This window comes from Macaca thibetana, chromosome 8 (genome assembly GCF_024542745.1).
Source record: "Macaca thibetana thibetana isolate TM-01 chromosome 8, ASM2454274v1, whole genome shotgun sequence".
Lineage (NCBI taxonomy): Eukaryota > Metazoa > Chordata > Mammalia > Primates > Cercopithecidae > Macaca > Macaca thibetana.
In genome coordinates this window covers 74,065,911-74,203,070 of record NC_065585.1, presented here as the reverse complement: position 1 = coordinate 74,203,070, position 137,160 = coordinate 74,065,911, and the positions used below count along the sequence as shown (strand labels likewise).

The window sequence follows — 137,160 nt, the reverse complement described above, 5'->3', positions numbered from 1 at the left end:
ATGCACCAAGCAAACTGAGGAACTCAGATGATTAGAAATTATACTGTAGTTCCCACCGATGCCCCATGTATTTCAGTTTCTTAATTCTCCTTGAGTTCAGACAAAATGGCTCACACTTGTAATCCTAGCCCTAAAGGAGGCTGAGGTGGGAGGATCATTTGAGGATAAGAGTTCAAGTCTGCAGTGAGCTATGGTTCTGCCACTGAACTCCAGCCTAAACAACAGAGCAAGACCCTGTCTGTCTCTAAAAAAAAAAAAAAAAAAAAACAACAACAACAATCCTTAGAAGCAACTCTTTAGAATCTCAACCTAAAGTAAGAGGCTTTACTGGAGTTCCCTTTAGTGGACCTTAAATTCCTTTCCCTATTTTCTCTGCCCCAAGAGACTGTGAAAGCACAGATCAGCCTCCTTGTCACTCAGCAGCCCCTTTGGAATGACCAACACTATCCTGGTTTACCTCCCTGGGCCACTGTACTTCCCTAGATCATGGCCCAAGAATTCTTCACTTTCATGTTAGCTGTCCTCTATCTTAGAGTAGAGGATCATTATATTTTGTTTAGTTTGTCTAGTTGCCTTCAGGAGAGTGTTTATCTGAGACACTTAGTCTGCCATTATCCTCTCTTACTGGAAGTAGAAGTCTCTGATATGTTTAGTTGTTGGTTGTCTCTTTCCTTATAACTCCTAGTTTTCTAATTTTTAAAAAAGAGTCTTCATAGTTTATACTTAAAGACAAATGTTTAGTTACCTTATCAATTTAAAAATTTTAATTAGCAATGTGACTAGACTTACATGAAATCCAGAAATTAACTTGAGACGAATTGATCATTTTACAGCTTTTACATTCAGAAGCATGATGCGTCTCTCAATGTATTCACATTTTTAAAACAATCCTATTAACTGAATATTCACATTTTAATGTCTTCATATGATTTTAGAATTCCTTTGTATAGTCCCTGCACATTTTAAAATATATAATTCTATTTTTATTGTTTTACTGTTATAAATGGGATCTTTTCTCCATTTTGCTTTTAACAGTTTAATAGTGATTTAAAGGAAAGTTATTAATGTTTACATCTTAATTTTATAAGTAGTGATTTTATTAGTTTATCTTCTTTTCTTGATCATCAAAGCATTTAAGGCCAGAAGTTCACCTCTAAGTATAGCTTTATGGAATTTTATTTTTAGGATAGGAAAAGATTAATTTTTTTCTAATGTGAATTTTTATTAGTGTTTAATACAGTTTCAATTTGTGTCCCCACCCAAGTCTCATGTCGAATTGTAACCACTAATGTTGGAGGATTGGATCATGAGGGCAGATTTCTCCCTTGCTGTTCTCGGGATAGTGAGTGAGTTGTCATGAGGTCTGGTTATTTAAAAGTGTGTAGCACTTTCCCTTTCACTCTAGTTCTCCTTCTCTGACCACGTAAGATGTGCCTGCTTCCCCTTAGCCTTCTGCCATGACTGTGAGTTTCCTGAGGCCTGCCAAGCTATGCTTCCTGTACAGCTTATGGAACTGTGAGTCAATTAAACCTCTTTTCTTTGTAAATTACCCAGTCTTAGGTAGTTCTTTATAGCAATGTGAGAGATGACAGAAACAGAAAATTGGTATCAGGAAGTAGGGTATTGCTATAAAGATACCTGAAAATGTGGAAGCAACTTTGGAACTGGATAATGGACAGATATTGAAAGGGTTTGAAGAGCTCAGAAGAATACAGGAAAATGAAGGAAAGTTTGGAACTTCCTAGAGACTTGTTCATTGTTGTGACCAAAATGCTGATAGTGATACAGACAGTGAAGTTCAGCCTGAGGAGGTCTCAGATGGGGATGAGAAACTTATTGAGAACTGGAGCCAAGCTCACTTTTGTTATGCATGAACAAAGAAATAATCTGAAACTGAAACTTATATTTATATTTAAAAAGGAAGCAGAGCATAACAGTTTGGAAAGTTTGCAGCTTGACCATGTAGTAGAAAACACAAACCCATTTTCTGGGGAGGAATTCAAGCTGCCTGCAGACATTTGCGTAAGTAAAGAAGAGTGGAATGTTAGTAACCAAGACATTGGGGGAAATGCCTTGAAAACACTTCAGAAACCTTCATGGCAGCTCCCTTCATCACATGCCTGGAAGCCTAGGAGGGAAGAATGGTTTTGTAGGAGAGGCCCAGGGCCCTGCTGCCCTGTGCAACCTCAGGACACTGCTACTTGTGTCCCAGCTGCTCCTGCTCCAGCTGTGGCTAACAGGGCCCCAGATATGTCTCAGGCAGCTACTCCAGTGGTACAAGCCATAAGCCTTAGTGGCTTCCATGTGATGTTAAGCCTGAGGGTGCACAGAGTGCAAGACTTGAGGTTGGGGAGCCTCTGCCTAGATTTCAGAGGATGTATGGAGATACCTGGATGTCCAGGCAGAAGTCTGCTGTAGGACCAGACCCCTCATGGAGACCCTCTACTAGGGCAGTTCAGAGGGGAAATGTAGGGTTGGAGCCCCCACACAGAGTCCACACTGAGGCACTGCTTATTGGAGCTGTGAGAAGAGGGCAACCATCCTCCAGACCCTAGAATGGTAGATCCACCGACAGCTTGCACCATGCACTTGGAAAAGCTGCAGGCACTCAATGCCAGCCCATGAAAGCAGCCAAGGGGGCTGTACATGGCAGAGACACAGGGGTGGAGAAGCTCAAGGTCTTGGGAGCCCACCCCTTTCATCAGTGTTGCCTGGATGTGAGGCACGGAGTCAAAGAAGATTTTTTTGGAGCTTTAAGATTTAATGACTGCCCTACTGGGCTTTGGACTTGCATGGGGCCTGTAGTCTCTTTGTTTTGGGTGATTTCTCCATTTTGGAATGGTCATATTTAGCCAGTGCCTGTATCCCCATTGTATCTTGGAAGTAACTGACTGGTTTTGATTTTATAGGCTCATGGGTGGAAGAGGCATACCTTATCTCAGATGATACATTTCAGTTAATGCTGAAATGAGTTAAGACTTTGGGGGACTGTTGGGAAGGGATGATTGTATTTTGAAATGTGAGAAGGACATGAAATTTTGGAGGTCCCAAGGGTGGAATAATATGGTTTGGATATGTGTCCTCAGCTAAATCTCTTGTCAAATTGTAATCCCCAGTGTTGGAGGAGGGCCCTGGTGGGAGGTGATTGGATCATGGGGGCAGACTTTTCCCTTGCTGTTCTTGAGATAATGAGTGAGTTCTCATAAAGTGTGCTTGTTTAAAAGTGTGTAGCACTTCCCTCTTCACTCTAATCCCCCTTCTCTGGCTATGTAAGATGTGCCTGCTTTTCCTTAGCCTTCTGCCATGATTGTAAGTTTCCTGAGGCCTCCCCAGCCATGCTTCCTGTACAGCCTATGGAACTGTGAGTCAAATAAACCTTTTCTTTTTTTTAAATAAATTACCCACTCTCCAGTAGTGCTGTATAGCAATGTGAGAATGAAAACAGGCTAAAACAGTGTTGTTGTAAATTAAATGTGTTTTATGAATTTTTAATTTTATTCTCTTTAATCAGATAATGTGGCCTTTTCAATTACTGCTGTTTTGATTTATTTCTTTTAGATTTTCTTTGCTCTAATAACTGATTATTTTTCAAAAAGAGGTTCTTTGGACACATGTAAAGAAAGTATATGGCTCAAATTTCCTTGACCTTCCTTATCTTTGTCTAGTGTATTTGGTACAGAGCTTGTGAAGGGGCTGTTATTATGTTACATGTCAATTGCATTTCTGTAAATCCTTATTTTTATCACCAAAGTTATTGCTTTATGTATCTTTGGTACTGTATCATCTGATAAATAAATGCTTAATACTATTATGAGTTATCTATTGATTGTATCTATTAGAAATATAAATAATTTGTACCTTATTGTATAAAGCAAATTGTTGGAAAAGTAAACAAAATAATATAAGAGAAACACTTGGGGCTGGGTGTGGTGGTTCATGCCTATAACGCCAGCACTTTGGGAGGCAGAGGTGGGCAGAATGCTTGAGCCCAGGAGTTTGAGACCAGTCTGGGGAATGTGGTGAAGCCCCATCTCTGCAAAAAATACAAAAATTATCCAGGCATGGTCATGAACACCTGTTGTCTCAGCTGCTTGAGAAGCTGAGGTAGGAGGATCACCTGAGCCCAGGAGGTCAAAGCAGCAGTGAGCCATGATTTTGCCACTTTACTCCAGCCTGAGTGACAGAGTGAGACTGTGTCTCAAAAATTAAAAAAGCCAATATATTTTCTAATTCTTTTACTTTTAGTTTTTTTTTTTTCATTTTGTGCAAGTTGTGTTCTCTTGTACACAGAAAGTCACTGAATGTTGTTTTTAAAATGTATTTTTATTAAAATAATATACATCCAGGAAAGTACAGATGTAAGTGTCCAGTTGAATGATTTTTCACAAAGTGAACTAAGCTGTGAGCCATCATTCGAATCAAGAATATCCTGGAAACTCTTCTCTTACTTCCTTCCAGTCACTAGCCTTTACAAGGGTAGCTACTTGTAAGAGCACAGATTAATTTTAAATGATTTTTAATTTTAGATGAATGGATTCATTCATATGCCTTAGTGTCTATGTTCTTTTGTGCAACATTGTTCTTGAAAGATTCATCCACACAGGTGGATGTAGCTGTAGTTTGCTCATTGTTATTGCTGAATAATATTCTACTTATTATTGATGCTCTTTTGGGTATTGTCCAGTTTAGGACTATCTCAAATGGGGCTGCCATGAACACTCATTGCATGCATTTTGGCTAGCTTATATATGCATTTTTGTTCAGAATATACTTTGGGGTGGAATTACTAGGTCACAGAATATGCATATTTTTAGTTTTAGAAGATACTGTTAAACAACTTTACAAAGTGATTGTACCAATTTGCATTCCCACAAATCTTGCCTTTTAATAAGAGTTTTAAATTGTCATAATTGTTTTGACCACTGTCATGTGATTTTGTGGTTTTGTTTTGTTCCTTTGCTGTTTTAAAATTCAGTTCTCTTTTCAGTATACAGAACTTTGTTTTCACTTGCCTTTTGCAATAATTTGGAGGGTAGAAAATCTGGTTTTAGTTTTACTAATGGTTACTGTAAAGTGATTTGCAACCATTTTCATAAGTCTGTTTAATTATCAAAATCACAGTAAATACAATTACTTTAACTCACTTTTCATGAAAGGCAAAGATTGCAGTACTTTTACTTTTGCTCCCTTCCCTGATTCCTGTCTTCATAAAATTAATGTTGTGTTGTAAATCCATCACTCAAAATTTAGCCTATCAGAGAGGGGGTAACATGTAGCTGTTGATACTGACTCATATTAAATTGATTAAATGGAATGACACCATTGACTTTAAATGCTATTGTAAGAAAAGCTAAATGAAATATTGGTTGTGATTACTATGAGGATCTTGTTCATTGCATTACCAAGTCCTCCCAATAAGACATCATTTTCAGTTCTCAGAATTAGAAATCATGCTTTTCATGAGCATGTGGTTTGTTTTTATCTCATGAGCATGGATCATTTCCCTTTTTATCACATTAACTCCTAGGAAATTTACAATATATTTTTTTCTATGTTGTTAATATGTTTGAAAACAGTCTTAGGCTGGGCGCAGTGGCTCACGCCTGTAATCCCAGCAACTCTGGAAGGCCAAGGCGGGCGGATCACAAAGTCAGAAGATCGAGACCATCCTGGCTAACATGGAGATACCCCGTCTCTACTAAAAAATACCAAAAATTAGCCGGGCATGGTGGTGTGCACCTGTAGTCCCAGCTACTTGGGAGGCTGAGGCAGGAGAATAGCATGAACCCGAGAGGTGGAGCTTGCAGTGAGCTGAGATCACGCCACTACACTCCAGCCTGGGTGACAGAGCAAGATTCCGTTTAAAAAAAAAAACAAAACAAAAAGAAAACAGTCTTAAACCCTTTTGGAAAATGAGATAAAGTATGAATCCATGTGATAAGGCAAAAATGTCTTCCATACCAATGGAAGTTATCTCCTGGGAAAAAATTTAAATTATGATTTTGGTGGAATATCCATTAATGGAAAGCCAAGCATCTAATAAGAAAAAATGGTAGCTCTCTCTATACTGACCTGAAAAGATGTCCACAATTTATTATTAAGTGAAAAAAGCAAGTTGCAGATATGATCCAAGTTTTGGTAACAACCCCAACCCGCTGCGCACACCCCCACCCCCCATGGCAAAAAATAATCTGCATATAGTATGGATGTGTCTATACAAGCAGAGAATAGCTTTGGGAAGGAAACAGAATGGGGTACAGTGGTTTTCCATGTCAGGAGGACTTGGGGGGAAGAGTGGGAATGTTCTCTTTTCATTCCTTTATCATTCTGTATCATTTATTTGTCAAATGTGAGCATCTGTTCAGCTGTTACTTTCTTCAATGTGTTTTTCAGTAACCCTCAACCCTCACTGGCCTCACGATCATTAAAGTAGACAGACGGTTACTTTTTAGTGTTAGCAACCTCTTCCATTCTGGATCTGCTTCCAAATCCCCAACTGTGAATGAGGTGGAGCACAAGTCCTTGGCCAGGAAGATGTTAGAGAGCTGTAGCCTTTTCCTAGAAAGAAGACAGATGTTTGCTTCTGACATTAAGGGCAAGGTTTAATGCTAGGGTGCAATCTAAACCAATCATGGTCTATGTTGTTGGGTACCCTTCATTCTCCACTTCTTGCTGCAAATAGTCAGATAGCTAAGAGGGAGGGGTTGTTCTGGGAGGCAAATGAAGAAAGTTTCTGAAAGACTTGGGAAAGCATCATGTATCTCGCCTAGACATTCCCTGCACCCTCACATACACCTATTAATGAGAAACATGATATTGTGCAAGCAACTGGGTCCCACTTTAGCAGAAATTAGAGTTGCATGTTCATTTTTTTCTAGCTGTCCTTCTTTTGGTTTTTCTATCACTTTCTGTTTTTTGATTTTAAAAAAACATAATCCTTTCTCTGATTACTAAGAGAAATTCCTGTACAACCTATGTCATTCCACAACAGATAATTAAGTTCTGATTTCAAGATGAATTGTTGAATCAAATTCTGCGCACTAATGAAGTATTCTACAAGCTTCTGCTGATAGCAGATATACTACAATTGTGCTACAAAACACACTTCTCAGAAAACCAAACAAAGGCAATAGGAAGGAATAGGCAAAGTTCATTTCTTCTTTGTTGTTGTTGTTGTTGTTTTTTCTTCCCTATTGCCCAGTTCTCAGTATTCATAAGGCCATTTGAGAAAGGGCATAATTCTGGAGATTTGTGTTCTGCTTATTTGGATATCTCTTTTATGGTTCCCTTCCCTCACTTTATCTTTTCTACTACGGCTTGTGCTCACTCATGATATGAACAGTAATGTTGGCAACCGGCACTGCGAGAGCATCACCAAATATGTAAGTTATCCTTTCTGGAACAAGTTATAACAAGATTCTAAAACACAACTGTAATTCTCAAAGGATTTAGTTAGTGCAGGTGCAATCTTACCAGGTGAGATACTTGGGATATTTGTCTTCTCCAAATCTCATGTTGAAATTTGATCCCCAGTGTTGAGGAGGGGCCCGGAGGGAGGTGTTTGTGTCATGGGGGAACGATCCCTCATGAAAGCCTTGGTGCCTTTCTCATGGGACTGAGTGAGTTCTCACTCTTAGTTTCCAAAAGGGTTAGTTGTTAAAAAGAACGTGGTACCTCCTCGTTTTTCTCTCTTGCCCTCTCTCATGCCATGTGACACACCGGCTCCCCCTGCCTTCCAACAGGAGTAAAAGCTTCCGGAGGCCCTCGCCAGAAGCTGAGCAGGTACCAGCACCACGTTGTACAGCCTGCAGAAGCGTGAGCCAAATATACCTCTTTCTTTAAAAATTACCCCATCTCAGGTGTTTTTTATGGCAACACAAAACAGACTAATACACCTGGGAAGACTGAGACGCTGCATTCGAAGAGTTCTGGGTCTTTCTCCAAGGAACCGTTGGACTCCACTTGCTAAGTTTGTAGGGATACTAACAGCGGCAATGGGGTAACATTGCTAAAAATGGGACCCTAAATTCAGAACCTAACCTAATCAACCCTCAATCAAACAAGTTTCCTTCTTTTCTCTATGAGAAGGGAAGTGAATTTGGCTAAGCAAAGATTGGGGTGGGATGGGTGGAGGCAGGAGAGAAGGAGACGAAGGGATGATGAGTGAATGGAATGAAATTTCTATGCCCTCAGAACTGCCAGGTCTCGATGAAATGGAGCTGTGTCTGCAGTGGTGGCTGCAGTTTGCTCCCACAGTCTGCGCTTTTCTCTCTTCCACTCTCTCTCCTTTGGCGTGGTCATCCCCCTCTTTTTCCCTCTAGATTCATAGCTGGGGAGAAGGGCTTGCTAGTGAAATATTGTGACTGAGTTTTGCTGCTACAAGAAAGAATACATTTAGTTTCCAACTGAGACTTTCTGGATATTTTTCAAGAAATTCAAGGAAAAAAGGAAAGAAAGAAAAGAGAATGTAAAAGAACAAGGGCTTCAGGTCTTAGTTTCTTAATACCCCATAAAGAAATCTAATCAACTGAGGCTTCCTCAACTGGGATAGTAGCTTGGATTTTGCCTGAGCTAATTACCTATTGACATGTATGTGCCAAGATCTATGGGTGAGCATAATATCAGAGCACAGGAGATTCAAATCAACTATATTTTGTATTATTTTTCTGTGGTCTTTAATATCTAAAGGTTTAAATCAAATTCATGGATCCTTGAACAAAAGAGTAAATCAGCAACGAAAATAAATGCACTTCAAAAGTGCAAAATAAAAAGGAACATGCTGTTTGCTTTACATCATTTTATTAATTTGAGTAGTCAACATTTACTGAAAACCCACTGGGTACAGGATGTAACAGACATGTAGAAAAATAAGAAAAGATACAGGAAGTATTTTTTTCTGACTGCAAAAATCCAACTAATTTAGTCTAAGGAAGACACTAACTAAAGACATATGAGAACAGCTAAGAATATAAATAATGGAAACATGACAATGTCCACTAAGGACACTAAGGACACGTCAGTTTCAGTCAGAGTGTGGAAGGGCGGGCTCACTGAGTGTACCCTCAGACCTTGGGAAGCCTGTGTGTCATGATGAAGTATTCTACCTGGGGATGTTGTGGCATCTCTCTGGAAAAATCAGGCCAACAGCAGACCTCCCATCTCTTAGTCACTGTAGGAATACCCAAGCAGATAAATGTGGTAACTTTGGAGGGTTGGCTCCTTACCAAAAATACCTGCTTTTATTTTATTTTATTTTATTTTTGAGACAGGGTCTCACTCTGTTGCCAGGCTGGAGTGCAGTGGCATAATCAGAGCTCATGGCAGCCTCGACCTCCCAGGCTCAAGTGATCCTCCTGCCGCAGCCTCTCGAGTAGCTGGGACGACAGGGGTGTCCCACCATGCCTGGCTAGTTACTAAATTTTTTTGTAGAATGAAGTTTCGCTGTGTGCCCAGGCTTGTCTTAAACTCCTGGGCTCAAGCAATCCTCCTGCCTTGGCCTCCCAAAATGCTGGGATTACAGGTGTGATTCACTGCACCTGCCCCTGATATTATTTAATCAGAGATGGCCATTTGGAGATTTATGCCACATGATTTGTGTCTATATAAGCTCAGGATTCTTTATCTCCCTTAAAGTTAGAAGAAGCAGGCATGGCACATGGCCGTGAAGACATCATAGGTAGCACTCAGGCCGTCCGTTTGGCCAGCTTACCACTTTGTGGATTTCATGTGAAAGCAAGTCTCCACTCTGGAACACGGGTTTATTGCCTGACTTTCCAGGGGAGTGTACTCTGCTTTCCGCAGCCTCCTTTTCTGTGCTTCCTGCTCACAGAAATCGAGAGCACTGCTCAAGAATCTGCTCAAGAACTGTGTCTCTGGCCAGGCATGGTGTGGCTCATGACTATAATTCCAGCACTTTGGGAGACCAGGGCGGGCAGATTACTTGAGCTCATGAGTTCAAGACCATCCTAGGCAACATGGCAAAACCCCATCTACAAAAAAAAAAAAAAAAAAAAAAAAAAAGTTAGCCAGGTGGGATGGCATGTGCCTGTAGTCCCAGCTACTTGGGAGGCTGAGGTGGGAGGTTGGCTTGAGCCCAGGAGGCGAGGTTGCAGTGCCACTGCACTTCAGCCTGGGCGACAGAGATAGACAGAGAACTCTGTGTTTTGCATGGGCAACGCTGCTGGGTGGCACCAAACTCCCTTCTGTCTTGTTGGGAGTATTCCTAGGCTCCTCAGGAAACTGTCGGGTTTAGCCACTGTGCTTGTGAGTGATGTGCTTCAAAGCCCACTTACTGGCTCAGAACGGTGCATCCCAGACCACCTGTGGGGAGGGACTATTTTGTCTTCAGTCCATCATGGATCCATATTTTTAAAAATATAATAAAATAAACTACTAAAAAATGAAATAAAAAGCAATGGCATATAAATCACAAGCTCAATTCTTTTTACTAGATTCAAGAGACAAAAACTTACTCTGTCCAATTGCCATAAAAGTTGTAATTGCTTATTTTGTTCTGTACTTATCTCATTGTAGAATTTCTACAGTTTGTAGAATGGAGCAGGAACTGGTCTCCTGACTATAGTTTAAGCACTGGCCTAAAAGATGATGGGCTGTGCATTAGTTTCAAAGTGGAAGCCCATCACCCAGATTGTTGGAGGGTTGAGGAGTAGATCCTCTTTCATTGATTCCATGTCGTCATTTGTTCTGACTCAAGTCAGAGCTAGACAATTTGCAATCAGTATTTGTCCCTGGAAGCCAGTTGCCACTCCTCTTTGACTCCCAGCTGAGATACAAGTTCCTCCTGCCCACTCCTATAGAACTATTTATGCATCCTCTTATCTCTTTTGCCAAGCTTCAAGGTCTCACTCAATACTGCTTAATACACGTGGGGAGGAGGAATGAAGGAACACTAGTTACATGTGCTGGAAAATAAGCAGACACTTTACCCACTAGATTTACAAGCATTTCTGGGAATGTCCGAAGGAATTTTGGTTTCACCATTGTCTTACCAGGAGAAAGAACTGCTGAGAAAATACGAGAGAGGAAAAGATAAATATACTTGTATTAGTTCATTTTCACACTGCTGATAAAGACATACCTGAGACTGGGTAATTTGTAAAGAAAAAGAGGTTTAATGGACTCACAATTCCACATAGCTGGGGAGGCGTCACTACATGGCAGAAGGTGAGAAGGAGGAATGGCACGTCTTACATGGCAGCAGGTAAGAGTTGTGTGCAGGAAAACTGCCCTTTATAAAACCATTAGATCTCGTGAGACTTTTTCACCACCATGAGAATAGTATGGGGGAAACCTCCCCCACGATTCAATTATCTCCCCCTTCGTCCCTCCCACAACATATGGGAATTATGGGAGCTACAATTCAAGATGAGATTTGGGTGGGCCAAACCATATCAATACTTTTTCTTCACTAGATCCGGCACAGTAAAGGCCTGTAGGGCATGCTCATGATGGAAAGAAACTGTGAGATGAGGAGGATCTGGAGATCCTGCCATCAGGGAAGGGGCGCCAACTGAAGTCCCAGGCCTGGCTCTGAGCTTTGTCCTGGAGATCCTGTCTGCCTGCTTACTCTGCCCAATCACACTTTTATCATGGGTGGATAAAAGTGCCTCCCTTCTCCACCTGTCCAAGTTGTGTTTACCCAGGCCTTCTCTGTTTATATGCCACTTTCCCAGAATGGCCTGACGTCCCGTTCATCCTGCTCTCTCATAAGCACTCTGCCTTTTCCTGCGATGGCACTTATAAGTTGTCTTAATATTTTTATACATGGTCACTTTTCTTTTACACCATTCTTTAAGCTTCGTGAGAGCAGGGATCGTGCCTGTCTTATTCATTCCTATATAGTCCATGCCTTGGCACAGTGTCTGGAATAAAGGCAGTACATAGCTGTATTGGTGACAGTACTTGCCATCGTCTTTTGTTTTGCTTTTTTCTTCTTCCAGTTCTTGCCTGTAACCTTTGTACTGAGTGAATTGGGTTTGACAGGGTGGGATCAAAGCCACTTTAGTTTCATTGTCCCTCCCAACCTTCTCTGTGGGCTACATCTTTTCCTTCCTGAGGATATAATTTCAGGCACGTCCTATCGCTTGCAAGGACAGTTGTAGGCCATAAAAAGTCACTTTCAATGGCAAGAACTGACTTATATTAGTAACTAAGGCATGGCCAGTGAAACAATCAAAACTCCTGGGTCAGGCGCACAGGTTGTGGCAGTCTCCAGGTGCAGCAGCCGCTGCACTCAGCATGGGCCCACCCTGCCGGGCAGTAGGAGGAAAGGGCACCCTGTCTGGGGTCCTCTTTTCTCAGGTGCCCTGCTGCGGGCATTCCTGAGCTGTAGGCCTTTGTGAGCACATCCAGCCACTGGGGATTCATCACCCCTTCTCCTGTGTGGCAGATTTGTGTGAAACTCTGTCCTCAAAACTCATGCCTGTAGTGACGCCTGAAAGGTCCTGACTCAGCTCCCAGTGAGGAGGAAGCAGTCCCTCCCCATCCCAGTGAGGGAAGTGCTGGGCATGTCCCAGTAACCCAGCGACCCTCCCCACACTTTACCCATCCAGGTCTTCTACAGGCCAGAGTTGGTGTTCGTCAGTGCCAGGAAAACACTCAGTCTCTTCCCATGTGCTCGGAGGAGTCCAGCATATTCTGCCCAGGGAGGACCAGGCCAGACAAAGATCCACCCTAACCCTGAATCTTCTTGACCTTAGGTGCATGAGAAAAATGTGGGAAAGTGAGGCAGAGGGAACCCCTTGGTGTCACCGGTTGCTCTTTTTACTGAGGGCACCAATGGCTTTCTAGGAAACACATTTGATGAACTTTTTTTAGGCTTTGCATTTTTTCTTCTTTGCAACTTTTGGCACTGCCAACCATTCCTTCCCTGAAGCCCTCTTGCTTAGTTTCTGTGGCTTCTATCGTTTCTTTCTTTCTTTTTTTTTGAAATGTAGTCTCACTCTTGTTGCCCAGGCTGGAGTACAGTGGCATGATCCCAGCTCACTGCAACCTCTGCCTCCCGGGTTCGAGTGATTCTCCTGCCTCAGCCTCCTGAGTAGCTGAGATTACAGGTGCCTGCCACCACACCTGGCTAATTTTTGTAGTTTTAGTGGAGACAGGGTTTCACAATGTTGGCCAGGCTGGTCTCGAACTCCCGACCTCAGGTGATCTGCCCGCCTCGGCTTCCCAAAGTGCTGGGATTACAGGTGTGAGCCACCGTACCCAGCCACTTCTATCATTTCTTCACTGTCCTCATCCCCATCTCTTACCACTCCCCTGTCAGGCCCCTCAAAGCCCTGTCTTCTACTAACTGCTCCTTATGTCAGCATCCTAAGTGGTGGGCTCAGTCTCTTTCACTCCATAATTAATAATCTCTTTCATGCATTGATTGATTCACTCATTTGTTCATCATCTGGCTGTGTACATGAAGCCCTGAAGCAAATTCTTTGAATTCAAAACTCAGCTTTGAGGTCATTTCCTAAGTGGAGCCTTCTCTCAGCTCCAGAGTCCAGCTCAGTTTAGCCTTATCCTTGCGGTCACTAATACTCAGTGATCCTGGGACTTATCACCGCCCTGGAACTTTCCTCACTGTTGTAGTTATTTTCTGAGACTTCCACACTAGACTCTGAGCCGTTGGAGACAGTGACTGTGTTCCAGCAATTTTTGTAGCCCCATAATACCCAGAAAAATAGTCTATTGGTATTTATTGGATAAATTAAAATACTTTGGCCAGGCACGGTGGCTCACGCTTGTAATCCCAGCACTTTGGGAGGCTGAGCTAGGAGGATTGCTTGAGGCCAGGATTTCAAGACCAGCCTGGGCGACATAGTAAGACTCTGGCTCTAGAAAAGAAAAAAGAAAAAAATGCAATACTTTGTAAGCTATTTTACTGAGCATGATTAATATTCTATAATTATATATAACCTTATCTCTAAATTGCAAAACTGCTTGGAAGAAAGAACACTGAAGATCTAATAAATGCTCCTCTCCTAAGGACAGGCTTGCGTGGATGGAGAGGAGGGTCCCTTTTCTTTGTGCATCTTCTTTTTTTTTTCTTTTGAGATGGAGTCTCGCTTCGTTGCCCAGGCAGGAGTGCAGTGGCACGATCTCAGCTCACTGCAACTTCCACCTCCCAGGTTCAAGAGATTCTCCTGTCTCAGCCTCCCGAGTAGCTGGGATTACAGACACCCACCACAATGCCTGGCTAAATTTGCATTTTTTTAGTAGAGTCAGGGTTTCGCCAAGTTGGCCAGGATGGTCTCAAACTCCTCATCTCAGGTTATCCAGCTTGGGATTACAGGCATGAGCCACCATGCTTGGCCTCTTTGTGCATCTTTTTTTTTTTTTTTTTGAGTTGGAGTCTCACTTTGTCATCCAAGCTGGAGTGCAATGGCATAATCTCGGCTCACTGAAACTTCCACCACCTGGGATCAAGTGACTCTCCTGTCTCAGCTTCCCAAGTAGTTGGGGTTACAGGCACCCACCACCATGCCCAGCTAATTTTTGTATTTTTAGTAGAGACAGGGCTTCACCATGTTGGCCAGGCTGGTCTTGAACTCCGAACTCAGGTGATCTGCCCACCTTGCCCTCCCAAAGTGCTGGGATTACAGGCGTGAGCCACCAGGCCTGGCTTTTTCTTTTTTTGAGACAGACTCTTGCTCCGTTGCCCAGGCTGGAGTGCAGTGGCACAATCTCGGCTCACTGCAACTTGTGCCTCCCGGGTTCAAGCAATTCTCCTGTCTCAGCCTCCCAAGTAGCTGGGATTACAGGCACCCACCACCACCGGCTAATTTTTGTACTTTTAGTAGAGATAGGGTTTCACCATGTTGGCCAGGCTGGTCTTGAACTCTGGACCTCGTGATCCACCTGCCTTGGCCTCCCAAAGTGCTGGGATTACAGATGTGAGTCATCGCGTCTGGCCTTTGTACATCTTCTAAGCAGCCTTGTCCTTGTTTTGCCAGACTGTGTGGTAGGACACATGGAAGAACAGAGATTCCACCACAGACATGTGTGCAAAACCTGGCTTTGCCACTTACTAAGTCACTTGACCCCTCTGAGATTCAATTTCTATAAAACAATGTTAAGAATTATCCCCAGCTATTCAAGGTATACTTGTGGAGTTTATAAATGATGGGGGTAAAGCACTTAAATTCCAACTAGGACTTATCCATCGATAAATATTAGCAATTTATACTGAATTTCATGCAATCTAAGAATTCATCAGTGTCTTAGTCTACTTTGTGAAGCTGTAACAGAATACCGCAGGCTGGATAATTTATAATAGACAGAAATGTATTGGCTTATGGTTCTGGAGGCTGGAAAGTCCAAAATTGAAGGTTCAGCGTCTGGCAGGGCATTCTTGCTGTATAACTCCATGGCATAAAGGCAAAGGGAGGAAGAGAGAGAGAGAGACAAAGAGAGAGGGAGAGAGAAATAGAGGTGTTTAACTTGTCATTTTATTTATTTGTTTTGAGACAGGGTCTCACTCTGTCACCCAGGCTGGAGTGCAGTGGTACAACCATGGGTCACCGAAGCCTCAACTTCCTGGGCTCAAGTCATCCTCCTGCTTCAGCCTCCTGAGTAGCTGGGACCACGAGCATGTGCCACCATACCCTATTAATGTTTTTAATCTGTTGTAGAGGTGGGGTTTCACCATGTTGCCCAGGCTAGTCTTGAACTCTGGGGCTCAAGCAGTCCTCCCACCTTGGCCTCCCAAAGTGCTGGGATTACAGGCATGAGCCACCATGCATGACCTAACTTGTCCTTTCATCAGAAACCCACTCCCACATTAACATTAATCTATTTATATGGGCAGAGACTTCATGGCCTAATCACCTCTTAAAGGTTCCACCTCTTAATACTATGACAAAGGAAATTAAATAACATGAGTTTAGGTAAGAGACAAACATTTAAACCCTAACAATCAGGTTAAAAAAAATTCTTTATGCTGTAGGCCACTAAGAGAAATTTGTTACTGAAAGACCCGTTTTTATTTCGGAAATGCTAAAGTATGAAGAGAGCACATTTAGAAAAAAGAAAATACAGTATCCTTGTTGTGACGGTCTGAATGTTTACATCACCATGCCCCCCAAATATATATGGTGAAATCCTACGCTGCTAAGGTGATGGTGTTAGGAGTGGGAACTTTGGGAGGTGATCAGGTCACGAAGGCTCTGATATCATGATTGGGATTAGTGTTTTTATAAAAGAGGTCCAGAGAGCTGCCTTGTCCTTTCTGCCATGTCTTTGCTGTCACAGCAAGAAGGCACCATTTATAGCCAGGCGTCCTGACGTGTGCCTGTAGTTCCAGCTCCTCAGGAGGTTGAGGTGGGAGGATCGCTTGAACCCAGGAGGCAGCGTTTGCAGTAAGCCTTGGTCACACCACTGCGCCCCCGCCTGAAGGACAGAGTAAGATCCTGCCTCAAAATAAATAAATAAGATTGAGGAGGATAAAGACTGGGCCGTGGGAGGTTATTATGGGGACTCTAAGGTAGGAGAGGACCTGTGCTATATATAGTATTAGGATGTATGAAAGGCAAGCATCCTTTCCTCATTTCGTTCATTCCAGAAGCAAGGTGCTGAACCCTGCTGCATGAAGGGGAAGATGAAGAGACACTGTAATTAATGTGAACCATCCTCTCAGGAACAGATATTTGCAGAACTAAAGGGGAGCCAGAGCATTTCTGGGTAGGAACTCATTAAGACTAAGCTTCTCTAAATGAGAATCACTAAGTACAAAACATCCCATGCAGCCGGGCGCGGTGGCTCAAGCCTGTAATCCCAGCACTTTGGGAGGCCAAGATGGGCGGATCACGAGGTCAGGAGATCGAGACCATCCTGGCTAACACGGTGAAACCCCGTCTCTACCAAAAAAATTTAAAAAAAAACTAGCCGGGCGAGGTGGTGGGCGCCTGTAGTCCCAGCTACTCGGGAGGCTGAGGCAGGAGAATGGCGTAAACCCGGGAGGCGGAGCTTGCAGTGAGCCGAGATCCGGCCACTGCACTCCAGCCTGGGCAACAGAGCAAGACTCCGTCTCAAAAAACAAAGCAAAACAAAACAAAACAAAACCCATGCAACTGGTAACTTCTGGTTTTTTTAGGCAATTAAAAATATCAAGAAGAAATTAATTTCCAATACTTTTATTAATCCAATATTTTTAAGGCCAAACTTTCATATAAACAAGCAAAGTTCTGGACCCATTTTTAACTTGCCTCCCCACTTGGGCCATTCCATCAGAGCAAACCATAGCAGTGTGAGGGTCTCCTCTTTGGAACTGGAAACTGTGATATGTAAGAACATAATTTTAGATGGAAGTGCAAATCCTGCAGAAGGATCAGCTGATAGAAAGATCACCTGAAGTAACCAACTGAAAAAAAATCACAGGGCAAAAATATGTCTTTTAATAGAGAAGTGGGGACGTTAGGTGAAAAAAAAAAAAAAAAGGAACAAATGTCAAGGGCAGCTGGGTTGATGAGTATAGCAAATATAGCTGCTCTTACCTTTGGAGCCTGAAGTGCATACGTGGATGGAGCGTGAGTGGAAAATTAGGCTGGTGAGTATTTACTGCTGAGTATTTACTCCACAGCAATATATAATAGGGTATGATTGACATTGCCTATTAAGAGATGCTGGACTGTGATCAGAATGTCGATGCTCATCAAAATACAGTAAAACAAGGAGAGCAGTGATTACTTAAACCTGAAGTTACATTCTACAAGATGGCATTGCTTTTTAAAGTTCTTTATTCTGGCCTGGCGCAGGGGCTCAAACCTGTAATCCCAGCACTTTGGGAGGCAGAGGCAGGAGGATCACTCGCGTCCAGAAGTTCGAGACTAGCCTGGGCAACATAGGGAAATCTACAAATTACTTGTATCTCTACAAATAGTTAAAAAATCAGCCAGGTGTGGTGGTGTGCACCTGTGGTCACAGCTACTTGGGAGGCTGGGCAAGAGGATCACCTAAGCCCAGGAGGTTGAGACTGCAGTGAGCTGTGATCACACCACTGCACTCCAGCCTGGGAAACAGAGTGAGACCTGGTCTCAGAACAAACAAACAAACAAACAAAAATTCCTTATTCTGTTTGATCCTTCATAAAAACAAACAACAAAAAAACCCACCACCACAGGTCATGCAAAATTAAGTTGCTATATAATAGCGGAACAAGCCTGACTTACTGTATAAAGGCCAATATTTAGAGATTTTTGTAAATCTCTGCAGAATATTATCTCTTCAGAAAGATATTTCTTTTTGCTAATGATTATCTGCCCTTCTCCATGTCATTCCTTCGAACCAGTGTTTCTGCACTGAGACAGAGTTGACTCACCATATCAACAAAGAAATGACTTCTAGGTTTCAACTAGGGCTTTCTGTTCCCAGAGAATGATTGATGATTCTGCAGTTATGGAATTTCTCTTTGAAGGTGAAGTTGAACCCACCCTCACATCTCTTTTGAATTTTTCAAAGCTTCCTACATGTATTAGGGTGTAGGTAAGCCACTGATATAGTTTTGATATTTGTCCCCTCCAAATCTTACATTGAAATGTGATCTCCAACGTTGAGGGTGGGGCCTACTGGGAGGTGTTTGAGTCATGGGGGTCGATCCCTTGTGAATGACTTTATGCCCTGCCCAAAGTAATGAATTCATGTGAAAACTCATTACAAAGTAATGAGTTCGTGTGAGATGTGGTTGTTACAGAGACTGGAACTTTCCTCCTCCTTTGTTCCCCTTCTCACCATGTGACACATCTGCTCCCCCTTCACCTTCCACCAGGAGTAAAAGCTTCCTAAGGCCTATGAGAAGCTGAGCAGATGATGATGCTATGCTTCTTGTATAGCCTGCAGAACCATGCAGAACCATGAGCCAAATAAACCTGTTATCTTGACAAATTACCCAGCCCCAGGTGTTCCTTTATAGCAATGCAAAACAAATGAATACAACCACCAATCATTGTAACATATTCCTGGTAGTCTTCAAGGCCTTAATTCTACAAAATTGAATTTACTTTTTAAAAACCATACTTAATTTTTCATTTACTTAGTATGTATAGTATACATATTTTCCCTTCAGGCCTAAGTGACAAATAACCTGTGTCACATTGTTTGTATGCTGTCATTCCTTTGAAATGGAAAAGGACCACTATAGGTGGTCCTGAAGTCCCACTAGTGACTTAGATGAGGTTGATTAAATTGCATTACAAATTAAATTATAGGCCAGGTGCTGTGGCTCACACCTGTAATTCCAGCACTTTGGGAGGCTGAGGTGGGTGGATTGCTTGAGCGCAGGAGTTTGAGACCAGCCTGGACAATGTGGTGAAACCCCATCTTTATAAAAAATACAAAAATTAACTGGGCATGGTGCTGTGCACTTGTAGTCCCAGCTACTCTGGAGGCCGACGTGGAAGGGTTGCTTGAGCCCAGGAGGTGGAGGTTGCAGTGTGCTGAGATGGCGCCACTGCACTCCAGCCTGGGTGACAGAGCTAGGTAAATTATAATTGTTCTCATAAGTGACTTTACTGTATTTTCTTATATTTCATATAAGAAGAAAAAAAGGATTAGTTCAGAAGTCAATCAGCAAGGACACAACAGAGTACGGAACACAGTCTTCAGATTTCACTCTGTTTCACACATGACCCACACTTACATGTAGATGCCCCATGTATGTCACATCCAGGCCTTCTAGCCCACTTGGAGAAATGTGAATTCTAGGACACTTTATGATATCAGTTCAAACTTCATGATAAACACTGTGTTGTAACGTTCTCATTTACCCAGTGAAGTATGATTCTTTACACTGGAAGGTTAGGCAATTCCAAGCAGCCAAAAATTCTCTAGTAGTTATATACATCAGCGAAATGGAAATGTGGCTTCACAAACCACAGATATCTGACTTTTAAAAAGTCATTCCTTAGAAACCATACCTACAACTTGCTTTTATAATTGTTGTATCACATAGGTATAAATGATTCAGTACAGACTTGGATGTTTGATTTATGAATATTTGTGTTGGTGAAGCATGCCTGCACAGTCATCCAATGATTCAGTGTAACTTTGCTGACTGTAATGTTGGCTTGAACATTTCATGCAGCTTTATTGGCCCATCTGCTCCAGAGTAGAGTCGTGGAACACTGTGCTTGCATTGCATGGCATGAATGCTCAACAGTGTTGTAAAACTTCAACATAAAACAGAAAAGTAGTAAAAGCAGTGACAAATACTTCTGTGTTTGTCACAACCTTATGAGCTAGCAACGAGCTTTTAATAAACATCAGGCATAGGGCTATGCACAGTTCATGTACATACCTACATGAAAAGTCTTGGGGGCTTTTTATGGCCCTGCACATCACCTAAGAAACCAGGATACTTACCCTGGCCAACTTAGGGCAAGATTATATCTCCCTACTACTACTGAAGCTGGTGCTCTCTAGACAGTGCCACATACTGGCTAAGGCCAACCAACTCAGGCCATTACAGCAACTCATGACAGAATAACCCTGCTCCCAGGGAGCAGGGAGAAAACAACAGCTAATTGTGCTGTAACATCCTGGCTAACCAGGTGTCCTGAGTCTGTCCATGTGACAGCTTCACTGCTAGCATAACCAGCATTTGAGAAAGTCAGCATACTAAACATATCTACAACCAAAGACTCTCAGAGTCTTCTTCACTCCCCTGCCACCTCCATCAGAGCAAGCGCTGGTATTCACAGCTGAAAGACCCAAAGATGGATCATATCACAGGACTCTTTGCAGACACTCCCCAGCACCAGCCTGGAGCCTGGTAGCCCTGCTGGGTGGCTAGACCCAGAAGAGCAATAACGATTACTGCAGTCAGGCTCTCAGGAAGCCCCATTCCTAGGGGATGGGGGAGAGCATCAGGGGATAACCCTATGGGACAAAATAATCTGAAGTAGGCCTTGAGTTCCAGAGCTTCCCACTAATATTTTAGTGGAATATTTAGTAGACAATAGACTATTGTCTACCCAAATGAGAAGGAACCAGAAAAGTAATTCTGGTAATATGACAAAACAGGGTTCTATAACATCCCCAAAAGATCACACTAACTCATCAGCAATGGATCCAAACCAGGAAGAAATCTCAGAATTGCCAGATAAAGAATTCAGAAGGTTGATTATTAAGCTACTCAAGGTGATACCAGAGAAAAGTGAAAACTAAAAGAAATGTAAAAAACAATATAGGATATGGATGAAAAAGTCTCCAGAGAAATAGATTTCATGAAGAAAATACAATCACAGCTTCTGGAAATGAAAGCCACACTTACAGAAATATAAAATGCACTGGAAAGTTTCAACACTTGACTAGAACAAGTAGAAGAAAGAATTTCAGAGCTTGAAGACAAGGTTTTCAAATTAACCCAATCAGACAAAGACAAAGAAAAAAGAATCTAAAAAAATGAATCAAGCCTCCAAGATATTTGGGATTATGTTAAATGGCCAAACCTAAGAATAATTGGTGTTCCTGAGAAGAAGAGAAATCTAAAAGTTTGGAAAACTTATTTGAGGCATTAATTGTGGGAAACTTCCCTGACCTTGCTAGAGATCTAGACATCCAAATACAAGAAGTTCAAAGAACACCTGAGAAGTTCATCACAAAAAGATCATCACCTAGGCACGTAGTCATCAGGTTATCTAAAGTCAAGACGAAGGCAAAAATCTTAAGAGCTGTGAGACAAACGTATCAGGTAATCTATAAAGTTATAGGAAAACTTTAACAGCAGGTTTCTCAGCAGAAACCTTATAAGCTAGAAGGGATTGGGGTCTATCTTTAGCCTCCTGAAACAGAATAATTGTCAGTCAAGAACTTTGTATCCAGCAAAAATAAGTTTCATAAGTCAAGAAAAGATAGAGTCTTTTTCAGACAAACAAATGCTGAGAGGACTTGCCACTACCAAGTCAGCACTACAATAAATGCTAAAAGGAGTTACAAATCTTGAAACAAAACCTTGAAATACACCAAAATAGAACCTCATTAAAGCATAAATGCCAGAGGGCCTATAAAACAATAACACAATGAAAGAAAACCAAGATACTTAGGCAACAAATAGAGTAGTACCTCACATCTCAATATTAACATTGAATGTAAAAGGCCTAAATGCTCTAGTTAAAAGATACAGTATGGTGGAATGGATAAAATTCACCAACCAAGTATCTGCTGTCTTCGAGAGACTCATCTAACAAATAAGGACTCACATAAACTTAAGTAAAGGGGTAGAAAAAGATATTCCAGGCAAATGCAAACCAAAAGCAATCAGGAGTAGCTATTTTTTTATCAGACAAAAGGCTTTAAAGGAACAACAGTTTAAAAGGACAAAGAGGGACATTATATAATGATAAAAGGGTTAGTCCAACAGAAAAATATCATAATCCTACATGTATATGTACCAATACTAGAGCTCCCAAATTTATAAAACAATTACTACTAGACCTAAGAAATGAGATAGACAGCAACACAATAATAGTGGGGGACTTTAGCACTCCACTGACAGCACGAGACAGGTCATCAAGATAGAAGTCAACAAAGAAACAATGAACTTAAAGTATACCCCAGAATGGACTTAACTGATACTTACAGAACATTCTATCCAATAACTGCAGACTATACATACATTCATCAGCACATGTTCTTTTCATGAGCACATGGAACATTCTCCAAGATAGACCATTTGATAGGCCACAAAACAAGTCTCAGTAAATTTAAGAAAATCAAAATTATATCAAGTATCTTTTCAGACTACAGTGGAATAAAACTGGAAGTTAACTCCAAAAAGAGCACTCAAAACTATACAAATACATGGAAATTAAATAATCTGCTCTTGAATGATCTTTGGGCCAACAATGAAATCAAGATGGAAATTAAAAATTTATTTGAACTGAAAAATAACAGTGTTACAACTTATCAAAACCTCTAGGATACAGCCAAAGCAATGCTAAGAGCAAAGTTCAGAGCCCAAAATGCCGACATCAAAAAGTCTGAAAGAGCACAAACAGACAATCTAAGTCACACCTCAGGGAACTAGAGAAACAAGAAAAAACTAAACCCAAGCCTAGCAGAAGAAAATAAACACCAAAAATTGGAGCAGAAGTAAATAAAATGGAAACAACAACAACAAAAAACATAAATGCAACAAAAGCTGTTTTCTGGAAAAGATAAACATCAACAGACCATTAGGGAGATTAACCAAGAAAAGAATATCCAAATAGGCTCAATTAGAAATGAAACAGGAGTTATTAAAACTGATATCACAGAAATACAAACGATCACTCAAGGCTACTATTAACATCTTTATGCACACAAACTAGAACATCTAGAGGAGATGGATAAATTCCTGGAAATATACAACCCTCCTAGATTAAATCAGGAAGAAATAGAAATTCTGAATAGACCAATAACAAGTAGTGAGATTGAAACAGTAGTAAAATAAATTGCCAACAAAAAAAGTCCAGGAACAGATGGATTCACAGCTGAATCCTATCAGACATTCCAAGAAGAATTGGTACCAATCTTACTGAAACTATTCTAAAAGATAGTGAAAGAGGGAATCCTCTCTAAATCACTCTATGAAGCCAGTATCAGCCTAATACGAAAACTAGTAAAGGACGTAACAAAAAAAGAAAACTACAGACCAATATCTTTGATGAACATACATGGAAAAATCCTCAACAAAATACTAGCTAACTGAATCCAACAGCATATCAAAAAGATAATACACCATGATCAGGTGGGTTTCATACCAGGGATGCAGGGATGGTTTAACATACACAAATCAATAATTTTGACATATCACATAAACAATTAAAAACAAAAATCCTATGATCATCTCAATGGATGCAGAAAAGCATTTGACAAAATCCAGTATCCTTTTATGATTAAAACTCTCAGCAAGATTGACATAGAAGGGACATACGTCAAGGTAATAATGACAATCTATGACAGACCCACAGCCAACATTATACTGAATAGGGAAAAGTTGAAAGCATTTCCCCTGAGAACTAGACCAAGACAAGGATGCCCACTTTCATCATTACTATTCAATATAGTACTGGAAGTCTATCCAGAGCAATCTGACAAAAGAAAGAAATAAAGGGTATCCAAGGCAGTAAAGAGGAATTAAAACTGTTGTTGTTTAACGGTGATATGATCATGTGCCTAGAAAACCCTAAAGACTCATCCAAAAAGCTCCTAGATCTGATAATGAATTCAGTAAAATCTCAGGATACAAAACCAACTGCACAAACCAGTAGTACTGCTATACACCAACAATGACCAAGCTGAGAATCAAATCAAGAACTGAATCCCTTTTTATGACAGCTGCAAAACAAACAAACAAACCCCCAAAACTTAGGAATATACCTAACCAAGGAGGTAAAAGACCTCTATAAGGAAAACTACAAAACGTTGCTGAAAGAAATTATGGATGACACAAACAAATGGAAACACATTTCATGTTCACGGATGGGTAGAATCAATATTGGGAAAATGACCAAACTGCCAAAAGCAATCTACAGATTCAACGCAATTCCCATCAAAATACCATCATCATTCTTCACAGAACTAGAAAAAACAATCCTAAAATTCATATGGATCCATAAAAAGAGCTCACATAGCCAATGCAAGACTAAGCAAAAAGAACAAATCTGGAGGTATCACATTACCCAACTTCAAACTAAGCTATAGTTACCAAAACAGCAAGGTCATGGTATAAAAATAGGCACACAGACCAGTGGAACAGAATAGAGAACCCAGAAATAAAGCCAGATACTTACAGCCAACTGATCTTAAACAAAGCAAACAAAAACATAAAGTAGGGAAAGGACACCCTATTCAACAAATGGTGCTGGGATGATTGGCAAGTCACATGTAGAATGAAACTGGATCCCCATCTCTCACTTTATACAAAAATCAACTCAAGATGGATCAAAGACTGAAATCTAAGACCTGAAACCATAAAAATTCTAGAAGATAACATCAGAAAAACTCTTCTAGACATTGGCTTAGGCAAAGAGTTCATGACCAAGAACCCAAAAGCGAATGCAACAAAGAAAAAACAAGTAGATGGGACCTAATTAAACTAAAAAGCTTCTTCACAGCAAAAGAAATAATCAGAATAAACAGACAACCCACAGAGTAGGAGAAAATATTCACAAACTATGTATCCAACAAAGGACTAATAACCAGATCTACAAGGAATTCAAACAAATCAGTAAGAAAAAAAACAAATAATCCCATCAAAAATTGCGCAAAGGACATGAATAGAAAATTCTCAAAAGAAGATATATGAATAGCCAATGATGAAAAAATCCCCAACATCACTGATTGTCAGGAAAATATAAATTAAAACCACAATGAGATACCACCTCACTCCTGCAAGAATGGCCATCATTAAAAAAAAAAAAAAAAAAAAAAGATATTAACATGGATGTTGTCAAAGGGAATTTTTAAACTGCTGGTGTGAATGTAAACCAGTACAACCACTATAGAAAACAGTATGGAGATTCCTTAAAAAACTAAAAGTAAAACTACCATTTGATTCAGCAGTCCTTCTACTTGGTATCTGCCCAGAGGAAAAGAAGTCATTACATGAAAAAGATACTTGCACACGCATGTTTATAGCAACACAATTTGCAATTGCAAAAATATGGAACCAGCCTAAATGCCCATCAACCAACACCTTGATAAGGAAAATGTGGTATATTTATACCGTGGACTACTACTCAGCCACAAAAAGGAATAAAATAATGGCATTTGCAGCAATGTGGATGGAGCTGGAGACCATTTTTCTAAGTGAAGTAACTCAGGAATGGAAAACCAAATATCATATGTTTTCACTTACAAGTGGGAACTAAGCTATGAGGATGTAAAGGCATAAGAACGATACAATGGATTTTGGGGACTCAGGGAAGGATAGGAGGGGATTGAGGGATAAAAAACTACACATTGGGTACACTGTACACTGCTCACGTGGGAAGCGCACCAGAATTTCAGAAATCACCACCAAATAACTTATCCATGTAACCCAAACCATCTGTTCCCCAAAAACTATTGAAAAAAAATGTTAGTAATCACACTTGTAATCCCAGCACTTTGGGATACTGAGGCAGGAGCATTGTTCAAGGCCAGGAGTTTGACACCAGCTTGGGCAATATAGTGAGACCCCTGGCTCCCTGTGTATATATTTTAAAAAACAAAGGTATACATGGTACTTGCAAGACAAACAAAAACAAAATGTAACAAAAAAATGAAAACACCAAGTACATATGAAACAGAACAGAGAGCCCATAAATGAACCCAGGTATGCACATGGTCAACTGCTTTTCCACAAAGATGCCAAGAATATACAATGGGAAAAGAATAGTCTCTTCAATAAATGGTGATAGGAAAACTAGATACTCACATGCAGAATGAAATTGGACCTTTGTCTTACCTATATGCAAAAATCAACTCAAAAATAGATTAAGGCCTTAAATGTAAGACCAAAAACTGTAACACTACTAAAGGAAACATAATGGAAAAACTGCCAATTGAAACCACAATATGATGTCATCTTACACCTGTCACAATGGCTATCATAACAAAGACAAAAGATAACAGATGTGGGCAAGGATATGGAGAAAAGGGAACCCATATACACTGTTAAGAATGTAAATTAGCGGCCGGGCGCGGTGGCTCAAGCCTGTAATCCCAGCACTTTGGGAGGCCGAGACGGGCGGATCACGAGGTCGGGAGATCGATCGAGACCATCCTGGCTAACACGGTGAAACCCCGTCTCTACTAAAAAAATACAAAAAACTAGCCGGGCGAGGTGGCAGGCGCCTGTAGTCCCAGCTACTCGGGAGGCTGAGGCAGGAGAATGGCGTGAACCCGGGAGGCGGAGCTTGCAGTGAGCTGAGATCCGGCCACTGCACTCCAGCCTGGGCGACAGAGCGAGACTCCGTCTCAAAAAAAAAAAAAAAAAAAAAAAAATGTAAATTAGCACAGCCATTAAGGAAAACTGAAGTTCTTCAAAAAACTAAATATAGAATTACCATATGATCCAGCAATCCCACTTCTAGGAATTCAACCCAAAGATTTGAAATCAGTGTGTCGAAGAGATGTTTGCAGCCCCAAGTTCAGCGTAGCACTATATTCACAATAGCCAAGTTACGGAATCAACCTAAGGTCTGCTCTATCAGCAGATGAATGGCTAAAGAAAATGTGGAAAATGGGGTATATACATACAATGGAATACTATTCAGCCTTTAAAAAAGACATTCTGTCATTTGTGACAACATGGATGAAACTGAAGGACATTTTGCTAAGTAAACCAGGCACAGAAAGACAAATACGGCACATTATTTACTTGTATGTGGAATCTAAAACAAACTCACAGAATCAGAGTGTAGAACGATGGTTACAAAGGCTGAGAGCTGAGGGGTATGGGAAGATGATGGTCAAAGGGTATGAAATATGGCAGAAGGAATTTCTTTTTAGTTCTATTGCACAGCATGGTAAATATAGTTAATAATAGTATTATACATTTCAAAACTAAATTTCAATGTTCTAATCACAAAAAATGTTAAGTATTTGAGGTGATGGATGTTAACTAGCTTAATTACTCCATATTATACTCACAAATCATAACACCACTTTGGACCCCACATACAATGATAAATTGTCAATTTAGAGTTAAAAAAAACGCAGCAAAGAGGCATTTTGTGGAGGGAAAGACAAACCCCGGAGCAGCAAAGCAACTAATTCATGGTTCCCCAGGGTTTAAGACAGAGTCATGAGCCTTGTCCAGGTGTAGGTCTCTACAGGATTCCCATCATGCTTCCAAGCTCGACTTGAGTCTGGGTGATAATGACAGGCTCTGCAGGATCTGGAAGCCAGTACAGACTTTCCTCAGCACATTTGAGAGCAGGGTGTAGGGCTCATAATTTATAATCATACTTGTGTGTATACGTGCTTGTGTGTATACGTAAGCCCTTGGTAACTACATATCAAGGGCTTTTTTCTTTGCGTAAACACAGTGTATGCTGTAGAAAACAAAGTGCTGTAGTAATTTGATGAACAGAAAATTCTACAGGCAAATAAGGTGGGAAATACTGCATATTATACCCACACTGCCAACATTCTTGGTGCACCAGGGAACACATTTGCATATTAAGGACTGAATGGTCCCATAATAAAGAGACACCTTTAGGTTAGTTCAATCTAGTGATTCCCAGATTTATTTGGTTATGACCATCTATTCCCCCAGTAGTCCTCACCAATATTCTGTGGAACGAATCTGTTTATTTGCAGAACACACTTTTGAAAAGGGTTATTCTGAATATCTATAAAGTGTTTTAAATATGGTACATTTTAATGAGGTTATATACCAAAATAGCATAAACACCAACAATGACAGAAACATCCAGGATGCAACTTGTGAAAGTAAAAATTTTTATTTTGATTGATTTCTCAATGTATAGTTCAGTATAATGCCAGTTTTTAATGGCAAAGATTTGGTTCCACTGAAACTCCATAATGCTACAGAGAGCTACTACTTTTTCCAGGAAGTAGGTAAACAGCTGGAAAGAAAAAAGACAACTTCCTAGCAGCATGGCAACTTAAACTGCAGATCTAATAGGTCTGCAACTTTTACACTAAAAATGGCACAAACAGCCGGTGACACAAGTGAGAAATGGGGAACAAGATGTGAACACTGAAAGGAACAATATATATACTGCAAATACAATGAATAAACCAAATGTAGCTATACGGATCTTAAAGGATAATTATAGAAAAGGGAACCAAATATTTTCCTCAAATGCTTTTTAGAGCCTTTCTGTAGAGATACAAATATATATATATATATTTATCCAAAAATATGTTTTATACAGATAAATGTTTCTCAATGAAAGATGGGACCAAAGCTATAGGTATAACATAAAGCACATCGTCTTTTGTAAGACTATTTATCCACCTGAATTTTCAATTTCTTTAAAGTTAGTGCATTAAATGTTTTCCAAATATAATTACCTGACATTCTTTTTATAGATATAAATCAAGTAGGCATTATGTTTTAAAAGGGTTTGCAGGTTAAACTTTTCTAAGATGCTGTGCATATTAAACTTATTATGAGCCCCATTAAGAATCATTATTAATAAACATATCAAAAAGGGCTATATAAGTCCGATTTTCCTGTTCATAGTAAATATTTTCTGATTTCCAGGTTACAAGTATTGAAAATGCACAAGAAAGATTTTACTTCACAAGCACTTTTAAGAATATACTTTGATTTAATATGTATGTCAATAAAACTCCACATGTTGTAACCATTATGTTTTTGTTTTTAAAATGGGGATGTAATACTAATAACCACTACCCATAAAATGAAGCACACAATTGTTTTGGCGATTTTACAAATCTTTTTTTCCAGGTGTAAAGGTTACAAAAATTCCTAAAAATTAGAGAACACTGAAAACATATTAAAGTTTGACATCCATCTTTATAGTAGTTCCATTTTACCCTGAAAGATAACTTAAAAAATATGGCCTTCTTAGAACAGGCCACTCTGCTATTATAAAAAATTGGTGACAGCAAGAAATTGTATCACTGATATGTGGAATTTTTGTAAATAGTTTTCTCTCCAAATCATTAGAAAAATGTTCAAAAATAAAAACAAAATAAAATATGGTGGTGGTCCCTAAACTATTTTGAAGGCAGGTAGCTTAGTCTAAGCTAAAATATTTTTTTCATTCATAGCAATAATCCTCCCCTCAAATGCCCATTAAAAAAATGCATGAAACAGTACAATAGCAAAAATCAAAGAGCACAGACTGTATTTTCAAGAACAGAAAAATCTCTAATGCTGAAAGATATAGTAGAAAGCAGATTTCTTTGGGGACATTAATCAATTAGTTTATAATTCATTATGAAGATTTTTCTTTTCTATTCCGGGGAGAGTCTGCTACATTTGAAGTTAATGTTCCATTTATGCCATTTTCTGCAAAAAGAAAAGAATCTGTGTTACTTTTATAAATAAATGCAAGTAATAATCTTTATATGTAAACATACCTTCAGAAAAGAAAATGTAAAATCCAATATATACTCAGGTGAAATTTATTTACCAGTATTTAACCAATCACAAAACCTGGTTAACATGTTTAACACAATGAACTGAAAGTAGCAAATTCAAAGAAAACTACTATTAAAAGCAGAAAAAAGTGACAGGACAGAAAACTATTTAAAAAGTTACAAGAATTTAAAAATAGTAATCAAGAGAAATACCTTCTGTAGAAATAAACTTTTCACATCTGACGGCAAAGTCCTTGGGGATATTTGTTTACAACATGCTAAAGTTGGCGTTTAGGATAATTCCCATGTGGACGGGTGTATTACGGCCTTTTTTTTATTTATTTATGTTACTGTTGTTTTTTCAGACAGGGTCTCACTCTGTCACCAAGGCTGGAGTGCAGTGGCATGATCATGGCTCAATGTAGTCTTGAACTCCTGGGGACAAGTGATGCTCCCACCTCAGCTTCCCAAATAGCTGGGACTACAGACATGTGCCACCACATCTGGCTAATGTAATGGCCTTCTTCAAGCTACGATGGAGTAACAAATGTCTCACTGACTCTCTCCAAAAATGTAAGAGTTGCATACAGAAATGGATGTTTGAGGCAGGGATAATGGCTTGCACCTATAATCACAGCACAAGTGGAATCCAAGCACAGATATCATTGAACTGAATAACAATGAAAAAGACATAATGAAACCTGTGAAATACAGACTGGGCACAGTAGATCACGCCTGTAATCCCAGCACTTTGGGAGGTTGAGGTGGGCGGCACCTGAGGTCAGGAGTTCAAGATCAGCCTGGCCAACGTGGTGAAACGCCATCTCTACTAAAAATACAAAAATTAGCTGGGTGTGGTGGTGGGTGCCTGTAATCCTGGCTACCTGGGAGGCAGGAGAATCACTTGAGCCCAGGAGGCGAAGGCTGCAGTGAGCTGAGATCCCGTCACTGCACTCCAGCCTGGCAATAGAGCTAGACTCCATCTCAAAAAAACAAAACAAAACAAAACAAAACAAAACAAAAAACTTGTGAAATACTGTTAAAGTGGTGTTGAAAAGTTTACCCTTAACTGAATGTAATTGATAAGAGATACAAATTAGTGCTCCAAAGATCCAGCTCAAGAAGGTAAATCACAAACAAAACTGCAAATTAAACCCAATGAAAAGGAAAGAAGAATAGAAATCAATGATCCAGAAAAGACACAACTAGGAAAATCAACACAAAAAGACAAATGTTGGTTTTGCCTGATGGAAGAAAAGATAAAAGGCTTACGTTACTAACACAAGAAATGAAAAACAGGAATCACTCCTCATTTACAGGCGTTAACAGGATAATTAAGTTCATATGAATAATTTTATGCCAATGTATTTGCAAATTTATTATGAACTAGACAAATTCCTTGAAAAACACTATTTACCAAAAGAGAAACAACTAAGAAACAGAAAATGTGAATAATAGTATCATCTTTTTTTTTTTTTTTTTCTGAGACAGGGTCTCACTCTGTTATCCCAGCTGGAGTCCAGCAACATCATCTCCACCCACTGCAACCTCCACCTCTCAGTGATGGCAGCAGCAGCCCGTATGGAGTGGCTATTGCCATGACATTGGCTGTAGGGTGGGAGGTGCAGCCAGGGCTGCATGCTTCACATAGCTAGCAGGAGACCCATCCCTTTCAGAGTTGGAGGGGTGGGAGCCCTGCACTCCTGGGCGCAGCTGCAGCCACCCAGCCGTAGCCGTTGGGGGCCCGGGAAGCCCCACTGCCTCTGCAGGCTTGGAAGTGCCTGCTCCCGCTGCCTGGCCACTCTGCAACTCCTGGCATCCACTACTATTTTGGAGTGAAGGTGAGACTGACCATGGGATTAGAGCAGCACTGATATGCCAGCTCCCTGCTCCCTTGGCCATCGTGACGGTGAGTGCTGACAAGCATGAGAGGGAGGCCGAGGGGGGCTGAGGGCAGCTTGGTGTGGGCCTGCAGGCATCTCTTGGAATGACCAGCCTAGGCACCATGGATGGTAGGTTGATGGCAGCAGGAGGCAGAGAGCTTCCTTGGCAGAAAGGCGTGGGCCCCTGGTGAAGCCCCCCTCTTCAAGCCAGGGACGGCCTGAAACCTGGGGGCCTGGCCGCCAGTTCCATGGACTGGAGTGAGAACTTATAGTGCTTTTTCTGGGCCTGCCCATGGACCAATCATTATGCACTTCCTTCTCCCTGAAGCTTGTAAAAATCCTGGACTCAGCCAGACTTGGGCAGATGATGAGACTGTGGATAGGAGCTAACCATGAGGGCTGCACAGATGATGAGATGACCTGCCTGTGGAAAGGAGCTAACCAGATCTCCTAAGAACTGTTTCGCCTCTCAATGAACCTCCTCTCTGCCTTGCTCACCTTCCAGTTGCCTGCGTACCTCATTCTTCCTGGATGTAGGACAAGAACTTGGGACCTGCTGAATGGCGGGACTAAAAGGGCTGTAGCACAAACAAGGCTGAAACATGCCCCCCTGCTCACCACACTGAGCATGACAAGAAACAGAGAAGAGCTGTGGTCCTTTGGGAAGCCCAGATCTAGGGGCTCCCTGAGGCAGTGCTGTGACATCCTCTTTGGGGTTCTGTGGTTCTGGCCACCTCCAAACTCTGGGGATACCACCGCGTTCCTCTTGTCCAGTCATGGATGCCTGCAGTGGAAGCCACATGCAGTACATCTGGTCCAGCTGCAGCCTCACACAGAGCCAGCACCTGTGCTGGTGCCTAGAGCTGCCTGCCCCGCAGCAGAAGCCTGTGTGCCTGGCTGTGCGCAGTGCTTGCCCACACACTCCCTCTTGCTCCGCCCCTGGCTCATGCTTGGCAGGTGTGGGATCTGGGCCGGCAGCTCAAGTCAAGCACAGCCTGTCAGGCTGAGTGGGTGGAATGAGCCCAGCGGGTGTAAGCAATACTCAGGCAGAAGGCACCACCAGTCATAGAGGTTTCCAGCTGCTGAAGTGACACCTCAAGGGTGACATTAGGATCAAGGGATCCTCCCACCTCAGCCTCCCAAGTACTGGGACTACAGGCGTGCACCACCATTCCTGGTTCATTTTTGTATTTTTTTGTAAAGATGGAGTTTTGCCATGTTGCCCAGGTTGGTCTTGAACTCCTGGGCTCAAGCGATCCACCCACCTCAGCCTCCCAAAGTGCTGGGTGCCCAGCCAATTGGTTGAGTCTGGTGGGCAGATCACTTCGGTATAGGAGTTTGAGACTATCCTGGGTGACATGGTGAAATCCCATCTCTACAAAAAACACAAAAACTAGTGGTGTGGTGACATGTGCCTGTAGCCCCAGCTACTCAGGAGGTTGAGGTGGGAGGATTGCTTAAGCCCACAAAGTTGAGGCTGCAGTGAGCCAAGATCATGCCACTGCACTCCAGTCTGGGTGACAGAGCAAGGCCCTGTTTCGGAAAAAAAGACGACTCTAGGTCAGAGGGCTTAGTTGGTGAACACTTCCAAACACTTAGATGCAAAAATCCTAATGAAATAATGAAAAAGGGAATTCTGCAAAAGTGATGTACAATGGTCTCCCCTTATTTGCAGTGTTGCTTTCCATGTTTCAGTTACCCACAGTCAACCATGGTCTGAAAATAGGTGAGTACTATATAATATTTTGAGAGAGAAAAATACCACATTCAATTAACTTTTGCTACAATATGCTGTTATATGTGACTAATTTATAAATAAAACTTTATCATAGCTGTATTAGGAGAAAACATAGTATATAGAGTCATACACCACTTAACAGGCTATGTTTTAAGAAATGTGTCAGGCAATTTCATCATTGTGTGAACATCACAGAATGTACTTCCACAAATCTAGATGGTAGAGCCTACCACACACCCAGGCTATATGTTATAGCCTATTGCTCCAAGGCTAAAAACCTGCACAGCATGTTCCTGTGTGGAATATTGTAGGCAACTGTAATACAGTGGTAACTATGTATGCATCTAAACATATCTAAACATAGAAATGGTGTAGGAGAAATACAGTATAATTTTATAGGACCAGTGTCATAAATGAGTCATGTATGCACATATATTGTATAGCTGTTGACTGAAATGTCATTATTTAGCACATGACTATATAGAGTTTGATACCACCCCTGGATTCAGGCATCCATTGGAGGTTTTGGAATGTATTCCCCCAGGGAGACTACTGTATTATCACCAACTTGGATGCATGTCAGAAATGCAAAATTATTTTAACATTGATAGTCAATGCAATTCACAACATTAACAGAATAAAGAAAAACTCTATGACTAAATGTTGCAGAAAAAGCATTTCTTAACATTCTACAAGTCATGGACACAAACTCTTAGTAAAAAATATAATACAAGAGAACTGAGTAAAGGGCATCTACAAAACATTCTTAATAATGAACTACCGAAAGGTCTCCCTCTTATATGAGGAATAAGAGTATTCATTTCTTGTATTCAATATTATGGTATAGTCCTAGCTAGTGTAATACAGGAAGAAAATGAAAAGGTATAATATTTATAGATGATATAACTGTATATTTTAGTGTAAACTTTAAGTGAATTAGGAAGATTTTTTCAGTACATGGATAGTATCTTAAAGAAAACAAATGGCATTACTACGTAACAAATAGTTAAAATTGTTTTTTAAAAAAAGCATGTACATTAGCTTAAAAAAGAAAATATCTGAGAATGAGTTTAATGAAAAATGTATGAGATTCCTATACAGACACCTATAAAATATCTCCTTCAACAACTCTTCCACTGTTTCTTGGCATTTTGGCTAAGATCAAGTGAAGACCTCTTCCAAAAAACAGAAAAGGAAAAAACACTGCCCAGTTCGTTCTATGAAGCCAGTATTATCTTGATACTAAAACCAGACAAGGATGTTACAAGAAAAATACACACCAGTATCTTTTATGAATACAGACACAAAAAAACCTCAACAAAATACTTGCATACCAAATCCATCAAGAGATAAAAAGGATCATACACCATAACCAAGTGAAATTTATCCCAGGAATGTAACATTTGTTTAACATCTGAAAAGCAATGTAATCTATAATACCAACAGAAAAAATTAAGAAAACCCCACGAGGTTATCTTAATAGATGCAGGAAAAAAAGCAGCTGACAAAATCTAACAACCTTCCATGACAAAAATAAACAAACCAGGAATCAGAGGGGAACTTCCTCAACCTGATAAAGGTCATTTATGAAAAACCCATAGTTAACATCATACTTAATGGTAAAAGACTGGACGGATGTCTACCCCTAAGATCAAAAACAAGACAAGGATGTCTGCTCTATTTCTGTTCAACACGTGAGGTTCTAGACAGGGCAATTTGGCAAGAAAATGCAACAGAAAACATCCAGACTGCCCACCAAAAAACAAAAAACAAAAACCTATTTGAATAAATAAATTCAGCAAGGTTGCAGGATACAAGATCAATATACAAAAGTGAATTGTATTTCATATACACTGGCAATGAAGAATCTGAAAATGGAATTAAGAAGATGGTTCTATTTTACAACAGCATCCAAAAGAATAGGGTTAAATTTAACGAACTGCAAGATGTATACACTGATAACTATAATTGAAAGAGATTAAAGATCTAAATAAACAGACATTCATGTTCATACTCTGCATATCAACCTACAGATTGAAGGTAATCCATACCAAAACCCCAGCTGGCTTTTTTGCAGAAACTGACAAGCTCATTATAAAATTCATATTAAAATGGCTGGGTAAGGTGGCATGTGCCTATAGTCCCAGCAACTTGGGAGGCTGAGATGGGAGAATCCCTTGAGCCTAAGCGTTCAAGTCTAGCCTGGGCAACACAGCAAGATCTTGTCACTTAAATAAAAACTCATATGGAAATGTAAGAAACCCAGAATAACCAAAACATCGTGAAAAAGAACAACATTGGGGACTCACATTACCTGCTTTCAAAACTTACTACAAAGCTACAGTAATCAAGAGAGTGTGGTATTGGCATAAGAATCGATCTACCAATAAATGCAATAGAATTCATGATCCAGAAATAAACTTTTTTTAATAATGATTTTTGAAAAGGGTATCAAGACAGTTCAATAGTGAAGGAGTCTTTTTAACAAATGGCACAAGGACAACTGAATATCAGGATGTTAAACTGAGTGTAAAAATAGTATAGCCACTTCAAAGAACAGTTTGGCAGTTCCCTCAAAATGTTAAACATAGTTACAGCATGACTTGGAAATTCCATTCCTATGCATGTACCCAAGAGAATGAAAACACATGTTCGAACAAAAACTTGCACCTAAATGTTCACAGCATCATTATTAATAATAGCCAAAAAGTAAAAGGCACTCAAATGTCCATCAAATGATGAATGGATAAACAAAACATGGTATATATCCATACAATAAGGTTCCACACAATGGAATATTATTTGGCTGTAAAAACAAATGAAGGCTTTATATATGCTATGACATGAATGAACCTCAAAACATTATCTAATTGCAAAAGACCACATATCACATGGTTCTGTTTACATGAAATGTCCAGAAAAGGCCAATCCTTAGAGACAGAAAATAGATTAGAGAGTACCGCAGCAGAACGAAGGGGGAAATGTGAAGTGATGCTAATGGGCATGGGGTTTTTTTTTGCAGTGATAAAAATATTCTGGAATTAGATAGTGGTTTGTACAATTTTGTGAACATCTGTTAAAAATGACTGAAATGTATACTTTAAAGGGTAAACCTTATTGTATGTGAATTACATCCCATTAAAGCTATTAAAAATATTACTTGGAGAAATGAAAGACAACCTAAATAAACAGAGGTATATATCAGGTTGAAATAGTCAGTTATCCCTAAATTGATCTATAGATGTGATGTTATTTCAACTCTATCCCAGCAATTTTTGTGGAAATTGACCAGGTTGTACAATTTTTTTTTTTTTTTTCTAAAGAGGCACTATGTTGCCCAGGCTGGAGTGCAGTAGCTCTTCACAGGCACGATCATTGTGCACTGCAACCCTGAACTCTGGGTTCGAGTGATCCTCCTGCCTCAGCCTCCTGAACAGCTGGACTACAGGCACCCCCCACTGCACCCAGCTCAAATTGTACTAAAATGTATTAAGAAAATGCAAAGGGCCAAGACTTGCTGGGACAAACGTGAAAAAAAAAAAAAAAACCAGGCTGGAGGATGTAAATTATCAGGTATTAATACTTAGAAAAGAGTAAACCAGAGTGGACGTATTCTAAAAACTGGAACTTCCTGTGTTACAGCTCTAAGCATAATACCATATACACACTGAAAAAATTAACTGTAGTATCAATGCATTTTCAATTTTTGCAAAAGCCATAAAGAGAAAACAGGTTAAATGAAGGCTTAAAGACAAAGAATCAAGCAATCAGAAGTTATAAAAAAAAAAAAAAAAAGCTATTCCACTTGGGACAAATGGGCAGATGGGAAGAGGTTGTGAACAGCTTTTTAAAATGTGAATAAGATGCTTGAAAACAAACGACCATCCTCTAGTTTAGTTATTCACTAAACCTGTCCATAAAGTTTGGTCTAAAGTGGCTCAAAGGTAACCAAGAAGGGAAAACTTGTCAAAGAGAAATTTAGTGGACAGTTTTTGAGGGGAGTAACTGAGTTTCCTCATCCAAGGGATCACCCAATTGTGGAATGCAGTAAGATTACTTTGCCTCTAATTTTGTTAAAAAGCAGAATAATATTTTCTTTATAAGACCTTCAAACTAATAAATAAGATCCCACAACAAATTTTTAAAAAGTTTTCTACTTCTATGAGTTTTTCATTGCTTACTAAATACAAACCTGTTCCTTTTTTAGAAGATCTGCCTTTAGTTACTGTTGGTTTCTTCTTCACAGCTGGTGCCTGAAAAGCAGAATGTTCCCTCCACCTCCGAAGCTGAAAATTAATGAACTTCCACATCATGAATGCTTGAGTAATGCAAATGGATGCCAGAACAGCAATTCTAAGAAATATTAAGAAATCAAAAGTTACAGTGTATAAAAAACAATGCCACTGAATACATTCTATCTTCTTTAATAGTATTTAGTAATAATTTTGAGAAAATTGTATTATCAGTGCATTAATAATTTATCCTAAAAGTTAAGTGCTTTAGTACTTCACTTTAGACATGTAAAATAGCAAAAGGTATGAAATAAAATCAAACGAGTATTTTCCCCAACCTCATATTCATCCTTTTTTTAGATGATTCAACATAGAGAAACTGATAATATATATTATCTAGCTGTATAAAGTGAAAAAAAAGTTAAATTGATTATACCTAACAGCCAACACATTGAAGTTTCCAGTACTGAAATCCAGCTTCTGATTCTCTGCTCTTGCAAGGCCAAAACCAACAGTCAGTACTGAAAGAATTAAAGTCAGAAGTCTTCCAAAAACAAAAAGAACTGCCCACAGAGAAAATCTGCAAGAAAAAGACTGTAAGTCAAATTCCTGAAATCTCAAAAACAAGATTCTATTAGAAATTAGATTCCTAAGTCAGGCGTGGTGGCAGACGCCTGTAATCCCAGCTACTTGGGGGGCTGAGGCAGGAGAATCGCTTGAAACCGGAAGGTGGAAGTTGCAGTGAGCCGAGATCGTGCAACTGCACTCCAGCCTGGGCAACAACAGCGAAACTCCCTCTCAAAATAAATAAATAAATAAAAAGAAACTAGATTCCTATTAAGTAACGGCATATTAAAATAGCATTTCTTATTCTGCAAAAAAGAATTTTGTGTCAAATATCTGGGAAAGCCTATATACCACACTCAAAGAGATATAACACATACTAGCCTATTTAAATTTCTAAAAAAATCCAGTAAATAAATGTTTAATTTTCTGTTTAGCTTATCTCTTTTCTTGTATAAGAACTATTAATGTTCCTCAGAACTACTAGTATTCAGAATAATTTTGGAAAATGTTGGACAAAACAAACCAAAAAAGCTGTGTTATAAAGAACAGGATGCCTAATTCTCAATTAAGAGTCCCAGTTTTACTTTTTTTAAGACAACTTTGCACTAATTACAAGTTATACCTCTCCAATTCTGTTTTCAGTTCAATTTCCCCATCAATATATTTTAGTTATCTATAAGGCTAATTATCTATTGTTTCATTTTCTTCTGAGAGTTCACTTCTCTATCACTCCTCCAAAAGAAAAACGATTCAATAAACAAAGTAGAAGTTATAACAGAAAAGTAAACCCACAAAGTCTTCAAAATTGCAAGATATAATTCAGTATCTCTCTAGCTGAGAAAGGCTCCATTTTAGAGAGTAAAATACAAAGTCTGAATAGAGAAATAATTTCATTTTATTTAAAGTGGCTACTAATCGCTTAAAAAGTAATATAATGGCCAAAAGCCATGGATCTTGGCAATGTCAGGCAATGACTTTAAATACTTACTACACGAGAAATAGAATGGCTAAACAACTTACCCTTTCTGATACTTTTCATTGCTAAAATAAAACAGGCGAGAAATGTGGAAAAGAAATTCAACAAAATAATGTAGCACCAGAAGAACAAGTCCTAGATGATTCAAGCTGTTAAAAGAGGAAATTGAAAATGCGAAGATTAATTACCAATTAAGACAGGTCAGCATACTATCTGCCCAGCCTACTTACACACCCATGAAATATCCCAACTCACTTCAAAAGGTAAGCTCCAGCAATGTGGAAGAGGTAAAGACCAATGTAGACAAGCTGACGAGGAATATCCTCCTGTAAAAAAATACATTATAGATTAAAACATGCTAAAACATTCCTTTCCTTTTTTTAAGAGGTGGGGTCTTGCTACGTTGCCCAGGCTGGTCTCAAACCCTTGGACTCAAGAGATCTCCCAACTTTGGCCTTCCAAAGGGTTAGGATTTCAGGTGTGACCCACTGTGCTTGGCTCATTTCTGCTCTTTAAGAATAAGTGAAAAATGCAGAAGTAGGAGATCTGAAAGCTATTCTGCCCTCACCCCACCCCAATCTCTCATCCTCAATTAGGTATATAGCATTAGTAAGTCACTTAACCTCTGCTGGCTTCAGTTATTTCATCCATAAAATGTGAATACTTAGATTTGCTTCAATCAGATAAACTCAAAATCCCCTTTAGAGCTAAGATCTACGGCTCTTGTTTCTAATGAACATGTATTAAATGACACAATATTAACCATAGTTACATGCTGACAATTTGATGTTCCTCTAATATTAAAATTGTTATGTTTATAGTAGTAGAGACACTTTTGTCTACCTAAAACAGCATTCACATTTTCAGCTCATGCTTTAGTCCCTTGTCAGTCAACACAAGTTTAACATTTTTTATTCTCATTTATACTACTCCTTAATTGTATATTATTTTTCCTCAATTACTTCGTAAGCCCAAGTACCTAGATTTTATTTTTACTTCTTTTTTTCTCCCACAGTTTTCTAGCTGAGCTGGTTATCTCAGAAACAGTATTTTTAGAAAACACAAGTCAAGACCCACTAGTGGGGCCAGGTGTGATGGTTCATGCCCGTAATCCCAGCACTCTGGGAGGCGGAGGTGCGAGGATCACTTGAGACCAGGAGTTTGAGATCAACCTGGGCAGTACAGCAAGACCCCGTCTCTACAAAAACTACAATTAGCTGGGTGTGATGGTCCCAGCTACTCAGGAGGCAGACATGGGAGGAGCATCACTTGAACACAGGAGTTCAAGGTACAGTAAGCTATGATCATGTCACTATACTCCAGCTTGGGTGACAGAGCAAGATTCTGTCTCTTAAAAAAAGACCTACTAGTGGATCATGAAATCAATTTTGGGGTCACACCAGCATCTTTTAAAACATGAAATAAAATAGAAAATGTGACCAGGCACCGTGACTCACACTTCTCATCCCAGCACTTTGGGAGGCTGAGACAGGAGGATTGTTTGAAGCTGGGAGTTTGAGTCTAGCCTGGGCAACATAGAGAGACCCCACCTCTACAATTTTTTTTTTTTTAATTAGCCAGGCATGGTGGCATGTGCCTGTAGTCCTAGCTACTTGGGGAGCTGAGGCAGAAAGATTGCTTGAGCCCAGGAGTTCAAGGATGCAGTGAGTTAGGATTGCATGACTGCGCTCCAGCCTGGGTGGCAGAGCGAGACCCTGTCTCAAAAAAAAAAAAAAAAAAAAAAAAAAAAAAAAAGAAAGAAAAAGAAAATGCTAGAGTATATAGCACATTGTATTATGAAAATTCTATTCCACATTTTACACACACACACACATACACACACACACACAAAATGAATTATGATGTAAAAAGCTTTTCATCTTTGGTTGCAGTAAAAATGTTTACAAAACACTGACAGTGATAAGCTCAACAGGCCAGCCTACTGACTGATGAAACACCTATACCTCATTTCTAATTTCCTTTGTTTTCTTCGTATATATATTTACAAGGATTGTATTAGTCTAGTGAGTACTATTCATGTTCTACAGTTACTAATTAGAACGACGGAAATGCTGGGTTGCTGCTGGCAGGCTGAACCGTGTTCTTCTGCAGCCTCACTAAACTTATCTCTTGCATTTAGCATAGTTAGGTTCAGGTCCATTGGTCCTCCATTTCTCTGTGTTTCAGTATAGACAGCGACTTCACCAAATCTTCTGAGGAGGAGAGATTTTTTAAAGTCTACTTTTGAAATGGAAAATTCTTCTCTAGTAAGAATGGCGCAAAGATCAAGCGTTAGGTAGAACATAAGACAGTCTGAATATTACTATTTACAGTACTGTATTTTGGGACTCTTAGCAAAATTGATACCAAGTTTACTGTCATTCTTCCAACTGAAGAGAGACGTATCTCTGAAAGTAGACAGTCTTAAGATCCTCTCTACATAATTTGTAAATTTCCAATGAAATATTTCAGCTTACAAAAGGAAGGAGAAAGGGTGTTGAGATAACACGCAACCACAAGGGAACCTCTTCTCTCCCATTATAATAATTTCAGAAAAGCTCACTTGTAGTATTATCAATGCAATTTGACGTACAATGCATGTAGAAATGCCACTATATATATGCCACTGTTTCCCAGTGTGGTGTGTACATTAGTACTGAACAAAATGATTGTACACAGTACACAATGAAATACTTTTATTTAACTGTAACTAAAATTTTAAATAAAGTGTTTTACGCCGAGCATGGTGGATCATGCCGGTAATAACAGCCCTTTGGGAGGCTGATGAAGGTGGATTGCTTGAGCCCAGGAGTTCAAAAACCAGCCTTGGCAACATGGCGAAACCCCATCTCTAAAAAAATACAAAAATTAGCCAAGCATGGTGGTTCATGCCTGTACTTCCAGCCACTCGGGAGGCTGAAGTAGCAGGATTGCTTAAGCCTGGCAGGTTGAGGCTGCAGCTGCAGTGAGCTGTGACTGTGGCCACTGCACTCCAGCATGGGTGACGGAGCAAGACCTTGTCTCAAAACAAAACAAAAACCCAAAATATTTTGTTATTTAATATACCTTAATAATTAAAATGTCAAAAGTATGAATTAGTAGTATGTGAATATGGCAAAGCAGGAAGGTAGCCACATAAATGACTAGGTATGAGAAATATTGCCACATTCTTTCGTATGTGTTACTCAATGCTCCAAATTTCAGAGGAGAAAACAGACCAAGAAAACCCTTAAAACTTATGAGGGGAGCTTTTTAGTTTTTAACTGTTGATTAAACTCATTTCATGGCATAAAAACTTGAGTAAGGCAATGTAAAAAAAAAACAAAAAAAACCTAATTTGCTGGAAAAACCATAATGCAATGTAACTACTTAGGAGGATTTTTTTTTTAATAATTTAAAAGAAATCCAACTAAGTTTTTAAAATTGACACTGGTCAATTAGCAGAAAACCTAAGCTGCCTACTCCTTTCTTCTCTGACAAGACTAAAAACAGTATTACAAATTACAAACAAACTAAGTTTCAAAAAGCCATTCCATTTCTGATCTTTTATCTTTAAATTTCAACCCAATTAGATGAAGCACAGTTGTGCTTGACATTAGCTAAGGACAAATCCATAGAGTTTCTTTCCTAAGTTCAGGTTCAACTTTGTATCTTAGCACTGTACCTTCTTTTTAAAAAATAGAAACATGGTCTCACCATGTTACTCAGGCTGGAGTGCAGTGGCTATTCACAGGTGAATTTATGGTGCACTGTAGCCTCCAACTCCAGGGCTCAAGTGATCCAGCTATTTCAGCCTCCTAACTGGGACTACAGGCACCCACCACTGTGCCTAGGAGCCTTACCTTTCCGATAGCCAACTGAGTCAGTAATAACAGAGGGTAAAATGCCATCACTAGGTTCCATCTTCACAACCATCAAATGCCTATGCAAAAGTTTTAAAAATAGTATCTATTGCTTTCAAAAAGATAGGATTATCAAGAAACCTTTTTCTAAGTAATGGTCCATTCAGCTTTGCACCAACTGACCAGTGTCTCTAAAACAGTGTTTGTACACTCAAAGCCTACCACAGAAAAAGTAAAAATGAGTAAGAGAATGGGTAGTTAAATACTTGTGTCACTTACTAGCCGAGGGACCTTAGGCAAGCTAATTAATCTCTCTGTATAATGGGGATAACAACAACAATAATACCAAAAAAAAAAAAAAAAAAAAAAAAAAAAAAAAAGATGAGTAGAATACCTCAAGGGGTGGTAGGAATTGTGGCTAACTTAACACACACCCTAGATAAAGGTATTCCCAAATGATTACAAAAAATACATGGAAGTAGGGGTAATGTACCGTGAGTTTTATTTTATTTTTTAGAGACGAGTCTCATTACATTGCCCAGGCTGGTCTCAAACTCCTGGAATCAAGCCATCCCCTTGCCTCAGCCTCCCCAGTAGCCAGGACTACAGGTGTGTGCCACTATGTCTGGCTTACCATGATTTTTAAAATGAGAAATTTTATCTAGAAAATGGCTACTTTTTAGCATCCCTGTGGTAGGCCAGCCTCCTGCAATGTTCTCCATTTCCTCTGGGGTTACAGCCCTGATGGCACGGTGTTCACATGTCTGAGGCCAACAACAAAGCCTTGCCTAGCACCAGCAGCATGGTCTCTGGATGTACACATTTACACGGGTTCTGGGGAAAGGGAGAGAACAGAGAAGGCTGGGAGAAATCATAGCAAATTCTAAAATCGTAAATAACTTCAAGTGCCATTTTCAGTTGTTATTCCAATATCTTTTTATTAAAAAATATAACATACTTTAAAAAATTTATTAAAAAAAAACACATTTCTTGACTACACTATACTGAAAAATAAACAAAGCTGAATATCACATATATGCCCCAAATATAAGGCAAAGATTTCCCCCCAAACCTCAGATGGTACACCTTGTAATTAAATCTTTACAAAGCTCTTGCATTATAGAGCTCTGTATTAATTATCTTGAACAAATGTTTGTGTAAGACACATACAGCTGAAAACTTCAATCAATGTCATTTTTAAAGGTTTATAAGGTCTAATAAAGGAACCAGTGAGACAGAAGATGATGTTATGATGTGGAAAAAATGTCATCAGATTAAAAAAAGTGGTTCTAGTGATGATGAATGACAGATACTAACATCAAAGTTGCATATGAAAAGTGTAATGCAACTTTCATGAAGTAGGAAGGGGGAAAATACTATTTCTAATACTTTATACGATATGCAATTATATGTACAAATAATTATACGTATGTATAATTAAACTAAAATTGAATATTAGAAACATTTGGCTATTTCATGACTTCCCTAAAAGCTCATATATTCAAGATGTCTAAGAAATATTTTGAATCTTCTCATCGGCAAAAGGGATAACTGTTTATATACACAGTATACATAGGTTTTCTCCTTGAAAGAAACTAAGTTTTTTGTGACTAACACACCTCTTGAACTGCTACTAACAGCGTTCCTTTCTTTCCTATTTGTCTGTACGATTGGTTCAAAACAATCACTGTACTAGTTTCTTCCAGTAAAGAGTTCCAAAAATAATTTTCATAGAGTAAATTTTAAGAAACTGTTTAACACATATGCAGCTGCTACTTTCAAATTATGTTAATTACTTGAAACAGTTACTTTCAACTGTCATATGCAGGTGTTAAAAATAGTTTCAGTTAAGTTCTAAGTTATGCAAATTATTCCATAAAAATTAGATTGCATTTCTGGAGAAGTGCCATCTGGCAGGAACTGATAAGAAAAGAGTTTCAGGAACTAAAATGAACAATTACTTTGAAATGTCCCTCCTTACTTACCATAGTCAGTGAACAAGATATAGACATGGATTAATAATGAAATCCAGAGGTATCTGTTCCTAAGTATACAAATACCTGAAGAAGGCGTTAAATATCTGAGCCATGCTACTAAGACATCAAGAAACTATGATACTCTCAGTAGCGCTGTCCAACGGAACTTTCTGCAATCATGGAAATGTTCCGTATCTCCTCTGTTCAAAATGGTACATACTAGCCACAGTAGCTAATAAGCACTTGAAATGTGGCTAGTGGAGACAAAAAGGTCAGTTTCACTTTTTTTTTTTTAAGTTCACGTAGATGTGACTAGTAGTTACCATTCTGGACAGTACAGCTCCACAATACCTACGATTCACATTAGGAGCTTACTAAACATGGAAGGGCTACTGGAATCTGGGTCTAACAATTTTATCTGAAGACAGTTCTAAGTGAAGCGTTTAAAAATAGATCTTCATCCTATTCCTTATGATCAATATAGCTGGAGAAACAATCTACTTTATAAAAGAAATCAGCATAAAAAGAACTTAAGTGCCATAGCATATGGCCTCTAATTTGGTGCTGTTTTCTAATCCTAGCAGACAACACGAATGACGAATGACGACAGATACACAGAACACAGACAAGAAACAGTAGCAAATCAAGTGCCTAGTCCATGAATTAACTATTTGTAGCACACATAAAAATAGTGTTTTATGGCTTTTGAGTAGGCAAAGATAAACTAGTCACCAGACTGGCTGTCACACTTTTACTCCAGAAGATTTGTCAAAGGGGATTTAAAAAAACAAAAAAACATTTTAAATGCGGGAAAATGTAAACATATATACAACAGACAGAAAAGATTCTGACACACCCATAACTCAATCATTATTAATAAACGACCAAACTTGTTTCATCTGTATCCCTCTTTACTTTCCTTCACCTGGTATTATTTTGAAGTAAAATCCCACAAAGGATTTCATATATGAGAATTAAAAAAAAAAAAAACCAAAAAAAACCTCCCAGAAAAAAGGGAAATGAAAGTACTTGATTAATTTATCCGAGGGAAGAGGTATTTCAGGAAAAAGAAGTGATGTGCTGGGATTACAAAACTAGAGACTATCAGTGTGCACGAAGCATAAGGAGCGAGCAGAGGAAGAGGTCCCCGGAAGACAGTGGCGATGGGAGAAACTCTCAGGGCACAGTTGAGCAGCATTACTCTAGTTTAAAATAATAGGGAGCCAATACTGGCTTCAGAGGAGACAGGGTAAAGAAAATGACTTTTGTGATAGCATGGAAACCTGACTTCAGAAGCACTGAGGGTAAAACTAGGCAGGAGGATTTTGCAGTGCTCCAGCAGTTTACGTATTTGTTCAAATAAAACAAACAAATATCCTTTCAACATGCTAAAAAGGGAATGCTCTACCCATTTCAGGAGAAGCTTTGCTGGTGAATATTTAAATATATTTTACTTTTTTTTCCAATACTGAATTTTGCTTTAGGACTTACACACAGAACTGTTAGTTGTAATGTGACCAATCCTTTTTAGCTCACTTGTGAAATAATTTGCTAAGAATATCAGTAAGATAAAACAAATATTACATTTAAAAATTTGTTTAAATTTTAATTTACATTACCACTAATATAATTTTAAGACAAGACATTAACATATCAAATGTAAAAAAATCTAAGCTAAAGTACTGACTGAAGGTTTTTTTTTTTTTTTTCCAAAAAATGCTTAAGGATTTTAGGCTTTGTAGAAAGGGGGTTGGTGGGAGAATGATGGGGTAAGAGTTTAGGTAAGAAGAATGGAGGAAGGGCAAACATGTAAGGAAATACTTAATTTTAGAAAAATTTTTCCAAAAAAAAAAGACAAGACATTTTTTAACACTACAAAATCCCAGCTTACTTTTTTGGTTTTCTGGAAGTAGAGTTCAGGAAAAGCATGAAGCCAGTAAGCCAGCTGTGATATGTAGAAAAACTTCATTTGAAACCTGTACAACACAAGAAAATGAAGAGAATCTTTTAAAGCATAATTTTTTTAAAAAAACAGTAAACAAATACTGGAAATCAGGATATACTAAGTAACTATCTTTGTGTTATCATTCCATACAGTATCTGTGCACCTTTAAACAACTCTTCAACAACTGCTTTCCCCATTTCCTTGTGACAGTCCCACCATTGGACAAGATCCCTGGATTAAACAGCAGGCAAAGATATTATCTGCAGAAAGCTATTGACATGTAAGCCAGCAGAGAGGAGTCAGAGCCCCTATTAGTTCATTAATACTGACTAGTATGTCATGTTAGCTACTGAAAACATAACCCACACGTCTACACAGTTTCATCAAGACAAGAAGGGGAAAAAGACTGACACAAAAGCAAAGGCTCATAGGTTAATAATCACCTGAAACTGAAATAATCCCAATTTCAAATACCCTCTTTTTTTTTTTTCTTAGGCAAATGTGGTAACTGTACCTGGTTGGAACATGGAAAAAGCCCCAAATAAATGGAGGCAGAGCTAGGATTAAAGAGAGTCAGAATAAGGCATACCAGGGCTCTCCAGGAGCTATATCATAATCAGTCTAGAACTAGTACTCTTCTCTTGACATTATATTCCTCTAGCCCTTCTGCTTCCTCTTTACTCTCCCCTCTCCCTCTCCTCCAGAAGTCTAAAACAGAAAACACAAAGCCAATCTAATTTCTCGGCAGTGGGGGTGGAGGGAATACAGTCCCACATAAATACAATATTTACAAAGTTCATTGAACTAATAAAACTTTAGAAATCAGAGTATGATTCAGTAGAGTGGGTATTACTGCTGGACTTAAAATATCCACAGTCACGTTATTCTCTTCTTTCCTTCATATCTTCTCCCTTCTCCAATTCTCACATCACAATGTATTTACTAAATACTGTCTAGGTGACAAGCACCTGCACCGTATCCGGCACAATGAAGTACATAAAATAATTTTTACTGCTACCAAGGCACATATAGTCTCAGTGGCTATGGGCACAATGCAAGACTTACAAAAATGAGACAATTATAGAACAATCAAAACAATATATGGACACTACATAAAACATCTACCAAAATGACAAATTTGGGGATACGAAAGACCAATACAGGCTAAAGTAGCAAGGAAAATTAATATAGAATAGTTGTACTAGAGCTGGGCTCCAAAAATGAATTATTCAGACGTCTTTGTAACCACTGAGCACTTTAACCTAGCAGCACTGTACAAACTAGAGAAATAAACAAAGAAACAATCCCTAACCTCAAGAAGTTTATAATAGAAGAGAGTAAGAAGGGAAGATGTCAAAAGAGACAGAGGGTGTGGAAAAACAAAAGGAGCAAAAGTATAGAGAAGATGGAGTCATAAAAAGGAGAAAGGATAAGTGAAAAGAAAGGAAAAGAAGCGAGTACCAAATTAAGATTATGTTAAAATCAGTTGTCTCAAGTTTACAAAGAAGTTGAAAAGATTAGAATAGAAACATTAAAAAAAGGTACACAGCGTTTTTTTTTTCTTATGGCAGTGGGACTGTCAAAGACATATTTTCATCTATTTTATGCATTTGCCTAAGGTCCTAACGAGAATAACAATGAATTCTGATTAATAGCAACATGACCATGGTTCTTAACAAAGAAAGGGCTGCTAAAAATTACTTACGTCATCAGGTTATGGGGATAAGCCCTCCATAAGATAGTTGGGTCTGAGATGTAGTTTTCCTAAGAAAGAAGATACAAAAATTAACCTGTGAGCATAATGCAAACTTCTTGGAAAATAAGACATTACTTTCATTTCTCAAACATTTACAGTTCCCCACAGTAGGTTGCAAAGAGTCCACTGACGTCAAACTCCTTAGTTGTTTTAGTTATTTTCAATCCAATTTGAGTTGGTTACTTGAGCAAAGTGAAAATCAATGATATAAATGAGATATGGAATCAAGTAAGAAACAATTCCTGGCCCTAAAAAATCTTTCAATCCCGTAGAATAAAAATACACATAGACAAACATAAAACCACCAATAAGAGGCAGAATAGCGACCAGGAGAGAAGAATTTTGTCTTGGGTAATCCAAAGATTTCAGGAAAAGTTTGTAGCATCTGACAGGAGACAAAGGATCAGGGCACTACCGAGTTTTATGGAATTACATCAATAAAATACTGCCCCAATTTTTTTCTTAGATAATCAGATAGAATTACTGTATACGTAAAAAAAAAAAAAAGATTAAAAAATAAAATCTAAAGTGATTTTTGTAAGAGTATTTTCCCACAGAAGTATAACTTTTAAATTATATTTTTTAAAAAATATTTTTAAAAAAAAATTTATAATAGTTTTCAAACTAAAATTTACATATTACCTATAAAGTATTATTAAAGCAGTAGAGTAAAATCGAATGAGCAATGGAATAAAAAGCTGAATTTTAATCTACCTCCAACATGAAGTGCTTTACCCTGGAAAACTCCTGTTATTCATCTCTAATACAGTGATTAAAAAGAATTATGTGTCTGACAAACTCAAAAGTATGTAAAGTATGGAACACCATATAAATTTAAGGGATTATTATCACTAACATTAAAGCAAATACTGCCTTTTTCTCATTAGTAATAGTGACATAAGTAAAGGTTTTGATTGCCATAACTGAAAAGTTATAGAACATTTAAGAAGCTTGGAAAACACTGGGGCTGTTTCTAAAGGAGGAAATGACTGTGAACATTACAACTCATGTAACCTAGTAGGAGTATCACTCACATCTTAACGCTTTTTGCTGATACAGAGGTATCTGTAAATCACAACAAGTTATAAAAGTCAGGCTGGGCATGGTGGCTCAGGTCTGTAATCCCAGCACTTTGGGAGGCGGAGGCGGGTGGATCACTAGGTCAGTTCGAGACCATCCTGGCTAACATGGTGAAACCCTGTCTCTACTAAAAATACAAAAATTAGCTGGGCGTGGTGGTGTGTATCTGTAGTCCCAGCTACTTGGGAAGCTGAGGCAGAAGAATCGCTTGAACCCGGGAGGTAGAGGTTGCAGGGAGCCGAGATTGTGCCACTGCACTCCAGCCTGGCGACAGAGCAAGACTCTGTCTCAAAAAAAAAAAAAAAAAAAAAAAAAAAAAGATATAAAAGTAACATTCAGAGTGACTAAAAATGAATAAGCCTTTCTGAAACAGTAAACATAGATTTTTTTCTGTATAAAAAATACCTAAAAGAGATTTATCACTGAAACTCTTAACTTATGCCAATTCATTAGCAGAGTTCCTAATCTTAGATAAGGAAGGAGAACAACAGCCTAAGACGACATACTTAAAAGAGATGAGAATGAATGACATACTTACAGAGATTAGAATGAATGTGCCCCAAACACAGGCAAAAAGGTAGAATGCACTAAGCTGACCAGATTCATTAAACTTGCTGTGTTTCGTTTTGGAGAAGTGCATTCGCCTGTTAATTTTCTAAAAATAAAAACAGCCATTAGTAATTAAGAATAAATTATAAATTATATTTAATATATGACTATCAGATTATGGAGAGCTAGTACTTTATAAGGTATAGATTTCCAAGACTGCATACTTACATCCAACATATACTCTTGAATAACAGCATGAATAATTATTGCCACTAGCATGTAGAAGAAAACTGTAGCCAAATCTTTGATACCATAGTAATAAAGGGACGCTGATTCAGTAGCTTGTTCTTCTGAAGACCAAAAAGGACACAAATACACAAAAATATATATAAGGTTATAAAAACAGCATTAAGTACAAGTTATAGAAACAAAGAAGAATAACCTAATAAAAAAGTTCTATATAAACATCATAAATAACGTGGTCTTGGACATCTTGAGTCTTAGGGGGGCAATGAAAATCAAGACTATCTAGAAATCTAAAGCTTTAGAAATTACTTACAAAGATTTGACACATTAGTCACAGCCACCAAAGACCAAAAAAGAGGGAAGAGGAGGCCACACTCAATAAACTGATACTATCACAGGGGTATAAATTAGATTGATAAAGTTATACTTAGCCTATTGACCTATTTTTTGCAAAGGGCTTTTGAAACTTTCTACTTCTACTTTCAAACTACACACTAAATTATGATTCTGATGGAAAAGCTGATTTGACCTGTATTTGATTTAGTTTTGATCTATAAGCAGCAGAGATAAAGGCAACTACTAAAGTTGTTTTTAATCCTTACAATTGCTATAATTTTTCAAAAACAAATCTTTATCAAATACTTGTGAACTGATGACACTTATTCTCAAACTTTACGTTTATGGGGAACATATATGTAAAAGAGCTTTATTCTTCTCTCGCAAATTCAAATTTCAAAACAGTATTGTAGTTTTGAGTAACCTGATAACTAAATCACTAAATTAAATATTTTCAAAACTATACATAACTGAACAAAAACCCAACTCAGGGGCTAGGTGCAGTGGCTCAACCGTGTAATCCCCACACTTAGGGAGGCAAGGATTGCTGGAGGCCCAAATTCAAGACTGACCTAGGTAGTACAGTGAGACTCCATCTCTACAGTAAATTGAAAAATTAGCTGGGTATGGTGGTGTGCCCTTGTAGTCCCAGCTCCTGGGGAGGCTGACTCAGGAGGATCATTTCAGCCCAGAAGCCAGAGGCTGCAGTGAGCTATGATCACGCCACAGCACTCCTGCTTAGGCAAATTTGGCAAGCCCCTATCGTCTCTTAAAAATACACACATAAACCACCACCACAACAAAAAAACCCCAGCTAAATGGGGTATACTACATTATCTTACATTTTAAACAAAAAACTGTGCAGGTTTACTGCCTAAACCAAAGAATACCCCATCCCTCGCCCATGCTAGTTAATTATATCACTGTATTAAATTACAATCAACTTCTAAGAAACACCTAATTTTTACATAGATTAAGAAATAACATTTTAGAAATAAAACCTAATAGTTTGGATGCTGTTACCAGATAATTCCTAGAGTTTACAAACACATTTTCTGGAATCAAAATAATTGTTAAAAGTAGAGCACAAGAAAAAGTGAAAATAATCTTAGAAGGATTGCTATTACAGGTCCAAAATGTAACTTGCAGAAAAACTAAATCTGCCATTGTGCTTTTAGAAGCCTTGAATGAACAATGACATTTAAACAAATTTTAAAAATATCTTTTCTTATAATTTTCTTAGGAAAAAATCAGAAGGCAGAGAAAGCAAAACAAAATTCTTTTATGGAATTTCAAGTCCATTCACAAAAATATATAGTAAACAGAAAACATATATAGGGTAAAGTTAATCAAAAACATCAGATCTTGTATTACAAAATGATCAAAATAACATTCAGTCACATCATGGATGAGATCTCTGATGATTACTTAATGCAGGACCTAGTATTCATGAAAATTTCCAAGTTTGTTCAACTGAATTTCTATTTACGTAGAAAATTATTAGTGTAAATTACCTACCTGTTGCGGGGAGGGTGACATTGTACTGAAGAGTAACGAAAATGATAGAAGCTTTTGCCGTTATCTAGAAAGAAGGAAAAAAAGATCAAGTCAATTTGTGACCCTCTCCCAAATAACAGATCGGGGCAAAAACTTTACAAAATCTGTCCCTAAATCGAAGCACCAACGGCCCTCTAGTTCCTGTGGAACCCTGACAGACACAATGGAAATTACTGATTACCAAGGAGTTAATGTAATTCACCAGAATACTCTTCTGTGGTTTAGGTAAGATTGTGTAATTCATCCTTAACTTTAAGATTTCAAAAGACATTCTCTGCAGTTCCAGAAAACAGTTATTTGACAAATAATGATTCTCTACTCTAGCCCTATACAATGAATAAAAAGTTCCTATTAAGACAAATTTTAAGTATAAATTAATAAAATAAAAGGATGCACGAGAAAAGCAGATCAGTTAGCATGAGAAAAGCAGATCAAATATAGTGTCTGTGGTGTGGGTGTGTTAGTATCCCACACACCTAGCATAGTTAAGTGGTCAGTAACTGTTTAACTGACCTGACTGGTAAAAGTAAATTGGTCAGAACAGAAAAATGGAATGCTTACCCAATCTTTACAGGCACCAGGCAAAGTGCTAGACAAAAAAGGAGGAGATGAAGATGGATAAAATAATCCCTAATGACAAGGAGCTCCATTGTGTGAAGAGTATAGGTAAACAAACTGTTATAATACTGTAGAATAAGCGCTAATAGCTTGCACTGTGGGTACTTGGGATAAACAATGAGCTTTGTTGGTTTTTTTTTCTGGGGTAGAATGAAATGAAGGAGTTATGCTTTGCTGGAAAATAGGCGTTCCCTAGGTTCACAAGGGGGGATGAAGAGGACAGTACAGATAGAAGAAACAGAGCATGGCAAGGTCAAGTAGCAGTGAACACGAGGCCAGGCATAGGATGCACATCAGGAAGTGTTAGAAAAGACTAGAAACATTATTGAGTGCTAGAAAGGACGCTGTTTTTTGAGTTAAGTAGTTTAGATTTCATTTTTGCACAACTGGAGAATTTTGAGGATGGGAAAGTTCATTTATGCCTTTCAGAAGGATTGCTGTCTGTGACCTGCTAAGTGGTCTCCCAGGCCCCTTCAGATCCATTCTCCACACTGCAACTAGAATGATTTTCTGATCACGTTATCACATCCCCCTTCCTACCTGTTAAAAATCCTTCACTAGATTCCCATCTTTCTAGGAGAATGTGACCACAGGACTCCATGGTCTGACTCCTCCCTCTGCCTCTGCAGCCTCAATCTCAGACCACTTCCTCCTGCTCCCTTGCCTCCTGCAGCACCTTCTACCACAGGGTCTCTGCACATGCTGTTCTATCTAAAATACGGTTGGAAAATCTTTCCCATCAGATCTCAGCTGCATCACACCTTTTCAAGGAAGTCTCCCTGCCTTCCTAGAGTAGGTAATTTCCTTTGTTAGATTATCTCAGAGAACTGTGTTCCTTTCCTTCAAAACCATACTCTGGCTTGATTATATTAATAATTTCTGTCTCGCCCATTAGAATGTAAGCTCCAATAGAACTGGGACCATGCCTGTTTCCACTCATCACTAGATTTTCAGAGCCCAGCAAGGGGCCTGGTACATATTAGGTAATTAATCAATATCGCTGAATAAATATCAGTTAAAGTACAAACCGGAGTGAGCATGCACCCAAGACTGAAACTTCTGCAAGAGACCACATGAAAGATAATGAGGCCTGAACTAAGACAGTGACTGTGGGATAGAGAGGCACTCAGAAGACAAAATAAGGTTTGGTAAGCTAGAAGAAAGAGTACAAGGTTATTTATTGATACCTACAGCTGAGATTTCTGCGAGATGTGCAGTAAGGCAGCTAAAACCTAAGTCTAGAATTCAGTAGGGAGGATCCAGCTTAAATAAAGATTTGGGAGTCTCTTTTTACAGATAATAGCTAAAGCTGTGAAAATACATAAATCATATATGGGGAGTGCACAGTATTTGTAGAGAAGTAGGACAACATCAGACCTATGGAGAGAACAGGGAAAAAAGCAAAATCTTCAAGTCCCTGAAACTAAGAAAAAATGGTCAGAGAGACAGAAAAAGAAATAAAGAGAGCTTGGAGTCCCAAAAGCCAAAGGGGAAACATTTCTAAAAGGTGTGGTTAATAAAGTCAAAGTTTCAAAACAGACGTGGGAGGAAAGAGAACAACAGACCGGACAATTAAAGAAGTCATCAGTGGTCACGGCTTGAGTGATTCCAACTAAGTAGTGAGAGCAGGAGCTGCATCGCAGTAGATTGAAGAACACAGAGGCACAAAGTGGTATCCAGTAGATGCCAGGTCAAAATTTATGTTGTTTTTAGGATAGGAGAGATTGAGCTTGTGGGGGGGCAACAGTGAAGGCACCAGGGAAAAGGGAGAAGTTGAACATACAGGCTAGAAAGAGAACAATGGATGGAGGCATATGGTAGGGAACAGAATCGTAAGGACTGAGTATTGCACTCTTGAACAACTTTTCCTCTTAGATGGGAAGAAGGCAGTAATGGACGGGACAGATAAGTTCAAAAGACAAGAAAATAAGGAAAACCGCACTTGATAAACTTTTATTTTCCCTGTATGGGAAAAAAGCAATGCCACATATTAAGCATAATGGGGATGTGAATGATGACTATTTAAATAGTTCCCATAGGGAAAGGAGATGGCCAGGGAAAGTAAAAAGATCCCGGATGCGAACGTCTGAGGTTAGAAACCTTTGATTTGCAATATTATCTACCAGCATTAAGTATGACTTTCTCTGGGAATTGAGAGGCATAGAAAAGGCCAATAGTGGAGTAAAGACTGCAGGAAGAAAGGCAAAACAATGACGGGGCTAATCTACTGGAGAAAGGGAAAGGGGGCTACGGTACCACAACAGCTTGGACTAGGTAGAGAACCCACTTATGACTAGAACCAGGGAGGTGAACAAAACGTAGGTTGTAGCTAAACTCTGCTATCCTGGAATTCAGGAAGTGGAAGAAGTCAGGCTTGCATGACAAAGTGCAGGATACGGCCAGTAAAGTGAGTTGCTCAACTGGGTTAGATATGAAGGTCTCTTGAGTTGAAAAGGCTACTGAGGCTACTCTATTAAAATTTGGGTCATTAACAAGGACTCATTAGAGCAGAATGATGACATGAGTCTCCAGGGCAACACTACTTTCTTGTGATTATTTTTAGTAAAGTTGAGTGGTCACTACATTTCATTTAGTTTTGCTATCTTTGTTTAGACTATATATACACACACATAGTCTAAACAATATATATATACACACATTATATATATATATAAAAAACTATATATATACACACACACTCTTATCTCTTTTACACACAAATACTCCACATACCTGTTTCCAGTTTGTAATATGAAGTCACCACTGTCACACCTAAGAACACTTTGTTAAAGAGTCCCTTACAGGCCAGGTGTGGTGGCTCACGCCTGTAATCCCGGCACTTTGGGAGGCTGAGGTGCATGGATCACCTGAGGTCAGGAGTTCAAGACCAGCCTGACCAACATGGTGAAACCTCGTCTCTACTAAAAATACAAATACAAAAATTAGCTAAAATACAAAAATTAGCTGGGTGTCATGGCGGGTGCCTGTAATCCCTGCCACTCGGGAGGCTGAGGCAGGAGAATTGCTTGAACCCAGGAGGCAGAGGGTGCAGCAAGCCGAGATCACGCCATTGCACTCCAGCCTGGGTGACAGAGCGAGGCTCCCTCTCAAAAAGAGTCCTTTACAAACAACAAATGAGATTCTTCAAAGATAAATTTAGCATCAAATTCTAAAAGCAGCAAAAATTAGATTATCCTTTTAGCCAGGCTTCCAAATAAAATTAGAATTTGGCCTCCAGCTGGTTTAGTATGTGACTTTAAGTAGAAGAAGAGGAAAAAATGTAAACTACACACTCCAAAAAGTTTCAAGTTTAAGCCAGCAGTCATGCTCCCAGCCATTTCCAGGCCTCCTAAGCCTCACACCCTGCTAGCACTGCTTCAGTTAAACTCACACCACAATTAATTAGTAGTAAGATAAGTTAGTTTAGAATATAAATAGGCTACAGAGATATATAATGCACTCAAAAGTAAAAATACCTGAGTTTATGACAGTTTTGAACATTTACAGTACTGCTCTCCAGTTACAAAAATGGAAAAATGAAAAAAGAAATGAGACTTATTCAGATGCATTTTAAATAGGTTACCAGAAACTGAAATGAATTACCTAATTCTATGCTGTACACAATGTCATGAATACAATAACATTTCTTTAATTAAGTGTCACTAGTTGGGGTTTGGTATCTTTGCTTGTTATATAGAGATGTTAACTATTTTGCCCTTGTTTTAGAGGAAGATGTGACTACTACATGGAGTAGATCCCTGAAAAGTAAAGACAATTCTGAATATCAAATTCCACTTTCAGTGGGGCTCAGTGGCACGTGCCTGTACTCTCAGCCATTCAGGTGGCTGAGAGGGGAGGATCACTTGAGCCCAGGAGGTCAAGTTCCAGCCAAGGCAACACAGCGAGACCCTGTCTCAAAAAAAAAAAAAAAAAAAAAAAAAAAAAAAGAGAGAGACCCTTTTGTAGGTCACAAATGTGACGATTGGGGTTTCACACTTATATGTGAGATGTGTCTCTCCCTCAAACTTTGTTATGACCTGAAAACCTTACCTGACATGAAAAAAAAGAAAAAAAGGAAAGAAAAAGAAAAAAATCCCCCAAACCTCGAAAACTGTTTCAAGATGGCTGAAACTGTAAACATCCCCAAAATCTGTATGGCATAAAGAACTTGCAGATTTTGAATATCTTTCCTTTTGAATATATTTCCTTTATACGCTCCTTAAAAGAAATACGTCTCTTGTGAACCCCTAATTTTTCACCCCTCCTCCACATCCTCACTTTCAGAAAGCTTCCCAAGCATCCCTAACATTTTTTGACCATTCAATTTTTCCTAACTCAAATATGAAGCCATTCATTGTATACTATGATTTGAATTATGTGGACAGATACTGACTGTAATAAAACTATGATTCTAAAATTTACACGCAATTTTTGATTAATGTGAAGTTCCCTGGAAATTAAACTCTTACATTACCACCAAACAGACTACTTTGTTAGCCTTTTCAGTATGTATAATCTCTTTAGATGCTAACTAAAGAGATTCCAGGCCCTTCTCTCACATAAAAATGTTTTCTACTTCCCAATTTTGGTGAGTTTTTAAAGAATAATAATAGCTACCACTTATTGCATGCCTCTTGCAAGCCAAGCATTGAACTAGGCTTAATACATATTGGTTAATTTAATTATCAGACTAACCCAATAAGCCCCATTTTGCAGATGAGGAAACTTCAGTTCTGAGCTGCCTTAGGTCACCCAGTTAGCAAGCTGCAGAGCCCTAACTTGAACATGAATCCCTTCAGCTCCAGAATCCATGCTTTTACAGTGTATCTGCATTGCTTCTTCATTTTGGCTAGTAATACAGTATTTCTTTCTTTGTTAATTTCTTTGTCGATTTCACCATAAATCCTCTGACATTTCCTTAATGTATCTGCACAACAGGCTTAACAGTTCTGCAAAAAAAAAAATCAATTTCTCTATTATTCTAGCACAAGTACTGTAATTCTATAATTACGTTAATTTTGAGATTCAGCAGCAATTGTTTTAAAAGTCGAATAGCAAAACTAACCTAGTCTACACATTCCTATATATAGATAACATGCTTTGAAATTCTAACACCTTAACATATGGTAAGAAAAAGGAACAACTCGCAGACACTTCACTTTTGTGTATCACTTTAACGCTCACTTTTGAATTGACTTAAAAAACCTCTAGTATTTTTGTCTATTTAGATTTTCAAATTTTACAAATTTATATAAAGGTGAAAATCCACTGTTAAAAAAGAATCACTAACATGTGAGGCAAGGTATAGGTGGTGGACTTCCCTAGAAATATAGTAAGAGAATGTAAAATAGTTTATATAAAATCAAAGTTATACTATGTGTCAGAATTTCTGATTTATATTTCATTTCATTCAAAGCACTGCAAATGTACCTTGCAGGTCACGGTACCCCTAAAATATGTTTTTAAAGTCAGGAAATCTTAACATGTGGAGATGGTTTATGACAAGTTACATAAAATTGAATATACTACATATATTAAAGTATCACTTTAAGATCAAAGTAGAAAGTATATATAAGTATCAAATTCAGAAAGTGAATACAAATGTTTAGCGTTGGGTTTTTTTTTTGTTTTGTTTTGTTTTTGGAGACAGGGTCTTGCTCTGTCCTTCAGGCTGGAATGCAGTGGTGAAACCTTGGCTCACTACAGCCTCCACCTCCTGGGCTCAAGTAACTATCCCACCTCAGCCTCCCAGTTGCCACCACAGGTGCGTGCTATCACTCCTGGCTAATTTTTTAAAAATCATTTGTAGAGACAAGCTCTCCCTATGTTGCCTAGGCTGGTCTCGAACTCCTGTACTCCAGTGATTCTCCCACCTTGGCCTCCCAAAGTGTTGGGACTTACAGGCGTGAGCCAGCGCACCAGGCCTAGCACTGTATTTACCTTCACACCATATTATCTGAACCTTGCAAAAAATGGCTGTGAGGAGAACAGTACAGGTGATATTATTTCCTTATAAAGAGCAGAAAAATTGAGACTCAGACTTGGGGCACCCAGGAAGTAGGTGGCACAGCCCAGACTTAAAGCTTGAGAATGTTAGTTCCCTTCTACCTACCCTTTACTATACCCGCTACATCCTTAGCAGTGGTTTCAAACATGCACGACACCATCAGGAGTAAATGATATCTGTATCTAGATCCAGAAAAGCCCATTTGATGAGAGGCGAAAATAAGGTTAAAATATTATGTAATTTTAAAATTAAAAAAAAAAGGCTCCATGAAAAAAAATGTATTCACTTTTTGGTCACTGGTAATGTCACTGCATTAGGTTTTCTCAAGGATTCTTAACGTCGCTCATATTTTTTTAAGCACTCCTATGTCCCAGGCACTATCCTAGACTCTGGAAATACAGACTCTTAAAAATACTCCAAAATCTCTACTCTCACTTGTTACATGCAGGAGAGAGGAGACAAAACAAGGCAGGAGCAAAATAATTTGTATATTTACTGAGACATAAGGGCTCCAGAGAAAAATTAAGGGGAAAAAGCAAAGGAATGAGCGCGTGTATTGACAAGCGAGGGGAAAAACGTAGGATGTTACTCGTTCACCTTGCAAAGTTTATCATCCACATTCAACAGCTGTTAAATAAGCCATCAAAATACTAGATACGTGGGAAGAGAATTTACACACTCCTGACATTCCTATCCTCTCCTACTTCAAGAAACAAAATGACTCGACTCCTTGGCACCGCTGTTCAGAACCTCGATTTATCCATCAGACCTTGTTTCTTTAAAGCATCAGGGCAAAAAGTTCGTTAACTGGTAATAATACCAGTTGAAAAGACAGAAATTAAAACAATCCGGCGTGCCTCCACTGTGCCGGTGCCCGGCGGCCACCGCCCTTCAAGTCGAAAGCAGATGCCCGACTCCAGTTTCTCGCTCACCCCAATCTCGGAGCTACCGGGGGGCCCCCCTGTCACTCGGGCCTGTGGCCTCCAGGCCGGCACTCCTCAGACCCTGGGGCCGGGCCTCCGCCTTCCTCGGCCCTCGCGGGGCTGACGCTTCAGCGGCAGATGCTGGCAGTACCCCCAAGTCCGCCCACCCGCCCCGAGCCAGCTGGGCAGCGCAGGGGCCGCCCCCGCCCGCCCGCCGGCCCCTCGCCTGCTGCCACGTAACCCTTCGCGGGAACCAGGAACTGCGCCGCGCAGCCGGAGGGAGGGGGCGGCGGCGGGTCAGGAAGGGGGCGACGCGGCCGTCCCCACCCCCCTGCGGGCCGCGATGAGGCCCACCGGGACTTTGCATCCCCGGGCCGGCCGCTGGGGAGCTGCCGCCGGCGTGGGGCGGGACAGGGCAGGCCTGCACCTCGGGGACTGGGGGGTCCGCACCTACCCCGGACCCGAGCCCCCCGCGGTCCTGGGCGGAGAAGCCGGGGCTGGCAGCTGGAGCCCGGGCCTGGGCAGGGGGTGGCGGGGCAGGCGGTTGGGGCTCGGGGCGGGCTCACCTCAAACATGAGCCCCAGCAGGAAGACCATCGCCACACAGGAGACGATGTCCGCGTGATTCTGCAGGACGAATTCGTGGCTCAGCACCGGGGGGCTCTTGGTGCTCTTCTTGCGAATCGCCATGGTGGGGCCGCCGCCCGTGCCTGCAGGTGCTCCGCCCCGGCTCTGCTCTTCCCAGCTGCTCACCGACTCGCCGCCGCCGCCGCCTCCCCCTGGCTGCTCCTCACGGCCCCGCTGCAGCCGCTCGCTGGGGCTTCACTTCCCATCCCACAGCCAGTACGCAGCCGCCGGGCCGCCCGGGAGGAAAAAAAAAAAAAAAAAAAAAAAAAAAAAAAACAAAAAAAACAGCCAGCCCGCAGCGGCGGCGAGCATGCGCACCAGGGAGATGACGCTCGCTAGTGCCGCGGCCTCCTCCGCGAGGCCACAGCGCCACCTGGGGACCGGAGGCCGCTGGCTCGCGGCCGGGCGAGTTTGCTGGAACGTGAGCGGCGCGCCCCTGCTACGCACCGGGCCCGGGTTTGGGAGTCGTTTGAGGCGCGAGCTTCCTCCGCTTGCTCAGCAGCCTGAGACCGCGACCGGGTGCTCTCCCGCCCTCCTGGCCACCCAGGGATTGGGTGTCAGTGGCCTGTTGCACACTGCCACTTCTACAAGTGACTGCCACCGTCAGGATAATATAAAACTACAAATACTACCTGACTCCACAGGGGTACGGTGTATTCTCCAGTTTTAGCATCTGCCTTAAAAAATTAACCTTAGAGTTAAGCACTCCCGGGGACTTATTTCTACCCTTTGTAAGTTTGGACTAACTTTAAAAAAAAGCTGACCCTATTCTGGTCTGCCTGTCCATCCCCACCCCCATCCCTGTCCCCGTCACCGTCCCCATCCCTACCCCCATCCCCCACTGGCCTCAGACTGAAGACGAAGGGATCAGTTTGGGTTTACTGGCTTCACGTATATTTAAATTAACAACATGTTTTAGTAATCAAAAAGTTGAAAAGGATCGTGGAAAAGGCACGTCCTCCTCTTATCGTTTTGCCCAAACCAGGAGTCCTTTGTATTCTTTTTCCTGAAGAATTGCTCTCCTGTTTACCCATGAGCCAAATGTAGAAACCAAAGTCATGCTAGATTGAGCCCTTTCAGGGCCCTTCCGCATCCGGTCATCACCAACCCGGGGCAGTCCTATCACCCCGCTTCTCCACTACCACAGTCCGAGGGGACTTGCCTCTTGCCTACAATATTACAACTCTGGTGTAACCACTTAGTGGTTTAAGAATGTGGCTTGTTAAATCAGAATTCTGCCACTTATTACTTGTATGATCAAGGACAAGTTACTTAATCTCTATGGGACCCCATTTCCTCATTTTTAAAAACGTATTCATTTATGTACTTACTGAGGGTTGACTATGCCCTGGGCACTGGGGATATAGAACTGAAATACAAATTAATTTATTCTTATGGGGGAGAGAATCTTTAAACAAGATTTCAGAAGTGAAACAGATGTTAAATTGAGTTGAGCATCCAGGAGAAAAATAAAGCAAGGGGAATAGGAAAGTGTGAGGCACTTACTCTTGCCTGAAGACCTGCAGGAGGTGAGGGAGCAAGCCCTGTGGATATCATCTGTAAAGTGGGGATCACTATAGTGCTCATTTTAGCAATTAAGTGAGATGATTAAAGGAAACTGCTTAGCTGGGAGTTAGGGCTTTATAAATTTAGTCAGTGATTATTATTTTCCTCCTTCTGGGCAATCACTAGTTTCATTTCCCTTCAGATCACCTTTCAACGTTTATGCTAGAATGATGCTTCTAACTGACAGAAAGTTTTTCCTTTTCCTTCATGGAAAGCTAGCATGATGAAGTAGCCCTTTCTGATCTGGTCCTTGCCTACCCCGACAGACTGGAGCCCTGCATCTGCAGGCCATAATCTCTGTACCAGCATTATTGACTACACACACTATACAGTTGCCTCTCTGTATCTGTGGGTGCCGCATACACTGTGGATTCAACCAACCTGGAGTAAAAAATATTCAAGAAAAAAACTGTATTTGTACTGAACATCTACAGACTTCCACTCCATGATTATTCCCTAAACAATATAGTACAGCCAACTATTTATGTAGCAGTTATATTGTGTTCAATATTATAAGTAATCTAGAAATGATTGGAGGTCTATGGGAGGATTTAGGATATTTCTCATCAGACTATTACATCATCTTATATAAGGCATCTGAGCATGGGTGGATTTTGGTATCTGCGTGGGTCCTGGAACCAATCCCCTGTGAAGACTGAGGGACGACTGTACATGCCATGGCATGCTCTCTTCCCATGCCCTCCCCTGCCTTTGCGTGTGCTGCTGTCTCTGGAATGTTTTCTCCTCTCCTCTCATAGACACCGCAGGCTCCTGCTGTTCCTTCATGTCTCATTTACATATAACCTCTTCAAAACCTTCACTGAATTCTGTGACCTAAGCAATTTATCTTTTATGATTCAATTGCATTTTTGAAATAGTTTTATTGCAGTACAATTTATGTCATATAGTTCAGCTATTTGAGATATTCAATTCTGTGGTTTTTAGTATATTTACAAAGTTGTGCAACAATCACCATAATATAACTTTAGAACATTCTTGTAACCTCTAAAAGAAACCTTGTACACATTACCAGTAACTCTCCATTTCCCCTCATAGTCTTGGCAGCCCTTGGCAACAACAACTGATCTATTTTCTACCTCTCTATATTTGCTTATTGTGGGCATTTCTTTTTGTTCTTTCTTTGTTTCTTTTCTTTCTTTTTTCGAGATGGGGTCTTGCTCTGTTGCCTAGGCTGGTGTACAGTGTTGTGATCATAGCTCACTGCAACCTTGGACTCCTGGCCTCAAGAAATTCTCCCACCTCCCGAAGTACTGGGATTACAGGTGTGAGCCACCACGGCCAGCTTGGACATTACATGTAAATGGAATCATGGTCTTTTGTGACTGACTGCTTTCACTGAAGATAATGTTTCCAAGGTTCATCCATGTTATAACATGTATCAGTGCTTCATTCCTTTTTATGGCCAAATAATATTCCATTGTATGGATATAGCATATCTTAGTCATCAGTTGAACATTTGTGTACAAGTTTTTGTCTGAACTCAATTCTTTTGGGTATATACCTAGCAGTGGAATTGCTGATCATAAGGCAACTTTATGTTTGACCTTTTGAGGAACTCTCACACTGATTTCCATAGTGAATGCATCATTTCCCACCCTATTAGCAACGTGTAGGGGTTCCAACTTCTTCCCATCCTTGCCAGTACTTGTTATTTTCTGTCTTTTAATCTTATCTATCTTAGTGGGTATGAAGTAGTATCTCATTGTGATTTTGCTTTGCATTTCCCTGAGCACTAATGATGTTGACTACTAGCCTTGTCAGGTGCTCGGGAGCCATTGTATATCTTTTTTTTGAAGAAATGTCTATTCAAATCCTTTACCATTTCTAAGTTGGATTAATTTTTTAAAGTTTATTGAGTTGTAAGGGTTTAAAAATATCTATTCTATATGTCCATGTTGTTCTGTATTTTAAAAAATAAAAATAGATTCTAGATCTTAGCAGATATATGATTTGAAAATATTTTTTCAGTCTGTCTTTTTACTTTCTTGATGGTTTTCTTTGAAGCACAAAAGTTGTTAATTCAGTCAAGTCCAACTTATCTGTTTTCTCTTTAATCACTTGCTATTGTTGTCCTATATAAGAAATCAGTGCCTAACCCAAGATTCCAAAGATTTACTCCTGTGTTTTCTTCTAAGAGTTTTATAGTTTTAGCTCTTACACTTGGGTCTATGAGGACTCACTTGTATTTTGTACATAATTTCATTTTAGCAGTAATCATAGTATCTTCTATTGTTTGCAAGTCTGTCTTCCTACTAGACTGGTGCTCCTCAGGAACTGGGAGTCGTTTCATTTTTCCAGCTCCTACTACCTGGTGCTATACTGTCAAATATTTAGTTGTCAATATTTATTGAGGGAATGAAAAGAAAAAATACCACACATAAACGAGAATAAAACCTTAAGATAGTTTAACTAAGAAACAAATATAAAAATGATATATGACTAGGCCGGGCGCGGTGGCTCAAGCCTGTAATCCCAGCACTTTGGGAGGCCGAGACGGGCGGATCACGAGGTCAGGAGATCAAGACCATCCTGGCTAACACAGTGAAACCCCGTCTCTACTAAAAAATACAAAAATCTAGCCGGGCGAGGTAGCGGGCGCCTGTAGTCCCAGCTACTCGGGAGGCTGAGGCAGGAGAATGGCGTGAACCCGGGAGGTGGAGCTTGCAGTGAGCTGAGATCCGGCCACTGCACGCCAGCCTGGGCCACAGAGCGAGACTCCGCCAAAAAAAAAAAAAAAAAAAAAAAAAGATATATGACTCTACAAAGTTACTCATTTTAAATATATTTTAAGAAGACTTGTAATGCACCAAGCAAGTCCTGAGTTGTAGTATATAATTATTAACAAGACAGACTTAGTCTTTGTTCTTGAAACTCATGCCTGAATAGAAGACAGACAATAAACAATGACCAATGTGGTGGATATTTACAAAGAGACAGTGCAAGGTGCAATAGAAGTGTTCTAGGTAATTTGGAAATGAATTGCTCTACTAATGTCAGTTTTTAAACTGAAATTGGTCCTTTCAAACCTTAAAATCTAGTGATTTTTCAATCCTTTGTGAGAAGATCACATTGGTCTTCTTCCAACTGCTTAAACATATCATACTCTCGCCAGCCATAGGACTTGAGATGACCATTGGGTTTTTTGTTCGTTTGTTTATTTGTTTTTGAGATGGAGTCTTGCTCTGTCGCCCAGGCTGGAATGCAGTGGCATGATCTCAGCTCACTGCAACCTCCACCTCCCAGGTTCAAGTGATTCTCCTGCCTCAGCCTCCTGAGTGGCTGGGATTACAGGCAGGCGCCACCAGGCCTGGCTAATTTTTGTATTTTTAGTAGAAACAGAGTGTCACCATGTTGGTCAGACTGGTCTCGAACTTCTGACCTCGTGATCCACCTGCCTCAGCCTCCCAAAGTGCTGGGACATCTAGCATTACAGGCGTGAGCCACTGTGCCCAGCAATCGCTGGGTTTGGTAAGATGGAGGTTGTTTGGTTATGTTAGTTTGGGTTGTCCAGGAAATAGATGCCAAGACAGAGTTAGAAGCATAAGAGACTTATTGGCAATAACATTTGTGAAAATTAAAGGGGAGGAGAGTCAACAGGGAAAGCCTTCAGACTGTAATGTAGATCTGATCCCTGTGAAAGGAAGGAAGAAGGATCAGGCAGGAAGAGCCTCAGACTGAAGTGCCGCTGAGAAAGTTTTGGCCAGCCTTGTGTGTGGAGCTCCAGCACAGAGACTACCCATTGAGGATTTCCACATTGGATGGAGATGATGAGTCCTTGGACTGCGACAGTGCTGCCATGCACTGTGGGCTCCTACCCTGCACTCTTGCCATCTTCTGCAGAAGGTCCTTGCTTCTGTCAGGAGACCCTCTCTCCACAAATCTCTCTTGAGCTTTGGTAATTATCCTTCTTGCTCCTTCAGGGACCCTATTGTTTATAACGTTGGGGTACTGCACTATCATTCATCGTTTTCTTACCTGTGCCCACATACCCACACTCTTGAAGGGAGTGCCTTTATACAAATTTCCCCAGATCACCCAATTTAAACGTGCCATTTGCTTCTGCTAGGACCCTAACTCTTATGGAGTCACTAGTGACCTTGAAGAGAGTGTTTTCTGTGGAAATGGTGAAACAAATGGCTGACTGGAGTGGGTTGAAGAGAGAATGAGAAATGGCAAGATGGAGGCATAAGTATAAGCAACTCATCTCAGGGGATTTCCCTGCAAGGGAAGGCAGAGTAATGGGCACATGGTGAAGAGAGGTCTAGGGAAGGGTTTTGCTTTTCTTTTTGGATGAGCTACATTATGATGTATTTGCATGCAGGTGAGAATGAACTATAAGAAAGATTTATTCTACAGGAGTTCCTTGCAGAAGCAAAGTCCTTGAGCAGCTCAGAGTTGATGGCATCTAGTGCACAGCTGACCACAGTGACAAGATAGGGTGCCCAGAGCAACCAGAGAGAAGGCAGAATTTAGGGGTAGGCTGATAATGGCAAGATGAAGTTGTCTGCTTCTGATTGTTTCTACTTTCTCAGTAAAGTAGGAAACAAAATCATCAGGAGTGGAGATAGTGTGATGGTATTTGAAAAGAGAATGGAGTAAAACTGTGGAGGGTGGGTGGATTAAAGGGATGTAATCAGATAGCAGGGCCCACTTGAGATTTGGGGCCATACATTTAAAGTGAGACTGGTAATCAGAGCCACATAATTTCCTCTAGGCATATCTCCCTGTTTGGATGCAGGTATGGAGAAGGCAGAGTTGGGCTTTGCCTGGCCAGTATGACAAAGGATGTGGAGGATGTGCAAGGGTGAGGGCAGGGGTAATGAAGTGAAGGCCAATGAGGTGGTGGTCATGCTTGTTATACTGTCACCCTCTGCCCTGAGAGTCCACCCATTTCTGCTGTGAAAGGCAAATGTCTGCAGACTGCAATACGGGGGCTCCCTTGCCCTTGACTTCCCATTGGAATGGGACTGGAAGTCTGTGGAAGACACTAGCCAAAAATCAGTGGGTTTGGGGATTTCTTTATACTCCCATCATCCCTCCTTGCCTTACTATGTTTCCAACAGTGACTATGTTTGTTCTCGTGTGGTCCCTGCCTCTGTCAGGTAGCTTTTCTGTTACTGTTTCAGCTCTAAGTGGGCTCCAGGGACCTCATTCTCTCCCCCGCCACTTCAGGCTGTTGGTTGTAATAGCTTCCCATGCTCTTACTCCCCAGATACTTCACCATCCCTTGTTGGTTCATTCAACCTGCTACTCTTCTGTGAGTAAGCCCTTCATTAAACTCTCTCCAGCTAAATTCTTTTGAATGGGCTATCTATTCCTTGCCAGTTCTCTGACAGAGACAGAGGACAGAGAAATAGTGCTAGGGCCTCTGAATTGGAGGCACCTATGGGGCTGAAGAAGTGTTGTGGAGGCTAGCTGGCTGAGGAGGAAGTGGTGAGAGAGTGGGATGCTGGAAATGATTTCAGAGGTTGTGCAGTCACTGGCAATGAGATGCACAGTGTAGAAAGGTGGCAGTGGTAGCTGAGGTGGATGGAGAAGGAGAGCTTTGAGAGTGAGAAGTCAAGGCAGTAGGAGGCTAAGGTGCTCAGCACACACTTCACATGGATGCTAAATCACCAAGAATGACTGAAGGAGAAGAGTGGAAAGGGAGCCAGTGAGGGAGCTGGGCACTAACATCTGCTGCAAATGAGGAAGAGCCTGAGAAACTGGCAGATGATTGCCACAGGAGGGTAGTGGGTAGTATAGTTTCAGGGCATGGACTTCCAGAAAAGCTGGGGTTTTTGAGCAAGGGAGGAGAATTGTCTGTCAGCAGCATTGAGGACTATGAAAGACACCCACTCCACCCCTAGGCTCTATGGTATGTGGTGCGTGGGAGGGAAGAAACAGCCGCCTCTTGAGAAGGCTGGGGAAGCAGGTTTCAGTTTTCAGTTAGAGCTGCCTCCAGGTTTCTGAGCAAGAAGGTGAAGAAAACATTCAGAAAGAGGCAGAGGGTGTTGGGGATTTGGTAGATGGCACACCTGGAGTTTGGGGACTGGGAAGGGGCTTTTGGCTTAAGCAAAATAAGGGGATGAACAGAGCCTTGTGGGGAGGAGATTGTGGTGATGATGGATAACAATGGAAATTTGACTCTGGAGATCACTAAAGTGGAAAGAGTTTTGAAATTGTGGAATTTCAAATTGTGGAATTGTGATCATTGTGGAATGATCCTGAGGTCTTTTAGGGGAAAGTGAAGGTTTAATAATAATTTTCGTTTCTTTTTTAGGATTGGCCTTTTAAGTTTATAGTGAAAGGCGGCTGCCATTACCTTCTCCAAGGGTGGATCATGGTGGTGGGGAAAGTGGTCCTACCAAGACACATGGACTCTGGAGGCCTCCCTCAAGCAGACTTTTTGTTTTGTTTTCTTTTAGAGATGGGGGCCAGGCTGGTCTGAAAATCCTGGCCTCAGGCAATCCTCTTGCCTCAGCATCCCAAAGTGCTGGGATTACAGGTGAACCACCCCACCAGGGACCCCTCAAGCAGATTGATTGCTTATGTGTGTTCAGCTCTGGAGGCCACATTCTAAGTAAGTGAGACTTTGGCAAACATGATTGTAGGACAGAAGGCAGTTTATTTGGGATTAGGTCTGTCCAGGAAAATTTGTGGGTACAAGGTTGCTGTAATTATGAGAAATATAAAAGAACAGAAATATGATCTTTGCCCTCAATGAGGTTGTGTTTAGTTGGCCTTACAAGACATGTATAAGAATGAAAAACCTGTTCTGAGATGATGTGAAAGTAGGTACAAGAAATTACCTAATAGAAATAAGTTAGAACTAAAATGGGACTGTTTGATTTCAACCTCTCCTTGGGGACAAATTGATGAAAAGTAAGAAACAAATGTTTGTTACATGCTTATTAAATTCCAGGCATTTTGCTTTTTACATATATCATTTGGTTTTCACATAAATCTTATAAAATAGGTGTTATCTTTATTTAAAGATAGAGAAGCTGAGGCTTAGAGATGTTAAGTAATTTGCCCAAGGTCATAGGTGCAGGTTTCTGTGTGCCTGCCAAACCCATTCTTTTTAATGTTTTTTTGAGACAGGGCCTTGCTATGTTGTCTAGGCTGGACTTAAACCCTTGGATTCAAGAGAACCTCCTAAATAGCTGGAACTACAAGTGTGCACCACTGTGCAGCAAAAAACCCCATTCTTGTTTCATGTAAACAGTCCTGCAGGGTATGTACTTGCCAGAAAGACTTTGACTTTTCAGAAAGCAGTGATTCTCAATCTTATCTCATTCCTGATCTGTTCAAGAGACTGGTTGCTGCCTATGTAGAAATGCAAAGCCCATGAAAAAGACCCCAACAGATCATTTTTCTGTTTACATGTTATTGCTATATCATGCTATTGTTATATCATGCTAATGTTATATCATGAGTTTAAAAACATAAAATTGTACTCATCTAGTGAGGAGGAAATTGTATTTTCATGAGGAAGCAAAACCACTTCATTAATATTTGGAAATTATACGATTTCCTTGAGTATAAATTTGCTGCTATGGAAACGAGAAAACAAATTTATAATACAGTGTTGCTATTAGTACGTAAGACTGGCAGGAGATGGCATGTCACATTTAGAGGTAGATCTGGCAACTGGGAGAGAGCTGTTTGATAACGGCTATGAAGATTCTGTGACCCATCCTGACCACTACCTAGGTGTCTCTGTAGGGGGAGAATGTAATCCTGTGACCTATAGAAGCTTAAGGAGCCCAAGCACAAGGTGGACTTTCTCACCCTATTTAACCAAGCACATCAGGGCCTGAGTAATATTTCCCTGATAAAAGAGAGCCCAGTTTCAGTAAGTGGTGAATGCAAAGTGAAAAATGGAAACAGGAAGTAGAATATTTTCAAGAAGTTTAACTTTGAAGGGGAGAAGAGAGCAGGGTGTGTAAATAAAGAAGAATGGGAGTCAAGGTAGGTTTTGTTTTTGTGTTTTGAGTGATATCACAGTTGAGCATGTTTATTAACAGATGGTAAGGAGGGGAGAGATGAACAGGCTGAAGACGGGGGAAGAGGTAGGCAAAATGATGGACAGAGGTCTCTAAAGTTTGGAATCCACTATCACTTTACATAGGAAGGGACACTTCTTTTTACACCGAAAGGATGGAGGGAGGAGGAAAGGCTAGTAGAGACAGCACAGTCACAGAATGACAGTGGATGTTCTTCCATGTGGATGGTGAACTCAGGAAGGGCACTGCAAGGAGAACTGTGAGCCAAGTTTCTGTTTTGAATTGTTAAAAACCACAGGCAAAATACATTTAACAGAGTTTACTTCAACATTAAAGGATTCATGAAGTAGGCAGCACTCAAAACCAGAAGAGGTTCACAGAATTGTGTTTCAGCTGTGTGAGCAGCAGGCTTTTATAGGTGGAACAGGTAAAGAAATTACTTGACCAGGCACAATGGTTCACACCTGTAATCTCAGCACTTTGGGAGGCTGAGGCAGGCGAATCACCTGAGGTCAGGAGTTCGAGACCAGTCTGGCCAACATGGTGAAACCCCGTCTCTGTTAAAAATACATAAACTAGCTGGGTGTGATGGAGCACACCTGTAATCCCAGCTACACGGGAGGCTGAGGCAGGAGAATCACCTGAACCTGGGAGGCAGAGGTTGCAGTGAGCCAAGATTGTGCCACAGCATTCCAGTTGGGCGACAGAGTGAGACTCCGTCTAAAAAAAAAAAAAAAAAAAAAAAAGAAAAGGAATTACTTGATTGGGTCCAGCTAAACATTTCCATTATTTGGGTACAATCTGATGGAAGTCCTTAGAGGTAAGTTGGTGGTTTGTGACTGGTTAAGCTTAAGTGTCCTTTTACTGTTTATATAGAATTGGGTTTTAGTTCATTTGTGTAGGAGCCTAAGGTGCTCATTGGCCTTATTGATGCCCAATTACATATTTTTAAAAAATTTTATTTATTTTTGAGACAGAGTCTCACTCTGTCACCCAGGCTGGAGTGCAATGGTATGATCTTGGCTCACTGCAACCTCCGCCTCCCGGGTTCAAGTGATTCCCCTGCCTCAGTCTCCCAAGTGGTTGGGATTACAGGCACCCACCACCATGCCTGGCTAATTTTCATATTTTTAGTAGAGATGGAGTTTTGCCATGTTGGTCAGGCTGGTCTTGAACGCCTGACCTCAGGTGGTCCACCTGCCTCAGTCTCCCAAAGTGCTGGGATCACAGGTGTGAGCCAGCGTGCCCGGCCAATTATTTATTTTAACAGAATGAATTAATAATAAGGGCAGAAGGAAATATGTCAGCAGGAACAGGGATTTTTCAGGCATAGGGAGCACTGAATGGTTTGTAGAGGGAGAAGGCTATTAGCCCCACCTGAAGACATACAATGTTTGACAGAGGAAAGATGTTGCATTCAAGAGGGTTGAAGGGGATTGGTGTTTTGAGGGGAGAGCTTGGTGTATAGTTAAAACAACCGGTCAGAGGGAATGTTTGGTGCAGTGGCAGAAGTTGTAGATAGTTTATATATAATGGAATTAATTATATTAGTTATAACTCTTTTAGTTGCAAGTGACTGAAATGGGAATATAGTGAACCAAAAGTTAAGAGAGTCAAAAGAAAAGCTTCAGGAGCCAGGGTGCATTGTGGATCTTAGGAACTAGAACCAGGCACTTGACTTCATTAGATTCTTTCTCTACCTTTCTCGCTCTCTCTTTATTTTTCTTCTGTCTTCTGTTTCAGCTTGGCTTCACTTTTTCCAGACTTTATTTACATGGCAGAGAACATGGTCACTTGCTGGTTCTATCAGAACAATTCCAAGGAAAGACCTAAAGTAAGCTAGTTTAGGTTGAATGATCATTTCTGGGTCAACAATTGTGGCCCATTTTGGCCACATGCTTTTCCCTGTGGGTAGGGTGAGTTTAGTACCAGAAGGTGTGGAGGAGCAAGTACTAGACAAGTAAGAACACAAACCACCACTGGTGTCCTAGAGAACATGGTAGAAAGGATCTGGAGGTAGAGGAACAGTGGGAGGTGGTTGGATCAGGGAAGAAAAATCCAGCAGTAATGTGAATGTGAGTGAATGAGAAGAATGGATGGAGTGACTTGTGTTTGAGGCACTGGCCAAGGACTGTGGTGACATCTAGTAGGGTGATTGCTAAAATAATTTCAGCAATCACAGAGAGAGGAAGGACTTCAGTTTGAATTTGTTGTGTTTTCAAGAGGGTTCTAGTTCTTAGGAACAGACAGGAAAATGGTGTCAGGTAATTGGTTCCTGGAGGCTGGCACATTCTGGACACAGCAGCAGCTTCGGGGGATGCTTCATAAGGTTATTATGCACTGACATCTGCCAGGAGTAGATCATTTTCACCTGATGAGAATTAAACATTGAGAGCATCATTTTGTGTAAAATGCCTTCCCCAAATTAGAAGGACTTATGCCTCAGGGACTTCGTGACTGATGGAACTGAATAGATATCTTGTAGCCATCAAAGAGTGGTGTGTGGCTCAGTGCCTAGTAGAACCCAGGTCTTGGGGTGATGGCCAAGGATTCTTTGGAGCTCCTTCCTTGTTTGCATCAGTCCATGTGCTCCAAGACAAAGCTATGGCACAAATAAAAACAACTACAATGTATATAATTCTTTGCAGTCCTCCAAGCACTTCTGATATACATTACTAATTTTAACTTTATCTAAACCTAGAGCATAATGTTATCCCTGTTTCAAATGAGGAGATAGAGGCTCAGAAAAATAACTTAAGGTTTCGCAACTAAGTTTTAACTCCCAGGATGAAGAATGTGAATTTTAGCTTATAAAATTATGGTAAGATTATACTAAAGACTAAATATGGTACTTTGTGGCAATTAGTTGGTATAAGTCAAAGTGAAATAATCATAAGGGAATATGTGAATGTACTGTTAATAACATCAAAATAAAATTAATATTTATTGGATGCCAAGTGGTATGCTAAACACTACAAACTACTCATTTAATAGTGACAACTCATTGAGTCAGATCCTATTACCATTCCTTTTCTACAGATGAAGATTGATTAGACGAATATTACTAAACTGTTAATACCACCACCATGATAAGTGGAAATAGGAATAGGCTGCATACAGGGAAATCAACTAATAGTAGTTGATTTTAATTAGGAAATGAGCACTAGGCTAGGGAAAGAAGAGAAAGGAATAAATCCTTGAGTCTGTTTAAGACAAATGATAGATTTTCTCCCTGTGAAGCAAGCCACTTTTATTTCTTAGGCCATTTATTCCTCCTTCTGAGTACACTTATACCAATCAGCATTTTCTTTGGTTCTCAATCTGCCTTCAAACTACATCCTCAAACTATAGCATAAATATTTCCCAGTTAAGTGGAGTGGGGCTAAAAAGAAACAAGGGTGACAAAGGACTAATTCAGCTTGGGACACGGGAGAATGGTAATGCCATTTACCCACATGGTGTGTAGGGAAAGGGAGGTAATCAGGAAATTGTGCAGTAAGCTGAAAAGTTTGGTTTTAGATGCATTGGGTTTCTTCAACACATGCATGTCTGGTCTTTGGGAGACAGCCAAATAAAGGATCCTTACAGACAGCAAAAGATTCAGGCCTGGGGCTTTGGTGAGTTATTCAAGCTAATCACACATTTGGAAATTATTCAGCATGGTGGTAATGTTAACAACACCAAAATGGATTAGCTTGTTGAGGTGGTGAATAAAAAGAAAAGAACAATGTATTTAGTCTTGGAGGTGTCCATACAAAAGAGGCTTAAGGGGGATCAGGAATTTAATTATGTATATGTCATTTTAATAGCAAATTTCAGAGTCCTTTTCAAATGATAAGTTTCCACAGTCTCCATAAAACTGAATGAGGAAATTTTAAAAAGTCCATAATATTCTTTCACTCTATAATCCTAGTAACTGATTTATTTTAGGCTTAAATGCTATTGCAAGGAATGTGCTCGTCTAAAAGACAGTACTATTAGGTTATTTCCTCCCATGCTGAAATGCATTAAAAATACACTAAATGAGCCAAGTAATATAATAGGGAAAGAAATGGAGAATAATTACATTAAATAACTGAATTCCAAGAATAATTGCTCTAAGACTAGCTTCCAGGAAGCCAAGGCAAAAACTGATCATGGCGAATTAACTAGATAATATCCCATGTAGAGTTTTGGAAACATGGCTAACTATCATTATTGCAAGGGCCGTCCCTCACCAGGAGAGTCCAGTGAATGGTCTTACAGCTAAGAAGCTGTGTTGTTTTAATTTAAAAATTCCCCAGGAAATTCTGAGAATTAATCAAATTTGACAAGCACTGCTCCAATAAAGGAAACATACAAGTTCACAGGAGAGACAAACTTTTTTTCTAGCTCTGAAATGAGAAAAGATTTTGTTCCATTGACATTGAAGAACATTCAATAATAAAACAGACAATGTCTTCAATGGAATTTAAAAAAACAGGTAAGATTTTTTCTATTTTTTTTTTTTTTTAATTTTTAATAGAGACAAGGTCTTGGTGTCACCTGGGCTGGAGTTCAGTGTTTCTAATCATGGTTCACTGTAACAAACTCCTGGGCTGAAGTGATCCTCCTGCCTCAGCCTCCCAAGTAGCTAGGACTACTGGTACACCACCATGCCCAGCTAATTGTGCCTGGCTAATTTTTAATTTTTTTTAGAGACCAGTATCACAATGTTGTCCAAGCTAGCCTCAAATTCCTGGCCTCAAGCCATCCTCCTGCCTTTTGCCTTCTAAAGGTCTGGGATTGCAGGTGTGTACCGCCACACTTGGACTTTTATGTCTGTGTCTTTATACTGACTTTTGACAAAATAAAAGCCACCAACATAATATTAAATTACAATTCTGTTGCTGTAGTAAAATAATCATCTGGGTCAGTTGAAAAAACTATACTCCTTTGGGGTCCAGAAATTTGCATTTGTAATAAGTCACCAGATGATACAAATGGTCCAGGAACGCATTTTTACACTGAGAGAATGGATGGTTAACAACAGTCCTTAGCATTTTAGGTTTAGATATCAAATGTTAATGTGTACTATTTGTAATAGACATTTTCACCATTTTTGAAAACTGAAGCAGGGTTAATCTACTTCTATAAGCTGGAAAGACGTCTGTGGTATAAAACCAGAATACTTCTAGTGAGACTTTTCTTCAACACTCAGGAAAATATTAAAAGCATGGTTTGCTTTATATGCCACTAGAGTAGATGTTAATTTCACACTAAAAAGAAGAAATTCATACTCAATGGATTAAAACCTTTTAAACTCATGGCATAGAAACATGGGAAAACGAATTTCCTAGTCTTTTAGTAGAGATGCACTTCACTCAAAACATTAAAGAGCCAAAGACATCACTGTGTTAATACAACCATACATAATATAAGATCATATATACGGTCCGGAATTGCTGCAGCCCAATATATTTGGAAACATCTGATTTGTAGCAACACAATTTTCAAGATTGGTCATTATTTTCAAATACATCAGGAAAAAATATTCTGAAGGGGAGTGCTTCTTTGTGGTCATAGTCATGCCACACTTCTTAAAAACACTAGTAAAAATAAGTAAGGGAATCTGCCATAGAAATGTTAGCATTCATACAGATTTAGTAGTAACTTGACCAGACACAGAGAAAATGTGGTGTTGGCTGAAGACTAAGGGATAGAGGCAGGGACCTTTTTCTCTTTACTAGTTATTGAATCTAGTTACTAGTTATTGAATCCTAAATTCAATTCAACTCTCAGTGAGAGAAACTTGAACTGTCATAGATTTTTAATACTGCAATATATTGTGACTAAAAAACAAAGTTGGGATCTACCATAGACATATAAATAGCCCCCTGCTGGATTCAGGTAACTTTGGATCTAGTTATCTTTAGATGGTTTTCATACTGCAGTAACCAAAGATCATAAAGGTCTGACTCCAACTCACCTTAATTCTCTAGGTCCTTAAGTCTAGATACTAGGTGCAGGATTTATTTTTAGGGAAAACTTTGTGCTTCAGAACAGTATCTATGAAATAATATGAATTTGAAAATTCCTATTTTAAACCTAAGTGAGCAATAAATAAGCATGTACCTTTCATTGTTTCCGATTCCTGATAGGTTTTGCAGAATAAAAATTCTAGGACAAAAATGCTTATTCCACCGAACTAAAAAGTTGGAACCCATCCATTGCATACTATCAGTATTTGACATTAAAAATTTAAATTTATACCAAACTAATAAATAGACCTAATTTAAATATTAAATAGTAACAGCAGGAAAAACATTTCTCCATTCTCTCTCCTCCCACTCCCACACTTCCCAAAGGCAACGACTAAACTCTTTTAGACATTTTTGTTCTAGTATTAACCAATAAAACACTTCTACTACTTCTTGATTTGCCAATTTTAGGCTTTATTGACTTTCTATTATCATAGATGATGATTTAGTATTCTTAACCTCCCACTTCCTATCTCCTGTTATCCTATATCACCATTTTTTGGTCAGTGTTTACACTATTTCCTACAAAAAAATGCAGAGGCAGAAAATATTTCATGATTATTTCCTTCCTTGCACTACTTTAGTTTTTTGGAATAAACAGTTGTCTCATATTTTCTACTTGCATAGTTTTCTATGAACTCATTATTTCAGTTGTTCAACTAGAGCTGTTGTATGACTAACAGCAGTTTTTTTAACCCCAGTGCTCAAATATATCAGATAATGTATTGGTTCATTTTTTTCCCCCTGGATATCTGTCTCTCTGAAGCTTTTCCTTCCTCCTGCTCCAATCTGGAGAAGGCTTTGGGCACACCTTTGTCTTATAACTTCCTTTTGGCATTTTTCTGTGGTGGATTTACTATTTCAATTTTGTGCTTTCCTTTTTCCCATTTTTCTAGAGTATATTATCCTGTAGTTCTCTAAAGAGAGTTGTATGGCAGATACACTTTTTGAGTCCTTACATTCACACATGATTTATTGCTTGGTTATGCATTTCTAGGATGCAAATAATTTCTCCCTCAGATTTTAAAAATTTATTAGTTATTTGAGATGGGGTCTTGCTATGTTGGCCAGGCTGGTCTCAAACTCCTGGTTTCAAGCTATCCTCCCATCTTGGCCTCCCAAAGTGCTGGGATTACAGGTGTGAGCCACTGTACCCACCCTTCCCTCAGATATTTGAAGGCCTTCTGTCCTAATACCTACTCAGCACTGAAAAAGTCAGTGCCATTTTGATTTGTGTTCCCTTCTAAGTGATTACAAATTCCTAATCCTACCACCACACCTACAACCTACAATCTCTTAAGAGCTTCTCCTTATTTCTAATGTTCTGAAATTTGACAATAGTATGTCTTGGTTTGGATTGTTTTGTCTTTTTTATTGTTGGGTATTAAGTAGACCCTTTCAATTTAGACTCATCTTGCAGGTCTGGGAAATTTTCTTATATTTCTTCTTTGATAATTTCTGCCTATTTTCAGTTCTTTTTTTGGGGGGACTCATTACGTTAATATTGTACTTCCAGCTTGCCTCCTAAATTCTTCTATCTTTTCTATTTTCCATTTTTGTTTTTTGTTGTTCTATTTCTAAAAAATTTCTCAACTTTGTTTTTCAAACTTCTGTTTATTTTGGTTATATATGTTTTTATTTTCCAAAGCTTTTTCATAGAGCTATTTTTCTTTTCCTTTTTTTTTTCCCCCTTTGAGACAAAGTTTCACTCTGTTGCCCAGGCAGGAGAGCAGTGGCATGATCACAGCTCACTGTAGCCTCAACCTTCCAGGCTCAAGGGATCCTCCCACCTTAGCCCCCACAGTAGCTGGGATTACAGGTGTGCCACCATGCCCACCTAATTTTTTTTTTTTTAATTTTAGTAGAGAGGAGGTCTCACTATGTTGCCCAGGCTTCTTGTGAACATCTGAGTTCAAGTGATCCTCCTGCTTCACCCTCCCAAAGTGCTGGAATTACAAGTGTGAGCTACCATGCCAACCTCTTTTACTATTATTTTAATATATACCTCTATATACTTATTATTTTTTATTGGGTCTGGGAAAGGAGTAGCAATAATAATATGTATTATTTCAAAGAATAATGCTTAATGTTTTAAAAAACTGTACATAATGTTAATGGCTTTTAATGTGGATTGTTGGAGATTCAGACTGCTTAAAATTTAGCATTATGAGTAATTTATCTGGATAAAACTGGTAACAAGCACTTTGTTGATAATTTATTGTTATATCATCCAATAATGGACAAAATAAGCATAAGCAGCACATAAAATAGAGTCCTCATTTACTACTGTTGACCTTCCTTTTTCAGAAAACTCTCTTGGCTGGTAAACACTACTCCCCCAGTGATTGTCCTGTCCTTGATTCAATCTTTCTAACCTTTGGCAGCTTCTTTTCCTGTATACGGTAGTCCTCCCTTAACTGTTGGGGATACATTCCAAGATCCCTAGTGGATACCTGAAACTGCATACCAAAGAGCACAAAACCTTATATATACATTGCTGTTTTTTCCTATGCATACATACATACCTATGATAAAGTTTAATTTATAAATTAGGCACAGTAAGAGATTAATAATACAGTAGAACAATTAAAACAGTATCCTGTAATAAACGTTATGTGAATGTGGTCTCGCTCTCTCAAAATATCTTATTGTTCTGTACTTACCTATTTTCAGACCCAGCTGACTGTGGGTAACTGAAATTGCAGAAAGTGAAACTGCAGATAACGGGGGACTACTGTATCCACCCCATGGTTGTCCACACACTCACTCATTGCTTCAATTGCAACCTCAGTGCTGATGACTTCCCAATCTCTATCTCTAACCCAGACCTCTATCATAAACTCCTCACTGCAGACTAGCTCTCACTAGTTCCCAGTGGTCATCTACTTCCCCATAGACAGCTCAGGCCTTTTGTTGTGGGAAGTCAAGGACCCTGAATGGAGGGACCAACTGGAACCGAGGCAGAAGAACATAAATTGTGAAGATTTCATGGATATTTATCAGTTCCCAAAATTAATACTTTTATAATTTCTTATGCCTGTCTTTACTGCAATCTCTGAACATAAATTGTGAAGATTTCATGGACATTTATCACTTCCCCTGTTAGTACTCTTACAATTTCTTATGCCCAGCATTACTTCAATCTCTTAATTCTGTTATCTTCGTAAGCTGAGAATGTACATCACCTCAGGACCACTATTGCATGAATTGATTGTAAAACATGTGTGTTTGAACAATATGAAATCAGTGCACCCTGAAAAAGAAAAGAATAACAGTGATTTTCAGGGAACAAGGGAAGATAACCATAAGGTCTGAATGCCTGTGGGGTCAGGCAGTATTCAACCATATTTTTCTTCTTGCAGAAAGCCTATAGATGAATGTGCGAGTAGGAGAAATATCGCTGAATTCTTTTCCCAGCGAGGAATAACCCTGGGGAAGGAATGCCTTCCTGGGGGGAGGTCTATGAACGGCCACTCTGGGAGTGTCTGTCTTATGTGGTTGAGATAAGGACTGAAATATGCCCTGGTCTCCTGCAGTACCCTCAGGCTTACTAGGATTGGGAAATTCCAGCCTGGTAAATTCTAGTCAGACTGGTTGTCTGCTCTTGAACCCTGTTTCCTGTTAAGATGTTTATCAAGACATTGTGTGCCCAGCAGGACATAGATCCTCATCAGTAATTCTAATTTTGCCTTGCCTTGTGATCTTTATTGTCCTTTGAAGCATGTGATTCTTGTGACCAACTCCCTGTTCATACACCCCCTCCCCTTTTAAAATCCCTAATAAAAACTTGCTGGTTTTGTGTCTCGGGGTTGTCATCACGGTCCTACCAATACGTGATGTCACCCCCGGAGGCCCAGCTGTAAAATTTCTCTCTTCGTACTCTTCCTCTTTATTTCTCAGACCAGCCGACACTTAGGGAAAATAGAAAGAACCCACGTTGATATATTGGGGGCTGGTTCCCCTGATACCTTTAATTTTCATTAAAATGTTTTATTATTTATACTTTAAATAGGCAATACATTCAAATAATTCAATTCCAAAATATATAAATGGGTATACTGTAAAATTTCCGGTCCTATCCTCCATCCCTTAGCCACTTATAAGTTCTCCTCCTGGGAAGGAACCAATGTTATTGGTCTTTTAATATTTATGATATCTTTTCTGCATACACAAGTAAGTCCACTTGTATGTGTCCCCTCCCCCACTAGTCACTTTAATTCCAAATTTGTTTTACAAGGCACCAATGCAGGTGGAACCAAGACTTTCACAACCAATATTTCTTTTTTTATTATTATTATACTTTTAAGTTCTAGGGTACATGTGCACAACATGCAGATTTGATACATAGGTATACATGTGCCATGTTGGTTTGCTGCACCTATGAACTTGTCATTTACATTAGGTATTTCTCCTAAAGCTATCCGTCCCCCAGCCCCCACCCTCTGACAGGCCCCACTGTGTGATGTTCCCCGCCCTATGTCCAAGTGAGCTTGTTCAATTGTTGAGTTGAACAATTCCCACCTATGAGTGAGAACATGTGGTGTTTGGTTTTCTGTCCTTGTGATAGTTTGCTGACAATGATGGTTTCAAGCTTTATCCATGTCCCTGCACAGGACGTGAACTCGTGCTTTTTTATGGCTGCATAGTATTCCATGGTGTATATGTGCCACATTTTTCTTTCTTTCCTTCTTTCTTTCTTTCTTTCTTTCTTTCTTTCTTTCTTTCTTTCTTTCTTTCTTTCTTTCTTTCTTTCTTTCTTTCTTTCTTTCTTTCTTCTTATTATTATACTTTAAGTTCTAGGGTACATGTGCATAACGTGCAGGTTTGTTACATATGTATACTTGTGCCATGTTGGTGTGCTGCACCCAGCAACTCGTCAGCACCCATCAACTCGTCATTTACATCAGGTATAACTCCCAATGCAATCCCTCCCCCCTCCCCCCTCCCCATGATAGGCCCCGGTGTGTGATGTCCCCCTTCCCGAGTCCAAGTGATCTCATTGTTCAGTTCCCACCTATGAGTGAAAACATGCGGTGTTTGGTTTTCTGTTCTTGTGATAGTTTGCTAAGAATGATGGTTTCCAGCTGCATCCATGTCCCTACAAAGGACACAAACTCATCCTTTTTTATGGCTACATAGTATTCCATGGTGTATATGTGCCACATTTTCTTAATCCAGTCTGTCGCTGATGGACATTTGGGTTGATTCCAAGTCTTTGCTATTGTGAATAGTGCCGCAATAAACATACATGTGCATGTGTCTTTATAGCAGCATGATTTATAATGCTTTGGGTATATACCCAGTAATGGGATGGCTGGGTCATATGGTACATCTAGTTCTAAATCCTTGAGGAATCGCCATACTGTTTTCCATAATGGTTATACTAGTTTACAATCCCACCAACAGTGTAAAAGTGTTCCTATTTCTCCACATCCTCTCCAGCACCTGTTGTTTCCTGACTTTTTAATGATTGCCATTCTAACTGGTGTGAGATGGTATGTCATTGTGGTTTTGATTTGCATTTCTCTGATGGCCAGTGATGATGAGCATTTTTCAATTCCTGGATATTCTTGTTAACTTTCTGTCTCGTTGATCTGTCTAATGTTGACAGTGGGGTGTTGAAGTCTCCCATTATTATTGTATGGGAGTCTAAGTCTCTTTGTAAGTCTCTAAGGACTTGCTTTATGAATCTGGGTGCTCCTGTATTGGGTGCATATATATTTAGGATAGTTAGCTCTTCCTGTTGAATTGGTCCCTTTACCATTATGTAATGGCCTTCTTTGTCTCTTTTGATCTTTGATGGTTTAAAGTCTGTTTTATCAGAGACTAGTATTGCAACCCCTGCTTTTTTTTTGTTCTCCATTTGCTTGGTAAATCTTCCTCCATCCCTTTATTTTGAGCCTATGTATGTCTCTGCATGTGAGATGGGTCTTCTGAATACAGCAGACTGATGGGTCTTGACTCTTTATCCAGTTTGCCAGTCTGTGTCTTTTAATTGGTGCATTTAGTCCATTTACATTTAAGGTTAATATTGTTATCTGTGAACTTGATCCTGCCATTATGATATTAACGGGTTATTTTGCTCATTAGTTGATGCAGTTTCTTCCTAGCCTCGATGGTCTTTACATTTTGGCATGTTTTTGCAATGGCTGGTACTGGTTGTTCCTTTCCATGTTTAGTGCTTCCTTCAGGGTCTCTTGTAAGGCAGGCCTGGTGGTGACAAAATCTCTGAGCATTTGCTTATCTGTAAAGGATTTTATTTCTCCTTCACTTATGAAACTTAGTTTGGCTGGATATGAAATTCCGGGTTTAAAATTCTTTTCTTTAAGAATGTTGAATATTGGCCCCCACTCTCTTCTGGCTTGTAGAGTTTCTGCCGAGAGATCTGTTAGTCTGATGGGCTTCCCTTTGTGGGTAACCTGACCTTTCTCTCTGGCTGCCCTTAAGTTTTTTTCCTTCATTTCAACTTTGGTGAATCTGGCAATTATGTGTCTTGGAGTTGCTCTTCTTGAGGAGTATCTTTGTGGCGTTCTCTGTATTTCCTGGATTTGAATGTTGGCCTGCCCTACTAGGTTGGGGAAGTTCTCCTGGATGATATCCTGAAGAGTGTTTTCCAACTTGGTTCCATTTTCCCCCTCACTTTCAGGCACCCCAATCAGACGTAGATTTGGTCTTTTCACATAATCCCATACTTCTTGCAGGCTTTGTTCATTTCTTTTTCTTCTTTTTTCTTTTGGTTTCTCTTCTGGCTTCATTTCATTCATTTGATCCTCAATCGCTGATACTCTTTCTTCCAGTTGATCGAGTCGGTTACTGAAGCTTGTGCATTTGTCACGTATTTCTCGTGTTATGGTTTTCATCTCTTTCATTTCGTTTATGACCTTCTCTGCATTAATTACTCTAGCTATCAATTCTTCCACTTTTTTTTCAAGATTTTTAGTTTCTTTGCGCTGGGTACGTAATTCCTCCTTTAGCTCTGAGAAGTTTGATGGACTGAAGCCTTCTTCTCTCATCTCGTCAAAGTCATTCTCTGTCCAGCTTTGATCCGTTGCTGGCGATGAGCTGCACTCCTTTGCTGGGGGAGATGTGCTCTTATTTTTTGAATTTCCAGCTTTTCTGCCCTGCTTTTTCCCATCTTTGTGGTTTTATCTGCCTCTGGTCTTTGATGATGGTGACGTACTGATGGGGTTTTGGTGTAGGTGTCCTTCCTGTTTGATAGTTTTCCTTCTAACGTCAGGGCCCTCAGCTGTAGGTCTGTTGGAGATTGCTTGAGGTCCACTCCAGACCCTGTTTGCCTGGGTATCAGCAGCAGAGGCTGCAGAAGATAGAATATTGCTGAACAGTGAGTGTACCTGTCTGATTCTTGCTTTGGAAGCTTCCTCTCAGGGGTGTGCTCCACCCTGTGAGGTGTGGGGTGTCAGACTGCCCCTAGTGGGGGATGTCTCCCAGTTAGGCTACTCAGGGGTCAGGGACCCACTTGAGCAGGCAGTCTGTCCCTTCTCAGATCTCAACCTCCGTGTTGGGAGATCCACTGCTCTCTTCAAAGCTGTCAGATAGAGTCGTTTGCGTCTGCAGAGGTTTATGCTGCTTTTGTTGTTGTTTAGCAGTGCCCTGTCCCCAGAGGTGGAGTCTACAGAGACAGGCAGGTTTCCTTGAGCTGCTGTGAGCTCCACCCAGTTCGAGCTTCCCAGCGGCTTTGTTTACCTACTTAAGCCTCAGCAATGGCGGGCGCCCCTCCCCCAGCCTCGCTGCTGCCTTGCTGTTAGATCGCAGACTGCTGTGCTAGTAATGAGGGAGGCTCCGTGGGCGTGGGACCCTCCCGGCCAGGTGTGGGATATAATCTCCTGGTGTGCCCGTTTGCTTTAAGCGCAGTATTGGGGTGGGAGTTACCTGATTTTCCAGGTGTTGTGTGTTTCAGTTCCCTTGGCTAGGAAAAGGGATTCCCTTCCCCCTTGCGCTTCCCAGGTGAGGCGATGCCTCACCCTGCTTCAGCTCTCACGGGTCGGGCTGCAGCAGCTGACCAGCACTGATTGTCTGGCACTCCCTAGTGAGATGAACCCAGTACCTCAGTTGAAAATGCAGAAATCACCGGTCTTCTGTGTCGCTCACGCTGGGAGTTGGAGACTGGAGCTGTTCCTATTCGGCCATCTTGCTCCGCCCCCGTGCCACATTTTCTTAATCCAGTCTATCATTGATGGACATGTGGGTTGGTTCCAAGTCTTTGCTATTGTGAATGGTGCTGCAATAAACATATGTGTGCATGTGTCTTTAGTAGAATGAATTATAATAATCCTTTGGGTATATGCCCAGTAATGGAATTGCTGGGTCAAATGGTATTTCTAATTCTAGATATTTGAGATATGCTACAGTGTCTTCCACAATGGTTGAACTAATTTACACTCCCACCAACAGTGTAAAAGTGTTCCTATTTCCCCACATCCTCTCTAGCATCTGTTGTTTCCTGACTTTTTAATGACTGCTATTCTAACTGGCATGAGATGGTATCTCATTGTGGTTTTGATTTACATTTCTCTGATGATCAGTGATGATGAGCATTTTATCATGTGTCTGTTGGCTGCATAGATGTCTTCTTTTGAGAAGTGTCTGTTCATATCCTTTGCCCACTTTTTGATGGGGTTGTTTTTTCTTGTAAATTTGTTTGAGTTATTTGTAGATTCTGGATATTAGCCCTTCATCAGATGGGTAGATTGCAAAACCTTTCTCCCATTCTGTAGGTTGCCTGTTCATCTGATGGTAGTTTCTTTTGCTGTGCAGAAGCTCTTTATTTTAATTAGATCCCATTTGTCTATTTTGGCTTTTGTTGCCATTGCTTTTGGTGTTTTAGTCAGGAAGTCCTTGCCCATGCCTATGTCCTGAATGGTATTGCCTAGGTTTTCTTCTAGGGTTTTTATGGTTTTAGGTCTAACATTTAAGTCATTAATGCATCTTGAATTAATTTTTGTATAAGGTGTAAGGAAGGGATCCAGTTTCAGCTTTCTAAATATGGCTAGCCAGTTTTCTCAGCACCATTTATTAAATAGGGAATCCTTTCCTCATTGCTTGTTTTTGTCAGGTTTGTCAAAGATCAGATGGTTGTAGATGTGTGGTGTTATTTCTGAGGCCTCAGTTGTGTTCCATTGGTCTATATCTCTGTTTTGGTACCAGTACCATGCTGTTTTGGTTACTGTAGTCTTGTAGTATAGTTTGAAGTCAGGTAGCGTGATGCCTCCAGCTTTGTTCTTTTTGCTTAGGATTATCTTGGCAATGCAGGCTCTTTTTTGGTTCCAAATTAAGTTTAGTTTTTTCCAATTCTGTGAAGAAAGTCATTGGTAGCTTGATGGGGATGGCATTGAATCTATAAATTACCTTGTGCAGTATGGCCAATTTCATGATATTGATTCTTCCTAGCCATGAGCATGGAATGTTCTTCCATTTGTTTGTGTCCTCTTTTATTTTATTGAGCAGTGGTTTGTAGTTCTCCTTGAAGAGGTCCTTCACATCCCTTGGAAGTTGGATTCCTAGGTATTTTACTCTCTTTGTAGCAATTGTAAATGGGTGTTCACTCATGATTTGGCTGTGTTTGTCTGTTACTCATGTATAGGAATGCTTGTGATTTTTGCACATTGACTTTGTATCCTGAAACTTTGCTGAAGTTGCTTATCAGCTTAAGGAGATGGGGTTTTCTAAATATACAATCATGTCATCTGCAAACAGGGACAATTTGACTTCCTCTTTTCCTGACTGAATACCCTTTATTTCTTTCTCTTGCCTGATTGCCCTGGCCAGAACTTCCAACACTATGTTGAATAGGAGTGATGAGAGAGGGTATCCTTGTCTTGTGCTGGTTTTCAAAGGGAATGCTTCCAGTTTTTGCCCATTCAATATGATATTGGCTGTGCATTTGTCATAAATAGCTCTTATTATTTTGAGATATGTTCTATCAATACCTAGTTTATTGAGAGTTTTTAGCATGAAGGGCTGTTGAATTTTGTCGAAGGTCTTTTCTGCATCTATTGAGATAATCATGTGGTTTTTGTCTTTGGTTCTGTTTATGTGATGGATTATGTTTATTGATTTGTGTGTGTTGACCCAGCCTTCCATCCCAGGGATGAAGCCATCCTGATCGTGGTGGATATGCTTTTTGATGTGCTGCTGGATTCAGTTTGCCAGTATTTTATTGAGGATTTTCAAATCGATGTTCATCAGGGATATTGGTCTAAAATTCTCTTTTTTTATTGTGTCTCTGCCAGGCTTTGGTATCAGGATGATGCTGGCCTCATAAAATGAGTTAGGGAGGATTTCCTCTTTTTCTATTGATTGGAATAGTTTCAGAAGGAATGGTACCAGCTCCTCTTTGTACCTCTGGTAGAATTAGACTGTGAATCTGTCTGGTCCTGGACTTTTTTTTCGTTGGTAGGCTATTAATTATTGCCTCAATTTCAGAGTCTGCTATTGGTCTATTCAGAGATTCAACTTCTTCCTGGTTAAGTCTTGGGAAGGTGTATGTGTCCAGGAATTTATCCATTTCTCCTAGATTTTCTAGTTTTGTTTTTTTTTTTTTTTTTTTGCATAGAGGTGTTTATAGTGTTCTCTGATGGTAGTTTGTATTTCTGTGGGTTTGGTGGTGATATCCCCTTTATCATTTTTTATTGCATCTCTTTGATTCTTCTTTTCTTCTTTATTAGTCTTGCTAGCGGACTATCAATTTTGTTGATTTTTTCAAAAAACCAGCTCCCGGATTCATTAATTTTTTGAATGGTTTTTTGTGTCACTATCTCTTTCAGTTCTGCTCTGATTTTAGTTATTTCTTGTCCTCTGCTAGCTTTTGAATGTGTTTGCTCTTGCTTCTCTAGTTCTTTTAATTGTGATGTTAGGGTGTCAATTTTAGATCTTTTCTGCTTTCTCTTGTGGGCATTTAGTGCTATAAATTTCCCTCTACACAATGCTTTAAATGTTTCCCAGAGATGCTGGTATGTTGTATCTTTTTTCTCATTGGTTTCAAAGAACATCTTTATTTTGGACTTCATTTCGTTATTTACCCAGTCGTCATTCAGGAGCAAGTTGTTCAGTTTCCATGCAGTTGTGCGATTTTGAGTGAGTTTCTTAATCTTGAGTTCTAATTTGATTGCACTGTGGTCTGAGAGAAAGTTTGTTGTGATTTCTGTTCTTTTACATTTGCTGAGGAGTGCTTTACTTCCAATTATGTTGTCAGTTTTGGAATAAGTGTGATATGGTGCTGAGAAGAATGTATATTCTGTTGATTTGGGGTGGAGAGTTCTGTTGATGTCTATTAGGTCTGCTTGGTGCAGAGCTGAGTTTAAGTCCTGGATATCCTTGTTAACCCTTTGTCTCCTTGATCTGTCTAATATTGACCATGGGGTGTTAAAATCTCCCATTATTAGTGTGTGGGAGTTTAAGTCTCCTTGTAGTTCACTAAGAACTTGCTTTATGAATCTGGGTGCCCCTGTATTTGGTGCATATATATTTAGGATAGTTAGTTCTTCTTGTTGAATTGATCCCTGTACCATTATCTAATGTTCTTCTTTGTCTCTTGGGGAAGTTCTCCCAGATAATATCCTGAAGAGTGTTTTCCAACTTGGTTCCATTCTCCCCATCACTTTCAGGTACACCAGTGAAACACAGATTTGGTCTTTTCACATAGTCCCATATTTCTTGGAGGCTTTGTTCATTTATTTTTATTCTTTTTTCTCTAACCTTGTCTTCTCACTTTATTTCATTAATTTGATCTTCAATCACTGATACCCTTTCTTCCTCTTGATTGAATCGGCCACTGAAGCTTGTGCAAGTGTCACGAAGTTATCTTGCCATGGTTTTCAGCTCCATCAGGTAATTTAAGGTCTTCTCTACACTGTTTATTCTAGTTATCCATTCGTCTAACCTTTTTTCAAGGTTTATATTTTCCTTGCGATGGGTTCGAACATGTTCCTTTAGCTCAGAGAAGTTTGTTATTACCGACTTTCTGAAGCCTACTTCTGTCAACTCATCAAAGTCATTCTCTGTCCAGCTTTGTTCTTTTGCTAGTGAGGAGCTGTGATCCTTTGTAGGAGAATAGGTGCTCTGATTTTTAGAATTTTCAGCTTTTCTGCTCTGGTTTCCCCCCATCTTTGTGGTTTTTACCTACCTTTGGTCTTTGATGTTGGTGACCTACAGATGGGGTTTTGGTGTAGATGTTGTTTTTGTTGCTGTTGATGCTATTCCTTTGTGTTTTTAATTTAGTTTTCCTTGTAAGAGTCAAGTCCCTCAGCTGTAGGTCTTTTGGAGTTTGCTGGGGGTCCACTCCAGATCCTGTTTGCCTGGGTATCAGCAACGGAGGCTGCAGAACAGCATATATTGCAGAACAGCAAATATTGCTGCCTGATCCTTCCTCTGGAAGCTTCATCCCAGAAAGTCACCCGCCTATATGAGGTGTCTGTTGGCCCCTACTGGGAGGTGTCTCCCAGTTAGGCTACATGGACCCACTTGAGGAGGCAGTCTGTCCATTCTCAGAGCTCACATGCCGTGTTGGGAGAACCACTGCTCTCTTCAGAGCTGTCAGAGCTGCAGACGTTTAAGTCTGCAGAAGTTGTCTGCTGCCTTTTGTTCAGTTAAGCCCTGCCCACAGAGGTGGAGTCTAGAGGCAGTAGGTCTTGCTGAGCTGTGGTGGGCTCTGCCCAGTTCGGGCTTCTTGGCTGCTTTGTTTACCTACTCAAGCCTCAGCAATGGCAGATGCCCCTCCCCCAGCCAGGCTGCCGCCTTACAGTTTCATCTCAGACTGCTGCGCTAGCAGTGAGCAAGGTTCCATGGGCATGGGACCCGCTGAGCCAGGCATGAGAGAGAATCTCCTTGTCTGGCAGTTGCTAAGTCCTTGGGAAAATTGCAGTATTTGGGTGGGAGTGTCCCATTTTTCCAGGTACAGTCTGTCATAGCTTCCTTTGGCTAGGAAAGGGAAATCCCCTGACCCCTTGTGCTTCCCATGTGAGGTGATGCCCCACCCTGCTTCAGCTTGCCCTCCGTGGGTTTCACCCACTGTCCAACCATTCCCAGTGAGATGAACCAGGTACCTCAGTTGGAAATGCGGAAATCACCTGTCCTCTACATCAATCACGCTGGGAGCTGCAGACCAGAGCTGTTCCTATTCAGTCATCTTGGAATGGATCCCCCAATATTTCAAATACTGAACGTATATCCCCTAACAAAACACAAGTATTGGCTGGGTGTAGTGGCTTGTGCCTATAATGCTAGCACTTTGGGGGGCTGATGCTGGTGGATTGCTTGAGTCTAGGAGTTCTATTTTTTTTTTTTTTTGAGATGGCGTCTCGCTCTGTCGCCCAGGCTGGAGTGCAGTGGTGCGATCTTGGCTCACTGCAAGCTCTGCCTCCTAGGTTCATGCCATTCTCCTGCCTCAGCCTCCCGAGTAGCTGGGACTACAGGTGCCCGCCACCACGCCCGGCTAATTTTTTGTATTTTTTAAGAAGAGATGGGGTTTCATGGTGTTAGCCAGGATAGTCTTGATCTCCTGACCTCATGATGCCCCCCTGCACCTCCCAAAGTGCTGGGATTACAGGCGTGAGACACTGCGCCCAGTCTCTATTTTTTAAAATAAAAATTAAAGCAAAAGTATCTTCCCAAGCACCCCCAAAAATAGAATAGGAGGGAAAGACTGATAGTAATGAGAGTCTTCCTCCTCCACCATTCCCTGGAAATTGGTGGCAGGTCTCATTTTGATGTGTGTTGCATTGTTATAAGCACAGACTTCGGAGGGGGCACTGATAAACAGCACTAGCAGAAATAAGACTATCTGCCCTTGAATCTTTTCACATGTTCTCCAGGATTCTACTTTCCCTGCTACCAGCCACTTCACCAACTTTTAATTGAAGTGACAATCTGGAGAGACGACTTCAAAATACTCAAAGTCTCGAGAGAAATACACAGAAACGATTAAGGTTGCACAGAGATGACCCAGTCATTCTTTGAGTTGCTGCAGCATAATTGGATTTATTTATTATATATTTTACACAAATTGGAAAGAAGGCAAAGTTATTCAGTAAGGTAACTATATTGGTCCAGAATCTTCCTGTGACAGTCTTCTTCTGGAAACAGGTTTTGCTCACTCCAGCCACAGGGGGTAGCTGGGCTAAATACAGTACCTAATGTTTCCTTGACCACAGGGACTGGTCTAAGGGATGGGAAATAAACCAGTATAAATCACTGAATTCTTCCCCTAGGATTTTTCATCTCGAAGCTAGACAAATCAGTTTTTTCTGCTGGTTATAGAATGGTGAGAATACGAGCCTAGAGGCCAGTTATGGGGGCTCATGACTGTAATCCCAGCACTTTGGGAGACTGAAGCAGGAGGACTGCTTGAGTTCAGTTCAAGACCAGCCTGGGCAACATGGCAAGACTTTATCTCTACAAAAACCAAATACATAAATAAAAATTAGCCAGGCATGGTAGCCTGCACCTGTGGTCCCAGCTACTGGGGCAGTTAAGGTGGGAGGATCACTTAAGCCTGGGAGGTGGAGGTTGCAGTGAGCCATGTTTGTGCCACTGCACTCCAGCCTGGGTGATATAGCAAGATCCCATCTCCCCCCACTAAAAAAAAAAAGTAGTGTGAGCCCAGAGCTCCCATAACCGTGTCCATGTCCTTCATCATGTGAAGAACCCAGTTGAATGTGGGGTCTCCTACCTGCAAAGATAAATAGAGGTGAGAGGTTTGGGGTTGTATTGATGGGAATGTCAACATCTGTTCTTGTTCACAGGCTTGACTTTACTCTACTCTTATTCTTCTCAGGTTGGTTACATGTGCCAACCAACTTCCCCCTTTGCTTAAGCTTGTTGAAATAAGTTTCTGTTACCTGTAACAAAATATATCTTATCTGCTCAGCTCCAGTTCCATACATCTGAGTGCCTACTAGGTATCTCCCTTTGGATGTTTCCTGGTACTTCAAACTTGTATCTGTAGTAAAACGCATCTTTCTTCTCTTCTGTACTCTACCTGTCCCGTTTCTTCTAGTCTCTCAATCTGGTTACCAACATCTACCCAGCTGCCCAAGCCAGAAATCTATAGCTCTTCTAGACTTCTCTCTGTCTACCTGATCCCCCATCTCTCAATAACTAATAGGTTTCTAAGTGCTATTCCTCTTCTTTAATATTTATCCTATATCTTATCCCCCATTCTAGAATCCTTGATACCCCTTCTGTTTTTTTCCTTCCCCCACGATACTGAAAACATCAAATCTTAGAATGCTTACGCTCCCCACTGCCTCTGTTCAATGGGGTCCCTGTCCCCTTCTGATAAAACTTCTGGTCCCTGATGATTGGTCCAGAGCAGTCAGCATAAAGGCTGGTCAGTAACATATAAGAAAGTGTGGCAAGAAAATTCTCTCAAACAGAGAACAAATACACCAATCAGATCGTTTTCTATGAGGAGATCAGTACCTGAGACATGAAGAGGGCTACACAGTTGCCAAACAGAGGCTGAAGATATGCAGAGAGAAGGCAGAGGTGACAACAAGCAGGCTTTGGAAACTCTTGAATAAACAGAACATGAGTAAGCAAAAACTTCCAGGTGCTCTGAACGGAAGGTAAAGTGATTGTCTGAAGTACTGGAAATGAATAGAGGAATGAAATCACCAGAATAGAAGAGGACCAACTCTTGCTGTGAGGATACAACAAAATAATACTAGAACTGCTCCAGAACCTGAAATGCTTTCCAATTCCTAAAGTATACATATCTCAACCTGTATGAAACATGGCTGGATAACAATACGTTGCTTCCTGTGTGATTTCTGTGTTCCCATGAGATTCTTGTTATCCCTATGGCCTCAACACACAATAACATAAATTCTAGTTGTATAAATTAGTTCCCCAACCAAATGATGCTCTGCCATATCTATGTGCATACATGATTTCCTCCAATTGGAACAATTCTCCCATCTACCATACAAAAACCCCTAACTTTGCCTACCATGTACCCATCTTTTAAGACTGAGCTCAAGGTCCTCTAAGCAGCTTTCTATAACTCAGCCAGGTAAGCTCCTCTTCCTTTACTCTAGCACATGGTAATTGTATGTCTTCATAAATAAAATATGAGCTTCTTTTGTTTACCTTTGTATCCCCGGGCCTGGCCCAGTACCCAGGACAAAGCAGACATTTAATGAATGCCATTGTTTTGGTTAAAGCTCTCAGTTGCTAGACTCTTTCAATAAACAATAAATGTACTAGCCTTCCATTATCACCCCTCTTCCAATATATCTAATTACAGTCTGCAGTATCTGAAGTGGGCCATGGTACTATAAAAAGACAATGATTCCATGGCTTTTACGTAAGATTTCCTCAGCTCAGAATGCCCTTCTCATCCCTGTTCCCCAACTTCTTCCAAGAATAGAGGTAGGAAGTCCAGAATTAATTGCACTGGTTCAGGCAAGAGAGGATGATGGCCTGGACTAAGGAGTATTGGTGGGGTAAGAGGTAGTGATACATTCTGGAGGTGGAATAGGCATTAAGTACTTGGTGAAGATTTGGTTATAAGAGGAGGAAGAGAAGCATATCAAAAACAAATCCTGGAGTTTGAGACCAGCCTGGCCAACATAGTAAAACCGTGTTTCTACTAAAAATACAAAAATTAGCTGGGGCTATAATCCTAGTTATTCAGGAGGCTGAGGCAGGAGAATCGCTTGAATCCAGGAGGCAGAGGTTGCAGTGAGCCAAAATCGCACCACTGCACTCTAGCCTGGGCAACACGGTGAGATTCTGTTGCGCAAAAAAAAAAAAAAAAAAAAAAAAAAAAAAAGAATAAATCCTTTGGCCTCAGCCTTGGCTGCACTGTTGGCTTCCCTGGTTTTGAGGCTCTTGGACTTGGATTGAGCCATGCTACCAGCTTCTCTTTTTCCCCAGCTTGCAGGTAGCCTATTGTGGGATTTTGTCTTGTAACTGCGTAAGCCGATTCTCCCTAATAAAACTCCCTTTTAGATATACATTTGTATTATCGGTTCTGCTCCTCTGGAGAACCCTAACATAGTATCATTCAGTGATATTAAGTACATTGACAGTGTTTTGCAATCACCGCTACCACCTATCACCAGAACTCTTTTCATCTACCCAAACTGCAAAACTTCTTATATGAAACACTAACTTCCCATTTCCCCTTCCTCCTAGTCCCTGGTATCCACCATTCTTCTTTCTGTCTATGAATTTGACCACTCTAGGCACCTCCTATAAGTACTATTGTATAGTGTTTATCTTTTTGTGACAGGCTAGTATCACTTAGCATAATGTCTTCAAGGTTCATCCATGTTGTAGCACATGTCAGAATTTCCCTCCTTTGTAAGAAGAAATACATTCCGCTATATGTGTATAGCATATTTTATTTATCCAGTCGTCCTTCAACAGACATTTAGGTTGCTTCCACCTTTTGGCTATTGTGAATAAAGTTGCTGTGAACATGGATGTACAAATGTCTGTTCAAGTCCCTGCTTTTAATTTTTTGGGTATATAGTCAGAAGAGAAATTGCTGACCATATGGTAATTCTAAAGGTTTTTTTGAGGAAGTACCATACTGTTTTCCATAGTGGCTACACGATTTTATGTTCCTATCAGCAATGCACAAGGATTCCTCCACATTCTTGCCAACACTTGTTATTTATTTATTTATTTTAATTTAAAATTTTTAATAACAGCTATCCTAATGGGCCTGAAGTGGTATCTCAGGGTTTTAACATTTATCTAATGATGAGTGATGATGAATATCTTTTCATGTGTTATGGGCCACTTGTATATCTTTTGTGGAGAAATGTCTATTCAAGTTCTTTGCCTATTTTTCAATTAGGATGATTTTGTTTTTGAGTTTATAGTTATTCTGTAATAAGAACCAGTTCTAGGAATACGGGTCTAGGTCTTCAAAGCATGAGAATAAGTGTATTAGAATGGCATGAAAATTCTAGGGACCTTGGGAAAAGAGGCAGAAAGAGATGAAGCTGCCAAAGAAAACTAAAAAAATGTTAAGTCTGGCTGGGTGTGGTAGCTCATGCCTATCATCCCAGCACTCTGGAAGGTTGAGGCAGGAGGAATGCTTGAGCCAGTTCAAGACTAACCTAGGCAACATAGTGAGATTCTATCTGTATAAAAAATAAAAACATTAGCCAGGTGTGGTGCTGTGTGCCTGTAGTCCCAGCTATTCAGGAGGCTGAGGTGGGAGGATTGCTTGAGCCTGGGAGGTAGAGACTGCAGTGAGCTGAGATTGCACAATTGCACTCCAGCCTAGGTGACAGAGAGACTGTCTCAAAAACAAACAAAAAACTTTTTAAAGTCTCACTCTTTAGAGAAGAGTAAACAAAATGCACTCAGAATTCCGGGCATATTTTAGTATTGTAGTTTGAGAACTGTATAAGTAAGCACTGGTGGACTGCCTTGTGAACCTAACCACTATATAGGAACACTACTTATATAAAAATATAAAAAATGCCCTATGTTATAATCCTTTAATTTAAATGTAAACTTTTGGTAAATAATTCATGTATAAGCTGATGACTATTTACATACTAAAATTTAAACTTGGGAAGTATGTTGGTAGCATTAATGGATTACAGAAATAATTACTCATTATATAATACTTTAAATTAGGAATTTAATATTTTTCAATCACCAAAAATTCATTTGCATGAATCATTTGTGGTATACCAGAATAAGAAAATACACATGATACAGAGTTATGGAACCAATAGATAGTCATGATATAGTTGATAGAAACATCAAGACAAAGCAATTATGTACAGATAGAGACAAGGGTTGAGAAAAGAGTAAGGGTGCATAGAAATCTGTGCTGTTAAATAAAGTAGCTATAGAAAACAGTATTACTGATCACTAATAATAGATAACTGACCACCAAAAATAACATCAAGTTTAAATTGGATAAATTTTATTATTTTTAAAGTAACCATTTTATTGAATCTATTGAAAACTGATAAACTATTAGATTTTGAATTTTTGGTAAAACGTTATAAAACCAAGGTTAGAGAAATAACCTATCATATGGTTGTATAGTGTAATTCATATATTTTAGCATAAATATAACATTATTTTAAAGCATATCTAGGGTTATTTTCAATGTTTTATACTTTTATACTCTCTATAAAATAACCTATAGTTAAGAAAACATACCATTCTCTCAAAGCAAAATAAAACAAAGCTTTCTTTAATCTGAAACTAAAGATGAGCTTTCCATTTCTTGTCAGGATCTGTGCTGCTAACTGTAGAAAGAAAATCAGAGAGTAAAAATTTAACAATAGATAAGTAAATGCACTGGATTTTAAGTTACCTTGTGGCTAGAAAAACTACTCATTCTTAAAATAATTTTGTTGCTCAATATAAAGTTGGGTATTTTTGGTACATGTAAAAACATTGCTAAGGCTTCCACATCAAATTCAAGCTTAGAATTCTGGCTTTTAAGGATTACATTTCTATAAATTATTAGTTTGACAAACTAACACTAGAAAATAATTACATAATTACTGCTTTAACATCTCTGAGTTTACTACCTTTACCACTGTTTAAAACCTTTGGCTGTTCCCAAATCTACCACATGTAAAATTCTTCGTGGTTTTTGGGTCTGGGAGAATAGAAGTTATCTTCCTACTACATGTCTTTGATTGCCATTCTGGTGAGTAAGGATTGGAATTCCAACTGAGATTCTAATTCCCATGGGAGCCTTTGGTTCCAACTTGTGGTCAACTGGCCCTGTGCTACTGACCTTCCTAGCGCCTGTCTCTCTCCAATTTAAAGTGATATTCATGGGAGAACTCTGATGGGTATTATTTTTCCTCGAAGGAAACTAAGGCATCTGTAAAAATATTTTAAATGCTGGTAACAGAAGAAAATTTGGAAGCATACTCACATATTTTTCCTTCTTTTTCTAGTTTTTTCAAATGAAGCAAGAGATTACGTTTAGCCATTTCATGTAAATTCTCAGGAGTATTCTAAAAGAAAAATGAAGGTGAAAAAAATTCCTTCTTTTTAAAAAAAGAACAGTTAATTTTTTTGAAAGCTTTGAAGAAAAGCAAAATGTAACAAAAGTTTATCTTAAACACATTTTTAACTTAACATTTTTCACAATTTCACTTTGTATACATCTTGTTTTATATTCTATCTATACTCCTATAGATAGAATAGGTTGTAAGTGCCATAAAGACAGTAGCAGTATCTGTTCTTTTTTTTTGAGACAGAGTTTCACTCTTGTTGCCCAGGCTGGAGTACAATGGCGCGATCTCAGCTCACTGCAACCTCCGCCTCCCAGGTTCAAACTATTCTCGTGCCTCAGCCTCCCGAGTAGCTAGGATTACAGGCGTGTGCCAGCATGCCTGGCTAATTTTTGTATTTTTAGTAGAGATAGGGTTTCACCACATTGGCCAGGCTTGTCTCGAACTCCTGACCTCGGGTGATCCACCCGCCTTGGCCTCCTAAAGTGCTGGGATCACAGGCGTGAGCCACCATGCCCGGCCCAGCAGCAGTATCTGTTTTGTTCATTACTGAATATTCAGTGTTTAGCATAATAATACATAGCAGAAACACATTAATATTTTATGAATGAATAAATGTAAAAATTATTCTTAGAATGTTTTCATGATGCTACAGACAGTTGGCCCTATAATTTATTTATTAGGTTACACGGTAATATCTTTGTATATTTAATTTAAATTTAATTTTTAGAAAAAAGTTTTTGGGGTGGGCGCAGTGACTCACACCTGTAATCCCAGCACTTTAGGAGGCCAAGGCAGGCGGATCACCTGAGGCCGGGAGTTCAAGACCAGCCTGACCAACACCGAGAAACCCTGTCTCTACTAAAAATACAAAATTAGCCAGGTGTGATGGCACATGCCTGTAATCCCAGCTACTCAGGAGGCTGAGGCAGGAGAATTGCTTCAACCCGGGAGGCGGAGGTTGCAGTGAGCTGAGATGGCACCATTGCACTCCAGCCTGGGCAACAAGAGAGAAACTCTGTCTCAAAAAAAAAAGTTTTTGAGATACAGTCATGCACTGTCACCAAGGTTGGTGTGCAACGGTATGATGTCGGCTCACTGCAGCCTTTACTTCCCAGGCTCATGTGATCCTCCCATCTCAGCCATCCGAGCAGCTGGGATCACAGGCATGTGCCACCACGCCCGGCTCATTTAAAAAATTTTTTGTAGAGTTGAGGTCTCACTATGTTGCCCAAGCTTGTCATGAACTCCTGGGCTGAAGCAACCCTTCCACTTAGCCTCCCAAAACGCTGGGATTACAGGGGTGAGCCACTATGCCTGGCCACAAAAGCTTACATTTTTAACCTCTAAGCTATGCTACCTAGACAGCAGACATCTAATAAACATTTGCTGAAAAACTGAATTATACTGAATGCTATATAGTGCTGTCAATACAGTGATATTCTCAGAGGCCACTGAGGTGTAAGGCTCTTTCCCTACATACTACTTTACTCATGTTCTTTGATTTTTTTTTTTCCTTTTTCTCCATTGTTTGGCATTGCTACTACTTCTCACTGCTTTGCTACTACTTCTCACTGTTACCATCCCAATATTTGTGTCTAGCAGGTCACCCCGCCTTTCTTGGTGCAGGCTAGCACACGAGATAATCAAGATGGCTAGAATAATCCAAAAATTATTACAAAATGTAATCATCAGGCTCTTGGTAGTTCCTCCTAAATAGGCAGTTTCTCCTACAATAGTCAAGTATATAAAGTTCAATGATGGCTCAAAATGGCTATCTTTGTTCTCTAAGGCCAGTTTTTGTTTAATTTTAGCGCTGTAGAAAGTTTAGGCTGCTGGTCTCACATCTAGAAAAGTGGCATAACTTCTGATCTGGGATATGATAAGTTTACCATTTCTATAGTCTACTAAATAGATAATTCTGATAAATCTGTGACTACATACAAATAAGAAAACTGAAAATTACCTTGTAAATAATTTTTACAAGCTCCATTACTGTAAATGATTTCTCAAAGTTCTCACGAAATAATGTAAGAATTTGCTGCTCTCGGATATTTCTGTGAGAAATGTATTCTTGAATTTTAGCTTCAGCATTATGAATTACTGGGCCATGTCCTGAATTAAAATAATTATGAGTTACTTCAGCCAGATAAAAAAATACTAAGTACAACAGAAGCTAACTCACTCTATGAACTATTTGGAAAGCTATACAGGTGAAAGAGATTTAAAAATTATGTACAATGCCCCCCAATTAGAAAATTATAGCAAATACAATCTATAGAAAATATTGTGTACATTAAAAATAGGAATAAAAATTTAACAATAAAATATAGCAATAAAAATAGCAACTACAATAATAACAATAGGTAATGTTTATGGAGTGCTCACTATGTGCTAGGCACTGCCCTAAATGATTAACATACATTATTCTTACAAGAATCCCATGAAGTAGGTACAATTATTATACCTTTCTTATGGCAGAAACTGAGGCATACGGAGGGTAAATAATCTGTCCACAGTTACATAGCTAAGAAGGGGTAGAGTTAGGATTCTGACGGGATCTCTTAACCACTCTGTGCTCTTGACCATTAGGCTAAGCTTATAAAATACTGCAAAAGGAGAATGTAAAAAGCAGTTTCATGTACATGACCAAGCTCTATTAAAAATTCACAAGACCCACAGTAGAACTTTAAGAATCCTATGTATACGCTTATGTATGTCAGAAATTTTGACAACCCAGATTAAGTTATACTATAATTTACCTCCCTTTTAAGACAGTACATATTAATATTATATATTATACAAGTCTGGAAGAATGATGTTCTTGAATATTTGAGAACAAAATATTCAGAAGCAGGCTAACCTGTTATGGGATCTGGTTAGACACAGACCTATCATTTATTTGCTGTGTGGCTAATAAATGAGGAATTATCTGAATCTCTCCAAGCTGTTTCTTCTGATGTGTGGTGAGGAAACCACTACCTACTTTACAGGGTTTTGGTGAGGATGACAACTGTAAAGGCCCTTGCACAAAACCTGATGGCTAGAAGGCTTTAATATTATGGTAGCTATGGCTACAGAGCATAATTTACATATAAACAACTGCTGTGCTAGTAAGCCACTTCACTGGATTAATTAAAGCACTCTAGAATCTTTACTAGGCAGCCTCTCATTAGCTTAGCCTGAATGTGAATTCACCGAACGTCTGCCCTCTTCTCTTTAAAAATAGCTGTCTTTAGCAAAAACAAAGCAAAACAAACAAAACCCCCAAGGCTATCAGCCTGCAATCCTTTAACGTCATCATATTAATCTAAATGCCTAGCTCTACTGTATGTTTTTTATTTCCCCAGCAGTAGGAACTCATCACAGAGTATAAATGTGTTGAAGATACTGGATGGATGGATCTTTCAATGGGTTAGGAGCAAGTTAGAAGAACTTAGAAAATTAAGTGGCCTAGTCCCTTTTTCCTTTTGGGCCTTTTTGTTGGGTCCTTTCTTAGCTTTTTTTTTTTTTTTTTTTGAGAAGGAGTCTCACTCTGTTGCGTGATCTCTGCTCACTGCAACCTCCGCCTCCCATGTTCAAGTGATTTTCCTCCCTCAGCCTCTTGAGAAGCTGGGATTACAGGTGCCCGCCACAATGCCTGGCTAATTTTTGTATTTTTAGTAGGTCTGGGGTTTCACCATGTTGGCCTGGCTGGTCTTGAACTCCTGACCTCAGGTGATCTGCCTGCCTTGGCCTCCCAAAGTGCTGGGATTACAGGCATGAGCCACTGCGCCTGGCCATTTCTTAGCTCTTAAGATGAAGGAGAGATTGATATTGTAGAACAGTCCAGTGAGATCTGAGATACTAATATGTTTCTCTTTCTGGAGAATGGAAATAAGGATTACCATTTTATAGTTGATATAGAAGCTATTGGTATTTCAATATTGTAAATTAAAAAAACTAAAGCTCAGAGGTCAAACATTACCCAAAGTTACACAGCTAAAATGTGGTACAAATACAAATCAAGTTAACAAAAATGACAGTGGCTTATGGAATGAAAATATTTTCCCATTTCAATGTAAGCTTATTTCTTTGCACAGTTCTATTAATAACTGTATGTTGAAAAATAACCCTCATATCTTTATCAAAAGTTATTAATATGGCTCTCGGCCTTCTCTTTAACTGCACAGCTAGAGAGGACTTAGGGGTGTATTTTTTTCCTTTTTTTTTTTTTTTTGAGACAGAGTCTCACTCTGTTGCCCAGGCTGGAGTGCAATGGCGGATCTTGGCTCATTGCAACCTCCACCTCCCAGGTTCAAGCAATTATCCTGCCTTAGCCTCCTGAGTAGCTGGTATTATAGGTGCCTGCCACTATGCCCGGGTAATTTTTTTATTATTAGTAGAGACAGGGTTTCAACATGTTGGCCAGGCTGGTCTCGAACTCCTGAACTCGGGTGATCTGCCCACCTAGGCTTCCCAAAGAGGGGTATATTTTAAAGAAGTAGTTTATATGTTTTTTTTTTTTTTTTTTCCCGAGACAGAGTCTTGCTTTTGTCACCCAGGCTGGCACACAGCGGTGCGATCTCGGCTGACTGCAACTTCCATCTCCCACATTCAAGCGATTCTCCTGTCTCGGCCTCCCAAGTAGCTGGGATTACAGGCGTGTGCCACCACGCTCAGCTAATTTTTGTATTTTCAGTGGAGACGGGGTTTCACCATGTTGGCCAGGCTGGTCTCGAACTCCTGACCTCATGATCTGCCCGCCTTGGCCTCCCAAGTGCTGGGATTACAGGTGTGAGCCACCGAGCCTGGCCTTATATGTTATCTCTTCAAGGCCAAATACATACAGAGACAAGCCAAAATGAACCTTCCTCATCATCTGACACAAATGGTTTGCTAGGTTTGAAAAACTATCCACTTTGGCATGCCTGTAAACCCAGCACTTTGGGAGGTTGAGGTGGGAAGACTGCTTGAGGTCAGGAGTTTGAGAACAGCCTGGAAAACACAGCAAGACCTTGTCTCTATTTAAAAATACAAAAAAATTAAAAAATTACCCACCTGGATATATAATATCAGCTTTAATTTTCAATAACTCTTTTAAAGAGTTCATATAATCATAGAGGTCTTCAAATATCGTTGTTCCTTCCCCTAGGATGCAGTCTCCAGAAAAGATAGCGTTTTCTTCCTCTAAGAGTAGAGCCATATGATCATCAGTGTGGCCAGGTGTATATAGAACTCTGGTTGAAAGAAGAAATAAGGAATAATAACAATTATGAACTCAGGCTTAGAAGAAATTCTGAGAAGTAAATTATTCTCTATCCTTATCTTTAGACACAAATAAACAGATGAGTTAAAAAGCATCTTTTTTTTTCTTGTACCCACTGAAAATTATCATTAGAAAATGCTCTCCTTCAACTAAACAAAGATTCTCACTCTGAAGTAAAATTTAATACTTTTCCCACCCTTTTTTTTCTTCTTTTTTTTTTTGAGACAGGGTCTCACTCTGTTACCCAGGCTGCAGTTCAGGGGCACAATCACAGGTCACTGCAGGCTCAATCTTCCAGGCTTAAGTGATCCTCCCACCTCAGCCTCCTGAGTAGCTGGAACCACAGGTGCGGGCCATCAAGCCTGGCTAATTTATTTTTATTTTTTGTAGAGACAGGAGCTCACAAAATTGACAGGCTGGTCTTGAACTCTTAGACTCAAGCAATCCTACCACCTCGGCCTCCCAAAGTGCTGGAATTATAGGCATGAGCCACCTCGTCTGGCCTCCTACCTTTTTTATTTTATAAGTAATAAGCACTGATTATAACAAATTTGGAAAAGAGAAAAGGAAAGTATTTAAAAGAAATGAACATCAACAACCATTTCTATTCCTCAGAGGGAGTGCTTTTATTATTATAGAATATATATTTATTTTCTATGCATATTTATATTTTAAAAACAAAACTGTGATATTGTTTTAATACCTGATTTTTGAATTCTTAACTTACTATATTGTATTTTCCTACATCACTATATGTTTACATCATTTTCTACACACACACACACACATATATGTTTGTTTATTTTTGAGATAGGTCAAGGTCCTGCTATGTTTTCCAAGCTGTTCTCACCCAGGCTGAAGTATGGTGGCGTGATCCTGGCTCACTGCAGCCCTGACCTCCTGGGCTCAAGCAATTCTCCCACTTCAGCCTCCTGAGTCGTTGGGAGCACAGGTATATGCCACCATGCTTGGCTAATTTATTTTTATTTTTTGTAAAGACAAGGTCTGTCTATGTTGCCTAGGCTGGCATCAGTATATACTTTTCAAAGACAAGTATTTAAGTGCTTAGCACAGTAGGTGGCACAAAGTTGCATGCTTAATAAATGGTAAAAAATTTATTTAAATTTTTTTTTAAAATAAAAAATTTATTTTAAAGCTTAAACTTTCTTAACAGGCAGCAGGTGGTCAGAAAAAGACTCTTTAATCTATTTTTTTGCTAATTAAAAATTTTAAGAACAGAGTTTTTTTTTTTATAAATTTTACCCTACATAAGAAATTTATATGCTTTTGTTTCCTTTTTCCTTTCCTCCAATTTTCAGTTTTTGTTGACAAAACTGATTATAATACTTTTAAAGTATGACAGGTATTTTATTTCAAAATTTCTTATTTACATTTATATTGTTTTGTAACTATGCCAACAAGAAACCAGATAAACAAAAAGCTGAGTTCAAATAATCTGTTCTGCGAAGCACCCCCTGACTTCTCAGCAATATACAGACTTAATTCTCTGTACTGGTCACCGTTGCCTCTACATTATTATTCTACTTTGAATTATATACTATTCTGTAGGCTTCAGATTATTTTGTTTACTATTCTACCTCACAAGATTATGAGTTCCAGAAGGGCAGGACTCTCATCTCATTTTCATTTTTATATACCCAGTACTTGGCACTCAGTAGTAGCTAATTTTAGTAATAGATTGCTTTCCATGTGCCAGGCACTGTCTTCAGGGATTTACACATATTACACATTTAATCCTTACACTACTTTGGGTTAGGCATTATTAACCTCTCTATTTTACATTTTACATAAATAAATCACAGCAAATAGTAATAAATGTCTAAAGGAATATAGTTTCAATTATATTTTATTTAGTTTAAGAGGATAATTACCTGTCTATTCTAGTCAGTATTGAGTTATTATGTGCTTGGAATATATATCTATTTCTCTATCTGTATATATAATTTTTTGTTTTTATTTTTTTGAGACAGAGTCTCACTCTGTCACCCAGACTGGAGTGCAGTGGTGCAATCTTGGCTCACTGCAACCTCTGCCTCTCAGGTTCAAGCAATTCTTCTGCCTCAGCCTCCCAAGTAGCTGGGACTACAGGTGCTCACCACCATGCCTGGCTAATTTTTGTATTTTCAGTAGAGATGGGGTTTCACCATGTTGGCCAGGGTGGTCTCAAACACCTCACTGACCTCAAGTGATCTGCCCGCCTTGGCCTCCCAAAGTGCTGGGATTACAGGCATGAGCCACTGTACGCAGCCATGCTTGGAATGTACTTAATAAATCTTCACAATAACAGAATATTTTGTGGGAACAGGGTAAATGTGATGACATATAGATGAGTGATAAGTGACTTATCAGACAGGAGAAAATGGAAGCCTAAATAAGCAGCGGGGAAAGCTGAGAACCAATCAGATTTGCACTGCAGAATTCCTCAAAGTCTAAGGATTTGGGAAATCTGGAAGTGGAGGGTGAAGTGGAAGGAAGGTGGCTGAAATAAGAAGTCTATTGAAAGTCTTTTTAACAAACATTCAGATCCTCAGAGTCTCTTCCCACTTTGAGTTGAGAAGTGCCCCAATCTCACTAAGGGAAACGCTGGAGGTTTAATCTTTGAAGAGGGTAAAACAAGGCACAGATGGAGGAAGAGACAATATACTAAAAAAAAAGGAAGATTACAAGAATATATGTAGATTCCTATGCCTTCTTTCCACACTCAGCTTCTATAATTCTGGCAGCCAGGCCTTTACCCTACATGAAGATTAGAAGAGTCTTTTTCTAAGTTATTTTACCAACTCAGGAAGAAAGACTCTACGATACCAATGATGGAAGGTTCCCAACTGAAGAGCTCATCCAGATTATCCTACAGTGAGGCTTAAAGCCTACAGAAGACTCCCCCTCACATTCTCAGAGCTCCCAAATAGCTCTGTAGTTTCCATCAGAACACAATTAGTAAACATCAGAAGATAATCAGGATTACTAGTCATCTAAGGAAAGTCATGTTGAAGACAGTGAATAAAAACGAACAAGCAAACAAAGCAGTTATGAAGAAAATTTCCAAAAGAACCAAACCCCATAGAATATAATATCCTCAGCAAAAAGAGAAGAAATTGCAACTATGAAACAAGAATAGGGTAGTATAAAAGGAACATTTCGGAAACAAAAAGGGTTCCTGAAAATTACAAATCTGAGAACAGAAATAAAAACATGTAGTAAGGTTAGGTGATAAAGTTAACAAAAATCTCCCAGAAAGTATAGTAAAAAGGCAAAAAGATGAAAAATGAGAGAGAAAAAAATAGAGTAGTACAGGAGTTCTAACAAAATAATAGGAATTTTAGTAAATGAAACAGCACACAAGAGATGACAGAAAATATGCACCTCAAGAAAAGTTTTGGAACTGAAGGACATGTTTCCAGACTGAAAAGGCCTATCACGGATTGACAAATACTCTGCTTTGACTAAAACTATAGTCAACTCCTCTGAGTTTTTTCTGATGATGGGACTCAGAACACACCACCGCCAAAATATGGCACCTTTGCATGCTGAGTATTTTAAGATGAAGGAATCACTGTGAAATTTCAGGATACAGTGGACAAGAAGGAAAAAAGCAAAAGCCAGGGACCAAAAAAGTTAGCAACAGAAGGGCTTTAGCTTTCTCTATTGCAATATTGAAACCAGAAGGAAATGAAACCTTGCAGACAATACTGAGAAGGAAAAAGACTTTCAACTTAGAATCTATACTCATAAATACCTTAAATCAAGTTAGATGAAAAAAGACTACTTTTAGACATCTAAGGTCTCAAAAATTCACCATTTCTCAGGAAGCCATTGGAGGTGGGTTCCTCTAAAACAGAGGGGATTTTAAGAAAGTTATGGGCACTGGAGAGAGGCAAAGTTCCAGAAGCCCCAGGTGAGAGTGCAGAGAATTCTGAGATGACACCAGCACCAGGCCTGGAGGAAAACAAGCCGAGACAGGAGCAAGTTATTAGCTGGGAGGCTTAAAGGGAAGGTTCTTTCAGAAGATGAAATTGAGAGAATCCATGATACATTTAAACACCCTAAGGGAAGATTTATATACTCAGAGTTAAATTAGTGATAAATACACAGAAAACTATCCAAAATAACAAAGCAAAAACAATGACTAATTGCAGGAAAGCAGGAAAAGTAAGCATAGTTTACTACACAGTTCAGCTGTAAACTGTCTACAGTCGTAACAACATCAACACCGAATGCTGATCTAACCAGCATTATGACAGGTTAGAGGACAGGAATGGTGTTCAAAAGTGGGAGAAGAGGAAAACCCAATTCTAATTTTTTCATAGTGGAAAGTTAATAAATATCTCAAATTGAAAAATAAGATGTAGCAAAGAATCAAATAGTCCTCTAAGATTTGTAACTGTTACTCCCCCACTGTATAATTTCTTTCTCCCTAGATGCAACTACTTTCACCTCTTAGCTAATCATTTATGTCATTTTTCTGTATGTTCCTATACAACAAAACCATACCATTAAAGGTAATTATGTGTGTCTCTCTTCCTTGAGACCTTGATGAGCCTAGTCATGATATGTAAATGTTTTCAAGTTTGGATTTTAGATTCTAGAAGCCACACTAATAAGTAAACCTTTTGAAACATGTTTTTTAAAAAATTGTATTATTATTTTTAAGAGATGAGGTCTCACTCTGTCACCTAGTCTAGAGTGCAGTGGAGTGATCATGGCTCACTGCAGCCTTGAACTCCTGGCATCAAGGGATCCTCTGGGATTACAGGTGTGAGCCACCATGTAAACCTGTCTTTTTACAAAACGATCTGATTATAGTTTAATTTAGAATACAAAACTCGTTTAGGCCAACCTTATATTAAAAAATAATCTATAAAAAGTAGTATACAGAAAAAAGTATAAAGCTATTTGTGTTAAGCTTAACTCACAGGACCACATTATTAATTAAAGCTCTAGTAAAAAGATGTGTGACTGTCATTAGAGCTAAAGGTTCAGTATTTTCACAGGATAATTCTACCAAACATTTAGAGGTCAGATAATTTCACTACTATGTACTTAAACTCTCCTGAAGCATAGAAAAAGGCCAGGTACGGTAGCTCACACCTGTAATCCCAGCACTTTGGGAGGCTGAGGCCTGAGGTCAGGAGTTTGAGATCAACCTAGCCAACATGGCAAAACCCCGCCTCTACTAAAAATACAAAAAGTAGCTGGGCGTGGTGGCAGATGCCTGTAATCCCAGCTACTCACGAGGCTGAGGTAGGAGAATTGCTTGAACCCAGGAGGTGGAGGTTGCAGTGAGCCAACATCGCACCACTGCACTCCAGCCTGGGTGACAAAGTGAGACTCCATCTCGAAAAAAAAAAGAAACAGATAAAGCCCCAAACTGACAAAGGTACAAAAAGAAAAATACTACCCAATTTTATTAATATTCTAAAAATAATAACCAAAATATTAACAAAGAGAATCCAAAAGCACATTTAAAGATCATGACCAAATAAGGTTTATTGAAAAATGCAAGAATGCTCCAATATTATAAGATGCCTGAAAATCATAGTAAAGATATGGAGGAAACTAATAAGTTCATCTCCCTAGACAGTGAAAAGACATTTGATAAAATTCAACTCTTAAATAAAAGTATTTAAGAGAACTGAAATGACTATAACTTAGGGAAGTTTCTCCTTTGCCATAAATATAAAAATCAACCAAATCCTTAATATTAAATACTGAAACTGTAAAGTCTTTAAAAAAATCGAATAATATAATAGATATAAGGTATAAGATATTAGATACTAATGGGAGCAATTATTTTTGAAAGGCCAGTGTCTGACATTAAGAACTATTATGCTTTTATAGTTTCCAAGGGTATATTTCATATATTGCAAACAATTACTATATTATAGTTGATCCAATGGCAAGGTATTAAAGAGCTGTTAGAAATCATCTCTTTTGTCTGGTTAAACCTGTTGCAAGCTGTTAATAGAAGTATCCAATGTTATATGAAAATAATTCCAAGGGGTGTATTTCCAGCCAACTATATAAATATGTGTCTGTGTGTGGGGATGTGTCATATCTTGTGGACAATCTTATGAACACATAGAATGCATTAACAAACAGAACCCCAATCTTTCTCTTTTTAATCTACAAAAACTCACTTGGAGAACCACTCTTCATCTGAAAACTGTCTTGCTTGCAATGCCTCCTTCATTATCAGCCCTCCCTGACCCCCTAACACACCAGAACTTAATTGTTTTCTGTGCTATAAACAGAACACAAGCACCAGGGTTTCTTAAATTGGGGAATCAGTAATCTCAATTCTCCAGTCACCTGGGTGGCTGCTGTAATTTGCATAAACCTGTTAAAATTCACTTCACACAGGCAGGAGGAGAAAAGGAAATGACATCAGAGATGCTTTGCTAAAGGTCCCAGGAACTGCAGCTGTGGCCTTCCTATTTAGCAGGTAGAAAATTTATCTAGTTTTGTTACTTCTGTGATAGAGTGGACTTTGTAAGGATGACTCTCTTAGAGAATTCGGGACAGTAATCAAAAACTGTCAGATTGACTTTTCTTCAAGAAATTTAACTTAGCTTGCTAGTTTACATCCAGAATCAAATTCCTATGAAAAACCTTTCTAGTTTTCTGCTTTTTACTGCAAGGGTTCTTGGTGGATATTATCTCTGTCCCTACTACATTTTATTTTATTTTTTCAAAGTTGGCAAGTAGGCAAGATCAACTGGCCAATGAATACATGAGGACTGAGGCAGATTTTAACCTTCTACTTATGCAACTTTCGCTGAACAAAACTCTTAAGTGCTGTTATTTATGTAGAGTTGAACTCTGTCTAATGTCTTTTCACCAGCTAACTTAACAGAGGTTTTGCTTAAAATATTACATGTTAATATTGAAAACAATTGGGCTTTTCTGACTTCATAAAAGTGAAAATTGAAAACCACGGTCATCAGGAAATTAAATGCTTTATCCAGGCTTTAGCATAATGATAATTTATATTTTGAGAAAAGATTATTTACAACTAGTCATCTTTAAAATGTGTCTGTTTTTGATTCTTTTTGTCGGTTTTCCCCTTAAATCTTTACATAGATTCCCATCAGAGTACAGTAAAACAGAAATTAAATAGAATTCATATAATATTTGAAATCTTTGGCATCAATTCACTCCAGGAATCCAAGACAGTACTCAACTGAAGGGGAAGCAAGCATAAGGGAGATTTCTGGGACACTGATACTGTTCTGTTTCTTCATCTGAATGCTGCTTACGGGCCTTGTTGAATTTCTGAAAATGCATTACTTTGTACATTTATGCTATGTGATCTTTCCTGTTTATATATTATACTTTGATAAGAAGTTTTTAAAAAAATGTCCTGTTCCACCTGGATGGCAGTTAACATCCAACAGCGGCATATGTTTAATCTGGAAAATTAGGTACAGCTCTAAGGAATACCCATGATTCTATGATAACTGTGATAAACCAGTACTGTGATTTCCAAATCTTTGAGACAGAAGAGTCAATAAACCATCTCTACCCCTTTCATTAACTTGGCCTAGGGCTGGAGTGCTTTGGAGGAAATTTCAGTACTATCAAGAATACTTTTTGAGAAGCAGTAATATAATGTTTGTTTTCCTTTGATGTCATGGGCAAATTATATAACATGCTATTATATTTTCTTTTTTTTTGGAGACAGAGTCTCGCTCTGTCACCAGGCTGGAGTGTAGTGGCACTATCTCAGTTCATTGCAACCTCTGCCCTCACAGGCTCAAACAATCCTCTCACCTCAGCCTCCCAAGTAGCTGGGACCATAGGCACACACCACCATGCCTGGCTATTTTTTTTGTATTTTTGGTAGAGATGGGGTTTTGCCATGTTACCCAGGCTAGTCTCGAACCGCTTGCCTTGGCCTCCCAAAGTACCGGGATTACAGGTGTGAGAAAACACACTTGGCTATATTTTCAATAACAGCATTGTAAGGAAACTGCCCAGAAACTAGCAGGTTTCTAAACTACATTTTGAAAACCACAGCAAGTAGAAAAAAGGGGGCACCAGTTTAAAAGAGGACATGGACATCTACTACTTCATTTTCTCTTACTCATCTTTGCATCTATTTGCCTCTTTAAAGATACTAACTATATGTAAGATAAATATTCAGTGCCTTCTGTGTGCTAGAGGCGAGGATGTGAGGATGAACCTGGTATCTGCCTGTATCAGAGAATGGCTATCTAGTTACTAAACACATTTCCTCTATTTTGCTGGGCATACAGTTAAAGTATATTTTCCAGACTCCCTACAGTTAGGGGTGGCTTATGACTGAATTGACAGCCAATGCAACAGAAGACTTGGTCCATGAAAACCTCCCATGCAATATCCCTTCCATGCTTTTCTACCTGCTGGATTGATTAAGCTGCGCATGGCAACCTTGAAAAAAAAGTCTTGAGGAGGGTAGAATCACAAGATGGAAGGAGCATAAATCATTACTTGCAGAGGGCCACTGGCTAACTGGTAACCTTTTTGGGACTTTATGGGACCAAGAAATAAATTTGTTTCCTATTTGAGCCGTTAAACATTTCTGAGTTGTTTTGCTATCGCAACTGACATTAACTAATATTGTGAACTTAAGGAGCTGATTCCTTTTTAAGGAGACACTTACCCTCCTCCACAAAACCATAATACAACTTGATAAATGCTATTATAGGATAACATTTATACAAAAGCGGAATAAGAGCAGTTAATTTTGCCCAGAAAGCATTTTTGATATAAGTAACATGTGAACTGGGCTCTGAAGAAAAGATAAAAATTTACCAGGGAGACAAGTAGTGGAAAGGGGTGATGTAAACAAAGGCATAAACAGGCATAATATGCCCAGGAGTATTTGTATATTGGCTAAGTGTTTTTGTGAGGGGAGTGGGAACTAAGACCAGAAAAGTGGCCTGGGGTCAGACTGCGGTATGGTAAAGAGAACAAACATTATCTTGTATGCAGCGAGAGTCACTAAAAGTTTCAAGTAGCACAATGTAGGATGGTAGGCTAAAGGGGAGAGCTGGAGACAGTAAGATAAAGGAGGAAGTACTGGTAGTGGATATGAAGAAGGGATAGCATTCACAAATATGTGTGTGCGTGTGTGTGTTTGTGTGTGTATTTACCTGTTTTTTTTTTTTAGAGATGGGTTTCTACTTTGTTGCCCAGGCTGAAGTGCCGTGGCTATTTACAGACTCGATCCCAGTACTGATCAGCATGGGAGTTCTGACCTGCTGTTTCCTATCTGGGCCAGTTCACCTCTTCTTAGGCAACTTGGTGGTCCCCAGCTCCTAAGGTCTCAGAAGTCACCATACTGACGCTGAACTTAACATGGACATGCGATTGGCATAGTGCACTACAGCCGAGAATTCCTGGACTCAAGTGATCCTCCTGCCTAAGTCCCTGTGTGGCTGGGACTATAGGCATGTGCCACTGTGCTCAGCTGACAAATATATTTTTTCTATAAGTTATTGGGGTATAGGTGGTATCTGGTTACACAAGTCCTTTAGTGGTGATTTGTGAGATTTTAGTGCACTCATCACCTGAGCAACATACACTGTACCCTATTTGTAGTCTTTTATCCCTCACCTCCCTCCCACCCTTCCCCGCAAGGCCCCAAAGTCCATTGTATCATTCTTATGCCTTTGTGTCCTCATAGCTTAGCTCCCACACATCAGTGAGAACAAATAATGTTTGGTTTTCCATGCCTGAGTTACTTCACTTAGAAGAATAGTCTCCAATCTCATCCAGGTCACTACAAATGCCGTTAATTAATTCCTTTTTTTTTTTTTTTTTTTTTTTGTGAGAGGGAGTTTCGCTCTTGTTGCCCAGGCTGAAGTGCAATGGCACAATTTCGGCTCACTGCAATCTCTGCCTCCCGGATTCAAGCGATTCTCCTACCTCAGCCTCCCAAGTAGCTAGGATTACAGCCATGCAATACCAGGCCTGGGTAATTTTTGTATTTTTTTTTAGTAGAGATGGGGTTTCATCACGTTGGGCAGGCTGCTCTCAAACTCCTGACCTCAGGTGATCTACCTGCCTTGGCCTCCCAAGGTGCTGGGATTACAGGCATGAGCCACCATGCCAGGCCCGTCATTCCTTTTTATGGCTGAGTAGTATTCCATCATATAAATATATCAGTTTCTTTATCTACTCGTTGATGGATGGGCATTTGAGTTGGTTCCATGATCTTACAATTGCAAACTGTGCTGCTATGAACATAAGTATGCAAGTATCTTTTTTGTATAATGACTTCTTTTCCTCTGGGTAGATACCCAGTAGTGGGATTGCTAGATCAAATGGTAGTTCCACTTTTAGTTATTTAAGGAAATCTCCACAGTTTTCCATAGTGGTTGTACTAGTTTACATTCCCACCAACAGTGTACAAAGTATTCTCTGTTCACCACATCCACATCAACATTTACTGTTTTTTGATTTTTTGATTGTGGCCATTCCTGCAGGAGTAAGGTGGTATTGCATTGTGGTTTTGATTTGTATGTCTCTGATCACTAGTGATGTTGAGCATTTTTTCATGTTTGTTGGCCATTTGTATATCTTCTTTTGAGAATTGTCTATTCATGTCCTTAGCCTACTTTTTGATGGCCTTGTTTTTTCTTACTGATTTGTGTTCATTATAGATTCTAGATATTAGTCCTTTGTCAGATGTATAGATTATGAAGATTTTCTCCCACTCTGTGGGTTGTCTGTTTACTCTGCTGTTTGTTCCTTTTGCCATGCAAAAGCTCTTCAGTTTAATTATGTCCCAACTATTTATCTTTGTTTTTAATACATTTGCTTTTGGGTTCTTGGTCATAAAATCTTGCCTAAGCCAGTGTCTAGAAGGGTTTTTCCAATGTTATCTTCTAGAATTTTTATAGTTTCAGGTCTTAGATTTAAGTCCTTAATCCATCTTGAGTTGATTTTTGTATAAGGTGAGAGATGAGGATCCAGTTTCATTCTCCTGTATGTGGCTAGCCAATTATGCCAGCACCATTTATTGAAAAGGGTGTCCTTTCCCCACTTTATGGTTTTGTTTGCTTTGTCAAAGATCAGTTGGCTGTAAGTATTTAGGTTTATTTTTGGGTTTTCTATTCTGTTCCATTGGTGTATGTGACTGTTTTATATTGGTACCATGCTGTTTTGGTGACTATGGCCTTACAGTATAGTTTGAAATCAGGTAGTGTGATGCCTCCAGATTTGTTCTTTTTGCTTAGTCTTGCTTTGGCTATGCGGGCTCTTTTTTGGTTCCATGTGAATTTTAGAATTGTTTTTTCTAATTCTGTGAAGAATGATGGTAGTATTTTGATGGGGATTGTGTTGCATTTGTAGATTGCTTTTGGCAGTATGATTTTCACAATATTGATCCTACACAAACATGAGCTTGGGATATGTTTCCATTTGTTTGTGTCAGCTGACAAATATTTTTGATGTAAAAACTAACCTGATCAGTGTAGTGGGCAAGGGGAGGGGGATGGTAAAGGTCAAGAGCAGTGCAAGATAATCCTGAAGCCTCTGTCTAGAAGAATGAGTAAAGTCTTACATACTGAGAAAAGTGGATGTTCTGAGATCAGAAAACAGGTACAGATTGTGGGGGAGAGAGGAGTTCAGTTTTAAAACAACCGAGTTTGAAATACCATTTTGAAGCCCTCAGATAGGTCATGAGGTATGACTGGTCAAGTCTAAAACTTATTTAATTTAGGTATGGGTCATCTTTTGGAAGTGAGAATATGGGAAAGCCCTGAATTGAATTGATAGGTAGATCCCTAAGCCTCCTTAGGAGACAACACTAATTTTTTAAAGTGTAAATTCCATTTTTCAAAAAAATGGTAATCATATGATTCAAATAAACAATTTAATAAAGAGTGAGGTCTTTCTTTTCTCATTTCTCAAGCAACTCATTTTCTCCTCCCAGAGTAAGCAATGTTATTGGGTTTCTTTTGTATCCTTCCTGATGTACTCTTTACACATACCAGCACGTATGCATAAACCTTCTGTTCTTTTTTTTTGTTTTTGAGACAGGGTTTCACTCAGTTGCACAGGCTGGAGTGTAGTGGTACAATCTTGACTCACTGCAGCCTCCGCCTCCTGGGTTCAAGCGATCATCCCATCTCAGCCTCCTGAATAGTGAGGATTACAGGCATATGCCACCATGCTCAGCTAATTAAATTTTTTTTGGTAGAGACAAGGTCTCACTATATTGCCTAGGCTGGTCTTTGAACTCCTGGGCTCAAACGATCTTCCCATCTCTGCCTCCCAAAGTGCTGGGATCCTTCCATGCTTTTTTATGACACGTATACACAGACCCTTCACCTTCCCTGGCTAAGGGACATTTACTTACCTTAGAGTGGCTCCCTCAGTCTTAATCACGTCTCCATCTTTCAGATAAACATATTGTTGCTCTCCATTTCCTATAATTTCTTCTCTCTGAGGATTCCGTGGGAGTTTTTTAATGCAATAGGTAGTGTCTAGTCATAAAACATATAAAATATATTGATTCACACTTTAAATTATAATTAAGGCTTTTAAGAGATCAACTTTCATAGAGCTAACACTTGTGAATGACTGCATAAAATATTAACATTAAGAGACAATAGAAAATGGGATGAATTACAGCAGGTTATCTCTGGGATGTAACTATTTCATATCTTTCAACCAAACAGCTCTTCATTCTTTCATGCCCCTCTAGGTTTACAAGAAAGCCTCTATATTTTTTGAGTCACTCCTAGTTTATATAAAACATTTAAAAGTAGTTCTTCATAATCTCAGCTAGCTTTGGCATCCCAACAAGTGTTGAAGAGGCAGTAATACAGAACCTGGAAACTTTATCCAGGTGCCTAACATGTAGCAAAGGTGTCATACAGTAATTAATAACAAAAGGATGATAGCATGAGGTCCTTGCTATGAGTACTGAAATGAAGCCCCAAAGCAGTGGCTAAGATATTAAACCTTTAAAATAAGCTTAATCTATACCACCCCTCACTGACACAAAGAAAATAAATTAATTAACCAATTAACAATTGAGTGCCAATTAACTAACCAGTATACTAGGTACACTGAATACAATCACTGTGATATCAAAGTTCTTAAAAGTTGCCCTGATTGGGAAACTAAAATTTACAAACATGAAACAAAGAACTATACTTGGTACCATTTAATGAATATTAAATGGACAATTCGGCTAATAAAGGCAGCAGGAGTTCAGAGAAAGGAGAGTTAGGAAACGATTTATAAATATGATAGAACTTGAGGTGTGACTTACAGGATGAGCAGGATGGGTAAAGGTACAGAGAAGGAGTTGTAGGTAAGGGGAACTGCATTAGGAAAGGCATTAAGTCCAGGCATGGTGGCTCACACCTGTAATCCCAGCACTTTGGGAGGCCAAGGCAGGCAGATCACAAGGTCAGGAGTTCGAGACCAGTCTGGCCAATGCAGTGAAACCCCATCTCTACTAAACATACAAAAAAATTAGCCAGGTGTGGTGATGTGTGCCTGTAGTCCCAGATACTAGGGAGGCTGAGGCAGGGGAATCGAGTGAGCCCGGGAGGCGGAGGTTGCAGTGAGCCACGATCGCGCCATTGCATTCCAGGCAGAGCAGCAGTGTGAGACTCTGTCTCAAAACAAACAAACAAACAAACAAACAAACGCATTAAAATAAGAATAAACATGACATATGTCTGACAACATAATGCTATCAATTTTTCTACTGCAAAATACTTACTGGCTGGGAAGAGTGGAGATAAAGTTAGATAGGTAAGATGAGCTCAGATCAGAAAGGGTCTTAAATTACCTTCTACAAAATAGAAGAATATAAACTTTATCATGTGTAATCACTACACATTCTTTAGTAAGATAATGAAATAGTGTTAACTCATGATAAATATGGCGGCTGTGGGTAGGGAGACCAAAAGGAGATCAGAGAGCCCAGGAAGGCAATGACTGCAATTTCCCAGCTGGAAGGTACTGAATATTAGGGTTAAGATGGTAGCACTGGAAATATAAAAGCAGAAAGAGATATTTCAAAGAAAAATGGACAAGGCACACGAATCTGCTAGTTTGAGGATAAAGGAGACAGAAACACTGAAATAAAAAGAAAAGAAACAACAACAAATACCACTTCCCCTTCCAACCCCAAACTCTATTATTTTGTATCTTAGAGGCCAAAGGAAAACAATGATATGCTTTTCTGGGAATTGACATCATATAACAAGATTGAGATACTGAGTTTTTTTTTTGTTTGTTTTGTTTATAAGCTGTATAATTTTATCTTTCAGTAAAGAAATGGAGGCGTTACATTTCTGCTTATGAGACCTTTAGTAGACAATTTAAAAAATCACAATTATATCAAAATTACAAAATCAATGTCATACTATAACTTTGTATCTGTTTTCAAACTTACGTGCAAATATAAATGAAAACACATATCCTATTTGAGTGGTTGTTGGAGGCTGGGGATGGGGGAAATCACTGCAAAGCAGCACGAGGGGACTGTTTTTGGAATGGAGGAAGTGTTCCATATCTTGACTGGAATGGTCACGTAGGTATTCATGTTTGTTAAAACTCACCAAACTGTTCACTTAAAATGGGCATATTTTATGTATGTAAATTAAAGCTCAATAAAATTGATTTATGAAGGAAAAAAGTGGGCTATAAACATTTTAATTTTTCAAACTGAAAAATCTGAAGAGTTGGCTGAGGTGACAAAGCTAATTAAGAAATCACAGAATAGTGTTTTTTTCCCCCCGCAAACAGGGTTTCACTTTGTAGCTCAGGCTGGTCTTGAACTGCTGAGCTCAAACTATCCTCCTGCCTCAGTCTCCTGAGTAGCTGGGATTATAAGCACACACCACCGTCTCTGGCATAAAATAGTTTTTTAATTCACAAGATTTAATAGGTAGATTAAAAGAAGAGGTTTAAGACAAGATTAAAAGAGGCAAGACAAGAGAAGGAAAAGTCAGAGTGAGAGATTATAAGTTCCTGTGGTATACAGTGCCCTTAGATTGGAAGAAAGGAGCTAAGAGGGTAAGGAAGCTTGGTTGCCAGTTTTTTTAATAACTGGCCGCCTGGTGATATTGGGTGTGGTAGCTGAGATGTCCCAATTATAGTCACAAGGCCTAAAAAAGCAGATCTTTACAAATGTTTAAAAATACTAGCTCAATGTAAACGAGCGTGAATGTTCTTGACCTCCTTACTGTGCCCCGAATGTGCCAACCACACTCTCATTCCAGCATCTTTGCTCTTGCAATGCTGTTTGCCTGGCAGGCCTTACTGCCAGGAGCTTGCTCCTTCTCTCTGTCCACTCTGGATATAACAGCCCTTGCCCTTCTCCACTTTACTCTCTCTTCCCTTTCTCTTATTATACCTTTATTTTCCTGCATAGCACCCATGATGATCTGATCTATTTTTTTCTCTTTTTTTTTTCATTCTGGTGCCCAGGCTGGAGTGCAGTGGCACAATGATGGCTTACTGCAGCCTCAGCTTCCCTGGCTCAAGCAATCTGTCCACCTTGGCTTCCCGAGTAGCTGGGACTTCAGGTGCATGCCACCATACCTGGGAAACTTTTGCACTTTTTTTGGAGAGACAGGGTCCTGCTATGTTTCCTAAGCTGGTCTTGAACTCCTAAGCTCAAGCAATCCACCCACCTTGACCTCCCAAAGTGTTGGGATTACAGGCATGAGCCACTGCACCCAGACTGATCTATTATTTATTTACCATTAACGTCCCTACTGGAATGAAAGCTCCATGAGAACAGTGTCTGTTTTGTTCACTGCCATACCCCTTGTGCCAAGAACACTGTCTGACGTATAACAGTAAAAGGAATATTTGTTTAATGAATGAATGAACGAATTTAGGTATATGATGGTGGGATGAGGAAATAAAGAGATGGAAAATATCAATACTGTATAGGTTTCAGGGACAATGAATTATCAATACAATGATATCTTCCCTGAATTTCAGCGTATCTTAGTAACTGCCTTAAAGTTATAGAAGGCCTGAGATAATCTGTTAGAATGTGAACAATAAGAGCACCTACCTCACAGTATCCACATAAATTGTTTAGTGCAGTGCCTGGCACAGAGTAAATGCTCAACAGTTGTTAGTTATGATTGAGTCTGAATAGTAACTCACAGACTAAAGTAAAATTGAGGATTTGAAACAGAAATCAGGACTTTCCGTTCCTCCTTTGTTAAAACTAGGCACAATATTCAACAGTCTCATCAATTTCTAAAAGTACCATTTAAAACTGAGGCATTTAGTAAATGGTTTATAGACTACTTAGCTCTGTAACTGAAATAAATTATTCTCCAAACATGGCTTTCCTCAATGAGCTTAATGAATGTTTTCTGTTTACCATTATTGATGCTTTTACAAATATCTCCTATGCCTCCAGAATGATCGTGGTGCCAGTGAGTCACTACAATTTCCTGGATTGCTGTGTTAAATTCAGTTAGAGCCTGCTTTAAACAGCGGATATATTCTGGAATTGCTGGTTCTCCAGTGTCAATGAGGATTCTCCTGAAAATTAAATGGAAGATAATCACACAATTGGAACGCTGAGTTGATATTAGCATTATTTTGTACACAGATAATTTACATTAAAGAAACTGCAAAAATTATTTTACTTTCAACATGCTCAAAAAACAGCTATGTCACTTCAGCTTAACTACAGTAATCTCACCCTAAGAAAGTTTTCTGAAAAAAATTAGAGCTAAATCTAAGTCTAAACAAGGAATAATAGCAATAATCTTGAACATTTACATAGCAATTAAAGAAAACATGGCACCATTCCAAGGACCTTACATATTTTAACAATTGCATTCCTCATAACAACTGGTTAACATAGATATTTTATCATTATATTTAGAAGTAACTTGCCCAGGTTACTCTACAGATAAATGCAGAAACATCTTTCAAACCCAGGTATTCTGATGCCAGAATATGTGCTCTTATCTATCTGCCTTTGAGATCTCATATCTCAGTATATTTCAAAAGTTTTATAGATACGAAAGATTTTGATTCGATGGCACCCCTAAAGGAACTAGTCTTTGGCACTAGATATAGAACTATATAGAACTTATCACTGAAGTTTTACATTAGCACCCTGACACATGAAAATGAAGGCTTTAGTGAAGCACAGGAAAAACGTCTGAGCTATTTTCATTCTTTACTTAGACAACCCAATTAGCTGTTTTTTTTTTTTTTTTTTTTTTTTTTTTTTTTTTTTTTTGCTTGTGGTTCTGAATCTTCCTTATATTTTGTTTGCCCTTCCTCATGGTTTCATGAGGTGGCCTTTATGAAGTTTTGCTGAACTAAAGACATGAGGGTGACATGTGCCTCAAGATCCATTTTTTTTTTTTGGAGTCAAGGTCTTGCTCTGTCACCCAGGCTGGAGTGCAGTGATGTGATCTCAGCTCATTGCAGCCTTGACCTCCCGGGTGCAAGCGATTCTCCCACATCCACCTCCTGAGTAGCTGCGACTCAGGTATGCGCCATCAAGCCCGGCTCATTTTTGTAGAGATGGTGTTTCGTCATATTGCCCAGGCTGGTCTCTTAACTCCTGGGGTCAAGCAATCCTCCCACCTTAGCCTCCCAAAGTGCTGGGATTACAGGTGTTGAGCCACCATGCCCAGCTCAAGATCCAATTCACAAACTTCTTTACTCGTGCTGTTTCACAGTAACACCTCACTAATTCATGCTGGCTGACAGATTAGCCTCGATGAAAAGTCTGAGTTATTCATTCATTGATCAATAACTGTTTACGGATTACGTAATATGTGCTACAACTTTGTTCTTGCAGTAAGCAGGACAAAACATCCCTGCTTACATTCAACTGTTGGTGAGAAGGGGAACTGCATATGACTGGAAATAAACAATAAAAGTAACATACAATAGAAAGCATTTTGCAAAGCATTAAAATTAAACAGTGAGTAACTGGATGGCTATTTTTTATTGGTTGTTTTGTTTCCCTAACCCTACTCCCTGAGACCCAGAGCCAACAAAAACAAACTGGCCTCTCATAAGGGAGGAGGGCAATGGCCTCATAGCCCATTGGCTTCTATCTGCACCCTATGTTCTGTAGCACAGTAGATGTCCTTCAGAAACAGTGTTGAACTGTCCTATCCGGAGACAGTAGCCCAGGTGGTCACATTGGACCAAGGGGGCATTTATTATAGGGTTCTGTTGGTAGTTGAAATATAAGGAAGAGATGGCTTAAAGAACATTTAGAAGGTACAATCAACCAACCAACAGGATATTTGTTAAACAACTAGATGTGGAAGGAGGGAAACAGTTGGCGATTCTGAGGTTTCTAGGTGGGAGGATTGGTGTGCCATTAATCAAGAAGGTAAACCCTGGAGGGAGCAAATTTGAGATGAGTGTGATTTGGGTCAGAGAGAATTCTGACGCTATTCCTAGCTATCGTACCTCGCTTTTTTTCCATAGCAAAAAAATGTTATTACATGTTATTACCATGTAACATATTATGTATTTACATATTTATTTGTTTATTGCCTATTTCCACACCCAATACTACCCTACAAATTTGAGTCCCTTCAGGGCAGAAAGCTTGTCTGTTTGGTTCAAGGAATTTATGGATTTATTTGTTTATCTATAATACATTGTACTGCACTTAGCACTGTGCATATTTAGTCATGCTAAATTAAAAATACACAAGACTATAATACTATGATACCTCCAATAACACTCTCTAGCCCACCCATCCTAGATTTTGGCTGCCTCCATGCATTTGGGGTTATTTACCACAAATTCTCACTGCCCCTAAAGAAGAGTCAATGGGACTATTTTTGTGGGTCTTCTGGTCCTCAAAAAGAATCCTTCCACGCTTCATGTAAGACTCAAATTTTTTCAATCCATCAAGGCCCCACCACTTTTAAAATTATTTCTTAATCCTTGCCTTCCCGTCCTCCCAAGAAACTCTGTTCAGAAATATCTCATAATCTAAAAATGAATATAAATCTCTGTAATTTAAAGACCAGATCACATCACACTGATCATGACAAAATTAACAGGGTTGATACATGAATTTGATAAAATCTAGTAGCAACGAAAACAGATCTTTTAGAATGCCTGTGCTGGTTGTTTGCAGTTGAAAGTTTGAGTGACCATATGACTGTGGTACTGAAGAACATGTTTCTGGGCCTCCAGTTTTAGGTCTCTTAATGGTCCTGTCTTGGTCTAACAAAATTGGAATTGACAAAAGAAGGGCTCTCAAAAGAAAGAAAACAGAAAAAAGTTCTGGAATTAATACAATCTATTCAGAACAAAGGAGGGGTGTCTAGATGCTATCAAACCTAAAACATGAGTTTGCAACAAGCTTTGAGGGAAAAAAAAAAGTCACACTGATAACATTACATTGACAGAGCAATTTAAACCATTTGGAGCTTTCATATTTACTATTTCTTTTGATCCTCATATCAACTCTAGGGAGGAATTATTACTTTATTAATTATTTATTTTAAGAAAACTAGTCTTCAGAAAGGCTAAGTGATTTGCTCCAGGTCATATAACTAGCAAGAGGCAGTGCCGGGAAGCACTAGATGTTCAGATGCAAGGTCAGTGACTTCTCCATTGAAAACACGGCCTCTCTAGCAGAAGGGGATTGCTTAGGTTAAATGCTTAGAATCATTCTTTATGTGGCAAAAATAAAACTTCAGCTATACATTTGAAAAAACTGTTAACAGTTTTGAAATTGAAAAAAATGTTATTAGTTTCTCCCTTAGCAAACAGTTACTCTAACCATGATGTCTGTGAATAGTTATAATAGATGATTGGATAGTATCATCTCTACATGGGCTAGCTGACTTTGTTCTTTTTGGTCAAGACAATAATATCCTGTATCTTAGGAGGTCATTTTGCAAATGCAAATTATGCTAATCAAGGGCTCAAGAAAATAGATGAAATCTGTATAGGTCTATGAACGATTTATTCACTAGAGCAAAGTGTCTGGCACACAGTAGGCACACAATAACTATTTGCTACATGAATGAAGAAAAAAATGTTCAATTGATGGAAAATTAGTAGAATCAAATTCCTTGTTATATGTATTTTATGTCAATATTAAGATAGCTATTAACTGGTCTCTATTTGCTGTCACTCTTACAAAATCATTAGATATTTTCTGAACACTTACTGTGAGCCCAGTGTTGTCTAGATGTTATGAGGAAAGCAGAAGTGATAAAAATAATAGCTAACATGGTATGTTTTCCATGTGCTACAACTTAAGTACTTTTCATATATGTTTTTTCACTTAAATTTCACTGAATCCTCATAACATCTAATGAGGTAGGTACTATACAACCTTCACTGGGTTGTATCAGGCATCTGAAGCTTAGAGCTGTCTTGTCCAAAGTCATATGGCTAGTAAATGGCACCAGGATTTTAATCTAGGTAACCAGAGTCCAGAGTTTTAATTCTATTCCACTTGACTGCCTTTTTCTATTATCAGCCACACTATCTGCCCACAAAGTATGTACAATTTTGATAGGAAAGGTTAAAATTGCAGCTTTTAGAGGTTCTTGAGCAGAGGAGGAAAGTGAAAATACTGGACAATTTGGCTGTCATTAGTTGATTCAAATGCTTATGGAGTGCCTATGTACTAAGCATCACAGTTAGGTCTAGCAGTATTTTAGTGAAATTCATTTGGCATCCATGGGCTGATCAGATGAGAAAGGAAGACTAGCTAAAACTATAGTTATCCAGCAGTCTTGGAGTCATTATAGTGAAAATTAAGAGAAAATGTACAGAATGCTCATTCATTCAGCAACTATTTAGTGTTCCACCTGTATCATGTATAAGGCTCTGTGCTAGGTGCTGGGGATATAGCCATGAATACGCTTTCACTGAACTGATGTTATAGTGGGGTATGAAGGTGTGGAAAGACACTAAGCTTCTTGTACAAAAAAATCATTTCATTATCATTGAGATAAGGACCATGAAAAGTATGGAGTGCTTCTAATACAGTCTGATGGGTCAGGGAAGACTTCCATGAGGGAATGGTATTTCAGCTGTGCTCTAAAGGATGAATGAGATTAGCTGGATAAAGAAGGGAGGGAAGAGTGGAAGAAAGAGGAAAGCATGCATGAAGGCCCTGAGACAGGGTATCATAAACCTCATCTGAAACACTATAAGGCCAGCATGGCTGGAATGGGAGAGGTTTGACAGGAGCCCGATAAGACTGATGGAGGTCAGAATACACAAGGCCTTCCAATTTTCATTCCTAACATACCACTCAGGCTACATAGGGAAGATTGGATTGGAGAGAGACAGAAGTAGTCGTACAGAAGCCAGTTAGGAGGCTATTACAGTAGCCTAAGCAAGAGTTCTGCTGGCTTGGACTGAGTGGTAGCAGGGGACATGAATAGATCTTCATAATGGCTTGGTTATGCAGTAGGAAGCAAATAAATGTCTGGGAGGGTATTTAGGCATTTCCTTTGATGGTTTTGTTTACCAAGATATGAACAACTGGAGGAGGACCTGGCAGTTTTCTGGGAAAGTTTATGAGTTCAGTATGGAAAACACCAGACAGCAGTGAGTCATGCAAATAGATTTAAAAGTTGGCTACTTAGTCTGAAGATCAAGTTTGGAATTTGAACTGGAGCTATATATTTGGTAGTTAATAATAAACAGATAATAAAGGTAAAGCCAAAGAAGTAGATGAGGTCACCTAGAGAAAACAGTAGGAGGACATGAGAGATGAGGATTACATCTTGAATAACTAAAATCATTAAAGATTTGGTAAAGAAGGTGACTCTATCAAGGTGAAAGAGAAAGAGCAGCTCGAGAGGTAAGAGGAAACCTGAAGAATGTGGTGTTGGCAAATTAAGGAGGGAGTGGTCAATGGTGTCAAAGCATTGAAGTTCAAGGAAGATGAGAACAGAAAAAAATACCATTGAGGTTAGTGATACAAAAGCCGCTTGTGATCTTAGAACTGTTTTGTGAAGCGGAGTGGGTGGACACCAATCTCAGAACATCTGACAAGAGGTCAATTAATATTAATTTCTAGCCACCTTTTACTGTACATGTTTTACTGTATACAGTAGCATCATCTACACTTATTTCTAGCTCAACTATACAGACTCTCTAGTTCAACTATTTGGAGAAATAATTTACATAGTGCAAGTAATTCCACTGGCTATTCCACTCCATTAATTTACGTGAGCAACAGTGTTAAGTAATTTAAGACAGGAGACTATAAATCTGCTTTTCCCTCAGTTAGTCTTTAAGTCTCTTTTAGCACTAGCACTTTGCTATGTTGAGTGTGATTCTAGTGTTTAAAGATACAGTGTGTATTTTTCGTACAACATAGCCCCTAAACACAAGCCAATTTCTTCATCTGGTTTTCAAACAGAATCAGCCATCTGTTTCAACGCTGGAAAAAAGGCAGGTTGTGCTGAATTTACTGAGACAATACACTGATCTCCAACATGGTGTTCTTCTAAGAGACTTTCCAGGGTAATTCTGATAATATGCATCTTTTGTCTGAGGTATTGACTAGTTTAAGATGACACACTGAAGAGAGACCGCCTATGGATTTACTTGGTTGAGGGACTTCCAGCCAAGACAGACTGTAACCTAGAGATCTGGCATTTTTCCTGCTTAATTCTCTACCCTCCTAGATTCTGGTGGTAGCCTAAACCTTTGGTAACTACCTGACCCTGCCTTGTTTACTCTGAGCTTAATCTTTTACCTGCCCACCTTGTAGGTCTGCTGCTTCTAAAATTCTTATTTACTGGAAAAACGCCAAACAGTAGACACTTCCAAGGAAAACTCAATTAACTGTACTTACTAAATCGTTTTTAGTAATCAATTATATTTTAAAAATTATTTATGTCTTGACTGCACAATTAAACTCTACGCTCAAGAGACAGTACATTTTCTTGGTTCATCCAGTAAAGACTACAAAAGTTGCTAAATGCCTAAGACTTACTATGCAGTAAACCAAATCTCCCATTCCTGCATAATTTCACTAAAACAGAACGCAGTTAAACAAGAGCAAAAGTATCTTCTTAGAAATACAGGTGTGTTACTGTGTCTGCAAATTAAACTCAAACAACTGAAACAAAAAACTTCTCCAAATTAGTTACGTCAGCTCTTCTTAGGATCCCACAGGCTACAGACAACCAATTTGGAAGCCAAGAGAATCCTGCCCTCTGCTGCTGAGTTGAGGAAATCGCCTCAACATAATCGCTTTTGAGAAGGGAAGTTCCACTCTGGGCAAAACACCAGTTAAAGTCAAGTGAGCAAAGTAAACCCTTTCTTGGACTCTTGACACCCGAATTTCCTCAAGTTTAAACACGCACACTCTGGCATTCAAACATCAAGCAGAGTAAATCGGGTTTCAAAACAGGAAGTTTCTTTCTTTCTTTTTTTTTTTTTTTTTTTTCCATTTCTCGCTAAATTAGAGAGCTATCACCCGGGGTGGTCGTATTTTAGCTAGCTTGGAGATCCGAGTGTCTTGCGTGCAGTCCCGGCGGGCCGCTAGGCGCGGGGCTGCCCTGCTAGGGACAGGACGCGGCGCTCTCCACTGCCCGCACACCCGCGATCAGTCACAGCCCGGGCTCCGCGGCCGGCCGCGTACGTTGGGGAGGGTGGAGAAGAACGTTTACCTGGGGCCGGTCCCCACTAGGTAGGTGTTAGTGCCCTGGAGGGTCATGGGACCCGGGTTACAGCCCAACACACGCACGACTCGATTGGACAGCCGCTCGACGCGCTGCAGTATAGCAGCCATTCCCGCCTCAGCCGGCGCCGCAGTGTTGCCTATCTGGATACTCCACCGCGGAACAAACCAACAGGCCGCGGACAGCGAGTAGCGTCCCTGTGACGCCGCGCAAGCCGGGAGGGAGGGGATTGGCTAGCGGGGGAGAGGGGGGCAGGTATCATGTGACACCGCGGGCGCGCTGGGGCGGGGATCCGGCAGCGCGGCCGGGGACAGAACCAGAGGTCACGTGACGCCGCGCGGGCTGCGCCGGCAGTGGTGGGAAGGCTGGCGCGAGGCGTGAGGTGGCGTGAGGCGAAGCGGGAATCTGGCTCTGTCACGGGGGCTGGTGCTTCACGGGTTTGTGTCCTAGACAGGCGAGTGGATCCCAGTGGGCGAGACATTTTAATCTGGAAGAGTCTTGTGATGGGGCAGACAGGTTTGGTAACTGTTCGTTATTCAGTAATAAATCCCAGGAAGGATTGCCAGTCAGACTTTTAGGCAGTGGCTCTGTGTGTGTATGTGTGTAGTAGTGGTAGCCTGTTCATCTTTTTTTTTTTTTTTTGAGACGTTCTCGCTCTGCCGCCCAGGCTGGAGTGCGGTGGCGCGATTTCGGCTCACTGCAAGCTCCGCCTCCCGGGTTCACGCCATTCTCCTGCCTCAGCCTCCTGAGTAGCTGGGACTACAGGCACCTGCCAGCACGCCCGGCTAGTTTTTTGTATTTTTAGTAGAGATGGGGTTTCACTGTGTTAGCCAGGATGGTCTCGATCTCCTGACCTCAGGTGATCCACTCGCCTCGACCTCCCAAAGTGCTGGGATTACAGGCGTGAGCCACCACGCCTGGCCAGCCTGTTCATCTTTTATAATAAATACTGGTAAGACATATTTACTTAGTACTTCCTACTGTGCCTAAGTGCTTTCTACAAACATCCCACTTAACTCCCTTAATCCTCAAAACATTATTAAGAGGTGGACACTATTTTTGTTACAAATGAAAAACGGGGATTGGGCGGCTGCCCAGCTGACAGAGTCTGCGTGTGCAGCCTTGCTCCTACCTGCCTCGCACTAACACTTGCCCAGCTCTGTGAGATTGAAGGAGCGTGTCTCTGCCTCCCAGTGTTACCCGCCTGCCCAGAGAGCTAGGCTGGTCTTGTGGAGCTGTTTTATGTCCAAGATGGCAGGGACTCATTTTCTCTGTAACAAGTCGGTTTCTAATCAGCCAAGTATTAACTATCCAGTGTTAACTACCGCTTCCCATTAAAAAAGTTGAGTTATAAATTACCTAAAAGAAAATACACAGATCCTGTAGTGAGTTCATCGAGTTCATTCTCCTACATCAGGCATTTCAATCTGTCAATATGTATTTACTATAGCCATCAATTAATGGCTATTCAGGCAGGAAGCTATGCACATCTTCCCTTTTTAAGAACTCTGCTGAAAGGTTCTCCTGAGAATCGGGGCACACCCATTCTTTTATCCTTTAGCTTAAATAATTTCCTTACTTAACTTACTTATTTACTTACAGGGTCTGGCTTTCACCCAGGCTGTAGTGCAGTGGCACTATCATAGCTCACTGTAACCTTGAACTCTTGAACTCAAGCGATTCAGGTGATCCTCCTGCTTCGGTCTCCCAAAGCACTAGGATTACAGGCCTGAGCCACCATGCCTGGCTGAAATAAACTTTTTAGCTCCCACATATAAATAAGAATATGTGATATTTGTCTTTCTATGCTTGGATTATTTCACTTAGCACAGTAACCTCTAGTTCCATCCATGTTGCTGCAAATGACATGATTTCATTATTTTTTAGGGCTAAATAGTATTTTATTGTGTGTATACATCACATTTTCTTTATCCATTTGTTTGTTGATGGACTTTTAGGTTGATTTCATATCTTTCCTATTGTGAATAATGCTGCGATAAACATGCAGGTGCAGTTCTCCCTCTGATATACAAATAGTAGTGGGATTGCTAGATCATATGGTAGTTCTATTTGTGTGTGTGTGTGTGTGTGTGTGTATGTATGTGTGTATTTTATAAATCTCTGTACTGTTTTCCATAGCGGTTGTACTAATTTACATTCCCACCAACTGTGTATGAGAGTTCCTTTTTCTCTACATCCTCTCTAGCATTTGTTATTGTCTTTTTAATAACAGCTATTCTAACTGGGGTAAGATGATATCTCATTATGATTTTGATTTGCATTTCCCTGATGATTAGTGATGTTGAGCATTTTTTTCATATATTTGTTGGCCATTTGTATGTCTTCTTTTGAGAATTGTCTATTCATGTTCTTTGCCCTCTTTTTGATGGGATTATTTGTGTTTTCTCTTGTTGAGTTGTTTGAGTTTCTTGTATGTTCTGGATATTAGTCCCTTGTCAGATGAATAGTTTGCAGATACTTTCTTCTGTTCAGCAGATGTCTCTGCACCCTGTTCATTGTTTCCTTTGCTGTGCAGAAGATTTTTCATTTAATAGAGTCAAATTTGTCTGTTTTTATTTTAGGTGTATGTGCTTTCGAGGTCTTAGCCACAAAATCTTTGCCTGAACCAATGTCCTTATGTATTTTACCTATATTTTCTTCTAGTAGTTTTATAGTTTAAGGTCTTATGTTTAATCCTTCTTGAGTTGGCTTTTGCATATGTTGAGAGACAGGGTCCAGTTTCTTTAGCTTTTTTTAAAAATTAAACTTTCACCTGCACTTTCCTTTTGGATTCCATTTAATCAATTGCCAAGCTCCTCATTTGGCAGATGAAGAAATAGGCCAAATGATTTAACAGTAAGGCAACTTGCATAGGGTCATACAAGGAGATACTAGAAGAAGAGTACAAATAGAGGGTAGATAGTAACTATGTTTTAGATGAGATAAAATTGAGGTGATTATGGTATATCCAGGTGAAGAAACCTATAGACAGGTAGATACATTTTTTGGTTGGGTGCAGTGGCTCACGCCTGTAATCCCAGCACTTTCAGAGGCTGAGGCAGGAGGATCACTTGAGGTCAGGAGTTCGAGACCAGCCTGACCAACATGGCAAAACCCTGTCTCTGCTAAAAATACAAAAATTAGCTGGGCATGGTGGCAGGTACCTGCAATCCCAGCTGCTTGGGAGACTGAGGCAGGAGAATCACTTGAACCCAGGAGGCGGAGGTTGCAGTGAGCTGACATCGTGGCACTGCATTCTAGCCTGGGCGACAGAGACTCTGTCTCCAAAAAAAAAAAAAAAAAAAAAAAAAAAAAGATTCAAAGTTAAGTCTTTGTGAGTATGTTTAGAAATGTGACTTGAAGTTTAAGTTCCTCTCCAAGAAATCAGATCAAAGATTTTTTACGTTCTGTTCAGTCACATTTACAATAGTTTATTATCTACTTACAACATGCAAAGTAATGTTGTAGACATATTGAGGTCATGTTAAAAATGAATAAGATAGTCTTTGCTTTCTAGAGGGTCATAACCATGAAGGAGATACTTTTAAAGTATATGTGGGTTCAGGTATAGTGGCTCATGCCTGTAATACTAGCACTGTTGGGAGGCTGAGTCTGGAGGAGTACTTGGGCCCGGGAGTTCGAGGTTATAGTGAGCTGTGATTGTGCCACTGTACTCCAGCCTGAGTGATGGAACAAGACCTTGTCTCTTAAAAAAAAGCATAAATACTAGAAAAATAATAGTATTTACTAGGTAAATACTAGAAGAGATAGTATTTACTAGTATTTACTAGGTAAATACTAGAAGAGATGTACAATTGAAGTGATGAGATTGCAAGGAGAAAGGGGAGAAACATATTTATTGGGATGATCTGGGAAAGCATAAAGACAGTGGGTTTTGAGCTGATTTTTAAAGGATTGACAGAATTTCGTCAGATAGATGGCAGTTATTCTAGACAGCAGAAAATAACCTTGAGCAAAGGCTTGGAAATAGAAGAAAAGCAGCGCTTATTTTGGGAATACAGACCAACAATCATATGCTCTTGGGGGCATACGATTTGAGAATGTATAAGGTTGAAAAGTAGGTAGGGCTAAGTTAATGATACTTTGTTAGAGTACTTCAAATTTAAGAACCTCCTTTTCAAACATGACATGTTATCCATTTGGATTTGTTGTGAGGCAAATTTTATTTTCTAGACTTATTTGACAAATACAGTGAAAGCTTGGAACGTAGTCAGCCCATGAAAGGACCTATGCTATTTCTTCCCTTCAATGAGATAGTTATAAAAGGGTGTACTGAATTCATAATGACACAGACTCTTATCACTAGATTAGAAAATGCCACATGTGACTAACAGGTGATTTCAGTTTCATTTTAGTATTCGATCTTAAAAGTTTACACATCCTTTAATTATACTTGTTTTTAGTGAAGAAGAAGTAAAATATTCACAAGATGAAGATTTTTCCAGAAGGGACTTTGAATCAAAGATGGCTTTTTATATTTGACAAGTAAGTCTGTGTTTTATATGTGTTAACTTTGGTTGACAAGGGAAAGTTTCCTAGTTTTAATTTCTTTAAATAGCTGCCTTATCTCAGATAGTTGTACAGTGGGCAAAAGTTGGGTATTTTGACTGGCAACCAGGTAGCCACATAGCTAGGTCGATATTTGGAATTGGATTGAAATTGTCTGTGTTAAACCATTCTTGCATTGCTGTAAAGAAATGCTTGAGACTAGATAATTTATAAGAAAAGAGGGCCAGGTGCAGTGACCCATGGCTGTAATCACAGCACTTTGGGAGGCCAAGGTGGTTGGGTCACTTGAGGTCAGGAGTTCGAAATCAGCCTGCCCAATATGACGAAACCCCATCTCTAATAAAAATACAAAAATTAGCCAGGTGTGGTGGCGTGCGCCTATAGTCCCAACTAGTTGGGGAGGCTGAGGCAGGAGAATCACTTGAACCCATTGTCTTTGATATTAGCACTTGGCTCCTTTTTAGTTATGCAAGTATCTTTAGCAAGTGGTTGCTCTACAGCCTGCTTGTAGTCCTCTTCTGAAGAAGCTTTTTCTTTCTTTTTTACCTAACCAGGCTGCACATTTTTCAAACTTTTATGCTCTGCTTCCTGTTTAAATATAAATTCAAATTTTAAGTCATTTCCTTGCTCCCACATCTGGGCATAGGTTGTTAGAAGCAGCCAGTCCACATCTTGAATGCTTTGCTACTTAGAAATTTCTTCTGCCAGATACCCTAAATCATCACTCTGAAGTTCAAACTTCCATAGATCTCTAGGGCACAAATACAATCCAACCAAGCTTTTTGCTGAGGCATAACGTGGGTGATCTTTGCTTCACTTCTGAATAAGTTCTTCATTTCCATCTGAGACATCAGCAGCCTGGACTTGACTGTCCATATCATTATCGACATTTGGCTCACAAGTTTTAACCAGTCTCTAAGAAGGTCCAAACTTTCCCTCATTTTCCTGTCTTCCTCTGAGTCTTACGAACTCTTTCAGTCTCTGCCTATTACTCCGTTCCAACACTGTTTTCATGTTTTCAGGTATCTTTATACCAAAACTTTACTACTGGTACCAATTTTCTGTGTTAGGCCATTCTTGCACTGCTGTAAAGAAATACTTGAGACTGGGTAATTTATAAGAAAAGAAGTTTAATTGGCTCATGGTTCTTCAGGCTGTACAGGAAGCAAAATGCCAGAATCTGCTTTTGGGGAGGCCTCAGGAAGCTTACAATCATGGCAGAAGGTGAAGAGGGAGCAGGTGTCTCACATGGTGAGAGCAGAGCAAGAAAGTAGTGGGGGAGACGCAACACTTTACAACAACCAAATCTCACTCACTATCATGAGGACAGCACCAAACCATGAGGGATCCACCCCATGACCCAAAACCTCCCACCAGGCCCCACCTCCAACATGGGGGATTACAATTCAACATGAGATTTGGTAGGGATATATATTCAAACTATATCATTGTCCTATTAAGTCAGTAAGTGTAAGAAGTCCCCTATGAAGCCAAACTTTGTAGGTGACATTATTTTACCTAAAGTGGTACCGGAATAGTGATCAACCATAGAGATAGAGATGAACTATTCTTAATACAAGTTATACAACTATGTGGTTATTGAAAGACCTGCAGGCTCTCTTTATCAGATCTGCTATATGTATTAGCTTGCTGTGTAGGTTTCCTTCTACTTGGTGTTATGTTCTGCCTGACTAAATTAGGAATATGGATATTACCATATTAGATTAATCTATTGCATCTAATGTTCTGCCAGTAACAGTTTCTGTTTCTTGGAAATTATTCTTTCCATCTTGTAAAAGTTGACTCAAAACTGCTAGTGTTGGCCAGGTATGGTACCTGTGCTGATAGTCCCAGCTACTCAGGAGGCTAAGGTGGGTGTATCATTTGAGCACAGGAGTTCAAGACCAGCCTGGGTAATATAGAGAGACCTTGTCTTAAAACAAGCAAACAAACAAACCAACAAACAACCCAAACCTGCTACTACATTTTTGTTACTCATGCCAGGTAAAGGAAGCTCTCTTTATGTGTTGAGAGATTAAGAAATGCACATATGGAATACTGAAGTATTATAGTCTGTAATTTTAAGGAAATTATCTACATTTAAAATCATTTAAAGCAAAATTTTAGCTTAACTATTGTGTTTTAGTCAACTTTTATTCTTTTGAACATGTTCTCAGACTATAAAGTTTTGCTGAGAAGAGGCAGTGGAAAATAAGTTAGAGAAAAAGAAAATTAACAAAAAATCTTTTTTTTGTTTTGTTTTGTGACAGGGTCTCACTTTGTTGCCCAGACTAGAGTGCAGTGATGCTGTGTCAGTTCACTGCAACCCCCACTTTCTGGGCTAAAATGATCCTCCCACCTCAGCCTCCCAAGTAGCTGACACTACAGGAACACACTACCATGCCTGGCTAATTTTTGTATTTTTTTTTTTTTTGTAGAGGTGGGGTTTCACCATATTGCCCAGGCTGGTCTTGAACTCCTGGACTCAAGTGATCCTCCTGGCTCAGCGTCCCAAAGTGAGCTTACAGGCATGAGCTACTGCACCTGGCCAAGATTTTTGTTTAGAAAGGCTTAGATCACATCATTTGCAATTCTAACTATATTCCTCTCTCCCTTTAATTTCACTACAGAAAAGAATAATATACAATAATAATAATAATAATAATGTGTAGTCTATCTCAAATCTATAGACTGCTATGCCTAAGTGTTATACTCACACACCTGTAAATGTTTTCTGTTTTCTCTTCAGATACTGTGTAAGTATATTGTGGGTAGGACCTAAGCATTGGAGGCAAACAGATTTTACTCATTAGAGATAACTCACCTAAATACCAAACACCTCTATGCCTCAGTTTTCTGATCTGCAAAATAGAGTCAATAATACTGTTTTCAAAGGGATTTGTGAGGATTAAATGAAATAATTTATGCCAAAAAACTTCACTTTTAGTAAACACCTAGCAGTAGTAGCTATTATTACTACCATCTGTTCTTTTATATATGCAATTTTTTTCTTAGTAAAGCTTAAGAAATTATGTTTTGAAGAACGATATTAGAACAGGATTTGTATACACATTAAACATATCCAATAGAACCATGCTAAGGAATTTCTGACAGTATTTTATGAAATTTGTTTTTGGAGGATTCAAAATCTAGTGCGTTAGACTTGTGAACTAGCTGTTCCTTCAAGCTGGAAAACTTTTCCATCTCATATTCACATGGCCAATTTCACTACTCAAATGCCACCTTCTCAGTGAGTCCTGCCCTGGCCAATCTAATTAATGTCACAGCCCATGATATGCCCATCTCTACTGTAATTGCTGATCTTCCTTACTATGCTTTTTTTTTTCCATAGCACTTACCACCTTCTAATATTTGATTTATTTATTCACTATTTTTATTGTTAATTGACTATATTTCAAATTTTATGTTTAAAAATGATACATAATGTATATATTTTTGAGGTGCATATGATAATTTAATACATTAATATAATTTATAAAAATCAAATCATTGTAATTGAGATACTCCTCGATTATCTTTCTGTGCTAGGATATAAGTTCCACAGGGGCAGGAATACTTGTCTCTCATCACTTGATATATTCAGAAGAGCCTAAAACAGCACAAGGTAGGTTCTAAGTAAATATTTAATTAGTTCAATTGAGCAGAACCTCCCAATTAATCTCATCCTCCTAAACCTCATGTGTGTGTTGGCTTGAGGTCTTTCATGTTAACATAAGAAACCTACTGCAGGGAAATTCATGGCCCGCTAGATTTTAAAAACTCAGTTTTTAAACTGTTTTTTTTCTGTCCTGTTGGTCACAATGTTCTTGACAGCAGAAGCAGTGATCATAACTGTTGCTTTATTCTGTGAGAAGAATGAAATACCTTTTAATATTATTCTGAAGACTTTTAAACTAAATACTTATAAGTGATAAAATGATGAGAACACAGTAAGTATTAGTTTGTGTGTGTATTTTTTAGTAAACATTCACCTTGGTGTGTTTAAAGTAATAAATATTTTTAATAGAAATATAGTGTGTTAATTGGTCTGGCTGCCATAGCAGAATACCACAGACTTGTTAGCTTAAACAATAGAAATTTATTTTTTGACAGTTCTGGACACTGGAAGTCCAAGATCAGTGTGCCAGCAGGGTTGGTTTCTGGTGAGGTTCTCTCTCCTTGGGTTACAGATGGCTGCCTTCTTGTGTCCTCACGTGGCCTTTTCTCTGGTGTTGCTTCCTCTTGTAAGAACACCAGTCCTGTTGCATCAGGGCCCCAGAGCTCATTTCTCCCTCCTTACCTTTGAGATCGTACCCATAGTACTTTTTCACATAACATTATATGATATAAAGTCAGAGACTGCAAACTCATATGCTTACAGAGGCCAGGCAAGCGGTCAGCAAGGTCATAATGATAACTTAGCATTTATTGAGCCCTAACTGTGTGCCAAGTACTTTTCTAGGGGTTTGTTTATATGTATTACATGTATTATCTTTCTTGACCTTCACAACAACCCCATAAGATATATACCATTATTCTCTCCACATTTTAGATGAAGAAAATAAGGTATAAGGCTGAAAAGAACACATTTAAGGACACACAGCTAGTAGGTAGCTGCATTAACATTGAAACCCAGCTGTTGAAATGCCTGAAATGGGCCAGATGACTACTGTGATGAACAGGAGAGAGCATGCCCCATCTAAAGGGGCAGCCCCTGCTCATGAAGGAGTAATCTAGTATAGAGGATCTTTCTGTTTTTTGATAGCAGTTAAACATTTGCATTTTTCGTGAAATGTTGGCAATTAATTAGGAAAACAAACCAAAAAACCACCAATGAGTCAGTCAAATCTTGTATACAGATTGCATTCATTCAGACTGTTTATAAAATAGTAATAATAGTAGAATCTACATTTTAAGTGATAGAAGAATTAAATTGGGGCGTTTTATATACAACATTTTGCTCAGTGCTTGGCACATAGTGGTAAGTAAATGTTAACTTTTATTAGTAGCATAAACATTTTCTCCAGTCATTGAGATTCTGCGTAAGTATCATTTATTATTGTTTTTATTTAAAAAAATTATATACCTAGCAACATCAGTACAGGTCTGTTGTTAAAAAAACTCAAAAAATATAGCAATATAGAGAGAAAACAACTGAAGTTGCATTTGTTCCTTCTCTCAACCCTCTTCCTCTCTCCATATATAATTAAAAACCATAAATAGTGTACGGTATTTATCTTTCTGGGATTTGCTTTTTTCACTTAAAACGTCTTGAAGATCTTCCAAAGTGAGTTCATACAAAGCTGCTTTACTCTTTTTAAAGGCTGCATGGTGTATCCTTTAGTATGGATGTACCATAATCTGTTGAACTAGGCCTCTCAATTGTCATTTAGGTAGTTTTCAATATTTCGCTCTTATAAAAAAGGCTCTGCAAAAATTATCTTTTTGCACATTTTTGAATATTTCCCTAGGATAGAATCTAGATGGAATTGCTGGGCCAAAAGCATATTAAGAATTTTTACAACTATTGCACCTTTGTTACATATATTTTAGTAGTTTTGTAATATTCCATTTTATGAATCTACCTTTATTTACTTTACCATTTCCTTATGTTGAAATATTTAGGTTGTTTCCAATTTGCCACTATAAATAGTCATGTGATAAATATCTTTGTGGGTAGGTCATATTTTTAAAAGATAAATAGTCTGAGAGGAAGTTATCAACTATCAAGTATATTTCTGAGACTTTCCCAAAGTTGTTATAAGAACTGTATTTAGTGGCAATATATTATTTTTAGAAAAAGCAGAGCTTTGATGAAATCATTGATAAGGGTTTTTAATATTATAGTTAGGATATTTTGGAACTTAAATATCTGTTTTATTTTAGGTCTTGTCATCTGTAATGAAGATCATTGTGAAACAGAAGATTGATTAAAGCCTTGTAACATTGGACCTAGATTAGAGATTTAGAAAAGAAAGTCAAAATTAGTCACTTTGGTGTTAGTGTTCCCATTTCATAATATTTATTCTTTCTTCTAAATAGATTTAGGGAGTAGAAATTAAAATTCAATGCTATACCAAAGGATATACTAATATTTGTTCGGCTTTTTTTCCCTTTTTGTGAGGGAGAAAAAAGTAGATAACGAAAAGCTATAGTCATTCATAATGAAATATACTAAACAGAATTTTATGATGTCAGTTCTTGGCATTATAATCTACATAACTGATTTAATTGTGGACATATGGGTATCTGTCAGATTTTTCCATGAAGGACAGTATGTTTTTAGTGTTTTAGCATTAAGCTTTATGCTTTTTGGAACACTTGTGGTTCAGTGTTTCAGTTATTCTTGGTTCAAGGCTGATTTAAAGAAAGCAGGCCAAGAAAGTCAGCATTGTTTTCTTCTACTTCATTGCTTGCAAGGAGGAATTTTTACAAGGTAAGCATACATGTTTAATCATTACCACTGTGTTTCTTTTATCCAAACAGAAGCTACGTTTATGTATCTGGATAGTCAAATGTACAAAGATCCCTTATTTGCATGAAGTACAAAGGTTACTTGCTCCTCACTATTGTGCTTATGTAAGTCATTGCCATACTGTCGGAATTTTCCAGGGTCATTAATAAAAATGTTTAAATTTATCTAATTAGGTTACTTTTTCTGATATGAACTCAGTTTTCACGAGAAGGAAAAAGACATTTCTGTGTCGTACAGAACTTTTATCTCCTCTGTATATTCTAAGTCTGTGTAAATATGACATTTCACTTGTAACTAAGAGAGTACTCACTTTTTTATACTTATCATTGATTTAACTAAATTAAATTTTTGCTGCAATAATGCAGTAGCTATGTGGTTAGCTAGGTACAGAGTCATAGAACTAAAGCAACCTTAAGAATCATCTTGTTATAGGTAGAGAAACTAGACTCTAAATAGGCCCTCAGAATTCCATGATTCTCTGTATAGTTCATTTTATATGACCTCTCCATTATTCCTTTAAGTAATTCTACTTTTGATTCTGTCCTGTTAAAAAGCAGCAAATTCATGACCCTTAGTTGAATGTATTAAAAAAATTCCAGGCCAGGCGTGGTGGCTCAAGCCTGTAATCCCAGCACTTTGGGAGGCCAAGACAGGCGGATCATGAGGTCAGGAGATCGAAATCATCCTGGCTAACACGGTGAAACCCCGTCTCTACTAAAAAATATGAAAAACTAGCCGGGCGAGGTGGAGGGTGCCTGTAGTCCCAGCTACTTGGGAGGCTGAGGCAGG

General features: G+C 39.4%; 3 protein-coding genes and 1 non-coding gene across 10 annotated transcripts in view; 2 read left to right on the top strand and 2 right to left on the bottom strand.

The window, feature by feature from the left end:
* Window positions 1-28,417: 28,417 nt before the first annotated feature.
* TRAM1 (translocation associated membrane protein 1) lies at window positions 28,418-61,687 on the bottom strand. Of its 3 annotated transcripts, none has more exons than XM_050801919.1 (11): window positions 60,849-61,687; window positions 52,696-52,759; window positions 50,824-50,945; window positions 50,585-50,701; window positions 48,916-48,974; window positions 47,157-47,241; window positions 39,703-39,773; window positions 39,492-39,596; window positions 38,341-38,484; window positions 37,865-38,025; window positions 28,418-29,980 (listed from the first exon to the last, which is right to left on the bottom strand). In XM_050801919.1, exons 1-11 carry the CDS (start codon window positions 60,969-60,971, stop codon window positions 29,907-29,909), a joined length of 1,125 nt encoding a protein of 374 aa, XP_050657876.1. In that variant the 5' UTR covers window positions 60,972-61,687; the 3' UTR covers window positions 28,418-29,906. The 3 variants fall into 3 exon arrangements, with proteins under 3 accessions (XP_050657876.1, XP_050657877.1, XP_050657878.1); XM_050801920.1 differs by lacking the exon at window positions 60,849-61,687 and adding an exon at window positions 60,292-60,427; XM_050801921.1 differs by lacking the exon at window positions 60,849-61,687 and adding an exon at window positions 58,048-58,290.
* LOC126961954 (small nucleolar RNA U13) lies at window positions 57,307-57,413 on the top strand. The gene has a single exon (XR_007728530.1). It is a non-coding gene; the product is annotated as a small nucleolar RNA U13 (small nucleolar RNA).
* A 28,770-nt stretch (window positions 61,688-90,457) lies between the features above and the next one.
* LACTB2 (lactamase beta 2) lies at window positions 90,458-125,676 on the bottom strand. Of its 3 annotated transcripts, XR_007728316.1 has the most exons (9): window positions 125,355-125,635; window positions 118,082-118,245; window positions 114,071-114,197; window positions 101,496-101,674; window positions 98,422-98,570; window positions 96,374-96,455; window positions 95,641-95,729; window positions 91,734-92,087; window positions 90,458-91,168 (listed from the first exon to the last, which is right to left on the bottom strand). XR_007728316.1 is itself a non-coding variant. In XM_050801914.1 (8 exons), the coding sequence occupies exons 1-7, from the start codon at window positions 125,474-125,476 to the stop codon at window positions 95,686-95,688; spliced, it is 867 nt and encodes a 288-aa protein (XP_050657871.1). In that variant the 5' UTR covers window positions 125,477-125,635; the 3' UTR covers window positions 90,458-91,168; window positions 95,641-95,685. The 3 variants fall into 3 exon arrangements, 2 of the variants coding, with proteins under 2 accessions (XP_050657871.1, XP_050657870.1); XM_050801914.1 differs by lacking the exon at window positions 91,734-92,087; XM_050801913.1 differs by lacking the exons at window positions 90,458-91,168; window positions 91,734-92,087 and having other exon boundaries at window positions 95,377-95,729; window positions 125,355-125,676.
* Window positions 125,677-125,710: 34 nt separating this feature from the next.
* The window catches only part of XKR9 (XK related 9), a 135,905-nt gene continuing 124,455 nt past the window's right edge, over window positions 125,711-137,160 (top strand). For all 3 annotated transcript variants that reach the window (XM_050801912.1, XM_050801911.1, XM_050801910.1), the window contains exons 1-4: window positions 125,711-125,882; window positions 129,791-129,872; window positions 133,446-133,521; window positions 135,783-136,332. In XM_050801912.1, the coding sequence (XP_050657869.1) occupies window positions 136,061-136,332 (272 nt within the window). In that variant the 5' untranslated portion in view covers window positions 125,711-125,882; window positions 129,791-129,872; window positions 133,446-133,521; window positions 135,783-136,060. The remainder of the gene's footprint in view (window positions 125,883-129,790; window positions 129,873-133,445; window positions 133,522-135,782; window positions 136,333-137,160) is intronic.

Excerpts from the sequence above, each read along its gene's own strand:
- TRAM1 (XM_050801919.1), bottom strand. The coding sequence starts at position 60,971 with ATGGCGATTCGCAAGAAGAGCACCAAGAGCCCCCCGGTGCTGAGCCAC. Across the intron at positions 48,975-50,584 it reads GCACATTCATTCTAATCTCT|GAAAACTACATCTCAGACCC; the intron begins GTAAGTATGTCA and ends CTTCTTTCTTAG. Across the intron at positions 39,774-47,156 it reads ACTTCCAGAAAACCAAAAAA|GAGGATATTCCTCGTCAGCT; the intron begins GTAAGCTGGGAT and ends ATTTTTTTACAG.
- LACTB2 (XM_050801913.1), bottom strand. The coding sequence starts at position 125,476 with ATGGCTGCTATACTGCAGCGCGTCGAGCGGCTGTCCAATCGAGTCGTG. Across the intron at positions 118,246-125,354 it reads CTAGTGGGGACCGGCCCCAG|GAGAATCCTCATTGACACTG; the intron begins GTAAACGTTCTT and ends TTTAATTTTCAG. Across the intron at positions 101,675-114,070 it reads ACTGAGGGAGCCACTCTAAG|AGTTCTATATACACCTGGCC; the intron begins GTAAGTAAATGT and ends TCTTTCAACCAG.